The sequence below is a fragment of the Staurois parvus genome, unplaced genomic scaffold (assembly GCF_062004578.1).
Source record: "Staurois parvus isolate SC_StPar_1 unplaced genomic scaffold, SC_StPar_1.0 ptg001528l, whole genome shotgun sequence".
Lineage (NCBI taxonomy): Eukaryota > Metazoa > Chordata > Amphibia > Anura > Ranidae > Staurois > Staurois parvus.
The window spans coordinates 280,578-420,534 of record NW_028319324.1 but is presented as its reverse complement, the minus strand read 5'-3'; the positions used below and the strand labels follow the sequence as shown (position 1 = coordinate 420,534).

General features: G+C 48.7%; 2 protein-coding genes across 8 annotated transcripts in view; both read right to left on the bottom strand.

The window, feature by feature from the left end:
• Window positions 1–27,394: 27,394 nt before the first annotated feature.
• Window positions 27,395–103,506, bottom strand: PUF60 (poly(U) binding splicing factor 60). Of its 2 annotated transcripts, XM_089662729.1 has the most exons (11): window positions 103,396–103,506; window positions 88,850–88,945; window positions 80,950–81,039; window positions 76,061–76,111; window positions 57,905–58,066; window positions 49,798–49,890; window positions 44,006–44,219; window positions 36,206–36,396; window positions 32,421–32,556; window positions 30,323–30,558; window positions 27,395–27,815 (listed from the first exon to the last, which is right to left on the bottom strand). In XM_089662729.1, the coding sequence occupies exons 1-11, from the start codon at window positions 103,414–103,416 to the stop codon at window positions 27,516–27,518; spliced, it is 1,590 nt and encodes a 529-aa protein (XP_089518855.1). In that variant the 5' UTR covers window positions 103,417–103,506; the 3' UTR covers window positions 27,395–27,515. The 2 variants fall into 2 exon arrangements, with proteins under 2 accessions (XP_089518855.1, XP_089518857.1); XM_089662731.1 differs by lacking the exon at window positions 76,061–76,111.
• Window positions 103,507–133,686: 30,180 nt separating this feature from the next.
• NRBP2 (nuclear receptor binding protein 2) overlaps window positions 133,687–139,957 on the bottom strand; it is a 141,305-nt gene continuing 135,034 nt past the window's right edge. For 3 of the 6 annotated variants that reach the window (XM_089662727.1, XM_089662728.1, XM_089662726.1), the window contains one exon: window positions 133,687–139,957. This exon is cut by the window's right edge and continues 461 nt beyond it. The gene's annotated coding sequence lies outside the window, so the exon portion shown is untranslated. The other 3 variants (XR_016308501.1, XR_016308502.1, XR_016308500.1) reach the window with 3 other exon arrangements.

The window sequence follows — 139,957 nt, the reverse complement described above, 5'->3', positions numbered from 1 at the left end:
CATGTCTATGGAGTTTGGGAGGAAGCGGAGTACCCGGAGGAAACCCTCGCAGGCACAGGGAGAACATGCAAACTCCAGGCAGGTAGTGCCGTGGTTGAGATTTGAACCAACAACCCGAGTACTGCCAGGCGGAAGTGCTAACATTTAGCCACTGTGCATATCTATATTTATTATACACACTAACCTAAGATCAGGACCATTTATAGAACTCTCAAACCTGGGACTGAGAGTAGATACTAACAGACAAAAGCAGTTTCACTAGTCAGCTTCCATGAAGGGTATAAAGTGAGTATCTGTGTTGAATGGCCAGCGGGGAGCAAACCTGCGTTTTGGAACAGATAACAGAATGTACATGAACTGCTCAGTGTATATCAGGCTGGGATTCCTGCTGGCCAGCGATTGCCCGGATACCTGAATCAGCAGAACAATGCAAGTGCACAGCGGCCTCCATGACAAATATGCAATACGCGGTATACCTTTGTATGTTCCTTTTCCGTCTATCAGCTCATTTATAATACATGAACAGATTTTCGCATTGTGATTGGATCCTCTCCCTTTTCTTCACTTTAAAAGCGGCCGCACTGCACCCAGCAGCCGACCAGCACCACCGTCTGAAGAATTCCGCACTCCCAAAAAGGGACACTACCTTCAGTGACACCATCTTGACCCACCACCCGGGCACATACCTGGGGCTCAGACAGGCCCTGCTCCAATGCCCTGGAGGTCCCTGACCGGGGCTGTACAGAAGGGAGCACCCATAGAAATGAGAGGTCACAAAAAGGAAAGGAGGGTATATGAGCCCCGTGCCCGACACCCTCCCCTGGCTCCCCCACCGGCTTTGCATTCCGGGCCATAGGTTGCTGAGCCGACAGCTGACCTTTAGGGACGGTTCACACAGTCCAGAGTGAGTTCCGGATGCATTTCTGCATGCGCGTTTTTGACAAGTTATTGGTGCATTCTAGTGCATTTTTTACACATTCCGGTGCGTTTTTGATACTCTCCGGTTCATTTTTCCCTCTTTCCTCATTTTAACCCCTTCCAGTCCGGACGCTTTCCCCCCCTTCCAGTCCGGACGCTTTCCCCCCCTTCCAGTCCGGACGCTTTCCCCCCCTTCCAGTCCGGACGCTTTCCCCCCCTTCCAGTCCGGGCACTTTCCCCCCCCCTTCCAGTCCGGGCACTTTCCCCCCCCCCTTCCAGTCCGGGCACTTTCCCCCCCCCCTTCCAGTCCGGGCACTTTCCCCCCCCCTTCCAGTCCGGGCACTTTCCCCCCCCTCCAGTCCGGGCACTTTCCCCCCCCCTTCCAGTCCGGGCACTTTCCCCCCCCCCCTTCCAGTCCGGGCACTTTCCCCCCCCCCTTCCAGTCCGGGCACTTTCCCCCCCCCCCCTTCCAGTCCGGGCACTTTCCCCCCCCCCTTCCCGTCCGGGCACTTTCCCCCCCCCCTCCAGTCCGGGCACTTTCCCCCCCCCCCCTTCCAGTCCGGCACTTTCCCCCCCCCTTCCAGTCCGGGCACTTTCCCCCCCCCCTTCCAGTCCGGGCACTTTCCCCCCCCCTTCCAAGTCCGGGCACTTTCCCCCCCCCCTTCAAGTCCAGGGGCACTTTCCCCCCCCCTTCCAGTCCGGACACTTTCCCCCCTTCCAGTCCGGACCTTCCCCCCTTCCAGTCCGGACACCTTCCCCCCTTCCAGTCCGGACACCTTCCCCCCCTTCCAGTCCGGACACCTTCCCCCCTTCCAGTCCGGACACCTTCCCCCCCTTCCAGTCCGGACGCTTTCCCCCCCTTCCAGTCCGGACGCTTTCACCCCCTTCCAGTCCGGACACTTTCCCCCCCTTCCAGTCCGGACACTTTCCCCCCTTCCAGTCCGGACACTTTCCCCCCCTTCCAGTCCGGACACTTTCCCCCCCTTCCAGTCCGGACACTTTCCCCCCTTCCAGTCCGGACACTTTCCCCCCTTCCAGTCCGGACACTTTCCCCCCCTTCCAGTCCGGACACTTTCCCCCCCTTCCAGTCCGGACACTTTCCCCCCCTTCCAGTCCGGACACTTTCCCCCTTCCAGCCCCCCCTTCCTGTCCAGGGCAATTTTCAGCTTTCAGCACTCTCACACTCTGAATGACAATTGCGCGGTCATGCAACACTGTACCCATATGAATTTTTAACCATTTTTTTGAGACAGATAAAACTTTATTTTGGTGGTATTTATTCACCGCTGGGATTTTTATTTTTTTTGCCATGTAAATGAAAACGTCCAAAACTTTGGAAAAAAAGTGTTTTTCTTATAAAATTTTGCAGATAAATAATCTTTCATCATAAATCTTGGCCGAAATGTATTTCGTTATCTTTTTAGTAGAAAAAAAAAAAACAAGCCAAATTTATAACCAAAAATTATAATTTTTAAACTTTTTTTTACATTTTTTATTTATTATATTATTATTTTTTTTTAACATACTGTCACCCTAGCAGTAGTGTCACCATGGTAACACGGTACTACTTGTGGGGGGTGATGAAGATTTTTTTTTTTTTTTTTTTTTTTACAGTGATTGCTTTTACACCCATATAGGATGTAAAAGCAATCATTTCTCTTTCCGTCTGCATTCTTGCAGCCATTGAGAACTACTGAGTGAGCTGTGATTGGTCACAGCTTGTCACATGGTACAAGGCTGTTGAGAATAGCCCTGTACCATGTGACTCTCTGTGATCATTCACAGATTTCACACGTAGTAAGCAATGATGTCACAAGTGACATCTTGCTTACTACTTTGCATATGATCACTGATTGGCCAATCAGTGATCACATTGATCGGGACCTCGTACAGAGGTCCCGTCTGACAATCGGTGATCGGCGGGCACCGGATTGCGGTGCTGTGCGCGCTCCTAGAACGGCGGGTGCCGTTTATGAACGGCAACCCGCCCCTGGAGTGTCACCGTCCTGCCGTTTATAAACAGCAGGCGGATGGCAAGTGGTTAAATAGGAACCCATGCATTCCAGTGCATTTTTGGTTCGTTTTTGTGCCTTCCAGTGAACTTTTTAACCCTCTTCACGCGACCGCACACAATTGTGAGGCCTCCTGGCATCTGGACCTAGACGCCTAGCAGCTGCACATTTGTGTGCAATTAAGAAAAACGTGCTGAGAGTGCGCCCCCACCACACGTCCGGTACTCACGGAAAGGTCCCGATCTCCTCTTTCGATCGGGACCTTTCCTGATCATGTGACTGCCGTGACAGCGAATCACGGCGGTCACATGACCCTAAAACCCCGCCTTCTGAAACCCATAAAGGGCCGGGAGGCGCCGGTGCCAAGGGGTTAAGCGCTTTAACACATTCAAGTACAGTTCTGTGCGGGAAAAATGCAGCCTGTTCTACTTTTTTTCTGCAACCAGAACGCACTGGAACTGCAAGCGCTGATGTGAACTATGACATTGACAACCATATCACCGACTTCTGTGCGTTTTGGATGCTGGAAAAAAAAAAAACTGCATGTAGTGTGAACTGGCCCTAAGGGGGAAAAAATAAAAAAAAAAAAAACACAAAGGAGCTGAACTGGTGGTGAGTGTGCAGGTAGGCAGGGTAACAGAGGAGCTGAATTACTGGCCCCTTGGAGCCCTTTAGGGCTCATTCACAATTGTGTTGCTTTTCTGAAGAGCGATCCACATTTAGATTGATCTTTAAAGTGGGGAGAAAGCACTATCGCCCCTTACATAGTTAGTCTGGCTGAAAAAAAGACAAAAGTCCATCCAGTTCAACCATACCCACAGTTGATCCAGAGGAAGGAAAAAAACCCAGCAAAGCACGATCCAATTGCTCCTACAGGGAAAAAATTCCTTCCCGATCCCCCGAGAGGCAATCGGATATTCCCTGGATCAACGTCACCTATAAATGTTATATCCAGTTATATTCTGTGTATCCAAGAAAGAATCCAGGACTTTCCTACAGCAATCCACTGAGCTGGTCACAACCAACTCTGGAGGGAGTCTATTCCACATTCTCACAGCTCTTACTGTGAAGAAACCTTTCCGTGTTTGGAGATTAAATCTCTTCCTCCAGACGTAAAGAGCGCCCCCTTGTCCTCTGTGATGACCTCAGGGGGAATAACTACACCGAGTTCACTATATGAACCACTGATGTATTTATACATGGAGATCATATCCCCCCTTATGTATTATACATGGAGATCATATCCCCCCTTATGTATTATACATGGAGATCATATCCCCCCCCCCCCCCTTATGTATTATACATGGAGATCATACCCCCCCCCCCTTATGTATTATACATGGAGATCATATCCCCCCCCCTTATGTATTATACATGGAGATCATATCCCCCCTTATGTATTATACATGGAGATCATACCCCCCCCCCCCTTATGTATTATACATGGAGATCATATCCCCCCTTATGTATTATACATGGAGATCATATCCCCCCCTTATGTATTATACATGGAGATCATATCCCCCCCTTATGTATTATACATGGAGATCATATCCCCCCCTTATGTATTATACATGGAGATCATATCCCCCCCTTATGTATTATACATGGAGATCATATCCCCCCTTATGTATTATACATGGTGATCATATCCCCCTTATGTATTATACATGGAGATCGTATCCCCCCTTATGTATTATACATGGAGATCGTATCCCCCCCTTATGTATTATACATGGTGATCGTATCCCCCCCTTATGTATTATACATGGAGATCGTATCCCCCCTTATGTATTATACTGGAGATCGTATCCCCCCTTATGTATTATACTGGAGATCATATCCCCCTTATGTATTATACATGGAGATCATATCCCCCTTATTTATTATACATGGAGATCATATCCCCCCTTATGTATTATACATGGAGATCATATCCCCCCTTATGTATTATACATGGAGATCATATCCCCCCTTATGTATTATACATGGTGATCATACCCCCCCTTATGTATTATACATGGAGATCATATCCCCCTTATTTATTATACATGGAGATCATATCCCCCCTTATGTATTATACATGGAGATCATATCCCCCCTTATGTATTATACATGGAGATCATATCCCCCCTTATGTATTATACATGGTGATCATACCCCCCCTTATGTATTATACATGGAGATCATATCCCCCCTTATGTATTATACATGGAGATCATATCCCCCCTTATGTATTATACATGGAGATCATATCCCCCTTATGTATTATACACGGAGATCATATCCCCCCTTATGTATTATACACGGTGATCATATCCCCCCCTTATGTATTATACATGGAGATCATATCCCCCCTTATGTATTATACATGGAGATCATATCCCCCTTATGTATTATACACGGAGATCATATCCCCCCTTATGTATTATACACGGAGATCATATCCCCCCCTTATGTATTATACATAGAGATCATATCCCCCCTTATATATTATACATGGAGATCATATCCCCCCCTTATGTATTATACATGGGGATCATATCCCCCCCCTTATGTATTATACATGGAGATCATATCCCCCCCCTTATGTATTATACATGGAGATCATATCCCCCCCTTATGTATTATACATGGGGATCATATCCCCCCCCCTTATGTATTATACATGGAGATCATATCCCCCCTTATGTATTATACATGGAGATCATATCCCCCCTTATGTATTATACATGGAGATCATATCCCCCCTTATGTATTATACATGGAGATCATATCCCCCTTATGTATTATACATGGAGATCATATCCCCCCTTATGTATTATACATGGAGATCATATCCCCCTTATGTATTATACATGGAGATCATATCCCCCTTATGTATTATACATGGAGATCATATCCCCCTTATGTATTATACATGGAGATCATATCCCCCTTATGTATTATACATGGAGATCATATCCCCCTTATGTATTACACATGGAGATCATATCCCCCCCTTATGTATTACACATGGAGATCATATCCCCCCCTTATGTATTATACATGGAGATCATATCCCCCCCCTTATGTATTATACATGGAGATCATATCCCCCCCTTATGTATTATACATGGAGATCATATCCCCCCCTTATGTATTATACATGGAGATCATATCCCCCCTTATGTATTATACATGGAGATCATATCCCCCTAATGTATTATACATGGAGATCATATCCCCCCCTTATGTATTACACATGGAGATCATATCCCCCCCTTATGTATTATACATGGAGATCATATCCCCCCCCTTATGTATTATACATGGAGATCATATCCCCCCCTTATGTATTATACATGGAGATCATATCCCCCCCTTATGTATTATACATGGAGATCATATCCCCCCTTATGTATTATACATGGAGATCATATCCCCCCAATGTATTATACATGGAGATCATATCCCCCTTATGTATTATACATGGAGATCATATCCCCCTTATGTATTATACATGGAGATCATATCCCCCCTTATGTATTATACATGGAGATCATATCCCCCCTTATGTATTATACATGGAGATCATATCCCCCCTTATGTATTATACATGGAGATCATATCCCCCTTATGTATTATACATGGAGATCATATCCCCCCTTATGTATTATACATGGAGATCATATCCCCCCTTATGTATGTATAGGGTGCATAGCTCTACACCGAGTTCACTATATGAACCAATGATGTCTTCTGTTTCTCTCATGTGAACCGTATTCTGCAATATACTGAATGTAAACAAAGACAATTCTGCCCAGGAAAGGTAGATGAATAGATTGTAAGCTCCCAGGATCAGGGCCCTCCTAGCCTTCTTGTATTGAACTGTATTGTAATTGTACTGTTTCCCTTATATTGTAAAGCGCTGAGCAAACTGTTGGCGCCATAAATCCTGTATAATAATAATATATAAATCCTGTATAATAATAATAATAATATATAAATCCTGTATAATAATAATAATAATATATAAATCCTGTATAATAATAATAATAATAATAATAATAATAATGTTGTATATAAATCCTGTATAATAATAATAATAATAATAATATATATAAATCCTGTATAATAATAATAATAATATATAAATCCTGTATAATAATAATAATAATAATAATGTTGTATATAAATCCTGTATAATAATAATAATAATAATAATAATAATAATATATATAAATCCTGTATAATAATAATAATAATATATAAATCCTGTATAATAATAATAATGTTGTATATAAATCCTGTATAATAATAATAATAATAATATATAAATCCTGTATAATAATAATAATGTTGTATATAAATCCTGTATTATAATAATAATAATAATGTATATAAATCCTGTATAATAATAATCATAATAATAATGTATATAAATCCTGTATAATAATAATAATAATAATAATGTATATAAATCCTGTATAATAATAATAATAATAATGTATATAAATCCTGTATAATAATAATAATAATATTGTATATAAATCCTGTATAATAATAATAATAATAATGTATATAAATCCTGTATAATAATAATAATAATAATGTATATAAATCCTGTATAATAATAATAATAATAATAATGTATATAAATCCTGTATATTAATAATAATAATAATAATAATAATGTATATAAATCCTGTATAATAATAATAATAATAATGTATATAAATCCTGTATATTAATAATAATAATAATAATAATATTGTATATAAATCCTGTATAATAATAATAATAATAATAATAATGTATATAAATCCTGTATAATAATAATAATAATAATATTGTATATAAATCCTGTATAATAATAATAATAATATTGTATATAAATCCTGTATAATAATAATATTGTATATAAATCCTGTATAATAATAATAAAGCCGCTGTATAATAGGCGGGCCGGGACGATGTACACAGATCCTCAGTGAAGTGTATCAGGTCGATCCCCTGAATTGTGAGCGCTCTGCACAAACACAACGCACGCCTGGAACCGGCTAACAGGCTAATCTGCTAATTACAAGCCTGCTATTATTTTACAGGGCGGCTTTTATCCCGCCTGCAGCCTCCGCACTGCCTGCACCAACCAACGTTCGGTCCCGAGCACACGGGACGTATTCCGAGGCGCAGAGAGACACAAACCACCCTGAAAGTAAACAAGACACCGTGCAGTCCCCGCATCGGCTCCCTCCAATCAATGAGCAGCGGGTTCAGTGGAGGGAGACACGATGGAGGAACGCCGGGCAGCCTGGGCACATCTCATGTGACAGGAGAAACTCATAAAAAAAAAAAAAAAAAGTTTTACAAAGAGAGTCAGATGACTGCAGCGGCCGGGCCTGTCAGACGGGTGGCTGGGACAGACGCGTCTCAACCGAAATGATTCCAATTAGCAGGGCAGTGCCCCTTCCAGGGGCCGGAGCGGGCAGACAGAGCTCAGCGCTGCTCAACACAACACAGAGTACAGGAGAACAACAAGAGGTTCTGCAGCAGCTGCAGCACACATGCCGGGGCCGGCTAGATGGTGAAAGCTACAAATTATTACCCGTTGTCACCAACTTCTGTGCCCCGATAAGACTCAGCTGTAATACTCTGCCCATCAGGGGTGCCAGACAGGGACCATATCACCACCACAGCAGTGCCAGGAACAGGAGGGTGACATCAGAACACCACCCCATACATGCTGCTTGTCAACATAAAAGCTTGCCAGTCCCCTTCATTTTACAGACCCCCCCCAGCAGCAGCGCCAGTCCCCCTTCATTTCACAGACCCCCTTGCAGCGCCAGTCCCCCCACCCCCCTCATTTGACCGACCCGGCAGCACCAGTCCCCCCTCATTTCACAGACACCGCCAGTCCCCCCTCATTCCACCGGCACCGCCAGGCCCCCCTCTTTTCACAGACACCGGCAGCGCCAGGCCCCCCTCTTTTCACAGACACCGGCAGCGCCAGGCCCCCCTCTTTTCACAGACACCGGCAGCGCCAGGCCCCCCTCTTTTCACAGACACCGGCAGCGCCAGGCCCCCCTCTTTTCACAGACACCGGCAGCGCCAGGCCCCCCTCTTTTCACAGACACCGGCAGCGCCAGGCCCCCTCTTTTCACAGACACCGGCAGCGCCAGGCCCCCTCTTTTCACAGACACCGGCAGCGCCAGGCCCCCTCTTTTCACAGACACCGGCAGCGCCAGGCCCCCTCTTTTCACAGACACCGGCAGCGCCAGGCCCCCTCTTTTCACAGACACCGGCAGCGCCAGGCCCCCTCTTTTCACCAGCCGCGGTAGTGCTAGTCCCACTATTTTCAATCACAAAAGTATCAGTCCCCTGACACCATGTACCCCCTTCACATTGCATGCACAGCCCTCCCTCAATAAGGTACCCACCTTGGGCAGCTCTCGGAGTTGGTTGGAGTCGAGCAGCAGTTCCTCCAGGCTGCGGCTGTAGCGGTATATCTCCTCGGGCACGGTGTGCAGGGAGCTGTGCCGCCGGTCCACACTCTCCACATGACGGTTGCAGCGCCACAGTGGCATGCACTTCAACATGGTGTCCGGTGGGGACGGTGCCTCCTATACAACACACACCGTCCTGGGGCTGCGCCCTCCTCTATACTACAGACAGGGCCGCCGCTGCATGCACCGCAACGCGTGGGGCACCTCATGTATACCACATAGACCCCGCTGGGTGCCGACACCCTCTGTATACAGTACAGTGCTGTGCCAAGAGGGCACCGACCTCTATTACTGAACCCACCAGGGACTGACACCCCCCCTATACCGAACCCACCAGGGACTGACACCCCCCACAATGTACCCACCAGGGACTGACACCCCCCCTATTGTACCCACCAGGGACTGACACCCCCTATTGTACCCACCAGGGACTGATCTTCTCTATAATGTACTCACTACTGTGCCAACCAGGGCCTGGCCCCCTCTATAGGATGTACATAGCCCAATTCTGCTTTCCCCGCCATACACAGACTACAATGGATGACCCACCCCCCGTGTTATTCTCACTTCTGAGTCTGGGCCCCCCCCTTGTATAAAGGAGGACACTGAGAGCCCCCAATGTGCCACCCCTGTATATAGAGGATCCCCTATGTGCCCCCCTGTATATAGAGGACCCCCTATCTACCACCTGTATAGAAGATCCTCTATGAGTCCCCTGTATATAGAGGACCCCCTATGTGTCTCCTGTATATAGAGGACCCCCTATGTACCCCCCTATGTACCCCCCTGTATATAGAGGACCCCCTATGTACCCCCCTGTATATAAAGGACCCCCTATGTACCCCCTGTATATAGAGGACCCCCTATGTACCCCCTGTATATAGAGGACCCCCTATGTACCCCCTGTATATAGAGGACTCTGGGGTAGTCAGGACAATCTATGTGCCCCCCTGTATACAGGAACTCCTGTGTGGCCCCCTGTATATAGAGGACTCTGGGGTAGTCAGGGACCCCCTATCTGCCCCCCTGTATATAGAGGACCCCCTATGTGTCTCCTGTATATAGAGGACCCCCTATGTGTCTCCTGTATATAGAGGACCCCCTATGTGTCTCCTGTATATAGAGGACCCCCTATCTGCCCCCTGTATATAGAGGACTCTGGGGTAGTCAGGGACCCCCTATGTGCCCCCTGTATATAGAGGACCCCCTATGTGCCCCCCCTGTATATAGAGGACTGTGTGGTAGTGAGGAGCCCCCCTGACTACAGAACCGTCCCGGTTGTGGCCCCCAGTACAGCTCTCACAGGGCGCCGCTCTCTCTCCGGCTCTCCAGTCTCTGTCAGGAGGGACTCGGCCCGCCGCCCGGTGCACGACGGGAACTCCACACAGCTCCACCACGCCCCCCTACATCCGGGCAGTGGCGTCACCTGACCGCGCCCCCCGAACTCCGCACGTCACGCGAGCCGCGCTAAGCCACGGCCGGCCAGGCATGACTAATCCAGAGCGGTGACATCGCTCGCTGTGCGCCTGCGCCGACAGAAGTGATCGAGAGGTGGCTGGCGGATGAAGAGTACCTGCCAACCAGACTGTCTGCTGGGAGATAATTATCATCCCTGATCCTGTCCTGGGGAGGGGTCACCCTCTGTCCTGATATAACACCCTGAGTACTGGGGGAGTCACCCTCTGTCCTGATAAAACACCCTGAGTACTGGGGGGGAGGTCACCCTCTGTCCTGATATAACACCCTGAGTACTGGGGGGGGTCACCTCTGTCCTGATATAACACCCTCTGTCCTGATAAAATACCCTGAGCACTGGGGGTCACCCCCTGTTCTGTTAAAACACCCTGAGTACTGTGTGATCCTGTACTGGGGGGGTCACCCTCTGTCCTAAATATAACACCCTGAGCACTGGGGGGTCACCCTCTGTCCTGATATAACACCCCGAGTACTGGGGGGGGTCACCCTCTGTCCTGATAAAACACCCTGAGTACTGGGAGGTCATCCTCTGTCCTGATATAGCACCCTGAGTACTGGGGGGGGGGTTACCCTCTGTCCTGATATAACACCCTGAGTACTGGGGGGTCACCCTCTGTCCTGATATAACACCTTGAGCAGCGGGGGGTCACCCTCTGTCCTGATATAACACCCTGAGTACTGTGTGATCCTGTACTGGGGGGGGGGGGGTCTGTCCTGATATACCACACTGTGTCCTGATAAAACACCCTGAGTAATGGGGGGGGGGTCACCCTCTGTCCTGATATAACACCCTGAGCACTGGGGGTCACCCTCTGTCCTGATATAACACCCTGAGTACTGGGGGGGGTCACCCTCTGTCCTGATATAACACCCTGAGTACTGGGGGGGTCACCCTCTGTCCTGATAAAACACCCTGAGTACTGGGGGGGAGGTCACCCTCTGTCCTGATATAACACCCTGAGTACTGGGGGGGGTCACCTCTGTCCTGATATAACACCCTCTGTCCTGATAAAATACCCTGAGCACTGGGGGTCACCCCCTGTTCTGTTAAAACACCCTGAGTACTGTGTGATCCTGTACTGGGGGGGTCACCCTCTGTCCTAAATATAACACCCTGAGCACTGGGGGGTCACCCTCTGTCCTGATAAAACACCCTGAGTACTGGGAGGTCATCCTCTGTCCTGATATAGCACCCTGAGTACTGGGGGGGGGGGTTACCCTCTGTCCTGATAAAACACCCTGAGTACTGGGGGGTCACCCTCTGTCCTGATATAGCACCCTGAGTACTGGGGGTCCACCCTCTGTCCTGATATAACACCCTGAGTACTGGGGGGTCACCCTCTGTCCTGATATAACACCCTGAGTACTGTGTGATCCTGTACTGGGGGGGGGGGGGGTCTGTCCTGATATACCACACTGTGTCCTGATAAAACACCCTGAGTAATGGGGGGGGGGGTCACCCTCTGTCCTGATATAACACCCTGAGCACTGGGGGTCACCCTCTGTCCTGATATAACACCCTGAGTACTGGGGGGGTCACCCTCTGTCCTGATATAACACCCTGAGTACTGGGGGGGTCACCCTCTGTCCTGATATAACACTCTGAGTACTGGGGGGGGTCACCCTCTGTCCTGATAAAACACCCTGAGTAATGGGGGTGGGGGGGTCACCCTCTGTCCTGATATAACACCCTGAGCACTGGGGGTCACCCTCTGTCCTGATATAACACCCTGAGCACTGGGGGTCACCCTCTGTCCTGATATAACACCCTGAGTACTGGGGGGGTCACCCTCTGTCCTGATATAACACCCTGAGTACTGGGGGGGTCACCCTCTGTCCTGATATAACACTCTGAGTACTGGGGGGGTCACCCTCTGTCCTGATAAAACACCCTGAGTAATGGGGGTGGGGGGGTCACCCTCTGTCCTGATATAACACCCTGAGCACTGGGGGTCACCCTCTGTCCTGATATAACACCCTGAGTACTGGGGGGGTCACCCTCTGTCCTGATATAGCACCCTGAGTACTGGGGAGGTCACCCTCTGTCCTGATATAACACCCTGAGTACTGGGGGGGTCACCCTCTGTCCTGATATAACACTCTGAGTACTGGGGGGGGGTCACCCTCTGTCCTGATATAACACCCTGAGTACTGTGTGATCCTGTACTGGGGGGGTCACCCTCTGTCCTAAATATAACACCCTGAGCACTGGGGGGTCACCCTCTGTCCTGATAAAACACCCTGAGTACTGGGAGGTCACCCTCTGTCCTGATATAACACCCCGAGTACTGGGGGGGGGTCACCCTCTGTCCTGATAAAACACCCTGAGTACTGGGAGGTCATCCTCTGTCCTGATATAGCACCCTGAGTACTGGGGGGGGGGGGGTTACCCTCTGTCCTGATAAAACACCCTGAGTACTGGGGGGTCACCGTCTGTCCTGATATAACACCCTGAGTACTGGGCAGGTCACCCTCTGTCCTGATATAACACTCTGAGTACTGGGGGGGTCACCCTCTGTCCTGATATAACACCCTGAGTACTGGGGGGGTCACCCTCTGTCCTGATATAACACTCTGAGTACTGGGGGGGTCACCCTCTGTCCTGATATAACACCCTGAGTACTGGGGAGGTCACCTTCTGTCCTGATATAACACCCTGAGTACTGGGGGGGTCACCCTCTGTCCTGATATAACACCCTGAGTACTGGGGGGGTCACCCTCTGTCCTGATAAAACACCCTGAGTAATGGGGGGGGGGTCACCCTCTGTCCTGATATAACATCCTGAGCACCGGGGGTCACCCACTGTCCTGATATAACACCCTGAGTACTGGGGGGGTCACCCTCTGTCCTGATATAGCAGCCTGAGTACTGGGGAGGTCACCCTCTGTCCTGATATAACACCCTGAGTACTGGGGGGGTCACCCTCTGTCCTGATATAACACTCTGATTACTGGGGGGGTCACCCTCTGTCCTGATATAACACGCTGAGTACTGTGTGATCCTGTACTGGGGGGGGGGTCACCCTCTGTCCTAAATATAACACCCTGAGCACTGGGGGGTCACCCTCTGTCCTGATAAAACACCCTGAGTACTGGGAGGTCATCCTCTGTCCTGATATAGCACCCTGAGTACTGGGGGGGGGTTACCCTCTGTCCTGATATAACACACTGAGCACTGAGGGGTCACCTTCTGTCCTGATATAACACCCTGAGCACTGGGGGGGGGGGGGTCACCCTCTGTCCTGATATAGCACCCTGAGTACTGGGGGGGTCACCCTCTGTCCTGATATAACACCCTGAGTACTGGGCAGGTCACCCTCTGTCCTGATATAACACCCTGAGTACTGGGGGGGCCACCCTCTGTCCTGATATAACACCCTGAGTACTGGGGGGGCAACCCTCTGTCCTGATATAACACCCTGAGCACTGGGGGGTCACCCTCTGTCCTGATATAACACCTTGAGCGGCGGGGGGTCACCCTCTGTCCTGATATAGCACCCTGAGTACTGTGTGATCCTGTACTGGGGGGGGGGGGTCTGTCCTGATATACCACACTGTGTCCTGATAAAACACCCTGAGTAATGGGGGGGGGGGTCACCCTCTGTCCTGATATAACACCCTGAGCACTGGGGGTCACCCTCTGTCCTGATATAACACCCTGAGTACTGGGGGGGGGGGTCACCCTCTGTCCTGATATAGCACCCTGAGTACTGGGGAGGTCACCCTCTGTCCTGATATAACACCCTGAGTACTGGGGGGGGTCACCCTCTGTCCTGATATAACACCCTGAGTACTGGGGGGGTCACCCTCTGTCCTGATATAACACCCTGAGTACTGGGGGGGTCACCCTCTGTCCTGATATAACACCCTGAGTACTGTGTGATCCTGTACTGGGGGGGTCACCCTCTGTCCTGATAAAACACCCTGAGTATTCAGGGGGGGGGGGTCACCCTCTGTCCTGATATAACACCCTGACCACTGGGAGGTCACCCTCTGTCCTGATATAGCACCCTAAGTACTGGGGGGGGGGGGTTACCCTCTGTCCTGATAAAACATAAAACACCCTGAGCACTGGGGGGTCACCCTCAGTCCTGATAAAATGCCCTGAGCACTGGGGGTCACCCACTGTCCTGATATAACACCCTGAGTATTCAGGGGGGGAGGTCACCCTCTGTCCTGATATAGCACCCTAAGTACTGGGGGGGGGTTACCCTCTGTCCTGATAAAACATAAAACACCCTGAGCACTGGGGGGTCACCCTCAGTCCTGATAAAATGCCCTGAGCACTGGGGGTCACCCTCTGTCCTGATATAACACCCTGAGTACTGTGTGATCCTGTCCTGGAGGTCACCCTCTGTCCTGACAGCCCATTTCATGTTGATCACACTGGGCTACATTGTACAGTTCATGCTCCTGTAATTCTGTGCAGCCAGTCGCATGGTCCAGCCAGCAGCTGCAATAGTGAAGATTGCTGACATCTCTGAGCAACTGATGAGCTCAGGCGTCTTAGGACACCAGACCCAACCCACCTGATCTGTACCTCCTGGAAGCTATCATAGAAGACAGCCAATCATAGGCAGTTGGCTGTCGCCTTTGACAACTTCTCAATGGGGTGGATCAGGTGGGTTCGGACTGGTGTCACTGTTCCTAACTGCTATAACACCCTACTGTCCCGGAATCCAAGGGACTGTCTCTGGATACCTCCTGACTGTGCAAAACCACTGCTTTACTATTCCATACCTCCCAACCATCCCGCAATCCATGGTGCTGTAACAGGATGTCTTCTAACTGTGCCAAACCTTCAACCATCCTGGATTCTATTGGACTGTCTAGGGATACCTCCTGACTGTGCCATGCCACCCAACCTTCTTGAATTCCATTGGACTATCTCAGGATGCCTCCTGACTGTGCCATGCCACCCAACCTTCTTGAATTCCATTGGACTTGGGATACTTTCCTGACTGTGCCATACCTCCCACCCATCCCGGATTCCCCAGGACTGTCTTGCAATACCTCCTAACTGTCTTTGGATACCTTCTGATTGTCTTGGGACACCTCCTGACTGTGCCATACCTCCCACCAATTCCCCAGGACTGTGTCAGAATACCTCCTTACTACGTCATACCTTCCCACATCCCGGATTCCATGGCGCTTTCTTAAGATACCTCCTGACTGTGCCATAACTCCCAACCTTCCCGGCTTCCATGAGACTGTCTTGAGATACCTCCTGACTGTACACTATTTCCCACCTGTCCCGAATGCCATGGGAATGTCCAGGGATACCTCCTAACTGTGCCATACCTCCCCACCATCCCAGATTTTATGGCACTGTCTCAAGGTACCTCCTGACTGTGCCATACCTCTCACCAATTTCCCAGGACTGTGATGGAATACCTCCTTACTACTTCATACTTTCCCACATCCCGGATTCCATAGCACTTTCTCAAGACACCTCCTGATTGTGCCATAACTCCTAATCTTCCCGGGTTCCATGAGACTGCCTTGAGATACCTCCTGACTGTACGATATTTCCCTCCTGTCCCGAATGCCATGGGAATTTCCAGGGATACCTCCTAACTCTGCCATACCTCCCGACCATCCCCGATTTTATGGCACTGTCTCAAGGTACCTCCTGACTGTGCCATACCTTTCCACCATCCTGGATCCCATGGAACTGTTCAGGAATACTTCCCATATCATACCTTCTGGATTTTCTGCATTCCATTAGCCTGTCTCAGTATACCTCCTGACTGTTCAATTCCTCCCAACCATCCCGTATTCCTGACTGTGCCATACCTCTCGCCCATCCTGGATCCCATGGGACGTTCTCGGGATACCTCCTGACTGTGCCATATATCTCACCCTTCGGGATCACATGGGACTGTCTTGGGATACCTCCTAACTGTGCCATACCTCTCACCCATCCCAGATCCCATGGGACTTTCTCGCTATACCTCCTGAATATACCATATATCTCACCCTTCCAGGATCACATGGCACTGTCTTGGGATACCTCCTAACTGTGCCATACCTCTCACCCATCCCAGATCCCATGGGACTTTCTCGCTATACCTCCTGAATATACCATATATCTCACCCTTCCAGGATCACATGGCACTGTCTTGGGATACCTCCTAACTGTGCCATACCTCTCACCCATCCCGGATCCCATGGGACTTTCTCGCTATACCTCCTGAATGTTCCATACTGTATATCTCACCCTTCCGGGATCACATGGGACTGTCTTGGGATACCTCCTGAATGTTCCATATATCTCACCCTTCCAAGATCACATGGGACTGTCTTGGGATACCTCCTGAATGTTCCATATATCTCACCCTTGGGGATCACATGGGACTGTCTTGGGATACCTCCTAACTGTGCCATACCTCTCACCCATCCCAGATCCCATGGGACTTTCTCGCTACACCTCCTGAATGTACCATATATCTCACCCTTCCGGGATCACTTGGGAGTGTCTAGGGATACCTCCTGAATGTTCCATATATCTCACCCTTACGGGATCCCATGGGACTTTCTCTGGATACCTCCTGAGTGTTCCATATATCTCACCCATCCGAGATCACATGGGACTGTCTTGGGATATCTCCTAACTGTGCCATACCTCTCACCCATCCCAGATCCCATGGGACTTTCTCGGGATACCTCCTGAATGTTCCATATATCTCACCCTTACGGGATCACATGGGACTGTCTTGGGATATCTCCTAACTGTGCCATACCTCTCACCCATCCCAGATCCCATGGGACTTTCTCGGGATACCTCCTGAATGTTCCATATATCTCACCCTTACGGGATCACATGGGACTGTCTTGGGATATCTCCTGACTGTGCCATATATCTCACCCTTACGGGATCACATGGGACTGTCTTGGGATATCTCCTGACTGTGCCATATATCTCACCCTTCGGGATCACATGGGACTGTCTTGGGATATCTCTTGTGCCATATATCTCACCCTTCCGGGATCACATGGGACTGTCTTGGGATATCTCCTGACTGTGCCATATATCTCACCCTTCGGGATCACATGGGACTGTCTTGGGATACCTCCTAACTGTGCCATACCTCTCACCCATCCCGGATCCCTTGGGACTTTCTCAGGATACCTCCTGAATGTTCCATATATTTTACCCTTCCGGGATCACATGGGACTGTCTTGGGATACCTCCTGGCTGTGCCATACCTCCCAACAATTGGTTGTGTCATTGAAGTTAGAACGGTTCTTTGCAGGGGACATGGCTTGGAGAGGAGTGTTCTGCCTGTGAGGGAACATGGCCTTGAGAGGAGTGTTCTGACAGCGAGTGAAGGGAAAAAAGGTTTTTGACAGAGAGGATTGGCCTGGAGAGAGGATTCAGATCATGGGGAACACGGCTGGGAGAGGAGCGTTCTGACTGTAGAGAACACGGCTGGAAGAGGGGAGCAGGGGCAGACTGACCATTTGAGCACCTGGGCACTGTCCGAGGGTCAGTAGGGGGCCCCATGAAATGCCCCTGGTACCTTTTATAGGCTTTTTTGGGTGTGCTTTGAGTGTGGGCAAGGACACAGGGGCCCCATAATCCCCTATGGCCCGGGGGCCCCATGAGTTGTCAGTCCGCCCCTGGAGGGGAGTACTAATTGCAGGGGATATAGCTGGGAGAGGAGCATTGTGATGGCAGGGGACACTGTTCTGCAGCCTGCCGCCACTTTGCATGTAATCCTGGATCCTCCTGCAGGGCATCGCAGGTCAGAAACAAAAACCTAGGACCACCCCAGAGCGTCTGGGACACTTTTCAAACATGAATGACAAATGACTTTTATTTTTCTGCATGGGACAGATACACGCACGTTTGTGGGCCATGGGAAAACATAGGGATGACCAAGCTGCGCTTTATGGTGGGAGTGGCTTAAAGGGGAATACTTGGACTGAACAAGAGCCTTCTTGATAATTTGTCTGCACACGCATTCCACAGTACGTGTATCAACAAAATACTCTTTAAAGTGTATGTAAAGGCAATATAGAGACATACCAGTGCCAGGGGGTCAGGAGTATGTATTGTACAGTGTGGAAGGGTCAGGAGTATGTAATGTGCAGTGTGGAGGGGTCAGGAGTATGTAATGTGCAGTGTGGAGGGGTCAGGAGTATGTAATGTGCAGTGTGGAGGGGTCAGGAGTATGTAAAGTACAGAGTCCATAGGTCAGAAGTGTGTTATGTAGAGGTGTCAGGGGTGTCTTATGTACAGTGTGCAGGGGTCAGTAGTATGTAAAGTACAGAAATCCGGGATCAAGAGTCTGTTATGTATAGAGCTGAGGGTTCACAAGAATGTAAAGTAAAGAGTTCATTGTTCAGAAGTGCGTTATGTACAGATTTCAGGGATGTGTAATGTACAGTGTGGAGGGGTCAGGAGTATGTACAGTACAGAGATCACGAATGTGTTATATATAGTTGAAGGCTCAGAAGTATGTAAAGTACAGAGTTCATTGGTCAGAAGTGTGTTATGTAGAGATGTCAGGGATGTGTAATATACAGTGTGGAGGGTCAGGAGTATGTAAAGTACAGAGTTCATTGGACATGAGTGTGTTATGTACAGATTTCAGGGGTGAGGGGTGTGTTATGCAAAGTGTGGAGGGGTCAGAAGTATGTAAAGTACAGAGTTAATTGGTCAGAAGTGTGTTATGTACAGATTTCAGGGGTGTGTTATGTACAGTGTGGAGGGGTCAGGAGTATGTAAAGTACAGAGATCAGGGATCAAGAATGTGTTATGTATAGAGCTGAGGGCTCAGAAGTATGTAAGGTACAGAGTTCGATGGTCAAAAGTACAGAGTTCTGGGGTCAGTGGTGTGTAATGTACAGGGTGCAGGGGTGTAATGTACAGGGTGCAGGGGTCAGGTGTGTGTAATGCACAGAGTGCAGGGGTCAAGGGTGTGTAATGTACAGGTTGCAGCGGTCAGGGCTGTGTAATGTACAGAGTTCCGGGGTCAGGGTGTGTAATGTACAGGGTGCAGGGGTCAGGGTGTGTAATGTACAGGGTGCAGAGGTCAGGGTGTGCAATGTACAGGGTGCAGGGGTGTGTAATGTACAGAGTTCTGGGGTCAGGGGTGTGTAATGTACAGGGGGCAGGGATCCGGATGTGTAATGTACAGAGTTCTGGGGTCAGGGGTGTGTAATGTACAGGGTGCAGGGATCAGGGGTGTGTAATGTACAGGGTGCAGGGATCCGGGTGTGCAATATACAGGGTACAGGGGTCCGGGTGTGTAATGTACAGGGTGCAGGGGTCAGGGTGTGTAATGTACAGGGTGCAGGGGTCCGGGTTTGTAATGTACAGAGTTATGGGGTCAGGGGTGTGTAATGTACAGGGTGCAGGGGTCAGGTATTGATGTACCTGGAATGTTTTTAGCTGATTTATCTGGTTTTTAACCTTGACTTAAGGATTTGTACACTCGGCCTAGTGTGTATATATTGGACTTTTCCCATTCCGGTGCACAAACCCTCCCCATCCTGTGAAACAACAGACCACATCTTCTCTTTGCCCCGAGTAATCTTTGTAAACCCCCACCCCACCCCCCCTCCTTCTCGCCCCATCTTTGCTGCAGGGACAATTCTATGTCATCTCCATACACCTATATGAGCAGCCAGGTCTTTTATGAGCAGGAAAACAAACAATGTGAAATATTCATGAAGGAAGTAAGCGTTCTATTCAATATTTTATACGCTGACAGCTGTTTAAGCCGCTGCCGCTGGTCCTGCGTGTTACCGCAAGGGTTAGTCCAGGAGCGCGCACCAAGCGGCTGGAAATTTCCAGCTCCGGGGTCCCTTAGCAGGCAGCAAAGCCTTGCCCCCCCCCCACGGGACAATCTTCCCATTAATATCGATTTTATTGTTTGTTTGTCTTTGCAGAATTCAGAGGCGTTTTAGCTCAGGAGGAAGATGGTTCTCAGTGAGGACCTGAAGGCTGATTGTTATGCAGGCCATACGTGGGTCAAATTCCGAACGATTTTTGGCCCAAAAATCAAAAACGTTGTTCGCTCGGTAATCCAACGGCACCATCGTTGATTTAAAAATTCAGCTGACCGAGTCATAAAGTTCACACCGTATAACAGGCGAAACTTCTGTTCCTTCCAGGTCACGGCTCAGGTGCCTATTCTTTTCGGAAAAACGATCGTACGATTTGACCATCGTTGAGTCGAAAATTGGTCGTTTTTCCAGAATTTTCCCACATTATTATTATACAGGATTTATATAGCGCCAACAGTTTGCTCAGCGCCCAATCACCGAAAAGGGGAGGAACCCCGAAAATCGGCCAGTGCCATTGACCCCCACTAACAGAGCAAAAATCGGCCGATTATTCTTAGGTCCGATTTTTGGACAAAAAATTGATCGATTTTCAACCGATGTATGGCCGGCCTTACACAGGAATGACAGCATGCAGTAGATCTGGGCGCTGCCAGTTTCTTCTGGAGAATGCCAGACGGGCAGCACAGTGGCTAAATGGTTAGCACTTCCGCCTGGCAGTACTCAAGTCGTCAGTTCGAATGTCAGCCACGACACCACCTGCCTGGAGTTTGCATGTTCTCCCTGTGCCTGCGTGGGTTTCCTCCAGGTACTCCAGTTTCCTCCCACACTCCAAAGACATGCTGGTAGATGAATTGGATCCTGTCTAAATTGTCCCTAGTATTTGTATGTATGAATGTGAGTTAGGGACCTTAGATTGTACGCTCCTCGGGGGCGGGGACTGATGTGAATGTACAATATATATGTAAAGCGCTGCGTACATTGACGGCGCTATATAAGTACCTGAAATAAATCAAATAATTCTACAAATGTGTAAATGCAGTAAGGAGATATATCAGCCGAAGAACATCAACCCCCCCCAGTACTATAACAGCATCCTACAACTACACACACAGTATAGCCCCTTTCACACGGGCGTTCCTTATGTCTGTTATTCATCTGTCCATTTATGGGTGACAAACGGACACCCATGGATTTCTATGGACTGGCGGATGCAGGGGCGGACTGACAACTCATGGGGCCCCTGGGCAATAGGGGATCATGGGGCCCCTGTGTCCTTGCCCAAACTCAAAAAAGCCTATGAAAAAGGTACCAGGGACATCTCATGGGGCCCCCTACTGACCCCGGGCCCTCGGGCAGTGCTCGAGTTTCAAATTGGTCATTCCGCCCATGAGCAGATGTAAACAAATGATTATCTGTTTACATCCAGTAATGTCTGCAACCTTTTCTTTGAACGGAAGTAAAACGGGACGGACGAAAAACGGATGTAAACAGAAAAAAAAAAAAATGATGTAAATGGATGAAAACCAGATGTACACTGATGAAAAACATACAGCATTCGATGGTCAAAAGTACAGAGTTCAGCGGTCAGGGGTGTGTAGTGTACAGGATGCATAATGTACAGGGGTGTGTAGAGTACAGGGGTCAGGGGTGTGTAATGTACAGGGTGCAGGAGTGTGTAGAGTACAGGGTTGCAGAATGTACAGGGTGCGTAATGTACAGGGTGCAGGGGTGCGTAATGTACAGGGTGCAAGGGTCAGGGTGTGTAATGTACAGGGTGCAGAGCTCAGTGGTGTGTAATGTACAGGGTGCAGCGGTCAGGGGTGTGTAAAGTACAGGGTGCAGGGGTGTGTAATGTACAGGGTGCAGGGGTCAGGGGTGTGTAATGTGCAGGGGTCAGGGTGTGTAATGTACAGGGTGCAGGGGTGTATAATGTACAGTGTGCAGGGGTCAGGGTGTGTAATGTACAGGGGTGCAGGGTGCAGGGGTCCGGGGAGTGTAATGCACAGGGTACAGGGGTCAGGTATTGATGTACCTGGAATGTTTTTAGCTGATTTATTTGGGTTTTAACCTTGACTTAAAGCTTTGTCCACTCGGCCTAGTGTGTATATATTGGACTATTCCCAGTCCGGTGCACAAACCCTCCCCATCCTGTGAAACAACAGACCACATCTTCTCTTTGCCCCGAGTAATCATTGTAAACCCCCACCCCCCTTCGCGCCCTGATGAAAACGGCTGTAAATGAATGAAAACCGGATATAAACAGATTAAAAAAAAGGATGTAAACGGATGAAAAAATGGATGTGAAAACTGGATGTAAACTGATGAAAAACAGATGTAAGCTGATGTAAACTGATGAAAACTGGATGTGAACAGATGAAAAAACGGATGTAAACTGATGAAAAACGGATGTAAACCAATGAAAACCAGCTGTAAACAAATGAAAAAACAGATGTAAAACGGATGTAAAATGAATGAAAAAACGGATGTACACTGATGTAAACAGATGAAAAAACAGATGTAAACTGATAAAAAACTGATGTACACTGTGAAAAATGGATATAAACACATGAAAAAACGGATGTAAACTGATGAAAACAGCTGTAAATGAATGAAAAACGGATATAAATAGATAAAAAAAAAGGAAGTAAAAGGATGAAAAAATGGATGTGTAAACAGGATGTAAACAGGATGTAAACATGAAAAAAAACCAGATGTAAACATGAAAAAAAACGGATGTAAACTGATGATAAACGGATGTACACTGGTGAAAATGGATGTAAACGAATGAAAAAATGGATGCAACACTGCACCCATATGAAATTTTTATCATTTGTTTGGGACAGAGATATCTTTATTTTGGTGGTATGTAATCATCGCGGGGGGGGTTATTTTTTCCTAAACAAACTGAAAATTTTGAGAAAAAAAAACAACTTTCTTCTTAGTTTCGGTTATAAAATTTTGTAAATAAGTTATTTTTCTCCTTCACCGATGTGCGCTAATGAGGCTGCAGTGATGGGCACTGATTGGAACTGTCATGTGACACTGATAGGCGGCACTGATTGGAACTGTCATGTGACACTGATAGGCAGCATTGATTGGAACTGTCAGGTGACACTGATACGCAGCATTGATTGGAACTGTCAGGTGACACTGATACGCAGCATTGATTGGAACTGTCAGGTGACACTGATACGCAGCATTGATTGGAACTGTCAGGTGACACTGATACGCAGCATTGATTGGAACTGTTAGGTGACACTGATACGCAGCATTGATTGGAACTGTCAGGTGACACTGATACGCAGCATTGATTGGAACTGTTAGGTGACACTGATACGCAGCATTGATTGGAACTGTTAGGTGACACTGATACGCAGCATTGATTGAAACTGTCAGGTGACACTGATACGCAGCATTGATTGGAACTGTCAGGTGACACTGATACGCAGCATTGATTGGAACTGTCAGGTGACACTGATACGCAGCATTGATTGGAACTGTTAGGTGACACTGATACGCAGCATTGATTGGAACTGTCAGGTGACACTGATACGCAGCATTGATTGGAACTGTTAGGTGGCACTGAAAGGCAGCACTTTTATATGGCACTGATTGGAACTGTTAGGTGGCACTGATGGGTACTGAAAGGCAGCACTTTTATATGGCACTGATTGGAACTGTCAGGTAACACTGATGGGCAGCATTGATTGGAACTGTTAGGTGGCACTGAAAAGCAGCAGTCATATATGGCACTGATTGGAACTGTTAGGTAGCACTGACGGGCATCACTCATATATGGCACTGACGGCACTGATAGTTGGAGCTAAAAGGCAGCTCTGATGGGCACTGATGATCAGTGTAGATGTCCCCTCTGAGGAATGCTGATTACCGGCTCTCCTCACCCGCTGTCAGCGCTGACTGACGAGAACCAGCATTTCCTAATTACATGCGATCAGCTGTGATTGGAGACAGCCGATCATGATAGAGCCGACGTCATCGGCTCTATACTGCGATAAGTGATCCAGCGCACCACTGATGGCCGCACCTCGTGTCCCTGGGGGGGCACTCATGTGCAGCTAGAGTGAGAGGACGTCATATGACATCCACCCAGAATGAGAACACCGCCACCTGTCCATCATTTCCCAATATGGCGGGTGGGAGGCGGCCAAGCTAATTTCATTTAGTCGCATTTGTACCAAAATCCATCCCGTTAAGTTTAATTTCATTTTCAACGACATTAAAATTTTTCCGATACATTCAAATCGAACTTGAATCAAAAATATCAAATCGATCCAATTTCATTGTGAAGAATAGCCGATTCTATTATATTTGAAATTTGCAAGGCGGTTATATTCTACTTTATTTTTATCTATCCTATCATTTTATTTTCTATTTTATTCTGTTCTATTCTTTTCAAAATTTGAATTTTGGAAGACAGCTATATTCTTTTATTTTATTCTATTTTTTTTCTAATTTCTTTCCTACTTTTTCTATTCTATTCCTTTATTTTCTAATCTATTTTATGCTATTCTTTTATTTTCTATTGAATTCCTTTATTTTCTATCCTCATTTATTTCCAAAGACAACTATATTCCTTCTATTTTATTCTATTGAAAATTCACATTTGTAAAGATGGCTATATTTTCTATTCTGTTCCTTTATTTTCTATTCTATTATTTTTTTTAATTTCAGATTTCAGAAGACGGGTTGATTCTATTTTATTCTATTCAAAATTTTAGGATATATTCTATTTTATTCTAATCAAACGCACAGGCTATCCAATACCACCAACACAAAGCTCCGTTTGTGGGGGGGGGGGGAAAAAGGACGTAAATTTAATTTGGGTGCAGCATTGCATGACCGTGTACTTGTCAGTTAAAGTAACAGAGCGCCATAACGCACAAAATGGCCTGGTCGGGGGGGGGGGGGGGTTTAAATCCTCAGGAGGGGGAGGGGTTACTCTACAATTATTGGGTTTTTTTTTTAGCAAAGACATAGAATATATTTTGGCCTAAATTTATGATGAAATTAGATTTTTTTTAAATTTTTTTTCATTGGATAAGTTGTATACCAGAAAGTCAAAAATATTGTTTGTTTTTCAAAATTATCGGTCTTTTTGTTTATAGCGTAAAAAATTTAAACATCGCACAAAACCAAAACTCTATTTGTGGGGGAAAAGGACATAAATATCATATTACACACACACATATAGTCTGAAGGAAATGCGTATTTGCTCCCTGGCTGATGGTGAATGTTCGCCCCTCACACAGAAATGATCGGTCTAACAATGGAATGTTCGCCCCTCACACAGAAACGATCGGTCTAACAATGGAATGTTCGGTGTAACACTGAGAGACAGAATACAACAACAAATTCAGCAGAAATGCGTCTAACAAATGATGACTGATCTGCATGTTCATGAGGGAAAGAAGGATTTGATCCCCTATCATTCAGCAGGATTTCTGGCTACCAGGTGTCTCTCATACAGGTAACAAGCTGAGATTAGAAGCAGTCTCTTAAAGGGAGTGCTGCTAATCTCATTGTGTTACCTGTATAAAAGACACCTGTCCACAGGAGCAATCAAACCATCGGATTCCAAACTCTCCACCATGGCAAAGACCAAAGAGCTGTCCAAGAATGTCAGGGACAAGATGGTAGACCTACACAAGGCTGGACTGGGCTACCAAACTATGGCCAAGCAGCTTGGTGAGAAGGTGACAACAGTTGGTACAATCATTCACAAATGGAAGAAACACAAAACAAGTGTCAGTCTCCCTAGGTCTGGTGCACCATGCAAGATCTCATCCAGAGACTGCGAACAGTACAGATGACCAGACTGCAGACAGTACAGGGCATGAACAGACACTGTGAACCTTTAGGGAGGGAGTGGGAGCAGGTACCTGAATTTGACATGTCCAGCCCTGTAGTCTTCCCGCCCCGGCATCTGTGACAGCCGGGTGCCCTCTGCGCATGCGCGAGAAGCGCTGCGCTGTGTGAATGGCCCCGTTGTCTCCTGGGACCTGTCATGTGTCCCAGAAGACGCCGGACCATTCACAAAGCGCAGTGCTTCTCGTGCATGCGCAGTGAGCACCCGGCGGTCACAGAAGCCAGCGCTGGAGCGAGGAACAGGTGAGTTCCTGCCGCAGAGAACAGCCCGATATCCTGACATGGTGGCGGCAGAAATACCGGACCGGCCGCTTTATATTCGCTCCATAAGACGCACTGACTTTCCCCCCCTTTTTGGGGGGGAAAAAAGTGCGTCTTATGGAGCGAAAAATACGGTATATATAAATTTTGAATTCTTCTTGCACGACATCCAACCTCCATTATCACAGGGAACAGGTAAATACGTACAGATACAATCCCTCGGGTTCGGTTCACCTTTGGAATTGTACATGAACGAACTGTGCATTCCCTGTGCGATTTCCATGCAGTTCAGCGCCGTGTCATTTTTTCCCAATGAATGGGCTGAATTCGCACCACTTTTAGAAAGTCGCTGCAACCAGATCGTACGGCGCTCCTGTATCATGTGATCTGCTGCAAACGAACGCACTGCGCTTGGGGTGACATAAAATCCTCGCCGACACCCGCTGCAGATCGCAACTGAAGTGTTTTTTGAACGCCGTGCATGGAACGCAGATTTCTCGCACTGCATTCTGGCGAATACGGGGCCTCAGTACCAGAATAATTGACAGAAAACATGAAAAAAAAAAAAACCAACCCGAGGCTTTATTTCTGGCGCTTCACTCCGCAGAATGAAGACGATCCACAATCATATAAAATAAACAGTACAAGGACAATTGGGGGGGTAAAAGTCTGAGAGGTTTCATGCAGACAGGTCGCTGTTGTCGAACCTCTCCTGGTCGTATACTTCCGCTACTACTTTCCTTCCAGCGAACCAGCGTCCGTTCAGGGCCTGGATAGCTTTGTGAGTCTCGCTGACCATTGAAAATTCCACAAATATTTTCACGATGATTTCGGCGTCTTCCTCCTCGCCCTGCTTCTCCTGGTAAATAATCACCCGGTTCACTGCGCCGAACTTGCCGCACTCTTCCGTCACTTCCCCTTCCAGATCGTCGTCGATGTCTCGGGGGTCAACCATATTGCGCAGGACCATGACTGTGGACTGAAGGAGAGGAACAGCAAAGGGTTAACAATGGAAGAGGTGGGAATACCTGATGCCACGGCTGGGCGCATGCTAGAAGACCAGGGACCATTTCGCTGCAATTATCACATGAAGTCCTAATTTTTTGGGGTCACCCAAATGGGACAGAAAATCTCACTCAAACCTGCAGGAGCTCAGGGAAAAGTAGCTTCAACCCTTTCACTGCCACAATGGTTTGCGTTTTGTTTTTTTGGGGGTTTTTTTGCACACGTTTAAAAACATGTTTTAGGCCTGAAGATGAGTGGATTCCCCCAACATTTCCAATATGAGAAGCCTCAATTGAGCCCCCCCCCCCCCCGAGCACGAAGATTTGTGCATAAAATTCAGTAAATATCAGAGACAGAAGCAGAAGAGATCTAGTCAAAGAAAAGACTGCGGGCACGACACGGGAGACGGTCGGAGACCGCGGGCACGACACGGGAGACGGTCGGAGACGGCGGGCACGACACGGGAGACGGTCGGAGACGGCGGGCACGACACGGGAGACGGTCGGAGACGGCGGGCACGACACGGGAGACGGTCGGAGACGGCGGACACGACACGGGAGACGGTCGGAGACGGCGGACACGACACGGTCGGAGACGGCGGACACGACACGGGAGACGGTCGGAGACGGCGGACACGACACGGGAGACGGTCGGAGACGGCGGACACGACACGGGAGACGGTCGGAGACGGCGGACACGACACGGGAGACGGTCGGAGACGGCGGACACGACACGGGAGACGGTCGGAGACGGCGGACACGACACGGGAGACGGTCGGAGACGGCGGACACGACACGGGAGACGGTCGGAGACGGCGGACACGACACGGGAGACGGTCGGAGACGGCGGACACGACACGGGAGACGGTCGGAGACGGCGGACACGACACGGGAGACGGTCGGAGACGGCGGACACGACACGGGAGACGGTCGGAGACGGCGGACACGACACGGGAGACGGTCGGAGACGGCGGACACGACACGGGAGACGGTCGGAGACGGCGGACACGACACGGGAGACGGTCGGAGACCGCGGACACGACACGGTAGACGGTCGGAGACCGCGGACACGACACGGGAGACGGTCTGACAACGCCAAAGCACTGCCGTCTAGTTAGCTGCATCATGGTCATCTGCCGTACGCACTCCTTCATTGGCTGCTGGGCTGCATGTCAGATAGGCAAGCCCAGAGGCCAGCTTGAAGGAACGCGCAGCGCCACAAGAGCTTCTGCAATCGACAGGATCTGCCGGAAAGGAAGTCTGCAACAGATCTGCATCTAACCGAAGTGTTGGATTCTCCGTCTTGTCCCCCGCATCCAACTCTAATGTCCGTTAATAAAATGGTATCTTGAGGGGCAATAATAAAGGCTAATAATGCACTAATTGAATATTTATAAATAGGTGATATATCATGTTTGGACGGATAACAGGGGCTCTGGAAATGGCTTGACATTGAGTTGTGTGATAGTCTATGGCAAAGGTGTCAAACTGGCAGCCCTCCAGCTGTTGAAACTACAAGTCCCATCATGCCTCTGCCTTTTGGAGTCATGCTTGTAACTGTCAATCTTGCAATGCCTCATGGGACTTTTAGTTTGGCAACAGCTGGAGGGCCGCCAGCTTCACACCTGTGGTCTATGGAGTCCTCCTAATCAAGTGGTGGGTAACTGTGGCCCTCTGGCTGTTGGGTAACTACAAGTCCCATCATGCCTCTACCTTTGAGAGTCATGCTTGTAACTGTCAATTTTGCAATGCCTCATGGGACTTGTAGTTTGGCAACAGCTGGAGGGCCGCCAGCTTCACACCTGTGGTCTATGGAGTCCTCCTAATCAAGTGGTGGGTAACTGTGGCCCTCTGGCTGTTGGGTAACTGTGGCCTTCTGGCTGTTGGGTAACTACAAGTCCCATCATGCCTCTACCTTTGGGAGTCATGCTTGTAACTGTCAATTTTGCAATGGCTCATGGGACTTGTAGTTTGGCAACAGCTGGAGGGCCGCCAGCTTGACACCTGTGGTCTATGGAGTCCTCCTAATCAGGTGGTGGGTAACTGTGGCCCTCTGGCTGTTGGGTAACTGTGGCCTTCTGGCTGTTGGGTAACTGTGGCCTTATGGCTGTTGGGTAACTACAAGTCCCATCATGCCTCTACCTTTGGGAGTCATGCTTGTAACTGTCAATTTTGCAATGGCTCATGGAACTTGTAGTTTGGCGACAGCTGGAGGGCCACCAGCTTGACACCTGTGGTCTATGGAGTCGTCCTAATCCAGTGGTGGGTAACTGTGGACCTCTGGCTGTTGGGTAACTACAAGTCCCATCATGCTTCTGGGAGTCACGCTTGTAATGGTCAGTCTTACAGTGCCTCACAGGACACCACAACAGCTGAAGGGCCGCAGCAGCCCGCCCCTAGCCATATCTGAAGGAATGGAAAGGCACAACAAAAGACTCCAGTTGGTGCCCCAGTGTGCCTATTAATCTGCCCTCATACTCACCTCCTGCTTGCGCATAAGTTTCTGCATGACCATGTGCCGTGCACTGCTCCCAGAGATACTCATGTGCTCCTGCTCGCTGAGCATCTCCGGCCTTTCCGACTCCAGAGCCGGTTCCTCGTCCTCCTTCTCCTTCTTCACCTCCAACTGGGCTAATGCCGGGGGGCTGGACAGAATGGGGTTCACTAGTCCCACCTGAGGAATAGTAACTGGTAAAGATGGCCGCACTGGTGTCACTCCTGTGAAGGAAACACAACCATATCAGTTAATAATGAATGAATATTGAGGGATTTTTTTTCCCCATGCAAATGCACACAAGAACAAGTCATGGGCAGCACAGCGGCTAAACGGTTAGCACTTCCGCCAGGCAGTACTCGGGTCACCAGTTCGAATACCAACCACGGCACCACCTGCCTGAAGTGTGCATGTTTTCCCTGTGCCTGCGTGGGTTTCTTTTGGGTACTCCGGTTTCCTCCCACACTCCAAAGACTTGCTGGTAGGCTAATTGGCTCCTGTCTAAATTGTCCCTAGTATGTGTATGTATGAATGTGAGTTAGGGACCTTAGATTGGACGCCCCTTGAGGGTTAGGGACCTTAGATTGTACACCCCTTGAGGGTTAGGGACCTTAGATTGGACGCCCCTTGAGGGTTAGGGACCTTAGATTGGACGCCCCTTGAGGGTTAGGGACCTTAGATTGGACGCCCCTTGAGGGTTAGGGACCTTAGATTGGACGCCCCTTGAGGGTTAGGGACCTTAGATTGGACGCCCCTTGAGGGTTGGGGACCTTAGATTGGACGCCCCTTGAGGGTTGGGGACCTTAGATTGGACGCTCCTTGAGGGTCAGGGACCTTAGATTGGACGCTCCTTGAGGGTCAGGGACCTTAGATTGTACACCCCTTGAGGTTTAGGGACCTTAGATTGTACATCCCTTGAGGGTTAGGGACCTTAGATTGTACGCCCCTTGAGGGTCAGGGACTGATGTGAATGTACAATATATATGTAAAGCGCTGTGTAAATTGACGGCGATATACAAGTACCTGAAATAAATAAATAAATAAAACAGTTCTCCTCACGGTCAGCTCAGGCACATTACTTTGGATAGCTGTGCACAGCACAGCCATGCAAAGCAGTGTGATTACAGTGAAGCTCCTCCCCACATGTACACAGTTAACCCTTTGATCACCCCTCATGTTAACCCCTTCCTGCCCAGTGCCATTAGTACAGTGTCAGTGCTTTTTTATTAGCACTGATCACTGTACTGGTGTCACTAAGTGACACCAAGTCAGTTTCCCCCCCCACGTGTCAGATTGTCCACCACAGTCCTGCTATAAGTCGCTGATCGCCGCCATTACTAGTAAAAATGAAAAAAAAAAAAAAAATTCCAGTATATATACCGCCATTTGTAGACGCTGTAACTTTCACATAAACCAATTAATTTACACGTATTGGGATTTTTTTCTTTTTAGCAAAGACATGGAGCGGACTACATTTTGGCGTAAATATACCTAACTGACCTGATACCCAAACACCACCCTACCCGTAATCTGCGCTCCTCACAGGACCTCGTACTCTCCAGCTCCCTGGTCTCCCACGCCCGACTTCTCCAAGACTTCCCCCATCCTCTGGAACTCCCTACCCCAATCCATCAGACTGTCACCTACCCTCCTCACCTTTAGGCGAACCCTGAAAACCCATCTCTTCAGGGAAGCCTACCCCGCCCTCACCTAACTGCCGATCTCCTCCACTCCTCCTACCACTCCATCCCCCACAGCCACTTCCTCCTGTACCACTATCCCCTCCAAGGAGCAGGGCCCTCAAACCCCTCGTGTATTGTTTTGTTACTGTCTTGTCTCATGTTTTGTCCCCCTCGCTAATGTACAGCGCTGAGCACACCCTTCAGCGCTATATAAATACTGTATAATAATAATAATAATAATACAATTTGATTTTTTTTATTTTTTTTTTTACTGGACATGTTTATTTTTCAAAATTGTCTGGTTTTTTTTTGTTTGTTTTTTTATAGCACAAAAAAAGTGTCCATTTAGTATCACTGTGATCAGTTACAAAAAGAATTTCTAAGACAGTTTGTGAAGTACCAACCTGTAATAACCCCAGGGGCTTGTGCTGCCATGACTGCTTGAGGTAGTGCCCCCAAAGGCTGTGCCAGTGTTAGCGCAGGGGTCACAAGGCCAGGATTTGCCAGTGTGCCAAGAACAGCAGCGCCAGCCACGGCTTCCTGCGAGAAAGAGAGGGATGTATTATACCACAAACCATTTACACGTGGACATGTCTGGTGATCAGATGAAGAATTAAATGTTACAAAACACAAAAATGTCACCGGATCAGGGGCGGACTGACAACTCATGGGGCCCCCGGGCAAAAGGGGACCATGGGGTCCCTGTGTCTTTGCCCAAACTCAAAAAAGCCTATGAAAAAAAGGTGCCAGGGGCATCTCATGGGGCCCCCTACTGACCCCGGGCCCTCGGGCAGTGCCCGAGTTTCCAAATGGTCAGTCCACCACTGCACCGGATTCTCAGGTAATGCAAGCTATGTGGACTGATCTCTATCCTTCCCTTCAGTCTTGTACAGTGATAGCGGCTCCTCTCCTGGACTGAAACGGCTTCCTCTGATTTCACTGCACACTGCGAGCTTCTCACAATGTGCATTAGAAGCTGCAGCCAGTCGTGTAGAACACATTTCCAGACTGCAGGACATCCACAATCATCTAGTGCAGTGGTTCTCAACCTGTGGGTCATGACCCCTTTGGGGGTCAAACAACCCTTTCACAGGGGTCACCTAAGACCATCGGGAAAACACATATTTCCGATGTGTAAAGAGCAGCTGCTGTGTTGAAAGCAGCTACTGTGTTGAAAGCAGCTACTGTGTTGAAAGCAGCTACTGTGTTGAAAGCAGCTACTGTGTTGAAAGCAGCAGTATTGGAGGTAAAACGACACTCATGAATTATAATTACTGGGTAAATAATTTTATGGTTGGGGGTCACCACAACAGGAGGAACTGTATTAAAGGGTCGCAGCATTAGGAAGGTTGAGAACCACTGATCTAGTGCTTTCTTCCCCAGCTTGACTGTCCCAAGCTCACCAGTTTCATTCATTGGACGGGTTTTTTTCCATCATGGAGGCTCAACATCACATGTGGGTGTTGCTTAGGGGCAGCCTTCATGCAAATACAATGTGCCTAGGAACGCCCAATACCCCAGACTGACAATTTTTTTTTTTTTATCAGGGCATTTTAAAGCGGAGCTCCACCCAAAAAGGGAAAGTTCTGCTTTAAGCCTTTGTCCCCCACTCCCCATTAACTGGAGGAGTTAAAAAAAAAAATGTTCAAACTCGGAACGCTTATAAACGTGATTTGCCGCGTTTACAAGCGTTTTGCGTTTGAAACGCTGATAAAATCGACTGCTAAATGCAAGTTTTCTGCGTTAAAAAAAACGACTAAACTCAACTGCCTGTAAACGGCGATGTGTACACGGACACATAGGAAAACATTAGGGAGAGTTCAGGGGCTGCTGAAAAAACACTAAACAGCACTAAACATGAGTTTATCAGTGTACATGAGCCCTTAGGAAAACACGGCTAAACGGACAGCTGGAAAACGTAGGTTAAAAAACGCCTGTTTAGCCGCATTTCCCTAAGGGCTCATGTACACGGGACACTTCTGAACGATGGAAGCGGACAGCTGGAAAACGTAGGTTAAAAACGTTTGTTTCCATCGTTCAGAAGTGTCCCGTGTACATGAGCCCTTAGGGCAGTGGTTCTCAACCTGTGGGTCGCGACCCCTTTGGGGGTCGAACGACCCTTTCACAGGGGTCCCCTAAGACCATCAGAAAACACATATTTCCGATGTGTAAAGAGCAGCTGCCGTGTTGAAAGCAGCTGCCGTGTTGAAAGCAGCTGCCGTGTTGAAAGCAGCTGCCGTGTTGAAAGCAGCTGCCATGTTGAAAGCAGCTGCCGTGTTGAAAGCAGCTGCCCTGCTGAAAGCAGCTACCGTGTTGAAAGCAGCAGTATTGGAGGTAAAACGACACTCATGAATTATAATTACTGGGTAAATAATTTTATGGTTGGGGGTCACCACAACAGGAGGAACTGTATTAAAGGGTCGCGGCATTAGGAAGGTTGAGAACCACTGATCTAGTGCTTTCTTCCCCAGCTTGACTGTCCCAAGCTCACCAGTTTCATTCATTGGACGGGTTTTTTGCCATCATGGAGGCTCAACATCACATGTGGGTGTTGCTTAGGGGCAGCCTTCATGCAAATACAATGTGCCTAGGAACGCCCAATACCCCAGACTGACAATTTTTTTTTTTTTATCAGGGCATTTTAAAGCGGAGCTCCACCCAAAAAGGGAAAGTTCTGCTTTAAGCCTTTGTCCCCCACTCCCCATTAACTGGAAGAGTTAAAAAAAAAATGTTCAAACGTTTATAAACGTGATTTACCTCGTTTACAAGCGTTTTGGGTTTGAAACGCTGATAAAATCGACTGCTGAACGCAAGTTTTCTGCGTTAAAAAAAAAAAAAACGACTGAACTCAACTGCCTGTAAACGGCGATGTGTACACGGACACATAGGAAAACATTAGGGAGAGTTCAGGGGCTGCTGAAAAAACACTGAACAGCACTAAACATGAGTTTATCAGTGTACATGAGCCCTTAGGAAAACACGGCTAAACGGACAGCTGGAAAACGTAGGTTAAAAAACGCCTGTTTAGCCGCATTTCCCTAAGGGCTCATGTACACGGGACACTTCTGAACGATGGAAGCGGACAGCTGGAAAACGTAGGTTAAAAACGTTTGTTTCCATCGTTCAGAAGTGTCCCGTGTACATGAGCCCTTAGGGCAGTGGTTCTCAACCTGTGGGTCGCGACCCCTTTGGGGGTCGAACGACCCTTTCACAGGGGTCCCCTAAGACCATCAGAAAACACATATTTCCGATGTGTAAAGAGCAGCTGCTGTGTTGAAAGTAGCTGCCGTGTTGAAAGTAGCTGCCGTGTTGAAAGCAGCTGCCGTGTTGAAAGCAGCTGCCGTGTTGAAAGCAGCTGCCGTGTTGAAAGCAGCTGCCGTGTTGAAAGCAGCTGCCCTGCTGAAAGCAGCTGCCCTGCTGAAAGCAGCTGCCCTGCTGAAAGCAGCTGCCCTGCTGAAAGCAGCTGCCCTGCTGAAAGCAGCTGCCCTACTGAAAGCAGCTACCGCGTTGAAAGCAGCTACCGCGTTGAAAGCAGCTACCGCGTTGAAAGCAGCTACCGCGTTGAAAGCAGCTACCGCGTTGAAAGCAGCTACCGCGTTGAAAGCAGCTACCGCGTTGAAAGCAGCTACCGCGTTGAAAGCAGCTACCGCGTTGAAAGCAGCTACCGCGTTGAAAGCAGCTACCGCGTTGAAAGCAGCTACCGCGTTGAAAGCAGCTACCGTGTTGAAAGCAGCTACCGTGTTGAAAGCAGCAGTATTGGAGGTAAAACGACACTTCATAAATTATAATTACTGGGTAAATAATTTTATGGTTGGGGGTCACCACAACATGAGGAACTGTATTAAAGGGTCACAGCACTAGGAAGGTTGAGAACCACTGCCTTAGGGTCACGAGCCATTCTGAAACTGGTGAGAACTCCTGAGTGACAGAATTCCCAGGCCTTTGCTCTGCTCCTCCTTTAGCTTTGCTACCCAAATCAGCAAATTCCAGCGACACCCATTAAGGTCAGTGGCAGTTGCACCATTATTCCACATAACCTCCCTTGTCAACAACTGCTGCTCCGAAGCTTCTAGAAACACTTGCCTGCAGGGCATTGAACAGATGTCAACACATCTGCAAGGCTCTTCTCTAGTCATCTAACTATACAGCCCCTACCCTTCCGTGTTTACACAATTGTCCATTGATATACCTGAGCTGTGATCTTGGCAGTTGCAGCAGCAGCAGCGACAGCGGCAGCGGGAGGGAGACCACCAGGGGTGGCCGGTGTAAGAAGAGGCATCGGTGGAGTAACAGCTTTCCCGACTCGAAGGTACTGACCACCCAGATCAAACAAGTTCATGGAGGAGACGGCATCCTGCGAAGACTGGGCTTTCTCATACTCTGTAGATACAAACACAGCAGGAATGAAGGGGACAGCAGGGAGTTCAACACATCACAACCTGCGGCTCTTCGAGTACAACAACCTGCCTGGAAGGAAGTATAGGAGCGGGCTTGTATGAATGCGAATGCAGTACCGTCATTCTGATCCATTCTCCTATTGGGTCACTGAGCTGAACCAGGCATCTACATAGATCAGTTCAATTGGTAAGAAGTGAAGGACAAGGATAGACGCCTACGGTGCGTATTTCAAAGCAGGTTATCAAGGACCGCCCTCATATTTCAATGCAGAAAGGTTTGTGTTCTCCCATTACATATACTTGTTCCAGGTCAGTATCTCAAGGGTTTGAAATCTACCGGATCTGTATTGACGGCCAAGCAACAAGCTTTCCTACCTTTCCGGATCTGCAAACCTACCGAGGACATTAACCACTCGCCTACCGGGGCACTTATATCTCCTTCGTGCCCAGGCCAAGTTTCAGCTTTCAGCGCTGTCGAACTTTGAAGGACAATTGCGCAGTCATGCAACACTGCACCCATATGAAATTTTTTGAATTTTTTTCACACAAATAGAGCTTTCTTTTGGTGGTATGTACTCGCCGTTGGGTGTCTTAGTTTTTGCTCTATAAACAAAAAAATAGCAAAAATTTTGAAGAAAAAAAAGTGTGTTTCTATAATAAAATGCAATATTTTATTATAGAAACAGGTCATTTTTCTCCTTCACTGATGTGCGTTGATGAGGCTGCACTGATGGGCACTGAGGAGCTAACACTGATGAGGCGGCACTGATATGCAACAATGATGGGCACAGGTGGGTGGCACTGCTAGGCACAGGTGGGTGGCACTGCTAGGCACAGGTGGGTGGCACTGCTAGGCACGGATCATCAGGGCACTGGTCATCAGTGCCCTGATGATCAGTGCTGATCAATCCTCTAACAAATGCCGGTTATCGGCAGTACTTTCCTCACACTGTGAGAGCGTGAGGCAAGTGCAGCCAATAACCGGCAACTGCATTTACTGGTGATCAGCTGTGTCATTGGACAAAATCTGAGGGGGGGTTATATGCTTGCGTGTAACTTCCATTTAAATCTTTTTTTTTTTTTTTACTTAACTTTTTTAATCACATAGGGTGAAAGGTTCTCTTTTTGAGACATCTCCCCTGTGCTCCACTGAATGTAATGCAGTGCACATCGCACCGCATTACATTCTTTCCCGGCCTCAATGACCAGGAATCTATCAAACGGGGACCCAGAAGTGACATGAAATCACTTCCGGGTCAGGACAAGAAGGGAAGGGGAGCAGATCTGTCCGCTTTCCTACCTCCTCTATACCACATCCCACGGCACCCACTGAGCCAGTCCAGGGCCTGCAGATGGGCAAGCGGAACCTGGGAATTAGAGCGTGCAGGGATGGGGGCGGCACTGTGTGGAAGCAATTGGGGGGCAGCACTGCCAACTGAATGCTTCCACCTGACAGGTGAGCATTGCTTTTCCACACAGGAGGGCTAAAGACCAAAAAAAAAAAAAAAAACTACCTGCCTTGCACCCGAAACATGTCCTGGGCATCGAGCGATATGAATTGCACATCCCTGCATACCGCTGGTAAAGGATGAAAAAAGGACCCGGCAGCCTGCTCTAGGACCCTACCAGCTGAAGTAAAAGCCACCAGAAAGTCAACTATGCATGTGAGAAACAACAAAATGGAGATTCCAAAAGGGTTCAAATGGGGCATACTGTAAAACAGACAATACAAAATTATAGTCACACAGAGACAACAGGAACCTGACAGCCAGAACAATAGGCTTCTGGAACAGAAGGGTCAAGGCCAAAATCTAACCTATGATTATACAGTGCCTTGAAAATGTCTTCCTACCCCTTGAAATTTTCCACATTTTGTCATGCTACAACCAAGAATGTAAATGTATTTTATTGGGATTGGATGTGATAGACCGACACAAAGTGGCACATAATTGTGAAGTGGAAGGAAAATGATAATTGGTTTTCAAAAATTGTTTTACACATAAATATGTGTTTACTCTGATACTGCTAACTAAAACTAGTGAAACCAACTGGTATGAATAATCTTTCAAGGAACTGTACGTAAGGCCAAGATGCACCCCATAATGTACGGTGGAGACTTAAAGTGGAGCTCCACTCAAAAGGGGAAGTTCTGCTTTAATGCTTTGTCCCCCGCTCCCCATTAAGGATTGGCATCTTTAGGGAGCAGGTACCCGAATTTAGCAGGTACCCGCTCCCACTTCCGCTGTGATCGCCTAGGCCAGGGGTAGGCAACCTGCGGCTCTCCAGCTGTTGCAGGACTACAAGTTCCATCATGCCTCTGCAAGTCATAGCTGTAACTGTCAGTTTTGTAATGTTGCAATGCCTCATGGGAAATGTAGTTCCACAACAGCTGGAGAGCCGCAGGTTGCCTACCCCTGGCCTAGGCGATTGTAAGTGGATGTTGTCCTCCCTTCTCTCCCCGTAGTCTTCTGGGACAAGTGACAGGTTACTAAAGACTACGGGGCCATTCACAAAGTGCAGCTCTTCTCACGCATGCGCAGTGGGCACCCGGCTGTGAAGCCACAAGCTGTCACAACCGGGTGCCCACACTAAAGATGCCAGCACCACGGAGAGAAGAGGGCCGGTGAAACCAGCAGTGGGGAGGACACCACCGCTGGACCGAGGGACAGGTAAGTGGCTGTATTTTAAAAGTTAGCAGCTAGTTTTTTCAGGTGGAACTCTGCTTTAAGAGCCTCACACCAAGGCAAATAAGCCTGATGGTACCCCTTCTTGGAGGTCCACAATCTTGCCCTGAGCAGGATAGGAATGACGGAGAAAAAAAAACGCCTGTCCTTCCAGACTTGGATTTCAACAGCCATGCTTCAAAACCAGATCTGGAAGAACCTACAGCTTGTCCACCAACAGGTTGCTGAGGTCCGTGTACTATGCTCCTTGAGACAAAGCTAGAGCGATAAAAACCAGCTCATCTTCTGTCATTATCCAGAGTAGTAGGTGAGGCAGAAGGTGAAGCAGAGGAAAACCGATGCCAAGGACTCACGAGGGCATCCACTCCAAATGCCTGAGAATCCCTGACAAACCTGTCCAGCATAGTGTGGAACCTGGATACTAGAAGATCCACAACCAGGGACCCCCACCTCTGACACAGATTTGTACACCCCTTGGGAAAGGGCTCCTCACTTGCGTGAATTCAGTTGTTGATGACTGTAGGACTCCGCAGTTCTGCCCAAGACAAGGTCATGTTTGCCTATGCCTTAGTGGAACAGCTGTAGCAATTTCCCACTGCACTCGCACTGCTTGACCCCAAAAACAGGACGACAAATGTTGGAGAGGAAAATGCACTTTTCCTGTGGCAGGAACACCTTGGACCAAGTCAAGTCCAGGACTAAGTCCAAGTATTATAGATGATGCATTGAGACCAAGGATAATATTTGAAGATTCACTACACTGAACCCTTTCATAACCCGCACCATCTGATAGATGTTTGAGAGCAATCGGCTCAGACCCCGATGTCAAAGAAGCTGGTTGTCCAAGTACCCCAACAAGGAGTCTTCATCAACCCCAGAAAAGGAGCCAACATGTTGGTAAACACTCTGGAAGCAAAATGGCAAAACCACAAATTCGTGATGCCAATCCTCCACAGCGAACGTCAGAAACCTTTGGTGAGGTTGAAGATAGATATATGCAGGTAGGTATCTTTGATATCTACCATTGCCAGAACATCTGCTTGCTAAAGTGACAAAATCCAGATGGACTGCATCCTGAAATTTTGCAACTGCAAGAATCTGTTGATACCTTTGAGATCCAGTATAGGCCAGACATCTCCATTTGCTTTTGGAACTGTAAAGAGATTTGAGTAGAAGCCGTGACCCAGAGTCTCTTCCTGAGCTGCGTTCCTTATCCTCCACTTGTGTCCAAAAGGATGGTCTTCCAAAACCTCATCCCCCGAAGCCATTGTGGTGAAGACCAAGCCAGAAAAAGGTTAAGTAACATCTCCAAACACAGGCAGCTCACGCCGTTTGCCCCTGCTCAGCGCACATAGGTTCTTGCAGTAAGGGGACATTTATAAGAGGAACAGCCACACGAGGAACTTCCCACAATGGGCACCCACTAGTGCAGGCTCTGGGCTAGCAGAAAGCCCAATCTTCATCCATCACGACAGCTACACTCCAAAGGGGGCCTTCAGAGACATGACTCTGCATCAGGTGATCATCACCCTGGACCTGTAAAGCACCCAGCAAGTGTCATTAGGTACCCCGATTAGGAATGCCGACAGGATCCAATGCCGACGGCTAACCGTACAAGACCAGGGTCATAAACTACTTCCTTTTCAAAACACTCAGAACAAAATCACACGCACACCCATCACCTCAGCGTAGAACAAGAGGCTGTTCTGTGCTCAGATAGGTCATGCCTGGGTGGGGATGCTTGCTTTTTTGGCCAGTGTACATAACCCAGTCATTATGGATATGATGAAAACCGGTGTCCTGTGATGTATGCTTAAAGGATAAGTTCACCTTTTGTAACATGTTAGATCCATATTCACGGGGTAACATGTTACGATCAGACTGGCCCCTGCTGCCAGCTTTCACAACTAGTTGGGGATCCCCCCCGTCGCTAGTTGTCGAATTTGAAAAAACAGTGGCCGTGTAGGGCTCCACACACATAGCTGCATTCACTCAGTCACAGTCATTTGTGAATGAGAGACTACAAGTTCCGACAGCCTTAGCGGCTGTCAGCTTGTAGTCATCGAACTACCACTGCGCTGTGAAGAGCCGTGGTAGCCCTCGAACTACCACGGCGCTGTGAAGAGCCGTGGTAGCCCTCGAACTACCACGGCGCTGTGAAGGGCCGTGGTAGTCCTCGAACTACCACTGCGCTGTGAAGAGCCGTGGTAGTCCTCGAACTACCACTGCGCTGTGAAGAGCCGTGGTAGTCCTCGATGAACTACCACTGCGCTGTGAAGAGCCGTGGTAGTCCTCGATGAACTACCACTGCGCTGTGAAGAGCCGTGGTAGTCCTCGATGAACTACCACTGCGCTGTGAAGAGCCGTGGTAGTCCTCGATGAACTACCACTGAGCTGTGAAGAGCCGTGGTAGTCCTCGATGAACTACCACTGCACTGTGAAGAGCCGTGGTAGTCCTCGAACTACCACGGCGCTGTGAAGAGCTGTGGCAGCTTATTCATTCTTTCCATCTGTAGATCAGCTTGCTCGTACATCCCGTACTGGCAAACAGATATACGGACAGGTCTGCAGGAGACCTGCATAGCACCAGCGATCTACAGATCGCTGGTGCAATGCTTTACAGGCTCCTACAGACAAAAATAATAAATGCACTTTTTTTAAACTGCAAAAAAAAAGTGCATCTATTATTTTTTTCTAAAAGGTAAATTTATCCTTTAAGAAAAAAAATGTATCAGGGGGTCAGTGGGAAAAGTGCACTTTACATTGGTAATCCGAGGGAAGAATGCCACTTTTACAGACATCTAAAAAGAACATTAGTGTCAGGCTACTGGCTCTTTCAAGGGAAGCTGGCCCTGGAACTATGAACGCACCTCAAATGGGAGGTCAACCGGACACAGCTCAAGTAACACCAAGAAACCTCTGGAGGAACCCTAGTTGAAAATAACAGAACCAAAACTATGATTGAGAGACTCTATATGAGATACAAGCTCAGAGGAGAGAGCCCAGACAGATAGTGTGAACACTGGATTACAAGTCGGTGTCTTGAATATGGCCTCCAATTCTTTGCATGGGACAACAGTAAAGCAGTGATGGACAAGAGTCAGTCTGTGCACAAGATCAGATGAGACACAGAGGGACCCCTGAAGCATAGCAACTGTTTTGGAAACAAGCATATGACCCTAATCACCAGACTCTATGGGGTTGATTTACTAAAGCTGGAGACTGCAAAATCTGGCTCACGCCCGCATAGAAACCAATCAGCTTCTAACCTCAGCTTGTTCTATTAAGCTTTGGCAATAAAACCTGGAAGCTGATTGGTTTCTACGAAAGAAAAGAAAATTCTTGGCCATGAAAATTCTTTGTAGAGACATGAGGTGAAATTGAAGGCTTGGTTGGTTGAATTTCGAAATCAATGGTGGCGCCATCGGAATAGAAAACACACAAAAATTCCGATTTCCTAAAGAAAATTTGTTCCGTGTATGGGCTGCATAGTTCTGCATAGAAACCAATCAGCTTCTAACCTCAGCATGTTCAATTAAGTTTTGACAATAAAACCTGGAAGCTGATTGGTTTTTACGAAAGAAAAGAAAATTCTTGGCCACGAAAATTCTTTTCTGTAGAGACATGAGATGAAATTGAAGGCTCGGTCGGTTGAATTTCGAAATCAATGGTGGCGCCATCGGAATACAAAACACACGAAAATTGTGATTTTCTAAAGAAAATTTGTTCGAAATTCGAGCCGTGTATGGCCTGCATATTTCTGCATAGAAACCAATCAGCTTCTAACCTCAGCTTGTACAATTAAGTTTTGGCAATAAAAACAGGAAGCCGATTGGTTTCTATGCAGAAGTGAACCTAAAGCCGGCCATACACGGATAATTCCGAAATAATTTGCTTTCGAAAATCTTTTCTAAGAATTTTCTCTTGAATTTCGCCACAGAAACGGATGATTTTCGTCACAGAAACAGATTTGAGTGATTGGGCTTGTTGGAAATTATTTGTAAAAACAAACAAATTTCGAATCATTGGTGGGAGAATCAGTGAGAAATATAAATGAAAAAGAAATAAGCCTGAGCTGTGACCTGGAAAGGAAAGAAAATTCTTGGCTACGAAAATTCTATTCTGTAGCGACATGAGGTGAAATTGAAGGCTTGGTTGATTGAATTTTGAAATCAATGGTGGCGTCGTCGGAATACAAAATGCACGAAAATTCAGTTTTTTCTAAAGAAAATTTGTTTGGAAGTCGACCAAAATGTAACTGAACAAGCTGAGGTTAGAAGCGGATTTGTTTCTATGGGCTGCATAATTCTGCATAGAAACCAATCAGCTTCTAACCTCAGCTTGTACAATTAAGTTTTGGCAATAAAACCTGGAAGCTGATTGGTTTCTATGGGCTGCATAATTCTGCATAGAAACCAATCGGCTTCTAACCTCAGCTTGTTCAATTAAGTTTTGGCAATAAAATCTGGAAGCGGATTGGTTTTTACGAAAGAAAAGAAAATTTTTGGCCACAAAAATTCTTTTCTGTAGAGACATGAGGTGAAATTGAAGGCTTGGTTGGTTGAATTTCGAAATCAATGGTGGCACCGTCAGAATACAAAAACACACGAAAATTCTGATTTCCTAAAGAAAATTTGTTTGAAATTTGAGCCGTGTATGGGCTGCATAATTCTGCATAGAAACCAATCAGCTTCTAACCTCAGCTTGTACAATTAAGTTTTGGCAATAAAACCTGGAAGCTGATTGGTTTCTATGCAGAAGTGAGCCTGATTTTGCACTCTTCAGCTTCAAATCACTTCTGGCTGGGGCATTCCTTTAAAAAGATGTACTGTAGGTGGTGTAACCCCTGAAATTCAGGTGGCAGTGGGGCGCATGAACTACATAAAAGCGGCAGCGCGTTATTCTCACCTATAAAACCGTAACCTTTGTGTTTGCCTGTAGTGGGGTCTCGTGCCAACATACAAGACTTGATCTTCCCAAAGGCCTCAAACACGCTCTTTATATCGTCGTCGGAGAGATCCTGGTGCACGGAGGCCACGTAGATTCTGTTGAAGGAGCGGGCTTCTTCTGCCAGTTGGTCTATGATGGGCTGTGCCTGGCCGATGTTGCTGGGTCTGCCCACCTGAGAGGAGAGAGACCGAACGTAAAACAAGGGAATCATAAGACACAAGTGAAGAATCCATTTTAAAGAAAAGTATTCATACTGGAGCAATAAAAAGGGCCACAGATTGGATCCTAATTGCGATGGACACAAATGTATGAAAACAGTGCCTGAAGTGTCACTAGAAATCAAAGTGCAGTACTCGTGTGTATGGCAGTGTAACCATTTTTCACAGATTTCACTAGTAGTAAGCAATGATGTCAGGAAGTGACATCTTGCTTACTACTATTCATGTGATCGCCATTGGCCGATTGGCATTTTGCTCTTTTTTTGTTTATAAAACACCCAGTGGTGATTAAATACCACCAACAGAAAGCTCTATTTGTGTGAAAAAAAAAGCTAAAAATGTAATATGGGTACAGTGTCATTTGAAATGCGTCAGCACTGAAAGCTGAAAATTGGCCTGGGTAGGAAGGGGGTACAAGTGCCCGGTAGGCAAGTGGATAATAGCAAAAAGTCAAAAATATTGTTTTTTCTTCTGAAAATTTTAAGTCTGTTTTTGTTTATAGTGCAAAAAATAAAAACACAGAAGCAATCAAATACCACCAAAAGAAATCTCTATTTGTGGGGGAAAAAGGACCTAAATGTCATTTGGGTGCAGTGTTGCATGACCGCGCAATTGTCAGTTAAAGTGATGCAGCGCCGTAATGCAAAAAATGGCTTTGTCAGGAGGGGGGGGGGGGGGGGGTTAATCCTCTGGAGGGCAAGTGGTTAACAATGAATGGCATTGCATTTCTAGTTTGTGTTGCTCAGATGCAGTGCAGCCCCACTAAGAAAGCTTCATTGCAAATTTTCTTTCCAGATCAAATGAATAATATTTTGACCTGTTGTCGAATGGCCCTTAACCTCCCTAGCGGTCTGAATTTGTCCATACTTCTGTGCTCAAAGCGGTACATTTTTTTGCATGGAAATATGTTTTTTTATTGTAGGCCTGTAATTTTTTTTAGGAATAACTCACTGAAATCTGTCGGAACAAGAGTCTAGTAAACATCCCGGGGATGATAAAATTTGAAACACGAAATCATAAATTATAATAGAATCATAAAAAATAATAATATAATAAATTTAATTCAATAATATAATCAAACCAAAAACACTGAAATGTGAAATAGAGCGCCAAGTTCGCACATCGCTGAGCTCAGTCGCAGAATCGTTTTCAGTGTCTGATGAGGAATTTTCCCCACGAATCATTATCACTCAATTCTGCAAGTGGTTCTGATTTACTATCGCTGTTCTCTAGCCGGTCTAAAACCGCGTCTGACCTAAAGGGACGCTTTTTTGGACGCCATGGACGTTTCTCAGTTTCCAGGCAGAAAACAGTAAAAATGCAGGCAGGGCGCCGGACAAAGCACTCGGGACAAAATGTATGTGAAATGGTTTGATACAGGAATGGAATACTATGTGATTTTAGTGTATTTAGTGAATGCCACTTGTAAAATTTTCAAATTTCCCGCCAGTTCCGTCCCCCGTACGCCCCGATGTCGCAGGGACCGGATCCCGGAAGACGGATGCCAGCATCGGCCGGAGGCGATGGCTGGGGACACTGCAGGGGGGACATCGCGGGAGCGCAGGACAAGGTAAGTGAAGAGATCCCAGAGCAACGCTGCAGTGAATTCCCGAGTGTAGCTCGGGGGGGGTTACCGCTTCTGGTAGTGAAACTTTACCCCGAGCTACACTCGGGAAGACCGCCAGTGAGGTTAAACATCATGGGGCCCAAAGGCCGGTGCCTATTGGGTAATCTGACACTGACCCCTCACAGGAACCCTGGATAAGAATGGCTGGTTTCAAGCATCAGGAGCCACACTGGAAAACTGCATATTTCACAGTTTTATGAGCGGCCCCCACATTCACTGCCTGTGACAGCTCCCAATTGCTGTACGGGACCTCTGTGTAAAGTCCCGATCATGTGATCACTGATTGGCCAATCAGTGATCACATGAAGAGTAGTAAGCAAGATTTCACTTCCTGACATCATTGCTTACTACTAGTGAAATCTGTGAATGATCTCAGAGATCACTTGGTACAGGGCTATTCACAACAGCCTTGTACCATGTGACAAGCTGTGACCAATCACAGCTCACACAGTATTTCTCAATGGCTGCAGGAATGCAGCCAGAGAGAAGGAGAAATGATTGCTTTTACAGCCTTTATGGGTGTAAAAGCAATTCATGTAGAAAAAAAAAAAAAAGAAAAAGAAAAAAAACCACAAAAAACTTCATCACCTCCCACAAGTAGTACAGTGTCACTATGGTGACACTGGACTGCTAGGGTGACAGTGTTAAAACAATACAAACACAAATAATATAAAAAAATAATAAAAATGTAAAAATAAAAATTAACAAAAATTATAAGTTTTGGTTATAAACCAATTTGGGTTATTATTTTTTTTTACTAAAAAGATAGCAAATACATTTTGGCCTAGATTTATGAAGAAAGATTATTTGCAAAATTTTATTAAAAAAAAAAACCTTTTTTTTTTCAAAATGTTTGGACTTTTTCATTTATATAGCAAAAAAAGAAAAATCCCAGCGGTGAATAAATACCACCAAAATAAAGTTTTATCTGTCTCAAAAAAATGCAAAAAAATTCATATGGGTACAGTGTTGCATGACTGCGCAATTGTCAAAGTGTGATCGCACTGAAAGCTGAAAATTGGCCTGGACTGGAAGGGGTGGGGGGGGGGGGGGGGGGAAAGTGTCCGGACAGGAAGTGGTTAACCGCTATGTGAAAGAAGGGGGAAAGCTCCTCTACTTGGTGGGACTTTGGAGGCAAAAATTTGGGAATAACCAATAAGTCAACCATTAAAAGATAACATTCACTTTTATTTATACAATCTTAAAAAAAAAAAAAAAAAAAAAAAAAAAAAAGACATGACAAATTGAAATACATGAACTATGGCGGTGATTGTCAGAGGATGTATAACTTAACCATTTCAATACCGGGCAATTTTACCCCCTTCCTGCCCAGGCCAGTTTTCAGGTTTCAGCGCTCTCACACTTTGAATGACAATTGTGCGGTCATACAACATTGTACCCAAACTAAAATGTTATTTTCTTCACTCAACTAGAGCTTTCTTTTGGTGGTATTTAATCACCGCTGGGGTTTTTATTTTATGCTAAATTAACAAAAAAAGACCAAAAAAAAAAAAAGTTTTTCTTGGTTTCTGTTATAAAAGTTTGCAAATAAATAATTGTTCTTTATAAATTTAGGCCGAGATGTATTCTGCTACATGTCTTTGGTGAAAATAACCCAAATTAGGATGTATTTTTTAGTTTGTAGGAAAGTTATAGAGTTCACAAACTATGGTATAGATCTGAATGTTGATCAACCCTGAAGTACTGACAGCCAATCTAATTTCTTGAGGTCCAAGAATGTCAGAACAGTACAGATATCCCCCAAATGTCAGGACAGTACAGATATCCCCCAAATGTCAGGACAGGACAGATATCCCCCAAATGTCAGAACAGGACAGATATCCCCCAAATGTCAGAACGGTACAGATATCCCCCAAATGTCAGGACAGGACAGAAATCCCCCAAATGTCAGGACAGGACAGAAATCCCCCAAATGTCAGGACAGAAATCCCCCAAATGTCAGGACAGAAATCCCCCAAATGTCAGGACAGAAATCCCTCAAATGTCAGGACAGAAATCCCCCAAATGTCAGGACAGAAATCCCCCAAATGTCAGGACAGATATCCCCCAAATGTCAGGACAGTACAGATATCCCCCCAAATGTCAGAACAGTACAGATATCCCCCCAAATGTCAGAACAGTACAGATATCCCCCCAAATGTCAGAACAGTACAGATATCCCCCCAAATGTCAGAACAGTACAGATATCCCCCCAAATGTCAGAACAGTACAGATATCCCCCCAAATGTCAGAACAGTACAGATATCCCCCCAAATGTCAGAACGGTACAGATATCCCCCCAAATGTCAGGACAGTACAGATATCCCCCCAAATGTCAGGACGGTACAGATATCCCCCAAATGTCAGGACGGTACAGATATCCCTCAAAATGTCAGGACGGTACAGATATCCCCCAAATGTCAGGACGGTACAGATATCCCCCAAATGTCAGGACGGTACAGATATCCCCCAAATGTCAGGACGGTACAGATATCCCCCAAATGTCAGGACGGTACAGATATCCCCCAAATGTCAGGACGGTACAGATATCCCCCAAATGTCAGGACGGTACAGATATCCCCCAAATGTCAGGACGGTACAGATATCCCCCAAATGTCAGGACGGTACAGATATCCCCCAAATGTCAGCACAGTACAGATATCCCCCAAATGTCAGCACAGTACAGATATCCCCCAAATGTCAGGACGGTACAGATATCCCCCAAATGTCAGCACAGTACAGATATCCCCCAAATGACCCCTTTTTGCAGAGTAGACAGTCCGACGTACTTCATAAGATGCATGGCGAGTTTTTTGAAGTATTTTTTTTGTCATAATTTTTCGTAAAATTAAAAAAATTAGTTTCACTATTTTTTTTTTTTTTTCATATTGTCACTAGTGCAGTACAGCGTCATCATATAACTGGCATGTTGGTGATCAGGGACACCGACTGGTGACAGTATAAAAAAAAAAAAATTATATATTTTATTTTCTTTATTTTTTATTATATATTTTTTCTTTTTTTTTCATATTTCACTATGACCAAAGTAGTATAATGTTACCATAGTAACATTGTACTACTTTGGGGAAGTGATCAGTATTTTTTTTTTTTTTTTTTTTTTTTTTTTTTTACACAATTTGCTTATAGCAAAGAATTACTTTGCTATAAGCAAGCATTTACCTGAATGAAATTGATTCATTCAGGGATTTTTTTTCTTTTTGTGCTTAGCTGTGATTTGGCCACAGCTAATCACATGACATGTGCATGTGACCTGCTGTGACCATTCACAGCTAGACACTAGTATACAATGGATGGCATGAATGAAGCCATCCATTGTATACAACTGTCATGTGACCTGCTGTGATTGGTCACATGGTACCGGCAACGGGGGCCGGTACTCAGATCTGTCATCGGCCGTGTCCGAGGTACACGACCGGTGACAGATCGCCCCACTGCGTGGCTCTGCAACCGCGCATGAGGACGCCAAATGGCGTGCACCCGGAAAGCTGATGCATTTTTGCGGCCGCCAAACAGCGCGTGCGTGCGTGTGTTCCAGCTAGGGCATTGGACTTTTTTGCCTCCAACTCTTTTGAGGTCCTGAAGATAATAAGCGAAACGCGTCGACCTCTGGAGGACTTGATGTCATTATATATAATGCTGTAAACTACTGGGCTGATTAGCTAAATTACTGTTTTTATGGTAAATTTTTAGAAGATATGTTTCAATAAACATGTTTATACAGTAATAGGAGGTTGTCAGTTTTCTGTACCGGTAAAGTTCCACTTTTTTTTTTTGTGGTTCTTTATACATCATAACATACTTGATCACTTGCTTTGAATGACCCAATACCAATGCTTCTTGGCTGCACCCTATTCATATCCATATTTACACTTATTAGCGCCTACCTTGATATTCCTTCCACCCAACATGACTGAGTTCATCTGTTCCAGGGCGAGCTGAGCAGCTTCAGGGACTTCATACTCTACAAATGCAAATCCCTGCAGGAAAAAGACAAAATAAAACAACTGATCAATAACTGGACTACAGACTTCCAGATCAAATCTTCCCACACTCAATGGTCACTATTGATTGATTCTCTCTGTAGATGATGTCCATGTATAATACATAAGGGGGATATGATATCCATGTATAATACATAAGGGGGGGGATATGATCTCCATGTATAATACATAAGGGGGGGGATATGATCTCCATGTATAATACATAAGGGGGATATGATCTCCATGTATAATACATAAAGGGGGATATGATCTCCATGTATAATACATAAGGGGGGGGGGGATATGATCTCCATGTATAATACATAAGGGGGGGGGGGATATGATCTCCATGTATAATACATAAGGGGGGATATGATCTCCATGTATAATACATAAGGGGGGATATGATCTCCATGTATAATACATAAGGGGGGATATGATCTCCATGTATAATACATAAGGGGGGGATATGATCTCCATGTATAATACATAAGGGGGGGATATGATCTCCATGTATAATACATAAGGGGGGGATATGATCTCCATGTATAATACATAAGGGGGGATATGATCTCCATGTATAATACATAAGGGGGGGATATGATCTCCATGTATAATACATAAGGGGGGGATATGATCTCCATGTATAATACATAAGGGGGGGATGTGATCTCCATGTATAATACATAAGGGGGGGATATGATCTCCATGTATAATACATAAGGGAGGGATATGATCTCCATGTATAATACATAAGGGAGGATATGATCTCCATGTATAATACATAAGGGGGGATATGATCTCCATGTATAATACATAAGGGGGGGATATGATCACCATGTATAATACATAAGGGGGGATGTGATCTCCATGTATAATACATAAGGGGGATGTGATCTCCATGTATAATACATAAGGGGGATATGATCTCCATGTATAATACATAAGGGGGGATATGATCTCCATGTATAATACATAAGGGGGGGATATGATCTCCATGTACAATACATAAGGGGGGGATATGATCTCCATGTACAATACATAAGGGGGGGATATGATCTCCATGTACAATACATAAGGGGGATATGATCTCCATGTATAATACATAAGGGGGGGATATGATCTCCATGTATAATACATAAGGGGGGGATATGATCTCCATGTACAATACATAAGGGGGATATGATCTCCATGTATAATACATAAGGGGGGATATGATCTCCATGTACAATACATAAGGGGGGGATATGATCTCCATGTACAATACATAAGGGGGGGATATGATCTCCATGTACAATACATAAGGGGGGGATATGATCTCCATGTACAATACATAAGGGGGGGATATGATCTCCATGTACAATACATAAGGGGGGGATATGATCTCCATGTACAATACATAAGGGGGATATGATCTCCATGTATAATACATAAGGGGGGGATATGATCTCCATGTATAATACATAAGGGGGATATGATCTCCATGTATAATACATAAGGGGGATATGATCTCCATGTATAATACATAAGGGGGGGATATGATCTCCATGTATAATACATAAGGGGGATATGATCTCCATGTATAATACATAAGGGGGGATATGATCTCCATGTATAATACATAAGGGGGGGATATGATCTCCATGTATAATACATAAGGGGGGGATATGATCTCCATGTATAATACATAAGGGGGATATGATCTCCATGTATAATACATAAGGGGGGATATGATCTCCATGTATAATACATAAGGGGGGATATGATCTCCATGTATAATACATAAGGGGGGATATGATCACCATGTATAATACATAAGGGGGGATATGATCTCCATGTATAATACATAAGGGGGGGATATGATCTCCATGTATAATACATAATGGGGGATATGATCTCCATGTATAATACATAAGGGGGATATGATCTCCATGTATAATACATAAGGGGGGATATGATCTCCATGTATAATACATAAGGGGGGGATATGATCTCCATGTACAATACATAAGGGGGGGATATGATCTCCATGTATAATACATAAGGGGGATATGATCTCCATGTATAATACATAAGGGGGGGATATGATCTCCATGTATAATACATAAGGGGGGGATATGATCTCCATGTATAATACATAAGGGGGGGTATGATCTCCATGTATAATACATAAGGGGGGATATGATCTCCATGTATAATACATAATGGGGGGGATATGATCTCCATGTATAATACATAAGGGGGGGATATGATCTCCATGTATAATACATAAGGGGGGATATGATCTCCATGTATAATACATAAGGGGGGGATATGATCTCCATGTATAATACATAAGGGGGTGTATGATCTCCATGTATAATAAATAAGGGGGGATATGATCTCCATGTATAATACATAAGGGGGGATATGATCTCCATGTATAATACATAAGGGGGGATATGATCTCCATGTATAATACATAAGGAGGGATATGATCTCCATGTATAATACATAAGGGGGGATATGATCTCCATGTATAATACATAAGGGGGGGATATGATCTCCATGTATAATACATAAGGGGGGGGATATGATCTCCATGTATAATACATAAGGGGGGATATGATCTCCATTTATAATACATAAGGGGGGGATATGATCTCCATGTATAAATACAGGTGAAACTCGAAAAATTAGAATAGCACCAAAACCTGGTTCAATGACCGTGGGATTACTGTGCTTGATTGGCCAGCAAACTCGCCTGACCTGAACCCCATAGAGAATCTATGGGGCATTGCCAAGAGAAAGATGAGAGACATGAGACCGAACAATGCAGAAGAGCTGAAGGCCAGGAAGGCCGCTATTGAAGCATCCTGGTCTTCCATAACACCTCAGCAGTGCCACAGGCTAATAGCTTCCATGCCACGCCGCATTGAGGCAGTAATTGCTGCAAAAGGGGCCCAAACCAAGTACTGAGTACATATGCAGCTTCTACTTTTCAGAGGTCAGATATTGTTCTATGTACAATCCGTGTTTTATTGATTGCATGGAATATTCTCATTTTCTGAGATTGTGGATTTGGGGTTTTCATGAGCTGTAAGCCATAATCACCACAATGATGACAAATCACGGCTGGAACTATCTTGCTTTGCATGTAATGAGTCTCATATATTAGTTTCACCTTTTAAGTTGCTGCACTGAAATAAATGAACTTTTGCACCATATTCTAATTTTTTGACTTTCACCTGTAAATACATCAGTGGTTCCTATAGTGAACTCGGTGTAGAGCTATTCACCGAGGTCATCAGATCAATGCTGCCATCCACCTGGGTTTTTTCCTCTAAATCCTATTCTATTAACGTGTTGCCGGCTCAAACACTTAGGTGAATGTATTAATATATGAAAGATTCTGCTTTTTGGAGGTCCTCTGTGGGAACCGGCCAGGATTGGAGCCTAGAAGCCTCCCCTAGCTGGCTTGGCACTATGTCCGTCCTCCACACGTATGCGAACGCTTTTACTTTCTGATCTTTACCTTTGCTTTGTAGTGCTGCATGTCTAAAGAAACTTTAAAAAACGACGTGATTTCCCTTTATTACTATAGAGGAAGATAGTTTCATTCCAGTGAGGGTTGTGGCCACTAGACATTCAATAAAATTTTATATTTTCAGCAAAACAAAGCGAAATCTATTCACAGATTGGCAACTTGAAACGATTAATTTGGAAGCATCGTGTTCAACTTGTCAGTCTAGATGTGACCATTGTTCACAAGCCGCCTTACATACTGTGGTGTGAGGTCAGATAGAAGAGGGTGAAGCCTGGAAATGAAGCCGATTACTGTGAAGGATCAACGGAGTTTTACTGACTTGACTCCAGAATGATCTTCATGTCTCCCTGCATTTATTGGGTGACCCATCTGACTATGCACTCCATGCCATACCACCACTTCAGGGAACAAGCAGTTACATTGGACAATATCTGTGCAGCATAGCCACCAAAGTTGACCCCGGTCGCACTGGGTGTGACTTGGCATGTGATTTGCAAGACGCACCCTATTGTCCACAATTGCAGCGGTCATATCGGTGCGGTTCCGACTTGGTCGGAGCCGCACCGATTTCTGAAAGTAGCACATGCGCTACTTTTTGTGCGATTTGAATAGACATCTGTGTCAGATGTCTTGCAAATCGCACCTGAAATCGGGCAACTTCACTGTAAGGGCTCGTTCACACTAGGCTGTTTTGCCAACGCTTGCCAAACGCCCCTATAGCGTTTGGCAAGCTTTGGTCCGGTGTTTGCGGAGCGTTTTTAACGCTCGGCAAACGCCGCATGCGCGGTTTAGCGGCGGTTGCTAGGCGTTTGCCGAGCGTTAATAACGCCCCATAAACGCCTATAATGCATTTGAGTGGTGTTACCGCTCCGCAAACACCCCGCAACCGCACCGCAAACGCCGGCCGGGCGTTTGCGGAGCGGCACCATAGACGAGAATAGGAGGCTTCAAAGCCTCCTGACTCGACCAGAGGCGTCCGTTTTGCCGCGACGCAAACGCTCCTGTTAGAACAGCACCATGTGCTGTAATGTGCAGAATTGGCAGAGGCGTTTGGGAAGCGGTAAAAACGCTTCCCAAACGCCTCTCTGCCGCCTGCACACAAGGCTAGTGTGAACGTAGCCTAAGTCGCACAATTTCAACGTCAGGCTTGATGTGTTCGGGGTATTAAAGTAGGTTCTGCTGGTCAGCAGTGTTTAACTTTAGAACACTCAAAACGGTTACGTCCGTGTTTGGTGGAAGCTAGAATGTCACGCCGACGGTTTATTAAAGTGATACTAAACGCTGGACCCCGCATTCACTATATCCGCTCTCCCCGGACCCCGCATTCACTCTATCCGCTCTCCCCGGGCCCCGCATTCACTATATCCGCTCTCCCCGGGCCCCGCATTCACTCTATCCGCTCTCCCCGGGCCCCGCATTCACTCTATCCGCTCTCCCCGGGCCCCGCATTCACTCTATCCGCTCTCCCCGGGCCCCGCATTCACTCTATCCGCTCTCCCCGGGCCCCGCATTCACTATATCCGCTCTCCCCGGACCCCGCATTCACTCTATCCGCTCTCCCCGGGCCCCGCATTCACTCTATCCGCTCTCCCCGGACCCCGCATTCACTCTATCCGCTCTCCCCGGACCCCGCATTCACTCTATCCGCTCTCCCCGGACCCCGCATTCACTCTATCCGCTCTCCCCGGACCCCGCATTCACTATATCCGCTCTCCCCGGACCCCGCATTCACTATATCCGCTCTCCCCGGACCCCGCATTCACTATATCCGCTCTCCCCGGACCCCGCATTCACTATATCCGCTCTCCCCGGACCCCGCATTCACTATATCCGCTCTCCCCGGACCCCGCATTCACTATATCCGCTCTCCCCGGACCCCGCATTCACTATATCCGCTCTCCCCGGACCCCGCATTCACTATATCCGCTCTCCCCGGACCCCGCATTCACTATATCCGCTCTCCCCGGACCCCGCATTCACTATATCCGCTCTCCCCGGACCCCGCATTCACTATATCCGCTCTCCCCGGACCCCGCATTCACTATATCCGCTCTCCCCGGACCCCGCATTCACTATATCCGCTCTCCCCGGACCCCGCATTCACTATATCCGCTCTCCCCGGACCCCGCATTCACTATATCCGCTCTCCCCGGACCCCGCATTCACTATATCCGCTCTCCCCGGACCCCGCATTCACTATATCCGCTCTCCCCGGACCCCGCATTCACTATATCCGCTCTCCCTGGACCCCGCATTCACTATATCCGCTCTCCCGGACCCCGCATTCACTATATCCGCTCTCCCCGGACCCCGCATTCACTATATCCGCTCTCCCCGGACCCTGCATTCACTATATCCGCTCTCCCTGGACCCTGCATTCACTATATCCGCTCTCCCCGGACCCCGCCACTCACTATATCCGCTCTCCCCGGACCCCGCATTCACTATATCCGCTCTCCCCAGACCCTGCATTCACTATATCCGTTCTCCCCGGAACCCGCATTCACTATATCCGCTCTCCCCGGACCCCGCATTCACTATATCCGCTCTCCCCAGACCCTGCATTCACTATATCTGATCTCCCACAGTACACAGGACATGGAAATGCAATTATTTTAGTAAATATAAACTGCTAAATACCTTTACTCATCAGCAGTACATAGGAGTCTTGTGACTTCTATCAGTGTCCAGCAGAGCACTGGTTAAAGCTTGTAGGTGGTGTTTTCTCTAGGAGGATGCAGAACCCCTGACTTGTGTGGACAGTGCTGATTGGCCCTGTGCTGATCACATGCACGCTCCCAAGAAAAAAAAAAACCCTCTGTAGCAATACATACCAAACTGAGCATGTGCAGTGTCTCCACACGAGATGTCTTATCAGGAGATAAGAGGGGGACACTGGAAGGAGGGGAGGATCACAGGAGTTAGGGTCAAACAGTGTTTTTACACAATGCAGAGGATTAACCCCTTCGGTTCCACAGTGAGTATAACAAGCACGCTTTACTGCATCTACAGACTGATTGTACTGTTGTGGGTTTAATAACACTTTAAAATCTCTTGAGGACTGAGCTGTTGAGATGCAGTCTGGGCAGTTATAAACTACAGAAAAGAGTGATCACTATTCACACACAGAGGAGGGACAGGGACACCACTCACAGACATGGATGGCAAAATTCCATTTACAGACAAAGTGAAGGAAAGAGAAGCCGTGAGCAGGTAGGTAGGTAGGTAGGTAGGGATAACATTCACACATGAGAGACGAGGGGGGGCAGGAGCGCCATTTAGAGACGAGAGGGGGGCAGGAGCGCCATTTAGAGACGAGAGGGGGGCAGGAGCGCCATTTAGAGACGAGAGGGGGGCAGGAGCGCCATTTAGAGACGAGAGGGGGGCAGGAGCGCCATTTAGAGACGAGAGGGGGGCAGGAACGCCATTTAGAGACCAGAGGGGGCAGGAACGCCATTTAGAGACCAGAGGGGGCAGGAACGCCATTTAGAGACCAGAGGGGGCAGGAACGCCATTTAGAGACCAGAGGGGCAGGAACGCCATTTAGAGACCTAGAGGGGCAGGAACACCATTTGGAGACCAGAGGGGCAGGAACGCCATTTAGAGACCAGAGGGGACAGGAACGCCATTTAGAGACCAGAGGGGGCAGGAACGCCATTTAGAGACCAGAGGGGGCAGGAACACCATTTAGAGACCAGAGGGGCAGGAACACCATTTAGAGACCAGAGGGGCAGGAACACCATTTAGAGACCAGAGGGGCAGGAACGCCATTTAGAGACCAGAGGGGCAGGAACACCATTTAGAGACCAGAGGGGCAGGAACGCTGTTTAGACAAGGGTGGCAAAACACCATTCACAGACAATGGGGGCAGGAAAACCATTTACACGAGGATGGCGGGGGTGGCTGAAACCATTTACAGATGGGGGGGGCAAGAATACCCTTCACAGACAATGGGGGTCAGATTACTAACAAAAGGAGTAGATTGGAACGTTAAAGTGATACAACCCTGAACAGCATGCGGTGTTTTCACATTTCAACTATGACTGAAGTGTACCTCCAATTTTAAGACCTCCATTTGCCTGCCTACACCCCCCTCATGCACATAAAACATTTTTTCACCCTAGGGCCTTCTAGCCGGTCTGCTGAGATCCCAAGTTTTTCCTCTTCTCCTCCAGCGGCGGCAGGGGCCGATCCTTATTCCTGTATTGGACTTTGCACACTTCCTGATGTGTGCTCACTGTTCAGTGCAGTATTCTGAGCCTAGGTTGGAGTGGTGACGCAACCCACAGGGGGTGGGTCCATGACAACTTGGGCTCAGAGGAAGTGAAGGATGCTGACCATCATTTAACCCAGAAGACTGATGGCATCTGGTGGTGGAAGGATTTGAATTAAATAAAAAGAATTGCAGCAAAAACTATTTTCACTTTTTGTTGGCTTCTTATTTTTAATGCAGAACTGTAGTTCTGCTTCCATCTTTGTTCCCACCTTGTGTTTCATGGTGACAGAGTCCCAGGACATGTCTATGCTTTTTATTGGTCCAAAGGGGGCAAATGCTTGCCGAATGGTGTCCTCTCCAAGCTCATAGTAGATGGATCCGACGTAGACGCGACACATTATGGCGAGCGCCCGCTGCCTCTGAGCCGCCATCTAGAAAAGAAAGAACACATCCCGTCAGGAGAAGAGTAATCACCAATACAAGCAACGCACGCAACAACGTCAACTGTGTGCTGCCCCACCCTTCCACCCCCATCTATAAGACACCAAACCCCCTTTTAATCTCACCACCTGCCAACTTCAAGCACCGCCAGCTTTTGATAGCAAGCGGCCCCGACTGGCCCTTCTCGACCTGCAGGAGGAGGAAACCGGTTAGGGAGTCTGAATAAGTCACGAGAGCAGGATCCGTTTACCTGAGGGCTGAGAGTCTCTTCCCCTGGACAGCCTGTTGGCTACTGGCTGAGGCTAACCTATCCTGTCCGTGCTGCCCCAGCACTCCAACTGAAAGAATGTCAAACAAGTGAGATCTCGACCTAATGGTCACAATGGCTATTAGGGCCTGTATGGATTGGCTTCTGTTCATTTCAGAATTGCCTAAGTCTATGGGAATGCAAAAGCTGCTAAAAGCAGATCAATTGCCCCTGCAATGTCAAACTATTGTCACAAGCACGCTGCATTTGCCCATCACAGCCCATCAACACAGGCACTAAAGGTCTTGAAAGTCATGCATTCAGGAAATAGTCATACTATACCCCAAAAACCTGGAGCCCAACACATGGCCCACCGGGTCCCTCTGTGTAGCCTGTGGTGTGTTGGGCCCTCTGCAGAGTGGCAGTGGGATGCCCGGTGCTGGGATGCCCTCTGCGTTCGGAACTGGAATGAAGCCAGTATTGTCATGTGGAGTGATCATTGACAGTGGCAGTAGTCCTGGCCAAGGAGACGATGGCAAAGCAGCAGGTAAGTAAACACTAATTGGGGTTAAACTACCCTGACACTGGCCACCAGTGCGGGGTGGGGGGATAAAAGCACTGTCACAATACTAATGCAGGGGGTGGGAGATAACAGCAATTTCACTGACCATTAATGAAGGGATGGGATTAACAGCATTGCCAATGATCACCAATGCTGGAGGTTAATTATTGCAGCCACTGCCACCAATGATGGGGACTATTATTGCGGCCGCTGTCACCAATGCTGGGGGCTATTATTGTGGCAACTGACACCAATGCTGGGGGATACATTGTGGCTACAGACACCAATGCTAAGGGATATTATTGCAGCCGCTGACACCAATGCTGGGGGTTATTGTTGTGGCCGCTGACACCAATGCTGGGGGTTATTATTGTGGCCGCTGACACCAATGCTGGGGGTTACTATTGCGGCCGCCGACACCAATGCTGGGGGTTACTATTGCGGCCGCCGACACCAATGCTGGGGGTTACTATTGCGGCCGCCGACACCAATGCTGGGGATTACTATTGCGGCCGCCGACACCAATGCTGGGGATTACTATTGCGGCCGCCGACACCAATGCTGGGGATTACTATTGCGGCCACCGACACCAATGCTGGGGGTTACTATTGTGGCCAACGACTCCAATGCAGGGGGTTACTATTTGGGCCAACGACTCCAATGCTGGGGGTTACTATTTGGGCCAACGACACCAATGCTGGGGGTTACTATTTGGGCCAACGACACCAATGCTGGGGGTTACTATTGTGGCCAACGACACCAATGCTGGGGGTTACTATTGTGGCCAACGACACCAATGCTGGGGGTTACTATTGTGGCCAACGACACCAATGCTGGGGGTTACTATTTGGGCCAACGACACCAATGCTGGGGGTTACTATTTGGGCCAACGACACCAATGCTGGGGGTTACTATTGTGGCCAACGACACCAATGCTGGGGGTTACTATTGTGGCCAACGACACCAATGCTGGGGGTTACTATTGTGGCCAACGACACCAATGCTGGGGGTAACTTCTGCAGCCACTGATGCCAGTGCTGGGGGTTACTATTATGGCCATTGGCACTAGTGTTGGGATTATTATTGCAGCCAATGAACCCAATGCTGGGGTTTACTATTTTAACCATTGAGACTATCTGTTGAGGGTTATTATTGTGGTCACTGAAAGCAAAGCAGGGGGTTAGTACTGCAGTCACTGACACCAATGCTGGGAGCTGTCAATCATACCAACAAAGGGGCTTATTTTATTTTACTTTTTCTTCAGTGCGTGCAAAAAATACAGAAGCACTGAAATTCGGTTGCTGTGCATTGCAGCCCATTCATTTTGAATAGGCAGCCTTGCATGACGAAACGCACAAAAACAAGCTGCTGTGGCCCTCTGGATGAGTCCGGCACTAAACTGAGGCCCTCCATACATTTCAAGTTGACCACCACTGCCCTAAACACATGGATACATGAACTCAGGGTTACTGAATGTAGAATTCTGGGAAAGTCTACAATGTTGGGGTTCACCAAAACCCCAGCTTCCTCTGCAGGCTGATGTGATCTTACACACACACACGCACACGCACACACGTGATGGTAGGTAATCTGTCCAAGTGTCAGGAAAGAGTTTCATCATAGGAATGCATTGCTATTTAGAAAGGAACTGCTTTACGTTCTACTTAGAAATGCTCCAGCAGATGGTAGACCTGAAACAATGCTGCATGCAACAAGAACAAATGTGTGTCCATTGTGTCAGACATATGGCTTGGAGCACAGTTCTATCATGTTCTTTATAAAGTACTCTCCAGAGCCTCCCCCATCCTCTGGAACCCTCTATCCCAATCTATCAGAGTACCGTCTAATCTGTCTACTTTTAGGCGATCTCTGAAAACCTCTCTCTTCAGGGAAGCCTATCCTCCCTTCAGCTAATAAACCGAATCTTCTATTCCTTCTACCAGTCCATCCCCACAGTTATTACCTTTTGCACCACCAGCCCCTCCCTCTTAGATTGTAACCTCGCAGGAGCAGGGCTCTTGCTGGGGGTTACTATTGCGGCCACCGACACCAATGCTGGGGGTTACTAATGCGGCCACCGACACCAATGCTGGGGGTTACTATTGTGGCCACCGACACCAATGCTGGGGGTTACTATTGTGGCCACCGACACCAATGCTGGGGGTTACTATTGTGGCCACCGACACCAATGCTGGGGGTTACTATTGTGGCCAACGGCACCAATGCTGGGGGTTACTAGTGCGGCCAACGGCACCAATGCTGGGGGTTACTAGTGCGGCCAACGGCACCAATGCTGGGGGTTACTAGTGCGGCCAACGGCACCAATGCTGGGGGTTACTAGTGCGGCCAACGGCACCAATGCTGGGGGTTACTAGTGCGGCCAACGGCACCAATGCTGGGGGTTACTAGTGCGGCCAAAGGCACCAATGCTGGGGGTTACTAGTGCGGCCAACGGCACCAATGCTGGGGGTTACTAGTGCGGCCAACGGCACCAATGCTGGGGGTTACTAGTGCGGCCAACGGCACCAATGCTGGGGGTTACTAGTGCGGCCAACGGCACCAATGCTGGGGGTTACTAGTGCGGCCAACGGCACCAATGCTGGGGGTTACTAGTGCGGCCAACGGCACCAATGCTGGGGGTTACTAGTGCGGCCAACGGCACCAATGCTGGGGGTTACTAGTGCGGCCAACGGCACCAATGCTGGGGGTTACTAGTGCGGCCAACGGCACCATTGCTGGGGGTTACTAGTGCGGCCAACGGCACCAATGCTGGGGGTTACTAGTGCGGCCAACGGCACCAATGCTGGGGGTTACTAGTGCGGCCAACGGCACCAATGCTGGGGGTTACTAGTGCGGCCAACGGCACCAATGCTGGGGGTTACTAGTGCGGCCAACGGCACCAATGCTGGGGGTTACTAGTGCGGCCAACGGCACCAATGCTGGGGGTTACTAGTGCGGCCAACGACACCAATGCTGGGGGGTTACTAGTGCGGCCAACGACACCAATGCTGGGGGGTTACTATTGCGGCCAACGGCACCAATGCTGGGGGGTTACTAGTGCGGCCAACGGCACCAATGCTGGGGGTTACTAGTGCGGCCAACGGCACCAATGCTGGGGGGATTACTATTGCACCCCCCTCTTGTATTGAACTGTATTGTTGCTGTATTATCTCCCTTTATTGTGTAAAGTGCTGAGCAAACTGTTGGCGCCATATAAATCCTGTATAATAATAATAAAAAAGTATTGCTCCCCCGTCATGTACAAGTTACAGACTAAAGTGTACCAATGCTATGCCTTCTAAATGTTGTTCCTTTTCAAGTGCAGGGAGCATAGAAGAGTTATAATAAAAATAAGGGGCAAGGTTTTATAAGGGGCAACTTGCTTCCATTATCAGGAGGTAACTTGGCTGAAGCCTAGTTCCATAGAAAACCTATGTGCATGGTAAAGGTTGGGGACATGGCGGCACAATGGTTGTACCCGACACGCAGCCCAAAGATTCCAACGTACTACTGCCAACGCACACGTTCCTGAAGAAATGGCTGTGTGAGTGCTGCACTGACCAAAGGCTGGAACCGAAGAGAGTCGGATCAACAGAACGCCACCAGCAGACCATCGATCTCCAGAACGGGTTCAAAGCTCAAGTCAGCAATCGCAATATTACAGCAGAAGCAACATTTCGGGAGCATCAGGATTGGGACAAGATGAAGGGGTCCTGTGAGGCAATGAAACGTTGCTTGTCCTGTAACAATGTGATTGCTGAATAAATCTTTGGCCCCGTTCTGGAGATCCATGGTATGCTGGTGGCGTTCTCTCGCTCCAACACATCTGAGGGATGAGGTGACAATTACTTATTACATCTAAAAGGCACAAACAGATAAACAATGGAATTCACAATTCATACAAAAGGTGAGACACAGATCTAGGGGCAGCACAGTGGCTAAGTGGTTAGCACCTCCGCCTGGCAGTACTCGGGTCATTGGTTCGATTCCCAACCACGGCGCCACCTGCCTGGAGTCTGCATGCTCTCCCTGTGCCTGCGTGGGTTTCCTCCGGGTACTGTGAAAATGCGGAATAGACTCCCTCAAAAATTGGTTCTGGTGAGCTCAGTGGATTGGCTTTAAAAAAGGCCTGGATTCTTAGATGCACACAATATTTTATTTATTTCAGGTACTTATATAGTGCCATCAATTTACGCAGCACTTTACATATATATTGTACATTCACATCAGTCCCTAACCCTCAAGGGGTGTACAATTTAAGGTCCCTAACTCACATTCATACATACACATACTAGGGACAATTTAGACAGGAGCCAATTAACCTACCAGCATGTCTTTGGAGTGTGGGAGGAAACTGGAGTACCCGGAGGAAACCCACGCAGGCACAGGGAGAACATGCAAACTCCAGAATATAACATTTATAGGTGATGTTGATCCAGGGAATATCTGATTGCCTCTCGGGGGACCAGGAAGGAATTTTTTCCCCCACAGGAGCAAATTGGATCGTGCTTTGCTGGGTTTCTTGCCTTCCTCTGGATCAACTGTGGGTGTAGGATTATAACTTTTTTTTTTTAATGGTTGAACTGGATGGACTTTTGTCTTTTTTTTCAGCCAGACTAACTATGTAAAGAGGGACTCTATTGGGAACACCTGATGAAAAGGAGGACTGTACTGGGGACACCTGATGTAAACGGGTCTCTACTGGGGACACCTCATGTAAAGGGAGACTATTGGAGTTTCCTCCCACACTCCAAAGACATGCTGGTAGGTTAATTGGCTCCTGTCTAGATTGGCCCCAGTATGTGTATGTATGAATGTGAGTTAGGGACCTTAGATTGGACGCCCCTTGAGGGTTAGGGACCTTAGATTGGACGCCCCTCGAGGGTTAGGGACCTTAGATTGGACGCCCCTCGAGGGTTAGGGACCTTAGATTGGACGCCCCTCGAGGGTTAGGGACCTTAGATTGGACGCTCCTCGAGGGTTAGGGACCTTAGATTGGACGCCCCTTGAGGGTTAGGGACCTTAGATTGGACGCCCCTTGAGGGTTAGGGACCTTAGATTGGACGCCCCTTGAGGGTTAGGGACCTTAGATTGGACGCCCCTCGAGGGTTAGGGACCTTAGATTGGACGCCCCTTGAGGGTCAGGGACCTTAGATTGGACGCCCCTTGAGGGTCAGGGACCTTAGATTGGACGCCCCTTGAGGGTCAGGGACCTTAGATTGGACGCCCCTTGAGGGTCAGGGACCTTAGATTGGACGCCCCTCGAGGGTCAGGGACCTTAGATTGGACGCCCCTCGAGGGTTAGGGACCTTAGATTGGACGCCCCTCGAGGGTTAGGGACCTTAGATTGGACGCCCCTCGAGGGTTAGGGACCTTAGATTGGACGCCCCTCGAGGGTTAGGGACCTTAGATTGGACGCCCCTCGAGGGTTAGGGACCTTAGATTGGACGCCCCTCGAGGGTTAGGGACCTTAGATTGGACGCCCCTCGAGGGTTAGGGACCTTAGATTGGACGCCCCTCGAGGGTTAGGGACCTTAGATTGGACGCCCCTCGAGGGTTAGGGACCTTAGATTGGACGCCCCTCGAGGGTTAGGGACCTTAGATTGGACGCCCCTCGAGGGTTAGGGACCTTAGATTGGACGCCCCTCGAGGGTTAGGGACCTTAGATTGGACGCCCCTCGAGGGTTAGGGACCTTAGATTGGACGCCCCTTGAGGGTTGTACGCCCCTTGAGGGTTAGGGACCTTAGATTGTACGCCCCTTGAGGGTTAGGGACCTTAGATTGTACACCCCTTGAGAGTTAAGGACTGATGTGAATGTACAATATATATGTAAAGCACGGCGTACATTGATGGCGATATACCTGAAATAAATTTAAATATAAATCAATTCATGAAAACTGTCAAGAATTTTTGTGGGTATTTATATTGAAATCCGGGGATTAAACGGCAGAAGTGTGGAATCGCAAAAGCAATCCACATCAGTAAGCAGGATATCTTGAGGAGTCTCAGAAAGCCTTTAAAAAAAAAAAAAAAAAAACATTTTAAATCCTACAGCTGACCTATATCTACCTATAACATTTATGGCATACTTTGCCCACACGTGGCTTCATAGGCGGCACCACAGGCAGGCTCCCACACCCTGCTCTCCACTACTGGGCAACAAGAAGTACCCCCCCCCTCCCACAACCATAAAGGGGTACAAACTTTCTGTTATGGGGCTGCAAGACATTCTGAACGAACTGTAATTTCAGAGCCCCGTGCACTGTTTACTTCACATCAAATTCGAATCTGCACAGAATCGTCAGGTCAGCCAACCAGGGCAAGTGCAGCCTGTGTGGGGGGCCTCATTTAAAACAGTTATTCACCAGTGTGGACAGGTTCTCTTTAAACCTACTTTCACACTGAGGAGTTCTTGAAGCGTTTTTGCGTAAAAAAAAAAAAAAACACGCCTGAAAAGCTCAAGAAAAACGCTTCCCTATGTATGTCTATGTACGTTTTCAAACTGAGGCGTTGCGTTTGCAGTGTAAAAACTGCTTGCAGCATCTTTGGGGCGTTTAAAAAAAAAAAAAAAAAAGGCCCCAAAAACGCCTCTTCCCATTGAAATCAATGGAGAACGCCTCTTCCCATTGAAATCAATGGAGAACGCCTCTTCCCATTGAAATCAATGGAGAACGCCTCTTCCCATTGAAATCAATGGAGAACGCCTCTTCCCATTGAAATCAATGGAAAACGCCTCTTCCCATTGAAATCAATGGAAAACGCCTCTTCCCATTGAAATCAATGGAGAACGCCTCTTCCCATTGAAATCAATGGAGAACGCCTCTTCCCATTGAAATCAATGGAGAACGCCTCTTCCCATTGAAATCAATGGAGAACGCCTCTTCCCATTGAAATCAATGGAGAACGCCTCTTCCCATTGAAATCAATGGAGAACGCCTCTTCCCATTGAAATCAATGGAGAACGCCTCTTCCCATTGAAATCAATGGAAAACGCCTCTTCCCATTGAAATCAATGGAAAACGCCTCTGAGAAGCGTTTTTGGTGCAGTTTTAAGTCACGTGTCCTTTAAAAACGCTCAGGGAGAGCAGCAAAAACGCCTATGTTGGAGAGGGAGCTGTCAGGAGCAGCCCTAATCATCCCAGAATCCAGAGGAGGGATATCCATACCAGGCTCCACATTCATCCCACCTTAAAGGGGACCTCTGGCTGATTCCAACATATTGTTATACTGCGCATTTAAAATGCGCATCTGGTGAGTGTGCATTTTTATCACCTTCGACGCGTCACCGGATCATCTTTATATGAATTATTGGAATATCTGAATATTTTATTCCTCACTTCGGGATCAGATTTTATATCACTAAAGGACAATTTACACATCCCTTTTTTGGGACAATTATTTATTACTTTATTTATTAATATTGATTCACCTTTAATATTATAATCACATACCAGTCCACTCATTTATTTATCTCACTTCATATTCATTTCTTGGAATATTGATACAGCTAGCACTTTATATTTATATCATCAGTTGTGAATTTTATGATAAATTTCATGATATCATAGCGCTGCACTTTTATACTTTTACATGCTGTTTTGAAGGTCACTGGTTCCTTTTTATGGTGCATTAGCTGCTACATTATTGTTGAGCGCTCGCTGAGTCCCCTCCCCCTTTTTTTTACATAAAACCGCCTATGTCCTTTAAAAACGCTCAGGAAGAGCAGCAAAAACGCCTATGTTGGAGAGGGAGCTGTCAGGAGCAGCCCTAATCACCCCAGAATCCAGAGGAGGGATATCCATACCAGGCTCCACATTCATCCAATCTTAAAGGGGACCTCAGGCTGATTCCAACATATTGTTATACTGCGCATTTCAAATGCGCATCTGGTGAGTGTGCATTTTTATCACCTTCTACACGTCACCGGATCATCTTTATATGAATTATTGGAATATTTGAATATTTTATTCCTCACTTCGGGGTCACATTTTATATCACTAAAGGACAATTTACACATCCCTTTTTTGGGACAATTTATTACGTTATTTATTAATATTGATTCACCTTTACTATTATAATCACATACCAGTCCACTCATTTATTTATCTCACTTCATAGTCATTTCTTGGAATATATATAGTGCTGGTCTATAATCTGATCAGCATTTAGCTCTGGTGAGTTCATCCAATTTATTTGGTGGTGGATTAATCACGTTGTTATGAGTTTCACAGCTGAAATTTTTAGTTATTTATGGTGTTTGGACTTTCACAGATTCATTATGGACACTTTATTATATGGCGATATTTAATTTTAGCGCATTCCTTTTTATATATATGGTGATATTTAATTTTAGCGCATTCCTTTTTATATATATATATATATATATATATATATATATATATATATATATATATATATCTAGCACTTTATATTTATTTAATCGGTTGTGAATTTTATGATAATTTCATGATATCATAGCGCTGCACTTTTATACTTTTTCATGCTGTTTTGAAGGTTATTGGTTCCTTTTTATGGTGCATTAGCTGCTACATTATTGTCGAGCGCTCGCTGAGTCCCCTTTTTTACATAAAACCGCCTATGCGTTTTTGCGGCAGATCAGTGTGAAAGTAGCCTTAATGCTGCCCAATGTTGAAAACCTAACAATATGTACATATAGAACACCTGAGAATACATTTGTGTGGCCTGGTGGACTTGTGTGCGCAGGGACTGTAAGTTACGGGCAGGACGCACGGGATACTTCAATGGGATTACTCAAAGGAAGTCAGCTGTGTAACGGAGTCTCTCTTCCCCGTTAATGGTCTTTTTAAAGCTAGGTGTAAAAGGAAAAGGTCTTCCCGCATTCAGAAGACTGGATTATCATTTTGTCTAATACGCACACTCATAGCTGTAAAAGCTGGAGCGATCCCAGAATGATGGGTTACTAGTGCGATTTATTAAAGCTGGAGCGATCCCAGAATGATGGGTTACTAGTGCGATTTATTATAGCTGGAGCGATCCCAGAATGATGGGTTACTAGTGCGATTTATTAAAGCTGCAGCGATCCCAGAATGATGGGTTACTAGTGCGATTTATTATAGCTGGAGCGATCCCAGAATGATGGGTTACCGGTGCGATTTATTATAGCTGGAGCGATCCCAGAATGATGGGTTACTAGTGCGATTTATTATAGCTGGAGCGATCCCAGAATGATGGGTTACTAGTGCGATTTATTATAGCTGGAGCGATCCCAGAATGATGGGTTACCAGTGCGATTTATTATAGCTGGAGCGATCCCAGAATGATGGGTTACTAGTGCCATTTATTATAGCTGGAGCGATCCCAGAATGATGGGTTACTAGTGCGATTTATTATAGCTGGAGCGATCCCAGAATGATGGGTTACTAGTGCGATTTATTATAGCTGGAGCGATCCCAGAATGATGGGTTACTAGTGCCATTTATTATAGCTGGAGCGATCCCAGAATGATGGGTTACTAGTGCCATTTATTATAGCTGGAGCGATCCCAGAATGATGGGTTACTAGTGCCATTTATTATAGCTGGAGCGATCCCAGAATGATGGGTTACTAGTGCGATTTATTATAGCTGGAGCGATCCCAGAATGATGGGTTACTAGTGCGATTTATTATAGCTGGAGCGATCCCAGAATGATGGGTTACTAGTGCCATTTATTATAGCTGGAGCGATCCCAGAATGATGGGTTACTAGTGCGATTTATTATAGCTGGAGCGATCCCAGAATGATGGGTTACTAGTGCCATTTATTATAGCTGGAGCGATCCCAGAATGATGGGTTACCAGTGCGATTTATTATAGCTGGAGCGATCCCAGAATGATGGGTTACTAGTGCGATTTATTATAGCTGGAGCGATCCCAGAATGATGGGTTACTAGTGCGATTTATTATAGCTGGAGCGATCCCAGAATGATGGGTTACTAGTGCGATTTATTAAAGCTGGAGCGATCCCAGAATGATGGGTTACTAGTGCTATTTATTAAAGCTGGAGCGATCCCAGAATGATGGGTTACTAGTGCGATTTATTATAGCTGGAGCGATCCCAGAATGATGGGTTACTAGTGCGATTTATTATAGCTGGAGCCTAACCTTTTCACTTTCTGTCTGGCAATAACAGCAATACGATGGGGCACGGAAGACAAAAAACAAAAAACAAAAAAAAAAAAAAAAAAAAAAAAAAGGACAAAGCTTCCTGATGATACACAGACTGGCTGTAGAACACAGAATGATGCTAGATGGTAGGATCAACCCGATAAATAAAAGTTGTCCGAGCGCAAACAATTCAGGTTAGTAACCTAGTGCTGCAGTTTCCAGTGGAACTAAAACACACAATGCCCATGGGTCTCCGTCATTTCTACCAGATTAGTGGGGCCCATGACTCTCAGCACTAGGCGATCGGGGAAGTTGTTTGGCCCCCCTCTGCCTGCAGCCTCTTGGGACAGGTCACAGGGCCCAGAAGGCTGCAGGTCCCGAAGCTGCAAGAAGTCACAGCCAGCTTCCCACAATCATGGAGCTGCCAGGGACCAGAACGGGCACAGAAACAGCCCAAGGGAAGTGCCTTGTTATTAAAAGTCAGCAACTATAGTATTTGTATTATTTTTTTTTGGGGAGGGGGGGGGGGGGGGGGGGGGGAGACCTGAAGAACCGTAAACTTTGTACCAAAAAATGAATGTAGCACCTATTTCCCAGGATTGAAATAGCAATCTCTAAGTGCTGGATCAGGCCCATTGTAGTCATCAGTCACCATGTGGACAAACATTTTGTCACATGATCAAATCAGGAATCCTGACCACAATGTAGGATGGCCTGACATACACAAAACTGCTGCCTGCGGAGGTCAGGTGGCTACAGATGTCAGTTTCAAGTCCCCTTTTGCTCTCACCCACAGATCTCTCTACCTGCATCTTGGTGATGTAATGAAAGGCAGCCCTATACGCTCACCCACAGCTCTCTCTGCCTACTTCCTGGGTACAGTCATGTCCGTTCTGGGTATATGTCTGCTCTGGGTACAGTGGGGTCCGTTCTGGGTATATGTCTGCTCTGGGTACAGTGGGGTCCGTTCTGGGTATATGTCTGCTCTGGGTACAGTGGGGTCCGTTCTGGGTATATGGTCTGCTCTGGGTACAGTGGGGTCCGTTCTGGGTATATGGTCTGCTCTGGGTACAGTGGGGTCCGTTCTGGGTATATGGTCTGCTTTGCGTACAGGGTCTGTTGTGGGTCCGTTCTGGGTACAGTGGGGTCCGTTCTGGGTATATGGTCAGTTCTGGGTACAGTGGGGTCCGTTCTGGGTATATGGTCAGTTCTGGGTATATGGTCAGTTCTGGGTATATGGTCAGTTCTGGGTATATGGTCAGTTCTGGGTATATGGTCAGTTCTGGGTATATGGTTTGTTCTGGGTACAGTGGAGACCGTTCTGGGTATATGGTCAGTTCTGGGTACAGTGGAGACCGTTTTGGGTATATGGTCAGTTCTGGGTACAGTGGGGTCCGTTTTGGGTATATGGTCAGTTCTGGGTACAGTGGGGTCCGTTCTGGGTATATGGTCAGTTCTGGGTACAGTGGGGTCTGTTCTGGGTATATGGTCAGTTCTGGGTACAGTGGGGTCCGTTCTGGGTATATGGTCAGTTCTGGGTACAGTGGGGTCCGTTCTGGGTATATGGTCAGTTCTGGGTATATGGTCAGTTCTGGGTATATGGTCAGTTCTGGGTATATGGTCAGTTCTGGGTACAGTGGAGACCGTTCTGGGTATATGGTCAGTTCTGGGTACAGTGGAGACCATTTTGGGTATATGGTCAGTTCTGGGTACAGTGGGGTCCGTTCTGGGTATATGGTCAGTTCTGGGTACATTGGGGTCTGTTCTGGGTATATGGTAAGTTCTGGGTACAGTGGGGTCCGTTCTGGGTATATGGTCAGTTCTGGGTACAGTGGGGTCCGTTCTGGGTATATGGTCAGTTCTGGGTACAGTGGGGTCAGTTCTGGGTATATGGTCAGTTCTGGGTACAGTGGGGTCAGTTCTGGGTATATGGTCAGTTCTGGGTACAGTGGGGTCCGTTCTGGGTATATGGTCAGTTCTGGGTACAGTGGGGTCCGTTCTGGGTATATGGTCAGTTCTGGGTACAGTGGGGTCAGTTCTGGGTATATGGTCAGTTATGGGTACAGTGGGGTCCGTTCTGGGTACAGTGGGGTCCGTTCTGGGTACAGTGGGGTCCGTTCTGGGTACAGTGGGGTCCGTTCTGGGTACAGTGGGGTCCGTTCTGGGTACAGTGGGGTCCGTTCTGGGTATATGGTCAGTTCTGGGTACAGTGGGGTCCGTTCTGGGTATATGGTCAGTTCTGGGTACAGTGGGGTCAGTTCTGGGTATATGGTCAGTTATGGGTACAGTGGGGTCAGTTCTGGGTATATAGTCTGTTCAAAGTAAAGTGGATTTTAGTTCCACTGGAAGACTTGACAATCAGTATAAGAGACACACATCATACAATGAGACACAGAGGGTGAAGGGGACGGAGCACTCACACCCGCTATGGGTCAGGTACACCCCATGCAGTAATAATCACCTCATCACAGTACGGGCCTCCTAGTCACAGCCTGCTTGTAGCTGAAAGAACGAGGGTCATATGGACACTTCTAACTGGATAACATTGGATGAAGGTGCCCACACACGTTACAATTATACTATAAAGGCCAGGATACATTTTCTTGCAACCAACATATAAAATTGTGATTAATAAAGGCTTAAATATTAAAGAACAATATTTTCATCCCGGGAATGGTGACAACTCCACTAGCAGCAGAAACTTTTGCCTGATCTGGAACAAACTTGAGAGAAGTTTAACTTAACTATGCAACTCTGTGCGCAAACGTGACAAAATATGGTTCCAGTGGCCTGATAGGCAACAGGTCCTCTTGAACAAGATAATAGGGCTGATTTACTAAAGAGCAAAATAGCTTGTAAACATTGTAAGGGAATTTACACTTAGCTTAGTCATGGTGGTGAAAATTCACTTTGCAAAGAACACCCAATCACCTGCAAAGGAAATAAAAAAAAAAACAAAACAAAAAAAACACAGTGTATTGGATTGCACATGATTGAAGGATGGAAGTCAGCAAAGCGTCACCTCATTCACCAAGCTACGGGAACATTCCCTTGCAAAGCGAATGGGCATATTTTCCTTTAGTAAATCAACCCCAATGTCTCTCACATTGTGGATGTCAAGGGGCTTGCCAATTTTCTATGTGTGAATTTGAGACCTTTTGCCTTGTAGTAGTGTCGGACCGAAGTGAAATGTAAAACCCGGATGCTCGGCATGGAGCCAAATTCTGCCTGATCTTGAGCTGTGTTCAAAACTATGTATCCGTTTATATTAGGTAATATGACATATGTTAATATGTGTATTAAAGTGAAATTAAACTCACATTTGAATAAAAAAAACAAAAAAAAAAAAAGCCAACAGGCATGTTTTTTTTTTTTGTTTTTTTTTTTTAAGGACAGAAGAGACCGTAATTGGTGTCTTCTGTCATAAATCCTTCCCTCTGCCTGTCAGCTGTAATGTACACTGAGCCACGCATGTACAGCTTAGCGTACATTTATGGCACCAAACTGTGCTGTGATGATGCGTTTCCTACCGCGCACATGTGCAGGAGTGACATCATCGTACCCTTGCCATTGAAGCTGCAGGGGGGATCTGTAACGGGGACCGGAAGAAGATGGAAGCACCCCCGGCCACTGACAGCGCAGCACTGGAGGGCACCCTCTTATGGGTAAGGCTAATATTCGCTGCATGATAACACATGGGATAGACCTCCTGGGGGCCCATTTTTTTTAAAGAAAATAATAAACAACATATATATACATATACATATATATATATATATATATATATATAAAATATATTTTATATAAATTTATAATGTATATAAAAATATAATATATAAAATAATATATATATTTTATATAAATTTATAATATATATAAAAATATAATATATAAAATAATATATATATTTTATATACATTTATAATATATATATAAAAAAAATGTATTATATATAATTTTTTTTTAAGAAAAATATGCAAATTCAAAATATTTTTTCATAATAAAATCTGTTTTACATCTGAACTCCGGGATCCTAGATTATGTTTACTCCTAGAGGGCTCTCCCGTTGCTCAATAGTGTCAGTTAGTGACATTTCTTAAGTGAATGCTTTACTTCTGGAATCCATCATTTTGTTCTCTGTGTCACCATTGGCGCTAAGGGGAAAGTGCGCTGTTCCTGGACGCTGGGGAAGAATTGTTACATTGAACAGGGGGACGCAGCACTACATTTCCCATGATTAATGGCGTGGTGGGCGTGTATATGGGCGGAGCTCACATCTGGTCCTTGTTTACATGATTAGAGAGCAGCTTAGCTGCCAGTCAATCTTTATGGGTGGGTTGCAGCCCGATGCTGTGGAGATAGTACCTGTCCACAGCTTAAGTCACCCCTCTGCTGCTGGCAACCATCAATGAGGACGAAAACGCTACAGGAAGCCAAGACACCAATGATTCCATAGGGAGAAATCAGCGGGGCCCAATGGCACAAAAAAGGGGCGGGGTCATGCTGTTGATCATGCTTGCCCAGCGTAGGACGAGGTGCTACATGGGGGAAGCATTTCTGGGGAATCACCTTTAACAGTTTAGCTGGGTCTCAGCTGTGATTTTTTTTTTTTTTAAAGCAACCCTTTATTTTTATTTTAGAAACAAAGGTACTTACTTCACCTGCTGCCTGCTCTGCCAATCAGTGCTGTGTATTGCAGAGATAAAGCTGCCTGAATTATCAGCATCTGACATCTCCTGGTCCCCTGCTGCGCTCAGTGGTTTCGTCCGTCGACCTCTGTTACAACCGTGTCCTGAAGTGATGGGGCCCCGCCAGATCGAACTAATAAGCACACCAGGAGCCAGACATTTTAAAGTGTTACTAAACCCCGGACCCTGCATTCACTATATCCGCTCTCCCCGGACCCCGCATTCACCGTATCTGCTCTCCCCGGACCCTGCATTCACCATATCCGCTCTCCCCGGACCCTGCATTCACTATATCCGCTCTCCCCGGACCCCGCATTCACTATATCTGCTCTCCCCGGACCCCGCATTCACTATATTTGCTCTCCCCGGACCCCGCATTCACTATATCCGCTCTCCTCCGGACCCCGCATTCACTATATCCCCTCTCCCCGGACCCCGCATTCACCGTATCTGCTCTCCCCGGACCCCGCATTCACCGTATCTGCTCTCCCCGGACCCCGCATTCACCGTATCTGCTCTCCCCGGACCCCGCATTCACCGTATCTGCTCTCCCCGGACCCCGCATTCACCGTATCCGCTCTCCCCGGACCCCGCATTCACTATATCCGCTCTCCCCGGACCCTGCATTCACTATATTTGCTCTCCCCGGACCTCGCATTCACTATATCTGCTCTCCCCCGGACCCCGCATTCACTATATCCGCTCTCCCCGGACCCCGCATTCACTATATCCGCTCTCCCCGGACCCCGCATTCACTATATCCGCTCTCCCCGGACCCCGCATTCACTATATCCGCTCTCCCCGGACCCCGCATTCACTATATTTGCTCTCCCCGGACCTCGCATTCACTATATTTGCTCTCCCCGGACCTCGCATTCACTATATTTGCTCTCCCCGGACCTCGCATTCACTATATCCGCTCTCCCCCGGACCCCGCATTCACTATATCCCCTCTCCCCAGACCCCGCATTCACTATATCCGCTCTCCCCAGACCCCGCATTCACTATATCCCCTCTCCCCGGACCCCGCATTCACTATATCCCCTCTCCCCGGACCCTGCATTCACTATATCCGCTCTCCCCGGACCCCGCATTCACTATATCCGCTCTCCCCGGACCCTGCATTCACTATATCTGGTCTCCCACAGTACACACAACATGGAAATGCAATTATTTTAGTAAACAAACTGCTAAATACCTTTTCTCATCAGCAGTTAGAGCAGTCTTGTGACTTCTGTCAGTGTTCAGCAGAGCACTGGTTAAAAATTGTAGGAGTTTTCTTTCTGCTCTAGAAGGATGCAGAACCCCTGACCTCTGTATGGACAGTGCTGATCACATGCACCCTCCCAAGAAAAAAACCCCCAAAAACCTCTCTAATAATACACACCAAACTGAGTACGTGCAGAAGGTCTCCACACGATACGTCTTATCAGCAGATAAGAGGGTGGGCACTGGAAGGAGAGGATCAGAGAAGACAGGATCAAACAGCATTTTTACATAATGTGGAGGATTAACCCCTTAGGCTCCACAGGGAATATAACAAGCATGCTTTCCTGCATCTACAGACTGATTGTACTGTTGTGGGTTTAGTAACACTTTAAGTGCTGGATTTGGTGGTGCAGGCAGCGGGAGAGGTAAGTAGTTCTTTGCAGGGGGCACTTTATTTTCCTTTATCCTGGTAACAGAGCTGCTTTAATACAAAAGGTGGTATGTGGATGCTGCAAAGGGTGCGAGATGACGTCCAAATTACTAAATGATGGGAAAAGACTGAGCAGCTATCTGGTGCAACACTTACAAATGCAAGGGCAATGGGACAGACTAGGCTGCACGGCATGCGGCTGCAGTTCCTTGCTATACAGGACACCTCTAAGTCCCTAACAAAATATTCTGTCCCCATTTCACTGACACGGGAGGAGAGCCGATGATAGGTCATTACATCCCATCACCTCCATGCCGCAGAAGCACCCTTCCTTACCCATTCGGTCCATTGTATTACACCAGACACTGAACGACTAAACTAGAACAGGGGGGGGGGGGATTAATGAAGCAGTCCTCATGGGAAGATCTGCGTACCGACAAAAAAACACATGTAATGGATTCGATTGTCATGGAAAAATACACGTTACATGCCAAGAGGTGACCATATAAACAAGGTTCCATCTTCTATGCCCGCTCTCTGTGTTTATGCACTTCTCTCTCTGATACGGGCATTGCAATAGGTAATGTGATGGTGGACAGGTATGGTATCTCTCCCCCCTCCCTCCGCAGACCCTGGAAAAAAAAGAACATTAAGAGATAAACATCCCCCCTCCACCCACAGAGGAATGACGTGCCCCAGAAGAAGTGAATATTTCTATTGACCGATTGTAAAGGTGAGAGAGGATCTCCAAAGCTCATTGTCACTGCTGCCATCTGAAAGACAGTAAAGACAGAGTTCAGTCTGCTGCCGCCTTCTGTGTAATACGTTCTCTGCTCTAGATTCAAATAGACACAAGCAACAGAGAACCTGCCTCTATTAGGGGTGGGGGGCTTACTTAGCTAGGGGCTTTACCAGCTATAGGACTGCTCAACCCCCCCCCCCCCAACTAGGACTATAAGCACCCCTGCGGTGGTGCACCGTCTAATGCCTTTCCGCAGATACTACAAAAAAGGATCATCAAAGGACAGCCCCACATCTTGGATTACCATCTGTGCACATTTCGCTGAAGAGCAGAAAAAAAAAAGCAAAAAAGTCTCCGGCTTGCCAATTTGAAATCATTCTGGATCTTAGCTGTGGCCAATGGGTATCGCAGATTTAACATTTTATATACCTCAATGATGCCACTTAATGTTCAGTTTCAAAATAACTGAGGCACTCATTTCATTGTATTTCATCTTATAATCCATGATCAAATCTAGTTAACCTCCCGGCCCTTTAAGAGTTTCAGAAGCCAGGAGGCGGGGCTGCGGTTTTAGGGTCATGTGACCACCGTAATTCGCCGTCATGGCGGTCACATGATCGGAAAAAGTCCCGATCACGTGATTCGCCATCACACGATCAGAAAAGGTCCCGATCATGTGATTCGCCGTCACGGCAGTCACACGATCGGTATAGGTCCCGAACGTGTGATTCGCCGTCACGGTGGTCACACGATCTGAAAAGGTCCCGATCCTGTGATTTGCCGTTACACTCTCGAAAAAGGTCCCGATCCTGTGATTTGCTGTCACGGTGGTCACACGATCTGAAAAGGTCCCGATCCTGTGATTTGCTGTCACGGTGGTCACACGATCTGAAAAGGTCCCGATCCTGTGATTTGCCGTCACACTCTCAAAAAAGGTCCCGATCCTGTGATTTGCCGTCACACTCTCGAAAAAGGTCCCGATCCTGTGATTTGCCGTCACACTCTCGAAAAAGGTCCCGATCCTGTGATTTGCCGTCACACTCTCGAAAAAGGTCCCGATCCTGTGATTTGCCGTCACACTCTCGAAAAAGGTCCCGATCCTGTGATTCGCCACGATCGGAAAAGGTCCCGATCCTGTGATTCGCCATGATCGGAAAAGGTCCCGATCCTGTGATTTGCCACAATCGAAAAAAGGTCCCGATCGTATGATTCGCCAAGATCGGGAAAGGTCCCGACTGTGTGATTCGCCACGATCGAAAAAAAGTCTCGATCATGTGATTCGCCACGATCGGAAATGGTCCTGGCCGTGTGATTCGCCACGATCGGAAAAGGTCCCGACCGTGTGATTCGCCACGATCGGAAAAAGGTCCCGATCGTATGATTCGCCACGATCGGAAAAGGTCCCGCTCATGTGATTCGCCACGATCGGAAAAGGTCCCGCTCATGTGATTCGCCACGATCGGAAAAGGGCCCGACCGTGTGATTCTCTACGATCGGAAAAGGTCCCGACCATGCGATTTGCCAAGGGACCTTTCCAGGAGTAGCAGACATATGTGCCAGGAGTGCACAATAAAAGAACATTTTTTGGCATGATCAGTCATTTTCAATATCAGTGCCAAAATTTCACAATTTCTGCCAGGGGGTGCAAACTTGAGCACAGCTGTATAACCAATTCACATGAAATACGTATGAATATTAGTTCACAAACTTGGTGGATCAGAAATCTTTACATGATCAATTAGTACAGGAAACAGCATGTATACCCACACCATGGTATAGAGGGGGAACCCCAAAGGGTGGCAATGTTTTGGGGGAAGAAAGAGACCCCATTTATCAAGCCATTCAGCCCTCTATACCTTGGTGTTGGTAATAAATGCTTTTTGTTGTTGCAGTTTCATGTTCATATATTGATCATATTTAGATTTTGGATTCACCCTCGAAATTTTGTGTACTAATTTTAGTACGTATTGCATAGATCTTCACCTGTTGTCCTGCTATGAATTACCTATGTCTGCCTATTGTAACCAGTACTACTTATAACATGTAGACATATGCAATAGAGAAGAATCAAAATTCACAAAATTTCCAATTTTCGAAAAAAGAAAATCAGAATTCAACCCGTGTATGGCCTTGCCTAAGTGTGAGATTACTAGAAAATTCAGAATTCGACCCGTGTATGGCCTTGCCTAAGTGTGAGATTACTAGAAAATTCAGAATTCGACCCGTGTATGGCCTTGCCTAAGATTACTAGAAAATTCAGAATTCGACCCGCGTATGTCCTTGCCTAAGTGTGCGATTACTAGAAAATTCAGAATTCGACCAGTGTATGGCCTTCCCTAAGATTACTAGAAAATTCAGAATTTGACCCGTGTATGGCCTTGCCTAAGTGTGATTACTAGAGAATTTGACCCGTGTATGTCCTTGCCTAAGTGTGATTACTAGAAATTCAGAATTCGACCCGTGTATGGCCTTGCCTAAGTGTGCGATTACTAGTAAATTCAGAATTCGACCCGTGTATGGCTTTCCCTAAGATTACTAGAAAATTCAGAATTCGACCCGTGTATGACCTTGCCTAAGTGTGAGATTACTAGAAAATTCAGAATTCGACCCGTGTATGGCCTTGCCTAAGTGTGAGATTACTAGAAAATTCAGAATCCGACCCGTGTATGGCCTTGCCTAAGTGTGAGATTACTAGAAAATTCAGAATCCGACCCGTGTATGGCCTTGCCCAAGTGTGATTACTAGAAAATTCAGAATTCGACCCGTGTATGGCCTTGCCTAAGTGTGAGATTACTAGAAAATTCAGAGTTCGACCCATGTATGACCTTGCCTAAGTGTGAGATTACTAGAAAATTCAGAATCCAACCCGTGTATGGCCTTGCCTAAGTGTGAGATTACTAGAAAATTCAGAATTCGACCCGTGTATGACCTTGCCTAAGTGTGAGATTACTAGAAAATTCAGAATTCGACCCGTGTATGGCCTTGCCTAAGTGTGAGATTACTAGAAAATTCAGAATCCGACCCGTGTATGGCCTTGCCTAAGTGTGAGATTACTAGAAAATTCAGAATCCGACCCGTGTATGGCCTTGCCTAAGTGTGTGATTACTAGAAAATTCAGAATTCGACCCGTGTATGGCCTTGCCTAAGTGTGAGATTACTAGAAAATTCAGAATTCGACCCGTGTATGACCTTGCCTAAGTGTGAGATTACTAGAAAATTCAGAATTCGACCCGTGTATGGCCTTGCCTAAGTGTGAGATTACTAGAAAATTCAGAATCCGACCCGTGTATGGCCTTGCCCAAGTGTGATTACTAGAAAATTCAGAATTCGACCCGTGTATGGCCTTGCCTAAGTGTGAGATTACTAGAAAATTCAGAGTTCGACCCATGTATGACCTTGCCTAAGTGTGAGATTACTAGAAAATTCAGAATCCAACCCGTGTATGGCCTTGCCTAAGTGTGAGATTACTAGAAAATTCAGAGTTCGACCCGTGTATGGCCTTGCCCAAGTGTGTGATTACTAGAAAATTCAGAATTCGACCTGTGTATGGCCTTGCCTAAGTGTGTGATTACTAGAAAATTCAGAATTCGACCTGTGTATGGCCTTGCCTAAGTGTGAGATTACTAGAAAATTCAGAGTTCGACCCGTGTATGGCCTTGCCTAAGTGTGATTACTAGAAAATTCAGAATCCGACCCATGTATGGCCTTGCCTAAGTGTGAGATTACTAGAAAATACAGAATTCGACCCGTGTATGGCCTTGCCTAAGTGTGAGATTACTAGAAAATTCGGAATTGGACCCGTGTATGGCCTTGCCTAAGATTACTAGAAAATTCAGAATTCGACCCGTGTATGGCCTTGCCTAAGTGTGAGATTACTAGAAAATACAGAATTTGACCCGTGTATGGCCTTGCCTAAGTGTGATTACTAGAGAATTCGACCCGTGTATGGCCTTGCCTAAGTGTGAGATTACTAGAAAATACAGAATTTGACCCGTGTATGGCCTTGCCTAAGTGTGATTACTTGAGAATTCGACCCGTGTATGGCCTTGCCTAAGTGTGAGATTACTAGAAAATTCAGAATCTGACCCGTGTATGGCCTTGCCTAAGTGTGAGATTACTAGAAAATTCAGAATCTGACCCGTGTATGGCCATGCCTAAGATTACTAGAAAATTCAGAATTCGACCCGTGTATGGCCTTGCCTAAGTGTGAGATTACTAAAAACCAGAGTGATCCAAATTGCACAAGTGGGAGCCTTTGACATAAAGGAGTCGATTTAATAAAATTGGAGTTTGCACAAAATCTGGTGCAGCGGCGCGTGGCAGCCAATCCGCTTCTAACTTCTTCAATAAATCCTGGAAGCCGATTGGTTTCTACGCAGAGCTGCGCCGGATGTTGCACTCTCCACTTTTAGTAAATCTCCCCCAAAGCATCTTTCTGCTCGAAAAAAAAAAGAAAAAAAAAAGTTCACCGATCTGAAACCAAGACGTAGGGCTGTTCCGCTCCGGTATCAGCTGGCTGACCTCAGGAGACAGCTGGGGGGGGGGGGGGGGGGTCCGTGGGAAGGGATAACACTAGATTTACAGGGAATTTCCATGAAAGAGGCAGACACCCCATAGCTGACGGTGGCTGGGAAAAGGAAGGGGGACCTCACAGGGTACTTCTGGGGAAGGGGGAAACATAACTCTAAAACCAAAATGACTTCTAAATGGTGGAAACTTCCAATAAACAGAAATAATTCACATCACAAAACATTGAAATATCTCAAAAAGAAAGAAGGAAAAAAAAAAGACAAGTTAAAAAAAAAACTTTCCCCATTCAAAGTCATACTGAACACATGATCCTGGCTGGTCGTGCGGCAGGACATGTACCTGGAGGTTGGTGAGCTGCTGGTGCTGGTGAGCAATTGTTTGTTTCACTAGGACACTCTTGATGCTCTGTTCCATTGCATATTTCTTCGCCTACAACAAAGCAGTGACATGATATCAGAAAGGGAAGGAGATCCTACCACAAAGCACAGCTTTCTCACCGTCTTCAAAGAAAAACTTGGAGCAGACAGATAAAGGGGGGCCTCCGCCAGCCCATCTACTTCCACATCACACAGCAATTGCTTCGGCCTAGGTTGGCACTCTGAAGGGACCCTCTGCTCTACAGGGGCCCCCACCTTACCTCGCTATGACTTGGGCCAGGAGGAGCAGCCACCTCCAAAGCCTGGTTACCTTTCTCACTCACGGTGTTCATCCAGCATTGGGGGACCCCTATAAAATAGAAGCGGGAGAAGCCCAGGAGGGTCTGCTTGTGTAGCAGCTTCAGTGACAAAGAACTAACCAGCTTCTGATATGGATGTCTAAAACAGGTGAGAATATACCCAACTATCACAGGAAAAAAAACAAAAAAAAAACAAAAAAACAAAACAATAACAAAAAATAAAAAACACACAAACCAGAGCCGTCCACAGCACACCATGCACAATACCGCCCCCCCCCCCCCCCCCCCCGGTCACACACAGCATCACAATTGGGCCAAAAACACAGCAGCATCCAACTGCTGGGAAGAATCATGATTTCATGTACAACTCCGGAGTCAGCCGCCACCTCTGTGGATACAGCGTACATGTGCTTACCCGTCATGGCGCCAGGTTTCCTTTGTTTCTGAATCATGAGAGATTTCACAAACACCATACATACACACACTGTTCTCCCCAGAATTGGTTTCAGCCGGGTGGGGTGAAGGTAGCTGGGTGGCCAAAAGGAGGTGATTTATATAAAAAAAAAAAAAAAAAAAAAAAAAGGGGCACAGGCTCCCCCAGAATGGCTGCCAGAGTTCATTATTCTGCTACAAATAACAGGACAAGGTCCCCTGATGAATATACTACGAGGTCAACCCCCTTCAAAGATGCAATAGACCGTGCTTGCTGACATGCATGTGGAGTTGCCAGAAACATTTTTTTTTATAACTCCACTTTAATTGAAATTGGCATTTATGAATCAAGACTGCAACCTGTTTGCAAGCTTCATTCATATAGGAGCAGCAGTCAGCGTTCCCGAAAAACAACCTGTCATACTGCCAGCCAAGCCTTACAGACTGCACAAGGAGAGCTGGTCTTCTATTGTAATCTGCAGGGCTCCACTGTTTGTGATGCAGCCAGTCCTGTCCTGCGCGGCAGGCCACGCAACCAGTCCAGTCCTGCGCGGCAGGCCACGCAACCAGTCCAGTCCTGCGCGGCAGGCCACGCAACCAGTCCAGTCCTGCGCGGCAGGCCACGCAACCAGTCCAGTCCTGCGCGGCAGGCCACGCAACCAGTCCAGTCCTGCGCGGCAGGCCACGCAACCAGTCCAGTCCTGCGCGGCAGGCCACGCAACCAGTCCAGTCCTGCGCGGCAGGCCACGCAACCAGTCCAGTCCTGCGCGGCAGGCCACGCAACCAGTCCAGTCCTGCGCGGCAGGCCACGCAACCAGTCCAGTCCTGCGCGGCAGGCCACGCAACCAGTCCAGTCCTGCGCGGCAGGCCACGCAACCAGTCCAGTCCTGCGCGGCAGGCCACGCAACCAGTCCAGTCCTGCGCGGCAGGCCACGCAACCAGTCCAGTCCTGCGCGGCAGGCCACGCAACCAGTCCAGTCCTGCGCGGCAGGCCACGCAACCAGTCCAGTCCTGCGCGGCAGGCCACGCAACCAGTCCAGTCCTGCGCGGCAGGCCACGCAACCAGTCCTGTCCTGCGCGGCAGGCCACGCAACCAGTCCTGTCCTGCGCGGCAGGCCACGCAACCAGTCCTGTCCTGCGCGGCAGGCCACGCAACCAGTCCTGTCCTGCGCGGCAGGCCACGCAACCAGTCCTGTCCTGCGCGGCAGGCCACGCAACCAGTCCTGTCCTGCGCGGCAGGCCACGCAACCAGTCCTGTCCTGCGCGGCAGGCCACGCAACCAGTCCTCTCCTGGGCAGCAGGCCACGCAACCAGTCCTGTCCTGGGTAGCAGGCCACGCAACCAGTCCTGTCCTTCGTAGCAGGAGCCGCTATCAATAGGAGAAGCTCACATCCCAGCTGAGCCCCTCCTACACAGACCACAATGCCCAAGGCAGGAGGCCACGCAACCAGTCCAGTCCTGCGTGGCAGGCCACGCAACCAGTCCAGTCCTGCGTGGCAGGCCACGCAACCAGTCCAGTCCTGCGTGGCAGGCCACGCAACCAGTCCAGTCCTGCGTGGCAGGCCACGCAACCAGTCCAGTCCTGCGTGGCAGGCCACGCAACCAGTCCAGTCCTGCGTGGCAGGCCACGCAACCAGTCCAGTCCTGCGTGGCAGGCCACGCAACCAGTCCAGTCCTGCGTGGCAGGAGCCGCTATCAATAGGAGAAGCTCACATCCCAGCAGAGACCCTCCTACACAGACCACAGTGCCCAAGGCAGGAGGCCACACAACCAGTCCTGTCCTGCGTAGCAGGAGCCGCTATCAATTGGAGAAGCTCACATCCCAGCTGAGACCCTCCTACACAGACCACAGTGCCCAAGGCAGGAGGCCTCTCCTTCCTCTGCACCTGCCCAGCTAAAAAGCTCTAGGGAGAACAATGCAATATAAACATACACACACTCTGTATACATTTATATCAGTTATACACACAGCTAACAACTGTCCAATGTGGGTGGAAAGAGCCAAGAACTACAGTGGGAGATTCCATGAAGTGCCCAGGCGATAAAGAGTGAAGACATGAAATCATCCCACCCGACCCCACTTACCACTGGGTGGAGTGATCCCTTAACTCCTATACCTAATCAATACCCATCACTGTATACGTTCTGACAGCAGCAATGTGAAAATGAACATTCAGTGTACATAGCTGTCTGGTGTTTATTGCTCACAGCAAGACTAGAGATCAAAAGGTCTGGAAGATAGAAATGTTTTTCAGACTACCATTGAATAAAGGAGCTCCAAGCTAAACAGTTAACTACATATATATGTGTAATTGTGTCCAACCATTCTCAGGATTCACACAAACCTGCCACATTGTATAGCTGGAGGGTGCCACCAATATTTATAGTGACTCTGTAAAAAAACAAAAAAAAACAAAAACGCCTAAACTGTTAACAAATATAAAGTGCAATCACCAAGAGGTGCATGCACATACCTTCAGCAGGATGGAAGCCCCCGCTGCCACACCCAAATCACAGGACCCTTTGGTCTTCAAAGCCTTTGAAATAACAAGCAAGTGACGGAGCTTTGGAGGGATTGCACGCTGCTGAAGGTAGCTAGGTGCCTGCAGGTACACCTAAACCAATTCTCTTGCCTTTTATGTCTGCAACCTATCCCCTCTGCTGTCTACTAAAGTCGGCCATACATGGATCGAAATTCGATGCATGTATGGGCAACCCTGGTTGTACACAAGTTGATCCATTGATCGACTTGTGTACAACCAGCCTGTTGAGTTTTTCCCCCAAACGATTAGTGTCACCGACTATAGCCAGCAATACTAATCATTGTGTTCTGTCGGCAGGGAAGGCGCCCTGAACTCCCCGCTGGCAGAACACATTAGGGCTGCGGGAGGGATTCCCCCACCAACAGAGTCAGAGTTGATGGGGAAATGAGCAATCTTCTTTCTTTCCACCCATCGTGGAAGGAAAGAAAACTGCAAAATCTATGGGCTGCCTTAGTGAAGGATAAATAAACCATCACATTGGCAAGGTTACCCCCATGTGCCTAAGTGTTCTCCATTGCCGGCCCACAGCGCCTCAACCACCCTCACCACCATCGCCAGCCCACAACGCCTAAACCAACCTCACCACCCTCGCCAGTCCACAACGCCTAGACCAACCTCACCACCATCGCCAGCCCACAGCGCCTCAACCACCCTCACCACCCTCGCCAGTCCACAACGCCTAAACCAACCTCACCACCCTCGCCAGCCCACAGCGCCTCAACCACCCTCACCAGCCCACAGCGCCTCAACCACCCTCACCACCATCGCCAGCCCACAACGCCTAGACCAACCTCACCACCCTCGCCGGTCCACAGCGCCTCAACCACCCTCACCACCATCGCTGGCCCACAGTGCCTCAGCCACCCTCGCCACCATCGCCAGCCCACAACGCCTAAACCAACCTCACCACCCTCGCCAGTCCACAACGCCTAGACCAACCTCACCACCATCGCCAGCCCACAGCGCCTCAACCACCCTCACCACCCTCGCCAGCCCACAACGCCTAGACCAACCTCACCACCCTCACCAGCCCACAGCGCCTCAACCACCCTCACCACCATCGCCAGCCCACAACGCCTAGACCAACCTCACCACCCTCGCCGGTCCACAGCTCCTCAATCAACTTCACCACCATCGCCGGCCCACAGCGCCTCAACCAATCTCACCATCGCCGGCCCACAGCGCCTCAACCAATCTCACCATCGCCGGCCCACAGCGCCTCAACCAATCTCACCATCGCCAGCCCACAGCGCGTCAACCAACCTCACCACCTTCGCCAGCTCACAAAACCTAAAACCAACCTCACCACCACCGCCAGCTCACAAAACCTAAAACCAACCTCACCACCTTCGCCAGCCCACAACACCTAAACCAACCTCACCACCATCACCAGCCCACAGCACCTCAACCAATCTCACCACCACCGCCAGCCCACAGCACCTCAACCAATCTCACCACCACCGCCAGCCCACAGCACCTCAACCAACCTCACCACCTTTGCCAGCTCACAAAACCTAAAACCAACCTCACCACCTTTGCCAGCTCACAAAACCTAAAACCAACCTCACCACCTTCGCCAGTCCACAACGCCTAAACCAACCTCACCACCCTCGCCAGTCCACAACGCCTAGACCAACCTCACCACCACCGCCAGCCCACAGCACCTCAACCAATATCACCACCACCGCCAGCCCACAGCACCTCAACCAACCTCACCACCTTTGCCAGCTCACAAAACCTAAAACCAACCTCACCACCCTCGCCAGTCCACAACGCCTAGACCAACCTAACCACCCTCGCCAGTCCACAACGCCTAGACCAACCTCACCACCCTCGCCAGTCCACAACACCTAAACCAACCTCACCACCATCACCAGCCCACAGCACCTCAACCAATCTCACCACCACCGCCAGCCCACAGCACCTCAACCAATCTCACCACCACCGCCAGCCCACAGTACCTCAACCAACCTCACCACCTTTGCCAGCTCACAAAACCTAAAACCAACCTCACCACCTTTGCCAGCTCACAAAACCTAAAACCAACCTCACCACCTTCGCCAGTCCACAACGCCTAGACCAACCTCACCACCCTCGCCAGTCCACAACGCCTAAACCAACCTCACCACCCTCGCCAGCCCACAGCGCCTCAACCACCCTTATCACCATCGCCAGCCCACAACGCCTAGACCAACCTCACCACCCTCGCCAGTCCACAATGCCTAAACCAACCTCACCACCCTCGCCAGCCCACAGCGCCTAGACCAACCTCACCACCCTCGCCAGTCCACAACGCCTAAACCAACCTCACCACCCTCGCCAGCCCACAGCGCCTCAACCACCCTCACCACCAGCGCCAGCCCACAACGCCTAGACCAACCTCACCACCCTCGCCAGTCCACAACGCCTAGACCAACCTCAACCACCCTCTCCAGTCTACAGCGCCTCAACCAACCTCACCACCATCGCCGGCCCACAGCGCCTCAACCAATCTCACCATAGACAGCCCACAGCACCTCAACCAACCTCAACACCATCGCCAGCCCACAGCGCGTCAACCAACCTCACCACCTTCGCCAGCTCACAAAACCTAAAACCAACCTCACCACCTTCGCCAGCCCACAACACCTAAACCAACCTCACCACCTTCACCAGCCCACAGCTCCTCAACCAATCTCACCACCTTCACCAGCCCACAGCTCCTCAACCAATCTCACCATCGCCAGCCCACAGCGCCTCAACCAACCTCACCACCATCGCCAGCCCACAATGCCTAAAGCAACCTCACCACCACCACCACCACCAGCCCACAACACCTAAACCAACCTCACCACCTTCGCCAGCCCACAACACCTAAACCAACCTCACCACCTTCACCAGCCCACAGCACCTAAACCAACCTCACCACCATCACCAGCCCACAATACCTAAACCAACCTTACCACCATCACCAGCCCACAACACCTAAACCAATCTCACCATCGCCAGCCCACAACACCTAAACCAACCTTACCACCATCACCAGCCCACAACACCTAAACCAACCTTACCACCATCACCAGCCCACAACACCTAAACCAACCTCACCAGCCCACAATGTCTACACCAACCTCACCAGCCCACAATGCCTACACCAACCTCACCACCATAGTCAGCCCACAGCGCCTCAACCAACTTCACCACCATCGCCAGCCCACAGCACCTAAACCAACCTCACCACCACCGCCAGCCCACAACACCTAAACCAACCTCACCACCATCACCAACCCACGGTGTCTAAACCAACTTCACCTCCATCACCAGCCCACAACACCTAAACCAACCTCACCACCTTCACCAGCCCACAGCACCTCAACCAACCTCACCACCATCACCAGCCCACAACATCTAAACCAACCTCACCACCATCACCAGCCCACAACATCTAAACCAACCTCACCACCATCACCAGCCCACAACATCTACACCAACCTCACCACCATCACCAGCCCACAACATCTAAACCAACCTCATCACCAGCCCACAGCACCTAAACCAACCTCACCTCCATCACCAGCCCACAACGTCTAAACCAACCTCACCACCATCACCAGCCCACAACATCTAAACCAACCTCACCACCATCACCAGCCCACAACATCTAAACCAACCTCACCACCATCACCAGCCCACAACATCTAAACCAACCTCATCACCAGCCCACAGCACCTAAACCAAGCTCACCTCCATCACCAGCCCACAACGTCTAAACCAACCTCACCACCATCACCAGCCCACAACGTCTAAACCAACCTCACCACCATCACCAGCCCACAACGTCTAAACCAACCTCACCACCATCACCAGCCCACAGCACCTAAACACCTCTTATTACCGTCACCAGCCCACAATACTTAAACTCATTCAATCACCATCACCAACCAACAGTGCGTAAAACATAGCTGACAGCCAGCACTGTGCTATTCAGTGAAGCCTGGCCGGTTCACAGTGCCTCAATATTCCCAACCTGACTTGTATAGTGTAGTGAGACCAAAGAAATCCGACAGATTCTGGGCATTTAAAAACACATGTAGTCACTCCTTCATAGAAACATAACTAGAAAACGGCTTTATTTTTCTACAGTTTTGCTATAAAGAAAGTCTATCATGAGACAAACATGCAAGCTGTCATTGCTTACCTGCCCTTGACTGTTGCCTGGCTGTCCCGATGACACTCTCGGTTCAATACTTCCAAGTCACTGACCCGAAAACAGTAAGCTGATTTTTTTTTTGCTTCGCACACTTATACCAGGTCAGGGACTCAAGGTACTGAATCCACCGGGTCAGCGTAAAACGGCCAGGAAACCAGCATTATTAGAAGTAGATCATCCATGCCTGCCTCTACGATGGGCTTACATTGACAGTGGGATCTCCTGCCCTCTTAAAAAGCTCAAACATCATCATCATCCCGACTTTCACAAAAGTAACATGTGACAATAACCCATACACACAGCAATTCGAGACTATCGGCATGCACTGCCCTTTAATGACAGCACATGTGCCCCAGACAGGCTCACAATGGCAGGGTGTTAGGTCACATCATTGCTCACCTTCTGTAAGGCCTCCTGCTGCTCCGGGGTGAGAGGGGGGAGACCCAGCTTAGATGACGTGCTCTGGCCATTTTCTAGCTTGATGGAGTCAACACCCTGAGGACAGAAACAGAAGCGTAACATTTCCAGATTCCAGACAGTGCTGCTGCCAAGCAAGGAGGGTAAAAACAAATAGGAAATGGGTTCGGATTATTGAGCCAGCCCAAGCGATGGGCCGCACTTAAAGCATCCCCCCCCCCAGGACTGAAGCTGAAGCCATGCTTCTTATGACCAGCGACATGGTCACAGCAAAACGTTTTTTATCAAACTTCCCACCTCAACATAACCTGTGCACACAGAAGGGGGGAGGGGGGGGAAGGATTCTTCATGGACGTTCGGAGCTGCCAAAACAAACTGCTTCCTGACCTGGCCGACTGAACAGGGGAGAGTCTAAGGGGGGCGCTACAGGCCACACACAGACAGCTCTACCTGAAAACAATACAATAAACTGGAAAAGAATAGAAAAGCTTCCAAAGAAAAAAAAAAAACTTTTTAAAGCAGGGCTTGACAAATTTGCTTTGAATCTAGGAGCCAGCTAAACAAGTTAAAGCGGAGCTCCACCCAAAAGGGGAAGTTCCGCTTTAAAGACTGGTCCCTTTGGGGGGCGGGGGAGCGGGTACCGAATTTGATAGGTACCCGCTCCCACTTCTGCTCCCATCGCCTAGGCCAGTGGTGGGCAACCTTTGTTTTCAACTGAGCCAAATCTCGCCAAAACCACGATTGAAATTTATTTTGAGAGCCACATTTTTAAAACTGAAAATACATCCCCCATATAGTAATTCATCCCCCATAGTAATTCATCCCCCATATAGTAATTCATCCCCCATATAGTAATTCATCCCCCATATAGTAATTCATCCCCCATATAGTAATTCATCCCCCATAGTAATTCATCCCCCATATAGTAGTTCATCCCCCATATAGTAGTTCATCCCCCATATAGTAATTCATCCCCCATATAGTAATTCATCCCCCATATAGTAATTCATCCCCCATAGTAATTCATCCCCCCTATAGTAATTCATTCCCCATATTAAGTCCCCCCTGTGTCAATTCACTTACCTTTGCTCCGCACGTTCCTCTCGCCGTGTTCCCGCGCCGTTCCGGTGTAGCATGAAAATCTGTCTCCTATGAGGATCTGTCCCCCTCGACGTATCTGCGCATGTGCCAGTTTCAGGCATTAGCAGCCGATCGGCGATCTCCGGCACATGCGCAGATACGTCGAGGGGGACAGATCCTCATAGGAGACAGATTTTCATGCTACACCGGTCTTCAGGGCGGACTGTGAGAGGAGCCTAGCGGGAGCCTAGCTCCGCGGGCCGGATTAAAAGGTCCGCCGGGCCGTAGTTTGCCCATTGCTGCCCTATTGCCTGTCACCTGGTGGGCAGTGTGCTCCGGAGCCGCAGCCAAGGTGAAAAAGAGCCGCATGCGGCTCTGGAGCCACGGGTTGCCGACACCCGGCCTAGGCGATTGAAGTGGAAGGTGTCCTCGCTCCCTCCCCGTAGTCTTTTGGGACACGTGACAGTCCCAGAAGACTGCCGGATCATTCAGGAAGCGCAGCGCTTCTCACGCATGCGCAGTGGGCACCCGGCTGTGAAGACGCATGCTGGCCCCGGGGAGAGAAGACGGCCGGTAAAACGGGCTGCGGGGATCACACCGCGGGACCAAGGGACAGGTGAGTTTGTGTCTTTTGTAGCTGCTGACTTATTTTTTGACAGTGTGAGTGGAACTCCGCTTTAAAAGCCAGTTTTCCAGCGTCGCATGCATTGGCAGTGCCCGGGGCAAGGCAAAGCATCACGCAATGCGATTTGCCACATGACGATATCGGCAAAGCTGCACCACGTTCTAGGTGCCATTGAAAATAATGGCACCTACACCTGCGTTATCCGTTCACAGCGATTCTGCCGCAATCTCAAAATGCCCGGGGGTGAATGGAGCCGCCCTGGTTCACAGATATGCGAGTCTGGATGCGGTTTCAAACCCACAGATCACACGACTGGCTACATATTATGTGTTCCTATTGAGGTGGTTCACACAGATGCGATGCACATGCATTGGGTTTTGAGGGCCTTTACAAAAAGGGTCCTGTGTGAGTGTATAGCGGTGCAATCCAGACTCATACGTGATAGAGTGCCATGCAGAGAGAAGTGTTCACATAGGATTGCCATTGACAGGCGCCTCTGCACGGACGGCCCGCGGGAGGCGCCTCTGCACGGACGGCCCGCGGGAGGCGCCTCTGCACGGACGGCCCGCGGGAGGCGCCTCTGCACGGACGGCCCGCGGGAGGCGCCTCTGCACGGACGGCCCGCGGGAGGCGCCTCTGCACGGACGGCCCGCGGGAGGCGCCTCTGCACGGACGGCCCGCGGGAGGCGCCTCTGCACGGACGGCCCGCGGGAGGCGCCTCTGCACGGACGGCCCGCGGGAGGCGCCTCTGCACGGACGGCCCGCGGGAGGCGCCTCTGCACGGACGGCCCGCGGGAGGCGCCTCTGCACGGACGGCCCGCGGGAGGCGCCTCTGCACGGACGGCCCGCGGGAGGCGCCTCTGCACGGACGGCCCGCGGGAGGCGCCTCTGCACGGACGGCCCGCGGGAGGCGCCTCTGCACGGACGGCCCGCGGGAGGCGCCTCTGCACGGACGGCCCGCGGGAGGCGCCTCTGCACGGACGGCCCGCGGGAGGCGCCTCTGCACGGACGGCCCGCGGGAGGCGCCTCTGCCCGGGCGCCAGCGGGAGGCGCCTCTGCCCGGGCGCCAGCGGGAGGCGCCTCTGCCCGGGCGCCCGCGGGAGGCGCCTCTGCCCGGGCGCCAGCGGGAGGCGCCTCTGCACGGGCGCCAGCGGGAGGCGCCACCCTTCAAGCTCCTACATTTGTCCTTACCTCTTATGACACTCCCTAGTCTGTAAAAAAAAAAAAAAAAGTTTAAAGTGCTCAATCCCCCCCCCCCCCCCGTGCTCGCACGTAGTGGTGAACGCATACATAGGCTACGCCCACATATGTAAACGGTGTTCAAACCGCACACGTGAGGTATCGCCACGAACGTCAGAGCAAGAGCAATAATTCTCACACTAGACCTCCTCTGTAACCTTACACTGCTAACCTGTAGACATTTTTAAAGCATCACCCATGGAGATTTTTAAGTTCTGCAGTTTTACGCCATCCCACGAGCGTGCGCAATTTTAAAGCGTGACATGTCGGATATCTATTTACTCGCCCTAACATCCGCATTCATATTTTGCAAAACAATTGGGGTATATATTGGTTTTTTTTTGTTTTTTTTAATCCGTGTATTTTTTCCCAAAAAATATATATTAATTTTTAAAAACTTTGCATTTCGAATTCGGTTTTCGGCCAAGTGCATTTTGAACTTTCCATTTCTGTGCACCACTACTGTTGATGTTTTACAACTCCTGCATTATTAGCACCGTCAATGTACGCAGCGCTTTACATGTATATTGTACATTCACATCAGTCCCCGCCCCCGAAGAGCGTACAATCTAAGGCAGTGGTTCTCAACCTTCCTAATGCCGTGACCCTTTAATACAGTTCCTCATGTTGTGGTGACCCCCAACCATAAAATTATTTACCCAGTAATTATAATTCATGAGTGTCGTTTTACCTCCAATACTGCTGCTTTCAACACAGTAGCTGCTTTTAACAGAGTAGCTGCTTTCAACACAGCAGCTGCTTTCTACACAGTAGCTGCTCTTTACACATTGGAAATATGTGTTTTCTGATGGTCTTAGGGGACCCCTGTGAAAGGGTCGTTCGACCCCCAAAGGGGTCGCGACCCACAGGTTGAGAACCACTGATCTAAGGTCACTAACTCACATTCATACATACACATACTAGGGACAATTTAGACAGGAGCCAATTCACCTCCCAGCATGTCTCTGGAGTGTGGGAGGAAACCGGAGTACCTGGAGGTATCCCAAAAAGGAACAGGGAGAACATGCAAACTCCAGGCAGGAGGTGCCATGGTTGGGATTCGAACCAACGACCCGAGTATTGCCAGGCAGAAGTGCTAACCATTTATCCACTGTGCTGTGTAGGGATGCACCGAAATTTCGGTGGCCAAAATGTTTCAGCCGAAAACACCCCTATCGGCCGATATGAAAACAGGCACCGATACAGGTGCTGAAAATAACCCCGCCCCCTGCCACCCAGCTTTACCTGAGAAACCATCCAACAATCCCGCACTGGGCATAGAGATCATTGAAGGAAAGATGGCCTCCACTCAACTCTATGCCCTTGGAGGACCGAAGCAACGCCATAACAGCACTTCCAGTTCCAGCGCCATGTAAACAAGGCCATTTTTTTTTTTTCGTTGGCCAAAACGTTTCGGCTGAAAACACCCCTTTGAAAAAAAGCACCGATACAGGTGTTGAAAGAACCCCGCCCCTCACCGCTGCCTGCCCGGTAGTTCTCAGCCTTACCTTAGAAACCATCGATCCCGGCACTGGGCATAGAGATGAGTGAAGGAAAGATGGCCACCACTCATCTCTATGCCCTTGGAGGACTGGAGCGATGTCACATCCTGTTCCGGCTTTTTTTTTTTTTTCTTCTCTTTTAAAAGCACTGGATCAATGCTCTTTTTGATCCAATGCTTTACATTGTAGGGGAGAGATGTGGGGTCTTATTGACCCCACATTTCTCCATAAAGAGGACCTGTTACTGCTTATTTCTATCACAGTGGATGTTTGCATTCCTTGTGATAGGAGTAAAAGGAAAAAAAAAAAAAAAAGAAATCTTAAAAATAGAGACGGTGTAAAAAAAAAAAAAAAAAAAAAAAAAAAAAAAAAAAGCAATTTAAAAAATGGATTAACCTCTTGGCACCAGCCCAACGCAAATATGAGGCCTCCAGGTGTCTGGGCCTACACATTTGCGTTCTTTTAAAAAAAAAAAAAAAAAAAAAAAAAAAAAAAAAACAACATGCAGAGAGTGCACACCGGTACTCACGAAAAGGTCCCGGATCTCCTCTTTCGATCGGGACCTTTCCTGATCATGTGAAGGCGTGTCACGGCGGTCACATAACCCTAAACCCCGCCTTCTGAAACCCTTAAAGGGCCAGGAGGCACCGGAGCCACCAAGGGGTAAAGGACCGGATCTTTTGGGGAGCAAGGGGGGATGGGGGTCGGGAGGATGATGGAAGTGGGTACCCGAATTTGACAGGTGCTCACTCCCATTGCCTAGGCGATCGTAAGCAGAAGTTGTGTCCACCCCCCCTCTCCATAGCCTTCTGGGACATGTGACAGGTCCCAGAAGACAAGGCTATTCACAAATCGCATCGCTTCTCGCACATGCTCAGTGGGCACCTGTGAAGCTGCAAGCCGTCACAGCCAGGTGCCCACACTGAATATGCCGGTACCGGGGAGAGAAGACGGCCGGTGAAGTGTCTGTATTTTAAAAGTCAGCAGCTACAGTTTTTGTAGCTGCTGACTTTTATTTTTTTTTCTTTTCAGCTGGAACTCCGCTTTAATATCCCGAAGCCGCAAGCGGTTTTTTTTTTTATTTTTCTTGTTGCTAGGCAGATTTAAAACGCAAATACACGTAAAAAAACGAAGACTACGGTACCATTCACAAAGCACAGCGCTACTCGCACATGTGCAGTGGACACCTGGCTGTGAAGCCGAAAGCTGTCACAGCCGGGTGCCCACACTGAAGATGCCGGAACCAGGAACGCAGGGCGGCTGGTGAAACGGGCTGCGAGGACGACACCGTGGGATCAAGGGACAGGTAAGTGTCCATTTTTTTTTTTAAGAGTCTGCAGCTACAGTTTTTGTAGCTGCTGACTTATTTTTTTCGATTTTCAATGGAACTCCACTTTAAAGTGCCCCCGTCCCCCCCACGCTCGCGCGCAGTGGTGAATGCATATGTAGTGTGAACCAGGGCTGACCGATGTTATTTTTCACGCATGTCAGTCATGCAAACCTGCACCAAAACGAGCGTCTGCAGAACGTCGGAGCTCAGATCCAGGCAACACCTGCTTGCAAGTCCTCAGTGGCAATGCTATAAAACACCAGCAGGGGGGGCTACATTCCAAGTGAGCAGGCTGACCCAATTATCAGGCTTCTTGTTTAGTTTCTCAGCACTCCCCACAATACCAGCAGCACATGGACCAAACCACAAGCTGCAACCTATTACTTGCTGGGAATGTGCTGGCAAAACTATGACATTGCTTGCTACAATCAGAGTGTTCTGTTCCAGCAGACGTCCACCCGCCACCACCACCACAAGACAGACGTTTGTTGATCTGTACACACCAGAGGAGCACAGCGAAGCCTTCTAAAAAGAAAAGATATTCCCATATCCCATTCCAGCTAAAATCCCAAAAATCAGATTACGTCTCATTTCAGAACAGTAGGCGGAGCAATGCAAATCTTTTTTTTTTTTTTTTTTTTTAAGCGATGCACCAGAATTTTGGTGGCCGAAACGTTTTGGTTGAAAACACCCCCATCGGCCTTTAGCCGATATGAAAATAAGCACCGATACAGGTGCTGAAAATAACCCCGCCCCTCGCCGCTGCTTGGTGGTTACCTGAGAACCCATTCAACGATCCCAGCAGCTGGGCATAAGGATCAGTGACAGCACCGTGGCTAAATGGCTGGGCAGCACCGTGGCTAAATGGCGGGGCAGCACCGTGGCTAAATGGCTGGGCAGCACCGTGGCTAAATGGCTGGGCAGCACCGTGGCTAAATGGCTGGGCAGCACCGTGGCTAAATGGCTGGGCAGCACCGTGGCTAAATGGCTGGGCAGCACCGTGGCTAAATGGCTGGGCAGCACCGTGGCTAAATGGTTAGCACTTCCACCTGGCAGTACAGTACATTCTTGCAGCCACTGAGAACTACAGTGTAAGCTGTGATTGGTCACAGCTTGTCACATGGTACAGGGCTGTTGTGAATAGCCCTGTACCATGTGATCTCTGATCACTCACAGATTTCACACGTAGTAAGCAATGATGTCAAAAGTGACATCTTGCTTACTACTCTGCATGTGATCATTGATTGGCCAAACAGTGATCACAGGATCGGAACCTCACATAGAGGTTCCGTCCAACGATCGGTGTTCCACTGTGTCCGGAGGACACCGGATCGCGGTGCTGCGCGCTCCCAGGGAGCACGCACAAGCAGGGTGCGGGGAGGACATTTATAAACGGCCACCCGCCCCTGTACTGCCACCGTCCGGCCGTTTATATACATGGGCCGGACGGGAGCTGGTTAAAGCATCACCTATGAATAGTAAAATTTATGGTATTGTTCCCTGTTGCATGAGCGTGCGCAATTTTAAAGCCTGACATGTTTGGTATCTATTTACTCGGCATCATCATCCTTTATAGTTTACAAAAAAAGTGGGCATGTTTTTTTTTTTTTGCACTAAGATGCAAAGAAAGTGTAATTTTCCCCAAAAATTGCATTTGAAAAACCGCTGTGCAGATGCTGGGTGACACAAAAAAAATGCAAAAACCTTCAATTATTCTTTAGGGCTTCTGCTTTTAAAAAAAAAAAAGTGGATGTTTGGGGGTTTTAAGACATTTTCTAGCCATAAATACTGATTTTCATTTTGTAAAGAGCTGCGCAGACTGTTGGCGCTATATAAATCCTGTGTAATAATAATAATTAACACGTCAACAAAAAGTGCCAGAAATGGCTTGGGGCTGAAATGGGTAAAAGGGAAAATACACAGATTGCATGAAAAGCAGAGCACTAGATATCTATATCATGTCATATACACTGGACTGTATATTCCACAGTGCTGTGCAGAGAACCAGTAATATCAGTCCCTGTACCCCCCCCAGAGTGCTGTACAGAGACCACTGAGCCAGTCCCATCAGTCTCTGTACCAGAGGAGCTTACACTCTAATGTCCCCTCCCCCACAGTCCCATCAGTCTCTGTACCAGAGGAGCTTACACACTAATGTCCCCTCCCCCACAGTCCCATCAGTCTCTGTACCAGAGGAGCTTACACACTAATGTCCCCTCCCCCACAGTCACATCAGTCTCTGTACCAGAGGAGCTTACACTCTAATGTCCCCTCCCCCACAGTTCCATCAGTCTTTGTACCGGAGGAGCTTACACTCTAATGCCCCCCCCCCCCTTCCCACAGTCACATCAGTCTTTGTACCAGAGGAGCTTACTCTCTAATGTCCCCTCCCCCACAGTCCCATCAGTCTCTGTGCCAGAGGAGCTTACACTCTAATGCTCCCTCCCCCACAGTCACACACTATTATTATACATTTATATAGCTCTGACATATACCGCAGCGCTGTACAGAGAACACTGAGCCAGTCACATCACTTTGCACCAGAGGAGCTTACACTCTAATGTCCCCTCCCCCACAGTCACATCAGTCTTTGTACCAGAGGAGCTTACTCTCTAATGTCCCCTCCCCCACAGTCCCATCAGTCTCTGTACCAGAGGAGCTTACTCTCTAATGTCCCCTCCCCCACAGTCCCATCAGTCTCTGTACCAGAGGAGCTTACTCTCTAATGTCCCCTCCCCCACAGTTCCATCAGTCTTTGTACCGGAAGAGCTTACACTCTAATGCCCCCCCCCCCCTTCCCACAGTCACATCAGTCTTTGTACCAGAGGAGCTTACACACTAATGTCCCCTCCCCCACAGTCACATCAGTCTTTGTACCAGAGGAGCTTACTCTCTAATGTCCCCTCCCCCACAGTCCCATCAGTCTCTGTACCAGAGGAGCTTACTCTCTAATGTCCCCTCCCCCACAGTCCCATCAGTCTCTGTACAAGAGGAGCTTACACTCCAATGTCCCCTCCCCCACAGTCCCATCAGTCTCTGTACCAGAGGAGCTTACACTCCAATGTCCCCTCCCCCACAGTCCCATCAGTCTCTGTACCAGAGGAGCTTACACTCTAATGTCCCCCCACACTGAAGCAGACAAACAGTAGGGCCAATTTAGTCAATTGCAACAATCTGGCCCCACAATGCTCCGGTTCTGGGTCGCGACAAATCCAGCATGGTTGGGTCATGTTACCGGCAGCAATTGTGCAGTGCAGGCGCAGACCTCCGCCATCTTTATTTAGTGTAGCTAAAAACTCTGCTAGTATCAGGGCCCAGTGCAGTGACAGCATGGATCCAGACCTCATGACCTATCCGAAATACTGAGGGTAGTGCTGCATCGGTAGACACTATATTGCCCCAAGTATTGGTCGGCCGGCCTTCCCACGCACATGACCTTTAATGGCCCCCCAGTCTTAGTCCGTAGGGTTCAATATTGAGTTGGCCCCGCCCTTTCCACACACATGACCTTTAATGGCCCCCCAGTCTTAGTCCGTAGGGTTCAATATTAGTTGGCCCCGCCCTTTGCAGCTATAACAGCTTCACCTCTTCTGGGAAGGCCGTCCACAAGGTTTAGGAGGGTGTCTATGGGAAGGTTGGACCATTCTTCCAGAAGCACATTTGTCAGGTCAGGCACTGATGTCGGGGGAGGAGGCCTGGCTCGCAGTCTGCGCTCTAATTCATCCCAAAGGTGTTCTATGGGGTTGAGGTCAGGACTCTGTGCAGGACAGTCAAGTTCCTCCACCCCAAACTGGCTCCTCCACGTCTTTATGGACCTTGCTTTGTGCACTGGTGTGCAGTCATGTTGGAACAGGAAGGGGCCATCCCCAAACTCTTCCCACAAAGTTGGGAGCATGAAATTGTCCAAAATGTCGCCTTAAGAGTTCCCTTCACAGGAACTAGGGGGCCAAGCCCAACCCCTGAGGAACAACCCCACACCACAATCCCCCTCCACCAAACTTTACACTTGGCACAATGCAGTCAGGCAAGTACCGTTCTCCTGGCAACCGTCAAACCCAGACATGTCCATCGGATTACCAGAGAAGTGTGATTGGTCAGTCCAGAGAACACGTCTCCTCTGCTCTAGAGTCCAGTGGCGGCGTGCTTTACACCACGGCATCCGACGCTTTGCATTGCACTTGGTGATGGAAGGCTTGGATGCAGCTGCTCGGCCATGGAAACCCATTCCATGAAGCTCTCTACGCACTGTTGTTGGGCTCATCTGAAGGCCACACCAAGTTTGGAGGTCTTTAGCTATTGACTCTGCAGACAGTTGGCGACTTCTGCGCACTGTGCGCTTCAGCATGCGCTGACCCCGCCCTGTCATGTGACGTGGCCGACCACTTGGTGGCTGAGTGGCTGTTGTTCCCAGTGGCTTCCACTTTGTTATAATCCCACTAACAGTTGAGCGTGGAATATTTAGTAGCCAGGAAATGTCACGGATGGACTTATTGCCCAGGTGGCCACCTATCACGGGACCACGCTTGGAGTCACTGAGCTCCTGAGAGCGACCCATTCTTTCACCAATGTTTGTAGAAGCCGTCTGCATGCCTAGGGGCTTGATTGTATACACCTGTGTCCATGGAGGGGATTGGAGCACCTGAATCACATGATTGGTAGGGGATTGGAACACCAGAATCACATGATATGGAGGGGATTGGAACACCAGAATCACATGATATGGAGGGGATTGGAACACCTGAATCACATGATATGGAGGGGATTGGAACACCTGAATCACATGATATGGAGGGGATTGGAACACCTGAATCACATGATATGGAGGGGATTGGAACACCTGAATCCACTGAAAGCTGGCACAGTCACAGATTATTACCGGCTACAACAATCATCAGTCGTCTCATTCTTAAAGTGGTTGGAAAGGCTCAAGGTTTTTTTTTTATCTTCATGCATTAAAGTAAAAGACCTGTGTGCAGCACCCCCCCCCCCCCAGCCCCCGAACACTCACCTAAGCCCCCTCTCAATCTAGCGATGTGCACTGGAGTCTTGGCTATCCCGGGACTCCCTCTCCTCATTGGCTGAGACAACAACCAAGATGTGGGGCCAAGGCCAAGCCTCCACAGCTTTGTGTGTGATTGGACACATGGAGCAGCAGCTGGGGAGTGCGCTCTGGGGACACCCAAACGGAAGGAGGAGCCAGTAGCGCAGGCGGGGGACATGAGAAGAGGAGGATCGAGGCTGCTCTGTGCAACACCACTGCACAGAGCAGGTAAGTATAGACATGTTTGTTATGTAAAAAAAAAAGAAAGAAAAAAGAATCATTTAACCCCTTCAATACCGGGCACTTTCACCCCCTTCCTGCCCAGGCCATATTTCAGGTTTCAGCGCTCTCACACTTTGAATGACAATTGCGCGGTCATACAACATTGTACCCAAACTAAAATTTTATAATTTTCTTCACACAACTAGAGCTTTCTTTTGGTGGTATTTAATCACCGCTGGGGTTTTTATTTTTTGCTAAATTAACAAAAAAAGACCAAACATTTTGAAAAAAAAACACATTTTTCTTTGTTTCTGTTATAAAAGTTTACAAATAAATAATTGTTCTTCATAAATTTAGGCCGAGATGTATTCTGCTCCATGTCTTTGGTGAAAATAACCCAAATTAGGATGTATTATTTAGTTTGTAGGAAAGTTATAGAGTTCACAAACTATGGTATAGATCTGAATATTGATCAATCCTGAAGTACTGACAGCCAATCTAATTTCTTGAGGTCCAAGAATGTCAGAATAGTACAGATGTCCCCCAAATGTCAGGACGGTACAGATGTCCCCCAAATGTCAGGACGGTACAGATGTCCCCCAAATGTCAGGACGGTACAGATGTCCCCCAAATGTCAGGACGGTACAGATGTCCCCCAAATGTCAGGACGGTACAGATGTCCCCCAAATGTCAGGACGGTACAGATGTCCCCCAAATGTCAGGACGGTACAGATGTCCCCCAAATGTCAGGACGGTACAGATGTCCCCCAAATGTCAGGACGGTACAGATATCCCCCAAATGTCAGGACGGTACAGATATCCCCCAAATGTCAGGACGGTACAGATACCCCCCAAATGTCAGGACGGTACAGATATCCCCCAAATGTCAGGACGGTACAGATATCCCCCAAATGTCAGGACGGTACAGATATCCCCCAAATGTCAGGACGGTACAGATGTCCCCCAAATGTCAGGACGGTACAGATGTCCCCCAAATGTCAGGACGGTACAGATATCCCCCAAATGTCAGGACGGTAAAGATATCCCCCAAATGTCAGGACGGTACAGATACCCCCAAATGTCAGGACGGTACAGATATCCCCCAAATGACCCCTTTTTGCAGAGTAGACAGTCCGACGGACTTCATAAGAGGCATGGCGAGTTTTTTGAAGTTGTATTTGTTTTGTCATCATTTTTCGGAAAATGAAAAAATTTAAAAAATTATTTTCACTATTTTTTTTTTTACATACTGTCACCAGTGCAGTACAGCGTCATCATATAACTGGCATGGCGGTGAACAGGGACACTGACTGGTGACAGTATGAAAAAAAAAATATATATATATTTTTTTTTTATTACATTTTTTTTTTTTTTTTTTTTTTAAGATTATTTTTTCATAATTTACTATGACCAAAGTAGTACAATGTTACCATAGTAACATTGTATTACTTTGGGGAAGTGATCAGTATTTTTTTTTACACAATTTGCTTATAGCAAAGAATTACTTTGCTATAAGCAAGCATTTCCCTGAATGACATCGATTCATTCAGGTTTTTTTTTTGTGTGCTTAGCTGTGATTTGGCCACAGCTAATCACATGACATGTGCATGTGATCTGCTTTGACCATTCACAGCTAGGCACTAGTATACAATGGATGGCATGAATGAAGCCATCCATTGTATAGAACTGTCATGTGACCTGCTGTGATTGGTCACAGCAGGTCACATGGCACCGGGGGGCCGGTACTCAAATCTGTCATCGGCCGTGTCCGAGATACACGGCCAGTGACAGCTCTGCAACAACGCGAACTGGCGCGCACCCGGAAAGGCAATACATTTTTGCCGCCGCCAAACGGCTATAGGCCGGGCGGCTAATGGTTAAAATCGCTTCAAAGCGATTGTAAATGCTAACTTTTTATTTTTTAAATAATAAACATTCTATACTTACCTGCTGTGTAATGGTTTTGCACAGAGCAGCCCCAATCCTCCTCTTCTTGGGTGCCCCGCCGGCTCTCCTGGCTCCTCTCCTCCCGATCCTCTTCTTAGGTGCCCCGCCGGCTCTCCTGGCTCCTCTCCTCCCGATCCTCTTCTTGGGTGCCCCGCCGGCTCTCCTGGCTCCTCTCCTCCCGATCCTCTTCTTGGGTGCCCCGCCGGCTCTCCTGGCTCCTCTCCTCCCGATCCTCTTCTTGGGTGCCCCGCCGGCTCTCCTGGCTCCTCTCCTCCGCCGGATGACCCCATAACACCCTCACTATGAGGCACTTGCATGTGTTCACTTCCAAGCCGGCTGTGTGTGTCCTTAGACACACAGAGCACAGCTCAGCCCTGCCTTTTCCCCTCTGGCTGGGATTGTGTCTCAGCCAATGAGGGTGAAGAGAGCTGAGAGGGAGGCGGCTGTTGTGCACATCGCTGGAGTATAATAGTGGGGAGCAGCATACACTGTATATAGCCTCAGATCTCTGTACAGCGCTGCGGTATATGTCAGAGATATATACATGTATAATAATAGCATGTGACTGTGGGGGAGGGGGCATTGGAGTGTAAGCTCCTCTGGTACAGAGACTGATGGGACCGTGGGGGAGGGGGCATTGGAGTGTAAGCTCCTCTGGTACAGAGACTGATGCGACCGTGGGGGAGGGGACATTAGAGTGTAAGCTCCTCTGGTACAGAGACTGATGTTACTGTGGGGGAGGGGACATTAGAGTGTAAGCTCCTCTGGTACAGAGACTGATGTGACTGTGGGGGAGGGGACATTAGAGTGTAAGCTCCTCTGGTACAGAGACTGATGTTACTGTGGGGGAGGGGACATTAGAGTGTAAGCTCCTCTGGTACAGAGACTGATAAGACCGTGGGGGAGGGGACATTAGAGTGTAAGCTCTTCTAGTGCAGACTGATGTGACTGTGGGGGAGGGGACATTAGAGTGTAAGCTCTTCTGGTGCAGACTGACGTGACTGTGGGGGAGGGGACATTAGAGTGTAAGCTCCTCTAGTACAGAGACTGATGTGACTGTGGGGGAGGGGACATTAGAGTGTAAGCTCCTCTGGTGCAGACTGACGTGACTGTGGGGGAGGGGACATTAGAGTGTAAGCTCCTCTAGTACAGAGACTGATGTGACTGTGGGGGAGGGGACATTAGAGTGTAAGCTCCTATAGTACAGAGACTGATGTGACTGTGGGGGAGGGGACATTAGAGTGTAAGCTCCTCTGGTGCAGAGACTGATGTGACTGGCTCCGTGTTCTCTGTACAGCGCTGCAGTATACATCAGAGCTATATAAATGTATAATAGTGTGTAAGCTCCTCTGGTACAGAGACGATGATGAAGGTACACATTTCCCCCCCCCCACATGATCTCTTCTGTATAAACGTCTCTACAGCCCATGTCAGCGCCATAAGTGTGCGGCGAGGCCTGTACAGATAACATATGAACTCCCCGCCCCCACACATATCAGACCCGGGCTCCCCGGTCATATGGACTCCAAGGATCCCACTCACCAACATGACTGCCGTCGCCATCAGCACCTCCGACTCCTCCGTCTCCACACGGTGGATATGTCTCGCGAGAACGGCGGAGGTCTCCTGAAGACAATAGACTGTCTCGCGAGATCTCTCCCTGGTGAGCTAAAAAACCCGCGAGAAGAGACGGCAATACCAGATCTTTTTTTTTTTCATTTACAAAACTTTACTGAGTACAGACAAAGCCGACAGGGTACAGAGCGGCAAAGGGCCCATAATGTTAAATGATGGTTATGTGATCTTAGAGCTCCGCCTCATCCCCCCCGTCCTCCAGACCCCTCGTCCCCCCGTCCTCCAGGCCCCTCGTCCCCCCGTCCTCCAGACCCCTCGTCCCCCCGTCCTCCAGGCCCCTCGTCCCCCCGTCCTCCAGACCCCTCGTCCCCCCGTCCTCCAGACCCCTCGTCCCCCCTGTCCTCCAGACCCCTCGTCCCCATATCCTCCAGACCCCTCGTCCCAATGTCCTCCAGACCCCTCGTCCCCCATGTCCTCCAGACCTCTCGTCCCCCTGTCCTCCAGACCCCTCGTCCCCATGTCCTCCAGACCCCTCGTCCCCATGTCCTCCAGACCCCTCGTCCCCCTGTCCACCAGACCCCTCGTCCCCTCTGTCCTCCAGACCCCTCTGTCCTCCAGACCCCTCATCCCCCTGTCCTCCAGACCCCTCATCCCCCTGTCCTCCAGACCCCTCATCCCCCCTGTCCTCCAGGCCCCTCATCCCCCCTGTCCTCCAGACCCCTCATCCCCCCTGTCCTCCAGGCCCCTCATCCCCATGTCCTCCAGGCCCCTCGTCCCCCCTGTCCTCCAGGCCCCTCGTCCCCCCTGTCCTCCAGGCCCCTCGTCCCCCCGTCCTCCAGGCCCCTCGTCCTCCAGGCCCCTCGTCCCCCCGTCCTCCAGGCCCCTCGTCCTCCAGGCCCCTCGTCCCCCCGTCCTCCAGACCCCTCGTCCCCCCGTCCTCCAGACCCCTCGTCCCCCCTGTCCTCCAGACCCCTCGTCCCCATATCCTCCAGACCCCTCGTCCCAATGTCCTCCAGACCCCTCGTCCCCCATGTCCTCCAGACCCCTCGTCCCCATGTCCTCCAGACCCCTCGTCCCCATGTCCTCCAGACCCCTCGTCCCCATGTCCTCCAGACCTCTCGTCCCCCATGTCCTCCAGACCCCTCATCCCTCTGTCCTCCAGACCCCTCATCCCCCTGTCCTGCAGACCCCTCATCCCCCTGTCCTCCAGACCCCTCATCCCCCTGTCCTCTAGACCCCTCATCCCTCTGTCCAACAGACCCCTCATCCCCCCTGTCCTCCAGGCCCCTCATCCCCCCTGTCCTCCAGACCCCTCATCCCCCCTGTCCTCCAGGCCCCTCGTCCCCATGTCCTCCAGGCCCTTCGTCCCCCCTGTCCTCCAGGCCCCTCGTCCCCCCTGTCCTCCAGGCCCCTCGTCCCCCCGTCCTCCAGGCCCCTCGTCCTCCCGTCCTCCAGGCCCCTCGTCCCCCCGTCCTCCAGTCCCCCCGTCCTCCAGACCCCTCGTCCCCCCTGTCCTCCAGACCCCTCGTCCCCCCTGTCCTCCAGACCCCTCGTCCCCATATCCTCCAGACCCCTCGTCCCAATGTCCTCCAGACCCCTCGTCCCAATGTCCTCCAGACCCCTCGTCCCTCTGTCCTCCAGACCCCTCATCCCCCCTGTTCTCCAGACCCCTCATCCCTCTGTCCTCCAGACCCCTCCTCCCCCCTGTCCTCCAGACCCCTCATCCCCCTGTTCTCCAGACCCCTCATCCCTCTGTCCTCCAGACCCCTCATCCCCATCTCCTCCAGACTGTCCTCCATACTGCAGACCCCTGTTCCCCATACCCCATCCCTCTGTCCTCCATACCCCTGTCCCCCAGACCCCTGTCCATCTGTTCTCCAGACCCCTGTCCCTCTGCCCTCCATACCCCAGACCCCTGTCCCTCTGCCCTCCATACCCCAGCCCCCTGTCCTTCTGTCCTCCATACCCCAGAGCCCTGTCCTCCATACTCCAGACCCCTGTCGTTCTGTCCTCCAGACCCCTGTTCCTCTGTCCTCAACCCCAGACCCCTGTCCCTCTGAACTCCATACCACAGACCCCTGTCCCTCTTTCCTCTGCACCCCAGACCCCTGTTTCTCTATCCTCCAGACCCCTGTCCCTCTGTCCTCCATACCAGAGATCCCTGACCCTCTGTCCTCCATACCCCAGACCCCCATCCCTATGTCTTCCCTATCCCAGACCTTCATCCCTCTGTCCTTCATACACCAGACCCCTGTCTCTCTATTCTCCATACCCCAGACCCCTGTCTTACTATCATCCAGACCCCTGTCCCTCTGTCCTGCATACCCCAACCCCTTTCCTTCTGTCCTCCATACTCCAGACCCCTGTCCCTCTGTCCTCCACAACCCAGACCCCTGTACCTCTGTCCTCCATGCCCCAGACCCCTGTCCCTCTGTCCTTCATACCCCAGACCCCTGTCCCTCTGTCCTTCATACCCCAGACCCCTGTCCCTCTGTCTTCCAGACCCCATCCCTCTGTCTTTTGTACCACAGATTCCTGTCCTTCTGTCCTCCATACCCCAGACCCCTGTCCCTCTGTCCTCCATAGTCCAGACCCCTGTCCCTCTGTCCTCCATACTGCAGACCCCTGTCCCCCAGACCCCATCCCTCTGCCCTCCATACCCCAGACTTCTGTCTCTATGTCCCCCAGACCCCTGTCCCTCTTCCCTCCATAATCCAGATCCCTGTCCCTCTGTCCTCCATACCCCAGACCCCTGTCCCTCTGTCCTCCATACTCCACACCTCTGTCCCCTTACCCCTGTCCATCTGTCCTCCAGAACCCTGTCCATCTGTCCTCCATACCCCAGAGCCCTGCCCCTCTGTCCTCCATACCCCAGACCCCCATCTCTATATCCTCCAGGCCCCCATTCCTATGTCCTCCAGACCCCTGTACCTCTGTCCTCCATACTCCAGACCCTCTCCCTCTGTCCTCCATACCCCACACCCCTGTCTCTCATACCCCAGACCTTGTCCCTCTGTCCTCCATACCCCAGACCCCTATCCATTTGTCCTCCAGAGCCCTGTTCCTCTGCCCTCCATACCTCAGAGCCCTGTCCCTGTGTTCTTTATACCCCAGCGTTATGTCCCTCTGTTCTCCATACCCCAGCATCCTGTCCCTATGTCCTCCATACCCCAGAGCCCTGTCCCTCTGTCCTCCATACTCCACATGCCTGCCCTTCTGTCCTCCAGACCCCTGTCCCTCTATCCCCAATAACCCCAGATCCCTGTCCCTTTGTCGTCCATACCCCAGACCCCTGTCCCTTTGTCCTCCATACCCCAGACCCCTGTCCCTTTGTCCTCCATACCCCAGACCCCTGTTCCTCTATCCTCCATACTCCAGACCCCTGTCCCTCTGTCCTCCAGACCCCCTTATCCTCTGTCCTCCATACCCAAACCCCTGCCCCTCTGTCTTCCATATTCAAGACCCCTGCCCTTCTGTCCTCCATACCCCAGACCCCCATCCCTCTGTCCTCCATACCCCAGACCCCTGTCCCTCTGTCTTCCATACTCCAGGCCCCTGTCCTATATAACCCAGACCCCTGACCTCCATACCCCAGACCCCTGTCCCTCTGTCCTCCATACTCCAGAACCCTGTCTTATATAACCCAGACCCCTGTCCTCCATACCCCAGACCCCTGTCCCTCTGTCCTCCATACTCTAGACCCCTGTCCCTCTGTCCTCCATACCCCAGACCCCTGTCACTCTGTCCTCCATACCCAAGACCCCTGTCCCTCTGTCCTCCATACCCAAGACCCCTGTCCCTCTGTCCTCCATACTCCAGACCCTGTCCCTCTGTCCTCCATACTCCAGACCCCTGTCCCTCTGTCCTCCATACTCCAGATCTCTGTCCTCCAGACCTCTGCCCCTCTGTCCTCCATACCTCAGACCCCCATCCCTATGTCCTCCCTATCCCAGGCCCCTGTACCTCTGTCCTCCATTGATTTATTGTAACTGGAGGGTGCAAAGTCTCGAGCAGCTCTGCATAGAGACCAATCAGCTTCCAGGTTTTATTGTCAAAGCTTTATCGAATAAGCTGAAGTTAAGTCGGCCATACATGGGTCGAATTCCGAAAGAATTTTCTTTTGAAAATAATTTCTACAAATTTTGCGCTTGAATTTTGTACCATTAGTGGGCCACAGCAACAGCTGATTTTTGAGCGAACATCGAATTTGATTTATCGGGCATGTTGGAAACATTTTGAAAAATGAACTAATTTCTAATCAATGATGGGAGAATCGCACGAGAAATGTAATCAAAAAATAAATGGGCATGAGCTGTCACCTGGAAAGAAAAGAAAATTCTTGGTGATGAAAATTCTTTTCTGTATCAACATGAGGTGAAATTAAAGGCTTGGTTGGTCAAATTTCGAAATCAATGGTGGCACCAGTGGCGTCCCTAGGTGGGTGCGGGGGGTGTGCGCCGCACTGGGTCACACCTATCTCAAGGGGTGACACCAAAAAGTAAAGCCGACAATCCCCACAAGATGGATCGGATCTGCGGTAACACGTGGTGTCACCCCTACAGAGGTTGCCGGTCCCTATCGTGCACACACAGCCTGGCTCTTCCCCTCCCTGTGTCCCCGTCGCACCCCTGGACCGGTGTTGCAAGATAAGTTAACCCCGTATAGGTTGCAAGCCGACAATCCCTTCAAGATGGATCGGATCCAGGGGCGGACTGACCATTCGAGCACTCGGGCACTGCCCGAGGGCCCGGGGTCAGTAGGGGGCCCCATGAAATGCCCCTGGTACCTTTTTATATGCTTTTTTGGGTGTGCTTTGAGTGTGGGCAAGGACACAGGGGCCCAATGAACCCCTATTGCCAGGGGCCCCATAAGTTGTCAGTCCGCCCCTGATCGGATCTACGGATTGGGGAGCATAATGCATCGGACTTCGATCCATTATGCTCCCCAATCCGCAGATCCAATCCATCTTGCGGGGATCGTCTGCTTGCAACCTATATGGGGTTAAATGATCTTGCAATACCGGGGGTGTGATGGGGACACAGGGAGGGAAGAGCCAGGCTGTGTGTGCACGACAGGGACCGGCCACCTCTAGAGAGGTGACACCAACCCTAGGGAGGCCCCTGGGTGGCACCATCGGAATACAAAACGCACAAAATTTCCGAGTTTGTAAAGAAAATTTGTTCAGAATTCGACCCATCTATGGCCTGCATTAGAAGCTGATTGGCTGCCATGAACAGCTGCACCAGATTTTGCACTCCAGTTTTAGTAAATCAAGCCCACTGTGTGTAAAAATCACCAGCACACTGGCTTTATTTTCCTAACTGTATTTTCTCTTCTACATTTTCCCGTATAGGCATTTTACTATACACATACCAGCGAGCAGCCATATCTGCTCATTACAAAGGCCGTACCTCCTCCTTATCGATGTAGTATGGTGCCTGTACATTATTAACCATTGCCGCCCAGCCACCGCATATAAATGGCGGCAGGGCGGCACTCGTAGGCAAAAGCACGTTTTAAAAGGGCTGCCTTCAAAACAGGTAGGGGGCGCGCGAGGCGCGCGCCCGCCCTACCTGTCCCGCGGGTGTCAGCAGCGGGTGTCAGCCGCCAGGTCACGGCCGGTTTTTACTGGCCGTTTTCCCGCGATTGATGGTGATTGCTGACACAGAGCAGGGCTGCAGTGTTTACACACAGCCCTGTTCTGTGTCAGTTCTCTGACAGCTTGTGAGAAGCTGCAGAGTTTCTCTCCCTCGATCAGCTCCCCCCTCCCTCCCTCCCCCCTCCAGTACACACTGCCGCCCCCTAGTAAAACACTCCCCTTACACAGCAAATTCTAAAAATGTTAACCCCTTCCTCCCCAGTGACATTAGTGAGATGCCCCTGGTACCTTTTTCATAGGCTTTTTTGAGTTTGGGCAAGGACACAGGAGGTCCGGTGGCCATCATTTTTATCCACTGGTCAGTGCATTCAAAGAGCTCATTCACACTATATTTGTATAGGTTACTATCACCCTGTACGTTTACTGTTTATCATAATGATTTATACCCAATAAATACATTTCATAATACTACACCATGAGCGTTTTCATCTCTATTACCTGGCACTGAGCCTCCACATCTCAGCCCAGCATTTTAGGAGTCCACCCAGGCTGGAGGATTTGGGATATAGGTCCAGACCATCATCTCTGGCAGCCGTCACCCCATTTACCACCAGAGGATACCTTTATCATCAGGCTGTACCTTCACGGGACCTCCGGCTACATGGAATTTCTATGTGCACATTAAATTGCACTTCCGGTGAGTGGGCAATTTTTCTACACCTTCATGTTAGGATGCTGGAATATACCCATTTGGATTGAAGTCATTTATACCCCATCACTGGAATATACCTTTTTGGACTGATATCATATTACCTCGGACTGTTTATCATTCAGTTTATAGGACTTTTTCTATTTTTTGTCATATTTTGTCATATTTATGACAGTGTGTTTTATTCGTATAGCGCTGCACACCCCATTTTTATGTTATATTCCTAGAAAGGCTTTGTGGTTTCTTTTTGTGCATCAGCAGCTTTATATGGTGCGCTCGCTAACTCACACATTTATACTACATACAAACTGAAACCAGGAATGCCGGTTTGTGTTCCACCTGCGTTCCAATAAGCGGAAGTGACGCCACCGCAAGCTCTCCCTACGTGTTTCGTCATCAGAGTGCGACATCAGCAGGAGCTACTATTGGTGTGAAACTATTTTTTTTCTGTTGGCGCATATTTTTTCTGTTGGCACATATTTTTCATTTGGCACAAGTCAGCACAGAGTGCGGGTGTTTTAAAATGCATGTAATCATCTCACATTAGGCGCAGTCATCGCCTGGAGCCCTTGGGTGGCCTTGTAAAGTCGAGGACAAGGGGGCACTCTTTACGTCTGGGGGAAAAGAAATGTAATCTCCAAACATGGAAAAGTTTCTTCAGTGAGAGCTGTGAGAATGTGGAATAGACTCCCTCAAGAGTTGGTTGTGGCCAGCTCAGTGGATTGCTGTAGGAAAGTCCTGGATTCTTTCTTGGATACACAGAATATAACTGGATATAACATTTATAGGTGACGTTGATCCAGGGAATATCCGATTGCCTCTCGGGGGATCAGGAAGGAATTTTTTCCCCTGCAGGAGCAAATTGGATCGTGCTTTGCTGGGTTTTTTTGCCTTCCTCTGGATCAACTGCGGGTGTAGGATTATAACTTTTTCTTTCTTCTATGGTTGAACTGGATGGACTTTTGTCTTTTTTCAGCCAGACTAACTATGTAACTATGTAACTTTTTGGAAAATTGCTACTTCTGCTCTATACTTTTTATTTTTATTATTATTATTTTACAGGATTTATATAGCGCCAACAGTTTTCTCAGGACTGTACATTATAATGGGAGACAGTACAGTAACAATACAATACACGAGGGGATCGAGGGCCCTGCTCCTTGGAGCTTACAATCTAGGAGGGAGGGGATGGTGGTACAGGAGGAAATAGCTGTGGGGGATGGAGTGGTAGGAAGAGTGGAGGAGATCGGTAAGTAGCTGAGGGCGGGGAAGGCTTCCCTGAAGATGGGTTTTCAGAGTGCGCCTAAAGGTGAGGAGAGTAGGTGATAGTCTGATGGATTGGGGTAGGGAGTTCCAGAGGATGGGGGAAGCCCTGGAGAAGTCCTGGAGATGGGCATTGGAGGAGGAGACCAGGGAACTAGAGAGCAGAAGGTCTTGTGAGGAGCGGAGAGTACGTTTTGGGTGGTATTTGGATACCAGATCAGTGATGTAGTTTGGGGCAGTATTATGAACAGCTTTGTACGTCAATGTTAGCATTTTGAATTTGATCCGTTGGGCAATTGGCAGCCAGTGGAGGGATTGGCAGAGGGGGTGGCGGCAAAGGAGCGGTTAGTAAGGTGGATGAGTCTGGCCGCAGCATTCAAAATAGACTGAAGCGGGGATAGCCTGTGGTGAGGTAAGCCGATGAGGAGGGAGTTATAGTAGTCAAGTTGTGATATAATAAGGGAGTGAATGAGTTGCTTAGTGGTTTCCGGAGATGTTGCGGAGGTGAAGTCTATACTGTCAAATGTCAGGAATGTATTCATAGCTTTGCAAAGTTGCTGAGATATCCACTTTTAAAACGTCTTGGGAAGGTAAATAATGATTTTCAACATCAGAAGCTCACATTATCACTTACACTTCCAAATTGATCTGAGGCTCGACTAAGTATGATGTATGTGTTGGACCCAGTGGTCTATTTAGCTATTGTGCTGCCCTAAGCAACACTAAAATTGGGCGCCCCCACCACCACCAGCACAGCCCCCCCCCCCCCCCCCCAGCCTCCGCCGCAACTAAAATTGGGAGCTTTCTTAATCTTTATGGAGCCAAGCCCAGTGTCTTCCTTCCTTGTGTGGGAAGCTTACACCCTCCAGCAGTGTGCAGCCTCCACAGATTCCATGGTGGAGCCTCACCAGGTCCCCAAGCGGTGCTGCCCCCCCCCCCTGAAAACCACCACCCTAGGCAAACGCCTTGATTGCCTTGTGGTAAATACACCGCTGGTTGGACCCACTGAAACATTGGAAGACAAGCAAATGCCTCACTGCCCATCAATGGTCAGACGTTTTCCTGGATTACCTCCCCTCTGCAGTCACTCAGCAAGGATGCTCAATGCAGTGTTTGGCACAGATGGAAGACCTACAGCTCTCTCTGGGGGGATTCATCAGCAAATCAGTCTCAGTGATGTCTCCCAAGTACATCTAGTGACAGATCCCCTCTTCTAATTACAGGGATCAGCCAAGATCACAGTGTGGGGAGAATGATGGCAGTACAGAGCACTATGGAGGCACAAATCCTTCACTGTGCATTCATAAGAAACAAATAATCTTTCTAACGGGCTTGCTCAGAAATGAAGCCGAGGGTTCTGGGTAATAGAACCTGGAACAAGGAAAGTCTTATACACCTAACTGTTCCAGTGTTCTCTGCAAGAGGTAAATGTCCAGTTCCACCACTAGAGGTCCATCTATACTGCAGTGTCCTTCATCCATCCACAATGCAGCCATTGGACTTTGGGGCCTCTCTGCAAACTCAGAGAAATAATCCCCTTACACTGCCAGACAGCTCGGAGTTAACTCCTTGTGTGCAAACTCCTCTATGTGCCTCGGTCTGCACCAAACACTCCTATCCCAGACCCCTGTCCCTCTGTCCTCCATACACCAGACCCTTGTCCATCTGTCCTCCATACACCAGACCCTTGTCCGTCTGTCCTCCATACTCTAGACCCCTGCCCCTCTGTCCTCCATACTCTAGACCCCTGCCCCTCTGTCCTCCATACTCTAGACCCCTGCCCCTCTGTCCTCCATACTCTAGACCCCTGCCCCTCTGTCCTCCATACTCCAGACCCCTGTCCCTCTGTCCTCCCAGACACCAGACCCCTGTCCCTCTGTCCTCTATACACCAGACCCCTGTCCCTCTGTCTTCCATACCCCAGACCCCTGTCCTTCTGTCCTCCATACACGAGATTCCTGCCCCTCTGTCCTCCATACTCCAGACCCCTGTCCCTCTATACTCCATACACCAGACCCCTGTCCCTCTGTCCTCCATACACCAGACCCCTGTCCCTCTGTCTTCCATACACCAGACCCTTGTCTGTCTGTCCTCCATACTCTAGACCCCTGCCCCTCTGTCCTCCATACACCAGATCCCTGTCCCTCTGTCCTCCCAGACAGCAGACCCCTGTCCCTCTGTCCTCTATACACCAGACCCCTGTCCCTCTGTCTTCCATACCCCAGACCCCTGTCCTTCTGTCCTCCATACACAATACTCCTGCCCCTCTGTCCTCCATACTCCAGACCCCTGCCCCTCTGTCCTCCATACCCCAGACCCCTGTCCTTCTATCCTCCGTACCCCAGACCCCTGTATCTCTGTCCTTCATATATCAGACCCCTGTCTCTCTGTCCTCCATACACCAGACCCCTGTCCCTCTGTCCTCCATATCCCAGACCCCTGTCTCTCTCTCCTCCATACCCCAGACCCCTGTTCCTCTGTCCTCCATACCCAAGACACTTGTCCCTCTATCCTCCGTACCCCAGACCCCTGTCCTTCTGTCCTCCATACCCCAGACCCCTGTCTCTCTGTCCTCCATACCCCAGACCCCTGTCTCTCTGTCCTTCATATATCATACTCCTGTCTCCCTGTCCTCCATACCACACATGTTCTACATGTTACTTCCAGGTCATTAATAGGAAGGGGACGTTGGCTGATCTCCCTCCCCTCTAATGGGCATGCGGAGCCTGAGAAACATGGCGGGGGTTTGCGCAGGGAGGGACTGACAGTTGTGTGGAAGCGAACTGATGGCACGCAGATCGCTTCCATCTGACAACTGACCATTGCCTTGTCAGATTTACACACACTCCTGGCGGCTGCAGCCGAGAGTCCATGTAAAAGTGAAGCCCCCCCCCAATCCATTATTTACAATGGTGGCAATAAAAGGGGTAACATGTAGTAAGTCAGTACAATACTTTTTTCAGGGGAAGAAATATGCTCTAAAGTTGATTTTTAATACAAGCTGTTCAAAGATGAACTAGACAGTTTAAATATTACCTATAGAATTTTTTCTTACTATTTATTTATTTTCCATAAATGTGGATATTTGGGTGACAAAATTAAGCATTCTTTAATTTCCAAAAGGTGATCTAAAAGAGATTTTTTTTGCAATACTGTCTATGCCAGGGGTGGGCAAACTTTTTGACTTGAGGGCCGCAATGGGTTCATATATTGGACCCGGGGGCCGGACCAAGAGTAGATGAATGATGTGTATGTGTCATCCATAGTAAGTATAGTAATATTCCCCCATAGTAAGCATAGTAATTAATCCCCCATATAGTAATTCATCCCCCATAGTAATTCATCTAATTCATCCCCCATAGTAATTAATCCCCCATATAGTAATTCATCCCCCATAGTAATTCATCTAATTCATCCCCCATATAGTAATTCATCCCCCATATAGTAATTCATCCCCCATAGTAATTCATCTCCCATAGTAATTCATCCCCCATATAGTAATTCATCCCCCATAGTAATTCATCCCCCATATAGTAATTCATCCCCCATATAGTAATTCATCCCCCATATAGTAATTCATCCCCCATAGTAATTCATCCATCATAGTAATTCATCCCCCATATAGTAATTAATCCCCCATATAGTAATTAATCCCCCCTATAGTAATTCATCCCCCCTATAGTAATTAATTCCCCATATTAATTCATCCCCCATATTAAGTCCCCAAGTCCCCCCTGTGTCAATTCACTTACCTTTGCTCCGCGCGTTCCTCTCGCCGTGTTCCCGCGCCGTTCCAGTGTAGCATGAAAATCTGTCTCCTATGAGCATCTGTCCCCCTCGACGTATCTGCGCATGTGCCAGTTTCAGGCATTAGCAGCCGATCGGCGATCTCCGGCACATGCGCAGATACGTCGAGGGGGACAGATCCTCATAGGAGACAGATTTTCATGCTACACCGGTCTTCAGGGCAGACTGTGAGAGGAGCCTAGCGGGAGCCTAGCTCCGCGGGCCGTAGTTTACCCATTGCTGGTCTATGCAGTATGTACCATATTCCCTCGTTTTTTCAAAGTAAAAAAAAAAAATCAAACATGGTAGAAATAACTCCTATGCGGTATGCAACATATTCCTTCCTTTATACAGTGGGGAAATACTTTGTATTGCTTGTATCTGGCCTGAACAGCTGCCTGCTTTACGTAAAACATACATTTGGCCATACAGTAGATTACTCTAATTTTGTGATCAGCCAGCCGACTAATCAAAAAAGACGGATGGAGGATGAAGGTGGATAGTGGAATCTTCACCGCTGTGCTATTGTATTCTGACAGCTGGGACTCCTTCACTGAATGGCTGCAGCGCTGATTAAACAAGAATTTTCTGTTTGAGAGAAACCGGTCATTAGATCGACTTCTCCCTAGCAGAAACAACCATGGATGGATCGAGTTTCATCTGGTCCCTGCTGAACTGGTTGAATTTTGATCCATCTATGGCAGGCTTTAGATGCAATCTACAGTGGATATAAAGTCTACACGCCCCTGTTAAAATGTCAGGTTTCTGTGGATGGATGCTTTGGGTTGTTGTCTTCCTGAAAGATGAAGTTCCTCTTCATGTTCAGCTTTCTAGCAGAAGCCTGAAGGTTTTGTGCCGATATTGACCGGTATTTGGAACTGTTATGGATCCGCCAGGTGGTGCCTCTGGCAGCCCACTGGACAGGAATCACCCGGAGCGTGGAGTCTAAGTCCCGGTCTGTGTGTTCACCAGGGCCCCTGATGGTGGGGATGGACTTGAAGCAGACCAGGACCAGGTCACGACCTCCGAGCAATCCCACCCGTAGCAGAGGGAACCTCCGGGGATGGATACAGGAGGAGAGCCAGATGTGAGCAGGCCCAGGCAGGATGGATGGATGGACGGATCATAGTCAAACTAGCCAGTTGTCACCGTGGGGCAGCGAGGTACAGAATCGGCAGGCAAAAAATAGTCAGGTCACACGCAGGGTCAGTATAGGAAAGGTCAGTCTGCAGAGAGGTCAAACAAGCCGGGGGTCAGGACAGGAGAAGGCAACGTAGTCAGAACAATCCGGGTCAAAAGCAGGAGAAGGCAGCGTAGTCAGGGCAATCCAGGTCAAAATAACTCACTCACAGGGGTACAGGAACTCAGGTAACAGGATAGACCTTGCGGTGATTTGTGACAGCGCAGGGCATCTTTAAATACCGCGCCCTGCGCTGTCATTGGCCGCCCAGCGTGTACTTGCGGCGCCTACTGCGCATGCGCGAGTCTCCCTCAGCCGCGGGACCTAGTGCCCGTATCCCGGCGCGAGCCGCCGAGACTGCGCATGCACCGGACGAGACGCCGCGGCGGACCCTGACAGGAACTGTTCATAATTCCCTCTACTTTGACTAAGGCCCCAGTTCCAGCAGAAGAAAAAGAGCCCCAAAGCAAAATGCTGCCACCACCACGCTTCACAGTGGGTATGGTGTTCTTTTGGTGATGTACAGTGTTGTTTTTGAGCCAAACGTATCTTTTGGAATCATGGCCAAAAAGTTCAACCTTGGTTTCATTAGACCAGAACACATTTTCCCAGATGCTTTTGGGAGACTTCAGATGTGTTTTTGTAAAATTTAGCCGGGCTTGGATGATTTTCTTTGTAAGAAAAGGCTTCCATCTTGCCACTCTACCCCATAGCCCAGACATATGAAGAACACGGGAGATTGTTGTCACATGTACCATACAGCTAGTACTTGCCAGATATTCCTGCAGCTCCTTTAATGTTGCTGTAGGCCTCTTGGCCGCCTCCCAGACCAGTTTTTTTCTCGTTTTTTCATTTTGGAGGGACGTCAATTTCTTGCTGACGTCACTGTTGCGCCTTATTTTCTGCATTTAATGATGACTGTCTTCACTGTATTCCATGGTATATCTAGTGCCTTGGAAATTCTTTTGTACCCTTCTTCTGACTGATACCTATTAACAATGAGACCCTCTGATGCTTGGGAAGCTCTCTGCGGACCATTGCTTTTGCTGTAGGATGCAACTAAGAAAATGTCAGGAAAGACCTACTAGAACAGCTGAACTTTATTTGGGGTTAATTTAAATAATGGCGGGTGTGTACTGACTCTTATTTAACATGATTTTGAATGTGATTGTTTAATTCTGAACTAGGGGCGGACTGACAACTCATGGGGCCCCCAGGCAATAGGGGATCATGGGGCCCCTCTGTCCTTGCCCAAACTCAAAAAAGCCTATGAAAAAGGTACCAGCGGCATTTCATGGGGCCCCCTACTGACCCTGGGTCGTGCCCGAGTTTCCAAATGGTCAGTCCGCCCCTGTAATCTAAACACAGCTACATCCCCAGTTATAAGAGGGTGTGCACACTTACGCAACCACATTATTTTAGTTATTTTATGTTTACTCCCCCCCCCCTAAAAGATTTCAGTTTGTTTTTCGACTGAATTGTAAAGTTTATAGGTCACATTAAAGGTGGAAAAAATTCTGAAATTAATAATCTTTGTCTTATTTTTTTACATCATAGAAACCTGACACTTTGACAGGGGTGTGTAGACTTTTTATATCCACTGAACTTCAACAAGTGAATGTATTTGGCTGTGTTTGGGGCCCCTAGAAGGGTATGAACAGATAGTTCTGGAACACACAGTAATGGAGGGGTCCTGGCATGCACGCTGCTTCTCTTTCACTCTTCTGTTTGCATTCCAGCCAACGTTATGTTGTAACAAATGCTATTTTTGCAGCGACCTTGCTGCGGCCGCGGTGTGTGTTTTGGAACGACGCCCTACTCACGTTTGACCTCGTGCGGTGAAGGAAAAATGTTGTATGTGGGGACACAGATGGTAGACAAGGATGGAGCCATTATGCTGCAGATTTCACCACCTACTAATTATAGTTGGAACTAAGTATTTCTGACCGAGTGAACGGCCTGAACGAGGCAGAACGTCGACCTGATGGAAGGGTTAGATATTGGGTTTAAATCAGGAATTAAAGCTGAATTCTAGACAGAGGTAACAGGCACAAATAATGGAGCTCTGCATTCCCCGAGGGCCCGTCCACATCATTACAATACAGTATTGCATATGTGTTGTATTAAAGTAGCCCATTCATTTAAATCCAAGTGGTATCAGTGGGAGGAATAGTGCCCCATCATTGGTGTCAGTGGGAGGAATAGTGCCCCATCATTGGTGTCAGTGGGAGGAATAGTGCCCCATCATTGGTATCAGTGGGAGGAATAGTGCCCCATCATTGGTGTCAGTGGGAGGAATAGTGCCCCATCATTGGTGTCAGTGGGAGGAATAGTGCCCCATCATTGGTATCAGTGGGAGGAATAGTGTCCCATCATTGGTGTCAGTGGGAGGAACAGTGCCCCATCATTGGTATCAGTGAGGGGAATAGTGCCACATCATTGGTGTCAGTGGGAGGAATAGTGCCCCGTCATTGGTATCAGTGGGAGGAATAGTGCTCCATCATTGGTGTCAGTGGGAGGAATAGTGCCCCATCATTGGTGTTAATGGAAGGAATAGTGCCCCATCAATGGTATCAGTGAGAGAAATAGTGCCCCATCCTTGGTGTCAGTGGGAGGAATAGTGCCCCATCATTGGTGTCAGTGGGAGGAATAGTGCCCCATCATTGGTGTCAGTGGGAGGAATAGAGCCCCATTGTTGGTGTCAGTGGGAGGAATTGTGCCCCATCATTAGTTTCAATGGGAGGAATAGTGCCCCATCATTGGTGTCAGTGGGAGGAATAGTGCCTCCATCATTGGTATCAATGGGAGGAATAGTGTCCCATCATTGGTATCAGTGGGAGGAATTGTGCCCCATCATTAGTTTCAATGGGAGGAATAGTGCCCCATCATTGGTGTCAGTGGGAGGAATAGTGCCCCATCATTGGTATCAGTGGGAGGAATAGTGCCCCATCATTGGTATCAATGGGAGGAATAGTGCCCCATCATTGGTATCAGTGGGAGGAATAGTGCCCCATCATTGGTATCAGTGGGAGGAATAGTGCCCCATCATTGGTGTCAGCGGGAGGAATAGTGCCCCATCATTGGTGTCAGTGGGAGGAATAGTGCCCCATCATTGGTGTCAGCGGGAGGAATAGTATCCCATCATTGGTATCAGTGGGCGGAATAGTGCCCCATCATTGGTATCAGTGGGAGGAATAGTGCTCCATCATTGGTATCAGTGGGAGGAATAGTATCCCATCATTGGTATCAATGGGAGGAATAGTGCCCCATCATTGGTGTCAGTGGGAGGAATAGTGCTCCATCATTGGTATCAGTGGGAGGAATAGTATCCCATCATTGGTATCAATGGGAGGAATAGTGCCCCATCATTGGTGTCAGTGGGAGGAATAGTGTCCCATCATTGATGTCAGTGGGAGGAATAGTGCTCCATCATTAGTATCAGTGGGAGGAATAGTGCCCCATCATTGGTGTCAGTGGGAGGAATAGTGTCCCATCATTGATGTCAGTGGGAGGAATAGTGTCCCATCATTGGTGTCAGTGGGAGGAATAGTGCCCTATCATTGATGTCAGTGGGAGGAATAGTGCCCCATCATTGGTGTCAGTGGGAGGAATAGTGCCCTATCATTGATGTCAGTGGGAGGAATAGTGCCCTATCATTGATGTCAGTGGGAGGAATAGTGCCCCATCATTGGTATCAGTGGGAGGAATAGTGCCCCATCATTGGTATCAGTGGGAGGAATAGTGTCCCATCATTGATGTCAGTGGGAGGAATAGTGCCCCATCATTGGTATCAGTGGGGGGAATAGTGCCCCATCATTGGTATCAGTGGTAGGAATAGTGTCCCATCATTGGTATCAGTGGGAGGAATAGTGCCCCATCATTGGTGTTAGTGGAAGTAATAGTGCCCCATCATTGGTGTCAGTGGGAGGAATAATACCCCATCATTTGTATCAGTGGGAGGAATAGTGCCCCATCATTGGTGTCAGTGGGAGGAATAATGCCCCATCATTTGTATCAGTGGGAGGAATAGTGCCCCATCATTGGTGTCAGTGGGAGGAATAGTGCCCCATCATTTGTATCAGTGGGAGGAATAGTGCCCCATCATTGGTGTTAGTGGAAGTAATAGTGCCCCATCATTGGTATCAGTGGGAGGAATAATGCCCCATCATTTGTATCAGTGGGAGGAATAGTGCCCCATCATTGGTATCAGTGGGGGGAATAGTGCCCCATCATTGGTGTCAGTGGGAGGAATAGTGCCCCATCATTGGTATCAGTGGGGGGAATAGTGCCCCATCATTGGTGTCAGTGGGAGGAATAGTGCCCCATCATTGGTGTCAGTAGTATTGCTAGTGAATGCGGGGTCTGGGGAGAGTGGACATAGTGAATGCAGGGTCCGCGGAGACCAGATATAGTGAATGCGGGGTCCGGGGAGACCAGATATAGTGAATGCGGGGTCCGGAGAGACCGGTTATAGTGAATGCGGGGTCCAGGGAGACCGGTTATAGTGAATGCGGGGTCCGGGGAGACCGGTTATAGTGAATGCGGGGTCCGGGGAGACCGGTTATAGTGAATGCAGGGTCCCGGGAGACCTGATATAATGAATGCAGGGTCCAGGGTTTAGTAACACTTTAAGAGACCCATACAGGCCATCAGTTTAGTTTCATGAGTTCACACGCAAGGCCCTCAGTTTTTGTTTCATGCAGCAGTTCTGGTGCTATAATTATTGCTCTCACTCCGGCATGTGCGGTGATTTATAACATGTGTAGGGCAATCGCAGGCGCCACAGCCCTTGCATTTTGTGTATGTGTGTATGGGGGGGGGGCTCTAAAATGTTAAAACTTTTTTTAGTTTTTTTTTTTTATTTTGTTTTATATTTTCATTCCTTATTGTATTTCTTTCTCTATTTCTTTATTTATTTTACATAACTTTTATTGCTATCACATGGGGGACCAATATGGAACACAGATCCCGTTCCGCCAGCTGCTTCCCCGAGCACTGCCCCCGGAGAGCGACAGCGCCGGTTCAGTAAGTGGCGTTCCTGGCTCAGGAAGGAGGCTCACCAGACGGATGTTCATTGAGCTCCCTTTGTCTTTCCCAGCGACCCCCCCCCCCCCCATGACAGCACAGGGCCCGCAGATGGGAGCCTGGTAAACATGGCAGGGTGGATGCATGTTGGTGGTGGGGGGCGTCACATTGTGGCAGGTGTGGAAGTGATCAGTGGCTTCTCAGTCGCTTGTATCATTTCCACATTGAAAGCTGACAGTTGGGTACAACAAGATTAAATTTGTGGCTGGGGATTTGGATTCTACCAACACCCCACCCCCTTCCTGGCACCCTAAGGTAGCTGCCCAATGCTGGTGCTGGCTCTGTGTGTAAGCACCCCAAGTGGACTTGGTAGCAATCTTTTTCATTCCCTGTACAGCAGAGCTCTGGGAGGGAAGAAGCAGCCCAAGGAGCCAATCTGGTGTGCTGATAGGAGGAAAAATCAGAGTGACAGAGAGATGAGTTTCAGTCTGCTGCTTCTCCTTTCACTGTCCAATCACAGAGTGAGGTGAAGTAGGGAGAAACTTGTCAATGAATCTGCAGCGGAGAAAGCTCAGGTCCCCTCTCCTGCCATAAAGGGCTGTACTGTGTGGCAGAGCTGTGTAAATCCCAGAGCTGTATGGACAAAAAGACAATCCTTTGGCAGGTGAAACAACTTCCATATATGTATTTCATCTGCAGATTTAGCTGTTTGCCTGTTTTTCAGATTTAAGAACCTTAACATCTTCATATGTTCAGTATGTAGAGTATCTCACAGAACTGAGTCCCCCCCCCCCCCCTCACATTTTTGTAAATATTTGATTCTCTCTTTTCATGTGACAACACTGAAGAAATGACACTTTGATACAATGTGACGTAGTCAGTGTACAACTTGTATAACATGTACATTTGCTGTCCCCTCAAAATAACTCAACACACCGCCATTCATGTCTAACCCGCTGGCAACAAAAGTGAGTCCACCCCTAAGTGACAAGGTCCAAATTGGGCTCAAAGTGTCAATATTTTGTGTGGCCGCCATTATTTTCCAGCACTGCCTTAACCCTCTTGGGCATGGAGGTCACCAGAGCTTCACAGGTTGCCACTGGAGTCCTCTTCCCCTCCTCCATGACGACATCACAGAGCTGGAAGATGTTAGAGACCTTGCGCTCCTCCACCTTCCATTTGAGGATGCCCCACAGAGGCTCAATAGGGTTTAGGTCTGGAGACATGCTTGGCCAGTCCATCACCTAACCCTCAGCTTCTTTAGCAAGGCAGTGGTGGTCTTGGAGGTGTGTTTGGGGTCGTTATGTTGGAATACTGCCCTGTGGCCCAGTTTCCGAAGGGAGGGGATCATGCTCTGGTTCAGTATGTCACAGTACATGTTGGCATTCATGGTTCCCTCAATGAACTGTAGCCCCCCAGTGCTGGCAGCACTCATGCAGCCCCAGACCATGACACTCCCACCACCATGCAGCCACAGACCATGACACTCCCACCACCATGCAGCCCCAGTCCATGACACTCCCACCACCATGCAGCCACAGACCATGACACTCCCACCACCATGCAGCCCCAGGCCATGACACTTCCATCACCATGCTTGACTGTAGGCAAGACACACTTGTCTTTGTACTCCTCACCTGGTTGCCACCACACATACTTGACACCATCTGAACCAAAACAGTTGATCTTGGTGTCATCAGACCACAGGACATGGTTCCAGTAATCCATGTCCTTAGTCTGCTTGTCTTCAGCAAACTGTTTGCGGGCTTTCTTGGTCATCATCTTTAGAAGAGGCTTCCTTCTGGGACGAAAGCCATGCAGACCAATTTGATGCAGTGTGTGGCGTATGGTCTGAGCACTGACAGGCTGACCCCCCCCCCCCCCACCCCTTCAACCTCTGCAGCAATGCTGGCAGCACTCATACGTCTATTTCCCAAAGACAACCTCTGGATATGACGCTGAGCACGTGCACTCAACTTCTTTGGTGGACCATGGTGAGGCCTGTTCTGAGTTGAACCTGTCCTGTTACACCGCTGGATGGTCTTGGCCACCGTGCTGCAGATCAGTTTCAGGGTCTTGGCAATCTTCTTATAGCCTCGGCCATCTTTATGTAGAGCAGCGGTTCTCAACCTGGGGGTCCCGACCCCTTTGGGGGTCGAATGACCATTTCCCAGGGGTCGCCTAAGACCATCGGAAAACACATATTTCCGATGGTCTTAGGAACCGAGACACCGCTCCTCTGACTCAGTCGATGTGTGGGCGGGATGACACGCTGCCCTGTCACCTGGCCACACCTCCGGGATCCCTCAACAACTCCGCCTCCTCGCCGCTGATTGGCCACCGGAACTGTAGCTCAGGAGAGGCACACAGGCGGCCAATCACCGGCGAGGAGGTGGAGCTTGGAGAGGAGGAGCCGAGCGGCAGCGCGCGTAGATCTAAGAAGATCGAGGGAACTGCCGGAGTAAGTGAAGAGGAGAGCGGCCAGAGAAGGAAGACAGCTGACAGGTAAGTGAGAGAGCGAGCCCAGGCTGGAGCAGGGGTCAGCAAGGTAAGTATCATTGGTGTCAGTGGGAGGAATAGTGCCCCATCATTTGTGTGACTAATACCAACAATGGGGCACTATTTCTCCCACTGACACCAATGATGGGGCACTATTTCCTCCCCCCCCCACACTGACACCAATGATGGGGCACTATTCCTCCCCCCCACTGACACCAACGATGGGGCACTATTCCTCCCCCCCACTGACACCAACGATGCGGCACTATTCCTCCCCCCCACTGACACCAACGATGAGGCACTATTCCTCCCCCCCACTGACACCAAGAATGGGGCACTATTCCTCCCCCCACCGACACCAACGATGGGACACTATTCCCCCCCCTGACCCCAAAGATGGGGCACTATTTCCCCCTCCACCACACTGACATCAATGATGGGGCACTATTCCTCCCACTGACACCAATGATGGGGCACTATTCCTCCCACTGACACCAATGATGGGGCACTATTCCCCCCACTGACACCAATGATGGGGCACTATTCCCCCCACTGACACCAATGATGGGGCACTATTCCTCCCCCCACCGACACCAACGATGGGGCACTATTCCCCCCCCTGACCCCAAAGATGGGGCACTATTCCCCCCACTGACACCAATGATGGGGCACTATTCCCCCCACTGACACCAATGATGGGGCACTATTCCCCCCACTGACACCAATGATGGGGCACTATTCCCCCCACTGACACCAATGATGGGGCACTATTCCCCCCACTGACACCAATGATGGGGCACTATTCCCCCCACTGACACCAATGATGGGGCACTATTCCCCCCACTGACACCAATGATGGGGCACTATTCCCCCCACTGATACCAATGATGGGGCACTATTCCCCCCACTGACACCAATGATGGGGCACTATTCCCCCCACTGACACCAATGATGGGGCTCTATTCCCCCCACTGACACCAATGATGGGGCTCTATTCCCCCCACTGACACCAATGATGGGGCACTATTCCCCCCACTGACACCAATGATGGGGCACTATTCCCCCCACTGACACCAATGATGGGGCACTATTCCCCCCACTGACACCAATGATGTGGCACTATTCCCCCCACTGACACCAATGATGGGGCACTATTCCCCCCACTGACACCAATGATGGGGCACTATTCCCCCCACTGACACCAATGATGGGGCACTATTCCTCCCACTGACACCAATGATGGAGCACTATTCCTCCCACTGACACCAATGATGGGGCACTATTCCTCCCACTGACACCAATGATGGGGCACTATTCCTCCCACTGACACCAATGATGGGGCACTATTCCTCCCACTGACACCAATGATGGGGCACTATTCCCCCACTGACACCAACAATGGGGCACTATTCCCCCCACTGACACCAACGTTGGGGCACTATTCCCCCCACTGACACCAACGTTGGGGCTCTATTCCTCCCACTGACACCAACGATGGGGCACTATTTCCCCCACTGACACCAACGATGGGGCACTATTCCCCCCAATGACACCAACGATGGGGCACTATTCCTCCCAATGACACCAACGATGGGGCACTATTCCCCCCACTGACACCAACGATGGGGCACTATTCCCCCCACTGACACCAACGATGGGGCACTATTCCCCCCACTGACACCAACGATGGGGCACTATTCCCCCCACTGACACCAACGATGGGGCACTATTCCCCCCACTGACACCAACGATGGGGCACTATTCCCCCCACTGGTACCAACGATGGGGCACTATTCCCCCCACTGACACCAACGATGGGGCACTATTCCCCCCACTGACACCAACGATGGGCACTAGTCCTCCCACTGACATCAGTGATGGGGCACTACTCCTTCCACTGACACCAATGATGTGGCACTAGTCCTCCCACTGCAAAATTACAGTTATGAAGTAGCAACGAAAATAATTTTATGGTTGGGGGTCACCACAACATGAGGAACTGTATTAAGGGGTCGCGGCATTAGAAAGGTTGAGAACCACTGATGTAGAGAAACAATTCTTTTTTTCAGATCCTCAGAGAGTTCTTTGCCATGAGGTGCCATGTTGAACTTCCAGTGACCAGTATGAGAGAATAAGAGCGATAACACCAAATTTAACACACCTGAGACCTTGTAACACTAACGAGTCACATGAAACCGGGGAGGGAAAATGGCTAATTGGGTCCAATTTGGACCTTGTCACTTAGGGGTGGACTCACTTTTGTTGCCAGCGGTTTAGACAATAATTGCTGTGTGTTGAGTCATTTTGAGGGGACAGCAAATGTACATGTTATACAAGCTGTACACTGACTACGTCACATTGTAGCAAAGTGTCAGTGTTGTCACATGAAAAGATAGAGGGGGACTCACAAAAATGTGAGGGGGGGGACTCACTTCTGGGAGATACTGTATACACACTATATTGCCAAAAGTATTGGGCCAGTCTTCCAAATCATTAGATTCAGGTGTTCTAATCCCCTCCATGGCCACAAGTGTATAAAATCAAGCTCTCAGGAGCTCAGTGACTCCAAGCGTGGTCCCGTGATAGGTTACCACCTGTGCAATAAGTCCATTCGTGACATTTCCTTGCTACTTAATAATCCACGCTCAGCTGTTAGACTCCATGCACACGAGGCGTTCTAATAATGCTGGTAGCATTAGCTGTGTAAAGTCACGTTAAAAATGCGAGTTTTACAGCATTTTTGCATTAGCGTTTAGCTGTGTTTTGCGGTTTTCAGCGTTTTTTAACACACAAGAAAAGTTTTGCTCCAAAAAAGTCCAAAAACTTTTTACCGCGTTTTTCAATGTTAGAGCGTCTTCTCAACTAAAAAACTCCTCTAGAAACCCACTTGTTCTGGGTTTCTGTGGCTAATGAACATGTTGTCCGTGAAGTTGATGTATTTAAAGCAAAAAAATGGGCATGGCAGTTTGCTGTGTAGCCGCAGACCAGCCAGGGTGCCCATACTGGCCATGTCCACAGCCAAAAGTGCCTACAATGGATACATGAGCATCAGAACCGCACCACGGAGCAACAGAAGAGGGTGGCCTTGTCTGGGGAATCACATTTTCTTTTATATCATGTGGATGACTGGAGGTGTGTGCAATGCTTACCTGGGGAAGAGACAGCACCTGGATGCAGTATGGGGGGCTGGGGGGGTGTGCATCGCTTACCTGGGGAATAGACGGCACCAGGATGCAGTATGGGGGGCTGGAGGTGTGTGCATCGCTTACCTGGGGAATAGACAGCACCAGGATGAGTACGGGGGGCTGGAGGTGTGTGCATCACATACCTGGGGAATAGACAGCACCAGGATGCAGTATGGGGGGCTGGAGGTGTGTGCATCACTTACCTAGGGAAGAGATGGCACATGGATGCAGTATGGGGGGCTGGGGGTGTGTGCATCGCTTACCCAGGGAATAGATGGCACCAGGATGAGTATGGGGGGCTGGGGGTGTGTGCATCGCTTACCCGGGGAATAGATGGCACCAGGATGAGTATGGGGGGCTGGGGGTGTGTGCATCGCTTACCCGGGGAATAGATGGCACCAGGATGAGTATGGGGGGCTGGGGGTGTGTGCATCGCTTACCTGCGAAAGTGACAGGACCAGGATGAGTATGGGGGGCTGGGGGTGTGTGCATCGCTTACCCGGGGAATAGATGGCACCAGGATGAGTATGGGGGGCTGGGGGTGTGTGCATCGCTTACCCGGGGAATAGATGGCACCAGGATGAGTATGGGGGGCTGGGGGTGTGTGCATCGCTTACCTGCGAAAGTGACAGGACCAGGATGCAGTATGGGGGGCTGGAGGTGTGTGCATCGCTTACCTGGGGAATAGACGGCACCAGGATGAGTATGGGGGGCTGGGGGTGTGTGCATCGCTTACCTGCGAAAGTGACAGGACCAGGATGCAGTATGGGGGGCTGGAGGTGTGTGCATCGCTTACCTGGGGAATAGACAGCACCAGGATGAGTACGGGGGGCTGGAGGTGTGTGCATCACATACCTGGGGAATAGACAGCACCAGGATGCAGTATGGGGGGCTGGAGGTGTGTGCATCACTTACCTAGGGAATAGATGGCACCAGGATGAGTATGGGGGGCTGGGGGTGTGTGCATCGCTTACCCGGGGAATAGATGGCACCAGGATGAGTATGGGGGGCTGGGGGTGTGTGCATCGCTTACCCGGGGAATAGATGGCACCAGGATGAGTATGGGGGGCTGGGGGTGTGTGCATCGCTTACCTGCGAAAGTGACAGGACCAGGATGCAGTATGGGGGGCTGGAGGTGTGTGCATCGCTTACCTGGGGAAGAGACGGGACCAGGATGGAGTATGGGGGGCTGGAGGTGTGTGCATCACATACCCGGGGAAGAGACGGCACCAGGATGAGTATGGGGGGCTGGGGGTGTGTGCATCGCTTACCTGCGAAAGAGACGGGACCAGGATGCAGTATGGGGGGCTGGAGGTGTGTGCATCGCTTACCCGGGGAAGAAACGGGACCTGGATGCAGTATTGGGGGCTGGAGGTGTGTGCATCGCTTACCCGGGGAAGAAACGGGACCTGGATGCAGTATGGGGGGCTGGGGGGGTGTGCATCGCTTACATGGGGAATAGACGGCACCAGGATGCAGTATGGGGGGCTGGAGGTGTGTGCATCGCTTACCTGGGGCAGAGACGGCACCTGTATGCAGTATGGGGGGCTGGGGGGGTGTGCATCGCTTACCCGGAGAATAGACGGCACCTGGATGCAGTATGGGGGGCTGGAGGTGTGTGCATCGCTTACCCGGGGAAGAGACGGGACCAGGATGCAGTATGGGAAGAAGACAAGCCGGAGGAGGCAGTGTGACACTTTGGGCAATGTACTGCTGGGAAACCTTGCGTCCCGCCATTCCTGCGGATGTCTCCTGAAAGGTACCACCTATCCAGGGGCGGACTGACAACTCATGGGCCCCCCGGGCAATAGGGGATCATGGGGCCCCTGTGTCCTTGCCCAAACTTAAAAAAGCCTATGAAAAAGGTACCAGGGGCATCTTATGGGGCCCCCTACTGACCCCAGGCCCTCGGGCAGTTTCCAAATGGTCAGTCCGCCCCTGCACCTATCTATAAACATTGTTGGTGACCAAGTACACCGCTTCATGGAAACGATACTCCCTGATGGCAGTGGCCTCTTTCAGCAGGATCAGGTGCCCTGCCACACTGCAGACATGGTTCAAGAATGGTTTCAGGAACACAATGAGTTTGAGGTGCTGACTTGACCCCAAAATTCTTCAGATCTCAATCCAATCGATCATCTCTGGGATGTGCTGTAACTTCCATGGAGGCCCCACCTCACAACTTGCAGGACTTAAAGGATCTGCTACTGATGGCTTGGTGCCAGATTCCACAGAGTACCTTCAGAGGGCTAGTGGTGGCCAGGGCTGTTTTGGCAGCAAAATGGGGGCCTACTCAATATTAGGTGGGTGGTCATAAATTGTTGGCTGATGGCTAGTATCTCTCTACCCAGGGGCAGACTGACCATTTGGAAACTCAGGCACTGCCCAAGGGCCCGGGGTCAGTAGGGGGCCCCATGAGATGCCCCTGGTACCTTTTTTCATAGGCTTTTTTGAATTTGGGCAAGGACACAGGGGCCCCATGATCCCCTATTGCCCGGGGGCCCCATGAGTTGTCAGTCTGCCCCTGTCTCTACGTAGTATATCGCTTGTGTCTATCTATCTATCTATCTATCTATCTATCTATCTATCTATCTATTATCTATCTATCTATCTATCTATCTATCTATCTATCTATCTATCTCATATCTATCTATCTATTATCTATCTATCTATCTATCTATCTATCTATCTATCTATCTATCTATCTATCTATTATCTATCTATCTATTATCTATCTATCTATCTATCTATCTATCTATCTATTATCTATCTATCTATCTATCTATTATCTATCTATCTATCATCTATCTATCTATCTATCTATCTATCTATCTATCTATCTATCTATCTCATATCTATCTATCTATCTATCTATCTATCTATCTATCTATCTATCTATCTATCTATTATCTATCTATTATCTATCTATCTATCTATCTATCTATTATCTATCTATCTATCTATCTATCTATCTATCTATCTATCTATCTATCTATCTATTATCTATCTATCTATTATCTATCTATCTATCTATCTATCTATCTATCTATTATCTATCTATCTCTCTATCTCTCTATCTATCTATCTATCTATCTATCTATCTATCTCATATCTATCTATCTATCTATCTATCTATCTATCTATCTATCTATCTATCTATCTATCTATCTATCTATCTATCTATCTATCTTATAATTTCTATTGGTCGGAGGATGTGGCACAGCCTACATGAGTATCTGCAGCTGCTTGCTGTCAGCAGGGAATTTATATACAGGAAATAAAAATGTTCCATGATTTGAGTCCCTCTACATGATTTAGTTTTTTTCTGAATAACAAACCTCCTCTGCCATCTCAGGGGATGACATGTTTACACAGCAATTATCTTCCCACAGGAAAGCCTGCAGATACACGGTGTGTTGGTGTATGGGATAATTGCAGCCCAGTATACACAGACTGATTACACTGAGATGGGGCAGTCATGGAAACTAATATTGCCTAAAGAGAACCTGCCACTAAGTATCCGTAGTGTATCCATAGTGTTCATATCCATAGTTTTTAAATATATATATTTCCTTTATTTATTATGTTCCAGGTCTTTTCCTAGGGCAGCACAAAACCTAAATACACCATTTGTGATAGCATAATGGAAGTGACAGGTTCCAGACACGTCCATCGGATTGCCAGACAGAGAAGCATGATTGATCACTCCAGAGAACACGTCTCCTCTGCTCTAGAGGCTCTCCAGTGGCGGCGTGCTTTACACCACGGCATCCGACGCTTTGCATTGCACTTGGTGATGGAAGGCTTGGATGCAGCTGCTCGGCCATGGAAACCCATTCCATGAAGCTCTCTTTGCACTGTTGTTGGGCTCATCTGAAGGCCACACCAAGTTTGGAGGTCTTTAGCTATTGACTCTGCAGACAGTTGGCGACTTCTGCGCACTGTGCGCTTCAGCATGCGCTGACCCCGCCCTGTCATGTGACGTGGCCTACCACTTGTTGGCTGAGTGGCTGTTGTTCCCAGTTGCTTCCACTTTGTTATAATCCCACTAACAGTTGAGCGTGGAATATTTAGTAGCCAGGAAATGTCACGGATGGACTTATTGCCCAGGTGGCCACCTATCACGGGACCACGCTTGGACTCACTGAGCTCCTGAGAGCGACCCATTCTTTCACCAATGTTTGTAGAAGCAGTCTGCATGCCTAGGGGCTTGATTGTATACACCTGTGACCATGGAGGGGATTGGAACACCCGAATCACATGATTGGTAGGGGATTGGAGCACCTGAATCTCATGATATGGAGGGGACTGGAACACCTGAATCACATGATATGGAGGGGATTGGAACACCTGAATCTCATGATATGGAGGGGACTGGAACACCTTAATCACATGATATGGAGGGGATTGGAACACCTGAATCTCATGATATGGAGGGGACTGGAACACCTGAATCACATGATATGGAGGGGACTGGAACACCTGAATCACATGATATGGAGGGGATTGGAACACCTGAATCATATGATTTGGAGGGCGGGGCCAATACTTTTGACAATATAGTGTATATCATCCAACTTGCATCCTTGTGTAGCTGCCCTGACTTAAGCAGGAGTGTCTTTAAATTTAGTGCTGAATGGTTGCAGTCATCCAATGCCAATCTGCAGTCTATGTCTTGTACAGCTTCCCCTATGTTCAGCCTGGCTGTCAGTACATATTTCAGTAGGGTTCCCTGTCAACTCTAGTATTACTGTAAGGTCTTAGAGTAGCCAGTGTGCCAATGGTGCATTATGGGAAAGGGTATAGATATTTGGGGTTGGCTGATGCAAGCTCTCTCCCCCCCCCCCCCCCCCCCCCCCGGCTCTGGCCTGGGAAGGGTGCATGTGACGGAGCTGTTACTTTAGGCCTGCCTGCCTGAGGAGGCCAGGAGCTGAGACCTGGAGCTGCTGATCTTCAGTGGAGGCAGGATGGAGTCCCATGGAGGTTGGTTGACCCTCCTGAAGAAGATATGAATCAAGATGGCGACCCAGAGGTAGATCCTACTGAAGGTTTCTGCAGGATGGACTTTATGCTAGAACCTCATGGGTGGGAGCTGGGTGCCTCTTCTTGAGATAAATGGCTGCTGATCGCATTGTTCACAGAAGGATGCTAAAACCCAGGAGCGTCAGATGCGACTTAATGGCCCCTTTTCCTGTGCTGAGACAGGTGACGTGATGGAGTTCTGCTTTAGTTCTCAATATCTACCTCCCTAACTCTCTCTCCCGTTGACTGTGAGTCATAAAATCCTTTTTGTTTCATCCAAAAGTGAGTGATGCCCACATCTCTACATATCCCACTATGCCCAAGTAATCTAACCCGGGGTTACCACCATGCCTCTGGGGGTCGGGGGGGTGCTGCACTTGTTAAATATTGGCAATTCATGGTTAGAAAGTGTTGAAAAGGTTCCAAAAGCTCCCCTCTTGGGGGACCATCAGCATCATGTGAGTCCATTTAAAAAACGCTACATCACTCCCAAGTTCTGTTGCACTCCTCTGCCTGCAGATCAGGATGAATGGCTCCATACAGACTATACAGTGTGCCTGCTAGGGAAAACAAAGATCTTGCACTGATTCTTAGTTGCACGGCCAATAGATTACTCAGAACGCTACTTGTAGTTCTTAAAGGTGTACTCCAGCCTTACCCTACACTTGTAGCAAGTTTTCTCCTCTGCTGAAACTGATAACTCTCTATTTCCTCCAAACTTGCATGTCTCTTGAACAACCCTTAGAAGCTGCAGCAGCCATATTGATACCACCCTCATCAATCAATCCTTTCTCCTCCTGATTCATATAGTCTTTTCTGCCTCTCGCAGCTACTAACTTACTTTGCAAACAAGCATTGTATGAAAGAACACATCCCTGGCATCCCTTTAGATGTGCATGCTCAAGCAACTGATTAGCAGATTGCACAGTTGCAATCTGCAGCATCCAGTGGTAAGCAGGGAGGAGCATGCATTTCTAAAGGGATCCTTGGGATGTGTTCTTTTATGTAATGCTCTTGAAAGAAAATCTGATGTAGAATTCTATGGCATTGCCGGCCCCTCCAACCAAATTCGGAACAATAACCAGCAGACAGACCTAGTGATGACATCACTGGATCTCACAATAGGTATTTAAATTTTAATTTTATATTGAAACCGGGAGGGGGGGGGGATGGGGGTGTAAGTGAAGGTTTTATAGGCCTGTCTGTTGCCCCAGTGCTGCCCTTACCACTTCATTCTATTTCTCTAGCGCTGCCCTTACCACTCCATTCTTTTGTTCCAACGCTGCCCTTATCGCTCCATTCTATTGCTCCAACGCTGCCCTTGCAACTCCATTCTATTGCTCCAACGCTGCCCTTACTGCTCCATTCTATTGCTCTAGTGCTGCCCTTGCCACTCCATTCTATTGCTCCAATGCTGCCCTTACCGCTCCATTGTATTGCTCTAGCGCTGCCCTTACCGCTCCATTCTATTGCTCCAACGCTGCCCTTACCGCTCCATTCTATTGCTCCAACGCTGCCCTTACCGCTCCATTCTATTGCTCCAACGCTGCCCATACCGCTCCATTCTATTGCTCCAACGCTGCCCATACCGCTCCATTCTATTGCTCCAACGCTGCCCATACCGCTCCATTCTATTGCCCCAGCACTGCCCTTACAGCTCCATTCTATTGCTCCAACACTGCCGTTATCGCTCCATTCTATTGCCCCAGCGCTGCCCTTACAGCTCCATTCTATTGCCCCAGCGCTGCCCTTACAGCTCCATTCCATTGCCTCAGCGCTGCCCTTACTGCTCCATTCTATTGCCCCAGCGCTGCCCTTACAGCTCCATTCTATTTCCACAGTGCTGCCCACACAGCTCCATTCTATTGCTCCAGCACTGCCCTTACAGCTCCATTCTATTGTTGGCTTTAGCTATACTTTAGGCAGATATAACAAAAATCATAAATGAATGCATTAGTGTACAGCTTTAACAATAAATAACACCGAAACATACATTTTAGATCTCATTTTATTGATACAATGTTGCTACAAATCTGATAGGAGCCATAAATGAAACTCAGACTTGCAGAGGGCGGGAGATGAGTGATAGGACACAGATTGTTACACGCGGGTTTCCCTGCATGTAAACTGACACCAAGTTTCCATGTTATAAATGACATGCATGTGACTTCTCTGTATTCTACAGTAATCTCCACCTTCATAGAAAAGTGTTTCAACTAGTCACATGACAGGTATAACATTTCTAATGAAAGATTTCACATGTATGTATGAAAAAAAATATCAAAAGCAAAAAAATAATGTTACAGTGCTATAAAATCACCAGAACAATGTCATATTATTTTGTCTCATTGGCGAGAGGAATCATGTATGGAAATGGCAAAATACTAGAATTCTTCAGCTCAGATGTCTGCAAGTACACTTCAATTCCCCATCCCTGCACTGTCCTTACTGCTCCATTCTATTGCCCCAGCGCTGCCCTTACTGCTCCATTCTATTGCCCCAGCGCTGCCCTTACAGCTCCATTCTATTGCCCCAGTGCTGCCTTTACAACTCCATTCTATTGCCCCAGTGCTGCCCTTACCGCTCCATTCTATTGCCCCAGTGCTGCCCTTACCGCTCCATTCTATTGCTCCAACGCTGCCCTTACCGCTCCATTCTGTTTCCCCAGTGCTGCCCTTACAACTCCATTCTATTGCTCCAACGCTGCCTTTACCGCTCCATTCTGTTTCCCCAGCGCTGCCCTTACAACTCCATTCTATTGCTCCAACGCTGCCTTTACCGCTCCATTCTGTTTCCCCAGCGCTGCCCTTACAACTCCATTCTATTGCTCCAACACTGCCCTTACTGCTCCATTCTGTTTCCCCAGTGCTGCCCTTACCGCTCCATTCTTTTGCTCCAGCGCTGCCCTTACTACTCCATTCTGTTGCCCCAGTGCTGCCCTTACTGCTCCATTCTATTGCTCCAACACTGGCCTTCCTGCTCTATTCTATTGCTCTAGCGCTGCCCTTACTACTCCATTCTATTGCTCCAGCACTGCTCTTACTGCTCCATTTTATTGCTCCAGCACTGCCCTTACCGCTCCATTCTATTGCCCCAGCACTGCCCTTACAACTCCATTCTGTTGCTCCAATGCTGCCCTTACCGTTCTATTCTATTACTCCAGCGCTGCCTTTACCACGTCATTCTATTGCCCCAGCACTGCCCTTACTGCTTTATTGCACTGTCCTAATGCAGAGAATGCCTCCTTATTTATTATCACTGTTTTTCCATGCCCTTACACCTCATCATTTTTCCAGGACAGTTTTTACTCCTCCTCACTGTCCCATGGATGCTCTCATTTCTCTGCCATATTGGCCCAGCATTGCCCCGAAACCTCCTCTACCTTATTAGCACAGCATTGTCCTTATTCCTCCTCCTTTTTCTTTGTCCCACTGCTGCCTTTTGCCTCCTCTTCATTGACACATTTTGTTCTTCACTCCTCCTAATTGGCACAGCATTGCCCCCATTCCCTCCCACTGTCCCACTGCTGCCCTTACTTCTTCTTCTCACAGTTTCACTGCTACCCTCGCTCCTGCTCCTCGTTATTGGCACAGCATTGCCCTCATTCTGCCTTCTTATTGGAATAGCATTGCCCTCACTCCTCCACCTTTAGTGGCACATCATTGACCCTACTCCTCCTCCTCACTTGTAAAGAATTGCCTTTACTCCTCCTCCTTATTGGCACAGCATTGCCCTCACTTCTCATCCTTATTGACACAGCATCACCCTCATTCCTCCTCCTTATTGGTCTAGTATTGCTGTGCCAATAAAGTGGAGGAGTGAGGGCATCACCCTCATTCCTCCTCCCTTATTGGTCTAGTATTTCCCTCACTTATCCCCCCTATTGGCACAGCATTGTCCTCAATCGCCCTCCTTATTGGTCTAGTATTTCCCTCACTCCTCCTCCCTATTGGCACAGCATTGCCCTCACTCTTCCTTATAGGTGCAGCATTGCCCTCACTCCCCTCCTTTTGGTCTAGTATTGCCCTTCACCTCCTCCTTATTGGCACAGCATTGCCCTCACTCCTCCTCATTGGCACAGCATTGCCATTACTCCTCCTCATTGGCACAGCATTGCCCTCACTCCTTCTTGCTGTCCCACTGCTGCCCTCACTTCTCCTTCTCCTCTTTATTGGCACAGCATTACCATTACTCTTCCTTATTGGCACAGCATTGCCCTCACTCCTTCTTGCTGTCACATGGCTGCCCTAACTTCTCCTCCTCCTCCTTAGTGGCACAGCATTGCCCTCACTCCTTCTTATTGGCACAGCATTGCCCTCACTCCTCCTTATTGGCACAGCATTGCCCTCACTCCTCCTTATTGGCACAGCATTGCCCTCACTCCTCCTCATTGGCACAGCGTTGCCCTCACTCCCCTCCTTTTGGTTTAGTATTGCCCTTACACCTCCTCCTTATTGGCACAGCATTGCCCTCACTCCTCCTCATTGGCACAGCATTGCCCTCACTCCTCCTCATTGGCACAGCATTGCCCTCACTCCTCCTTATTGGCACAGCATTGCCCTCACTCCTCCTTATTGGCACAGCATTGCCCTCACTCCTTCTTGCTGTCCCACTGCTGCCCTCACTTCTCCTCCTCCTCTTTAGAGGCACAGCATTGCCCTCACTCCTCCTCATTGGCACAGCGTTGCCCTCACTCCCCTCCTTTTGGTTTAGTATTGCCCTTACACCTCCTCCTTATTGGCACAGCATTGCCCTCACTCCTCCTCATTGGCACAGCGTTGCCCTCACTCCCCTCCTTTTGGTTTAGTATTGCCCTTACACCTCCTCCTTATTGGCACAGCATTGCCCTCACTCCTCCTTATTGGCACAGCATTGCCCTCACTCCTCCTTATTGGCACAGCATTGCCCTCACTCCTCCTTATTGGCACAGCATTGCCCTCGCTCCTCCTTATTGGCACAGCATTGCCCTCATTCTTCCTCTCTCTTGGCCTCGCATTGCTCACTCCTTCTCACTCTCCCGCTGCTGCCTTTCCTTCAGGTACAGCACCTCCCTGTCACCTGGTTAATGGTGGAGTACTCAGCTAGGTGGAGAAGCAGTATGACCCCCCTGGGGCAGAATCATTATTATGTTATACATCGTATCACAGAATCTGGAATGAAATAATAGTCTCCATCCTGGCAGTAACAATGTGGTCCCTGATTTATATCCGGATTATGTGGAGGTGATACAGTGCTGGATCCAGGACCGCTAAGTGGGACAGGAACAGGGGTGACAAAGTTTGTGGTCGTCACCGGGCCCCTGCTTCTGGGGAGCCCATGGGGCCTTCTCTAGCCATAATTAAATATTTTCTCCATCAATATCACCCCAAGAAAGTGCGAGTCTCCATCTCTTCTCCTGGAAGCAGGGGATATTTATTTATTTCAGGTACTTATATAGCGCTGTCAATGTACGCCGCGCTTTACATATATATTGTACATTCCCATCAGTCCCCGCCCCCGAGGAGCGTACAATCTAAGGTCCTTAATTCACATTCATACATACACATACTAGGGACAATCTAGACAGGGGCCAATTCACCTACCAGCATGTCTTTGTAGTGAGGGAGGAAACTGGAGTACCAGGAGAAAACCCAGACAGGCACAGGGAGACCATGCAAACTCCAGGCAGGTGGTGCCGTGGTTGGGATTCGACACAACAACCCTAGTACTGCCTATTTAGACAGGAGCCAATTAACCTACCAGCATGTCTTTGGAGTGTGGAAGGAAACCTGAGTACCCGGAGGAAACCCACGCAGGCACAGGAGAACATGCAAACTCCAGGCAGGTGGTGCCGTGGTTGGGATTCAACACAACAACCATAGTACTGCCAATTTAGACAGCAGCCAATTCACCTCCCAGCATGTCTTTGTAGTGTGGGAGGAAACCGGACTACCCGGAGGAAACCCATGCAGGCACAGGGAGAACATGAAAACTCCAGGCAGGTGGTGCCATGGTTGGGATTCGAAACAACAACCCCAGTGCTGCCAGGCGGAAGTGCTAAGCATTTAACCACTACATGCAAACTGAAACCAGGAATGCTGGTTTGTGTTCCACTTGCGTTCCAATAAGCGGACGTGACGCCACCGCAAGCCCTCCCTACGCGTTTCGTGCTGCATAGGCTATGTAAGAAGTGGAGAGGAACTGTGGGCCACTGTGCTGCATATGCTATGTAAGATGTGGAGAGGAACTGTGGGCCACTGTGCTGCATAGGCTATGTAAGATGTGGAGAGGAACTGTGGGCCACTGTGCTGCATATGCTATGTAAGATGTGGAGAGGAACTGTGAGCCACTGTGCTGCATATGCTATGTAAGATGTGGAGAGGAACTGTGGGCCACTGTGCTGCATATGCTATGTAAGATGTGGAGAGGAACTGTGAGCCACTGTGCTGCATATGCTATGTAAGATGTGGAGAGGAACTGTGGGCCACTGTGCTGCATATGCTATGTAAGATGTGGAGAGGAACTGTGAGCCACTGTGCTGCATATGCTATGTAAGATGTGGAGAGGAACTGTGGGCCACTGTGCTGCATATGCTATGTAAGATGTGGAGAGGAACTGTGAGCCACTGTGCTGCATATGCTATGTAAGATGTGGAGAGGAACTGTGGGCCACTGTGCTGCATAGGCTCTGTAAAATGTGGAGAGGAACTGTGGGTCACTGTGCTGCATAGGCTATGTAAGATGTGGAGAGGAACTGTGAGCCACTGTGCTGCATAGGCTATGTAAGATGTGGAGAGGAACTGTGGGCCACTGTGCTGCATAGGCTATGTAAGATGTGGAGAGGAACTGTGGGCCACTGTGCTGCATAGGCTATGTAAGATGTGGAGAGGAACTGTGAGCCACTGTGCTGCATAGGCTATGTAAGATGTGGAGAGGAACTGTGGGCCACTGTGCTGCATAGGCTATGTAAGATGTGGAGATGAAGTAAAGTTCAGGGGCCCTGCTTAATATCCTAAACCGGGGCCCAAATCTATCAAATTATGCCACTGGTACAGCCCAATCATTTATTACACAGCTAATTAGAGATATCTGCAGATATTGCCCGCTCCGCTCCTCCCAAGACCTCTTTCTCTCTAGCTCCCTCATCACCTCCTCCCACGCTCGCCTCCAGGACTTTTCCAGAGCCTCCCCCATCCTCTGGAACTCCCTACCACAGTATGTCCAGTCAACCCCCCACCCTGGCTGCCTTTAGGCGATCTTTGAAAACTCACTTATTTAGGGAAGCCTACCCCACCTCCACCTAAGAACTGAACTTGAATCACCTCCACCAGATCATCCACCGTAGCTATCACCTTTTATATCCCCTCCCCCTTCCTTTAGATTGTAAGCTCCACGAACCGGGCCCTCCTATTCCTTCTGTACTGAATTGTATTGTAAAGTGCTGAGCAAACTTTCTAAGCAGTCCTAACCACCTTCATATTAATGTTCCATCAATTCATTTACACCAACTGAGATTCAATTCAACATTGGAGAATGTGCAACTGCCTAATGTGATATGTGAGAGACAATGCCCCCCTCTATGTAATCCTTGGGTGTTTCATACACACCAGCTCTGACAGTCACGTGTTTCAGGTATTGGGGTGTTATGGCAGCACTAGGGGCCAACTATACATAAAATGTAAATTATCTCAGGCTCACAAAAGGAGTCTCACTTCCTCGGGGCACAGATAAAATAGGGATTTTACCAGCTGGCCGTGCAATTATGAACAATTCGGGAAAAATGCTTTTCTTCAGATGTTTGAAGCAATTTAACCAGTTCGACTGGATCATGAACTAGTTTCTTCCCTTCCTGGAAATGTGGGGTCACTAATACTTGTAGCAGTAAAGCAGGCCATACACGGGTCGAACTCTGAACGATCGTTCGTTCTGTAATCCGATGGTGCCAGCAATGATTTCGAAAATCGGTCGTTTTCATGAATTTTCCAATGCAAATGGGGAGGAACCAGGAAAATCGGCCGGTGCCATTGCCCCACTAACTGAGCGAAAATCGGCCGATTATTCTTAGGTCTGATTTTTTGAACGAAAAAGCGTTCGAAAATCGACCCCGTGTATGGCCGGCCTAAGTAACAGAAAAGAGCACAAGGACACCCGTCTGATAAGCGGAGACTACTGATGGATCACAAACAGGGGAGGAGTGACAACTCATGGGGGCCCCCGGGCAATAGGGGATCATGAGGCCCCTGTGTCCTTGCCCAAACTCAAAAAAGCCTATGAAAAAAAGGT

Excerpts from the sequence above, each read along its gene's own strand:
- PUF60 (XM_089662729.1), bottom strand. The coding sequence starts at position 103,416 with ATGGCGACGGCAGTCATGTTG. Across the intron at positions 88,946-103,395 it reads TGGCGACGGCAGTCATGTTG|GGTGTTGACTCCATCAAGCT; the intron begins GTGAGTGGGATC and ends TTCTGTCCTCAG. Across the intron at positions 36,397-44,005 it reads CAAAGGTTACGGTTTTATAG|AGTATGAGAAAGCCCAGTCT; the intron begins GTGAGAATAACG and ends TTGTATCTACAG.